Source organism: Cygnus olor, chromosome 1 (genome assembly GCF_009769625.2).
Source record: "Cygnus olor isolate bCygOlo1 chromosome 1, bCygOlo1.pri.v2, whole genome shotgun sequence".
Taxonomy (NCBI): domain Eukaryota; kingdom Metazoa; phylum Chordata; class Aves; order Anseriformes; family Anatidae; genus Cygnus; species Cygnus olor.
Window position 1 is genome coordinate 89,512,472 of NC_049169.1, and position 142,913 is coordinate 89,655,384.

At 41.4% G+C, this 142,913-nt stretch overlaps 6 protein-coding genes, 1 long non-coding RNA gene and 1 other non-coding gene across 23 annotated transcripts; 2 read left to right on the forward strand and 6 right to left on the reverse strand.

Annotated features, from left to right (window-relative positions):
• Nucleotides 1-1,802: 1,802 nt before the first annotated feature.
• On the reverse strand, nucleotides 1,803-8,433 carry C1H3orf38 (chromosome 1 C3orf38 homolog). The gene is made up of 3 exons (XM_040568353.1): nucleotides 8,193-8,433; nucleotides 6,322-6,542; nucleotides 1,803-3,336 (listed from the first exon to the last, which is right to left on the reverse strand). The coding sequence occupies exons 1-3, from the start codon at nucleotides 8,323-8,325 to the stop codon at nucleotides 2,761-2,763; spliced, it is 930 nt and encodes a 309-aa protein (XP_040424287.1). The 5' UTR covers nucleotides 8,326-8,433; the 3' UTR covers nucleotides 1,803-2,760.
• Nucleotides 8,434-11,174: 2,741 nt separating this feature from the next.
• ZNF654 (zinc finger protein 654) lies at nucleotides 11,175-46,517 on the reverse strand. Of its 2 annotated transcripts, XM_040568368.1 has the most exons (9): nucleotides 46,339-46,517; nucleotides 34,922-35,067; nucleotides 30,292-30,373; nucleotides 28,093-28,228; nucleotides 23,802-24,004; nucleotides 22,909-23,048; nucleotides 18,314-18,455; nucleotides 14,498-16,796; nucleotides 11,175-14,058 (listed from the first exon to the last, which is right to left on the reverse strand). In XM_040568368.1, exons 1-9 carry the CDS (start codon nucleotides 46,456-46,458, stop codon nucleotides 14,051-14,053), a joined length of 3,276 nt encoding a protein of 1,091 aa, XP_040424302.1. In that variant the 5' UTR covers nucleotides 46,459-46,517; the 3' UTR covers nucleotides 11,175-14,050. The 2 variants fall into 2 exon arrangements, with proteins under 2 accessions (XP_040424302.1, XP_040424313.1); XM_040568379.1 differs by lacking the exons at nucleotides 30,292-30,373; nucleotides 46,339-46,517 and having other exon boundaries at nucleotides 34,922-35,036.
• A 155-nt stretch (nucleotides 46,518-46,672) lies between these two features.
• On the forward strand, nucleotides 46,673-50,282 carry CGGBP1 (CGG triplet repeat binding protein 1). Of its 3 annotated transcripts, XM_040568380.1 has the most exons (3): nucleotides 46,673-46,797; nucleotides 46,986-47,142; nucleotides 49,084-50,282. In XM_040568380.1, exon 3 carries the CDS (start codon nucleotides 49,114-49,116, stop codon nucleotides 49,615-49,617), a length of 504 nt encoding a protein of 167 aa, XP_040424314.1. In that variant the 5' UTR covers nucleotides 46,673-46,797; nucleotides 46,986-47,142; nucleotides 49,084-49,113; the 3' UTR covers nucleotides 49,618-50,282. The 3 variants fall into 3 exon arrangements, with proteins under 3 accessions (XP_040424314.1, XP_040424331.1, XP_040424322.1); XM_040568397.1 differs by lacking the exon at nucleotides 46,986-47,142 and having other exon boundaries at nucleotides 46,682-46,797; XM_040568388.1 differs by lacking the exon at nucleotides 46,673-46,797 and having other exon boundaries at nucleotides 46,950-47,142.
• Nucleotides 50,283-59,131: 8,849 nt separating this feature from the next.
• On the forward strand, nucleotides 59,132-59,238 carry LOC121064222. Its single transcript, XR_005816422.1, has one exon. It is a non-coding gene; the product is annotated as a U6 spliceosomal RNA (small nuclear RNA).
• A 7,122-nt stretch (nucleotides 59,239-66,360) lies between these two features.
• LOC121075363 lies at nucleotides 66,361-98,948 on the reverse strand. Of its 9 annotated transcripts, XR_005822928.1 has the most exons (6): nucleotides 92,463-92,547; nucleotides 92,271-92,363; nucleotides 91,641-91,705; nucleotides 82,935-83,020; nucleotides 78,517-78,770; nucleotides 66,361-78,380 (listed from the first exon to the last, which is right to left on the reverse strand). It is a non-coding gene; the product is annotated as an uncharacterized LOC121075363 (long non-coding RNA). The 9 variants fall into 9 exon arrangements; XR_005822934.1 differs by lacking the exons at nucleotides 91,641-91,705; nucleotides 92,271-92,363; nucleotides 92,463-92,547 and adding exons at nucleotides 94,923-94,985; nucleotides 95,809-98,166; XR_005822937.1 differs by lacking the exon at nucleotides 91,641-91,705 and having other exon boundaries at nucleotides 78,517-78,689.
• Nucleotides 98,949-99,278: 330 nt separating this feature from the next.
• LOC121075330 (OX-2 membrane glycoprotein-like) lies at nucleotides 99,279-116,441 on the reverse strand. Of its 2 annotated transcripts, none has more exons than XM_040568451.1 (6): nucleotides 116,212-116,441; nucleotides 114,263-114,344; nucleotides 113,177-113,503; nucleotides 112,257-112,523; nucleotides 110,256-110,372; nucleotides 99,279-101,737 (listed from the first exon to the last, which is right to left on the reverse strand). In XM_040568451.1, exons 2-6 carry the CDS (start codon nucleotides 114,333-114,335, stop codon nucleotides 101,730-101,732), a joined length of 792 nt encoding a protein of 263 aa, XP_040424385.1. In that variant the 5' UTR covers nucleotides 114,336-114,344; nucleotides 116,212-116,441; the 3' UTR covers nucleotides 99,279-101,729. The 2 variants fall into 2 exon arrangements, with proteins under 2 accessions (XP_040424385.1, XP_040424395.1); XM_040568461.1 differs by lacking the exon at nucleotides 116,212-116,441 and adding an exon at nucleotides 115,816-116,072.
• A 6,661-nt stretch (nucleotides 116,442-123,102) lies between these two features.
• LOC121072557 (CD226 antigen-like) lies at nucleotides 123,103-126,769 on the reverse strand. Its single transcript, XM_040562274.1, has 6 exons — nucleotides 126,693-126,769; nucleotides 126,218-126,573; nucleotides 125,658-125,933; nucleotides 124,821-124,920; nucleotides 124,487-124,607; nucleotides 123,103-123,915 (listed from the first exon to the last, which is right to left on the reverse strand). Exons 1-6 carry the CDS (start codon nucleotides 126,767-126,769, stop codon nucleotides 123,619-123,621), a joined length of 1,227 nt encoding a protein of 408 aa, XP_040418208.1. The 3' UTR covers nucleotides 123,103-123,618.
• A 5,559-nt stretch (nucleotides 126,770-132,328) lies between these two features.
• LOC121075310 (OX-2 membrane glycoprotein-like) lies at nucleotides 132,329-142,679 on the reverse strand. Of its 4 annotated transcripts, XM_040568439.1 has the most exons (7): nucleotides 142,379-142,679; nucleotides 141,681-141,718; nucleotides 139,717-140,635; nucleotides 138,401-138,736; nucleotides 133,602-133,913; nucleotides 133,109-133,254; nucleotides 132,329-132,492 (listed from the first exon to the last, which is right to left on the reverse strand). In XM_040568439.1, the coding sequence occupies exons 3-7, from the start codon at nucleotides 139,808-139,810 to the stop codon at nucleotides 132,433-132,435; spliced, it is 948 nt and encodes a 315-aa protein (XP_040424373.1). In that variant the 5' UTR covers nucleotides 139,811-140,635; nucleotides 141,681-141,718; nucleotides 142,379-142,679; the 3' UTR covers nucleotides 132,329-132,432. The 4 variants fall into 4 exon arrangements, with proteins under 4 accessions (XP_040424373.1, XP_040424359.1, XP_040424351.1 ...); XM_040568425.1 differs by having other exon boundaries at nucleotides 132,329-133,254; nucleotides 139,717-139,864; XM_040568417.1 differs by having other exon boundaries at nucleotides 132,329-133,254.
• Between the last annotated feature and the right edge of the window lie 234 nt (nucleotides 142,680-142,913).

The following is a 142,913-nucleotide window of genomic DNA, read 5'->3' on the forward strand; positions in this document are numbered from 1 at the left end:
GCTGTAAAAGTTACTTCATCACTGAACAACAGCATCTGGAGCACATGACAAAATCACCTAGATAAATATTTCAAGTAAAGGTTTTCAGCTGTACTCCATTTACACAAGTCCTTATTCCTTAAAGTTCAGGTTAAAGTAAAAGTAGCTGCTCGAATTTACCTGCAGTTAGTGGTTTTCTACGCTTAAAAAGAATTCTGAACTCTCACTAAGGACACGAATGTAAATAATAATCAGAACAGAAAAGTACCTGTGACATCCTGCTGTGCAGCAACACAACCGTGACCTGACAACTCTCCCGGGGCATGAAACAAGCATGCTTCTACGCACACGAAACCTGAAGGAGCAAATGCAGCATCACCTCTCCGTCTGCCCTACGACCTGAGGTGGTGAGGCTGTAAAGAGCAGACACTGATCTGGTCTAAGCGATCTAAGGCAGCAACCTGGGATAACCGCTGCTATCTACATGTTATTTATGCGGGTTCTTACCAGCCTGATCAACACCAGAAGAGCAGCAACAGCACTACTAGGTCTCACCAGTGAATTACACAGCACCTACTCCACCTCCGCAACAGAACAGGTATTTACAGACAGTGGTCACAAGGCTGTGACAGTACAACCCAAAACTTTTTGCATCCCTTGGGTAGGAGAACTGAAAGAGTAAGAAAAAGTTCATTAGCAACAAGCTTTAGTAAAAAGCTGACTGAGCACAATTCTCTGCACATTCATTACTTCAAAGTAACCGAGAATGAACATTTTGAATGTAAGAATCAACTAAAGCTGGTGTTTAATCACTTGTTTAATTCCAGAGAAGTTCAGGGTGGCACCACGAAATGAAATTCTCATCCGTGTTCCTTGTGCTGGCACTAGCACCCATGTGGCCAGCCTTGTTACGGAGCTGATCAGCCAGAAGAGTTTCCAAGGTTGTTAGTTTCCCCCGGGATCAGTCCCCACTCCCTCTCGTTCAGAGTTAGCACTGTCATTAATGCTGATACAAGGATGCAAGGACATCTGAACAGAGGAAGGGGACAGCCCACACCAACTTGCAGGAATAACACTACACCCTTAGTCGTGTTCAAATATAACACCCTGGCTAAAGTAGTAGTTACAGTGCCAGTTACAAATGGCACTTCTGCAAAAGGCAAAACATGTTGTTGAATCACAGATCTGCATGCTGAATGTTGAAGAAGTGCCCGGTTAGGCCCTTTGGCAGGCTTCTGTCCTCGTCTTAAAAGGAATGCAGTTCTCAACACACGAGGCCACTGCTTCTTCCAATATTTTAAATGTAGGTTGATGTTTATTTATTATTAACTAGTAGCTGACGAAGTCATACCTCAACTGTCTATTGAGAAAGCACATTCCAACACACAGTATTTGAACTTTTGCTTAGAAATCATTGTAGTTTTTTTGATTTTTTTTTTGTTTGTTTGTTTGCTAAAGAGAACTTTAGAATCAGACTGTTTGTAAAACAGTTTGGGGTACTTCCTGGTATATCATGTACCTGAACTTTCTTGTTTCCCTCCTCATCCACACAGAATTTTACCATTTGTCTTGATGTGTTTGTCAGAAAAACAAAAGAACTCTTCCCATGTTACAGGGAACGTTTCCCTTTTCACTACTTGTACTGGTGAAGCTACAAAATTAAAACAAAATTCCCAAGCAATCCAAGCAAAATGTTAGAGAAGGATTTTTTATCTGGTTTCACCATTAATAACTTATAACAATAATAATAATAATAAAAAAAAAGAACTGTAAAAAGTAGTCAAGTTCTACAATGCTAATTATTAATGCTAGGAAGTGGTATTTGGATTATTTATTTATTTATATCACCTCTTGTTGTAAATTCCCACCGTTAACAAATTGACTTCTAGTCAAGGTAATAAAGTATCCAGGAGTATACAAAGCTCCTATTTTGAGAAAATATACAAAAATCACAATTATTATATTAATCTCTGTTGTATGTATATACAAAATAATTATCACAGCATTTGGTTCAGACAGTGTTGTTGTAAGTCACGGAATCAACTATTTGATCCAAGAGAGTCAGTGCTAGAAATGGAATACTGGAAAACCATCTCAAAGCTGGAATTGTGAAGTAAGAGAAAGGAAAGCTTTTAACCTAAACAGAACAGAATTAAACAATGCTAACTTCCCTGCATCGTCCCATTAAATTACTACTACTGGTTAGTGAAGAAACCACGTTCAGAACATAAAAGGCAGCAATGTCCAGTCACAGTATTTTGTGTGTCCCCTCCAAAAACTCCCAAAAGAGCAGACGGTTTTCTCGGGACTTTCAGAAGACATTAGACTTTTTAGACGTTCACCAGGCCCAATTTCAAAAAGCCAGAAGCAATGACTTTCCGTTACAACTCAGGAGTTTAAACTGGTTTCCTGAGGAGAAGCAACCTACAACTTGTGAGCTCCAGGTCATCCAGTTCATTATACACCGCAGCCTGCCCATATTCAAATGTAACCCATGTTCTGTAAGCAAGAATAACCAAAGTAATTTCATTCCTAACTTTAGTGAGTAGTAACCTAAAGTAATCTCAAGTAATATTTTGAAAAGTTTGTTGGCTGTTACAAAGGTGCCTGAAAGCATCACCCGTATAAATACTTCAGACTCTTCATCTGTGTTTGTCATCAGGCAAATCTGACTCAAGAAAGAGACAACATCGCATGGCTGCAATCATTTCAATATTCAACCACGCACAAGTGCTGTAGGCTTCCCCCCACCCCCCAGTCCCTCATTTGTGGAAGAACTGCTCAGAATTTATGAGGTTCAAACACAGCCAGTTCTTTCCCATCATACAGCTCCTGCAGTTGGTTTGACTCGTATTTTATGGAGGGTTTTTCAATTTGCACTCCAGGCTCCAGAGCATTCTGTCCAACGATTTTAAGGCTCACAATTTTTATTTTCCAGGTATTCCCCCTGATCGGACAGCTAATGAGTCCAAAAATTTGTTCAAAGATGCCCAAACAAACGTTGCCTCTATGTACCGTGCCAGCCACTGCTACCAGTACTAACCCATGCCGAGACATGACACATTTCAGTCCATCAGCATTCAAATTGGGGTTGAACAGAAGATATTCTTCTTTAACCAACGAGAGCAGACGAAGGCTCACCATTTCTGCACCAACATATTCTTCCATGTTTTTTTCTAACGTGTTGTAACAGAACTTCAGTTTGGCATCCTCCCAGAAATGCTGTGGTCCCCATTTTTCTTCAGATTTAACTCCCAAAGGATGTTGAGAATTCAGGAGTTCAAAGAACCATTGGCAGAATTCTTCTCCTAGATAGTGAACATCATCTTGAGGTGACTTGGATCTCTTTTCATGACTCTGCAATCAAGAAGATTTTTTTCTTAGAACTATTTAGCCTTAACATGTGAGTTCATCAGTTAGAACAGCCTAGAATTCATTTAAATTCTTCTTTTAAACATTCTATGTCTCCTTCAAACGTTCTGAGATGGGAAGGAAGAAAAACAATGCAGTAAAATCTCATTGTATTTTTAAGATGATAATTATCTAACAACTAGAGAATCAGAGTAGGTTCTTTGAAATACAGTTAGAACAGTCCTTCAGTTTTGTCTTGGTCTGCAATTTATAATCTAAGAGGGAAATCCTGGTTCTCCCCCTTTGGCAGGGGAAGTATTTTTAAACAATTTCTGTGAGATCAGAATTCTCACACTGAGAGAAAATTTTTCTGTGTAAAAAGTACACTGGCCTTCACATTTTCAAAAGAAGTTACAGAAAAAGAAGGATACAGAGCCGTACTTAAAAGTTAATCTCATATTAAAGGATAGCAATTCAATATAAAGTGCCTACAAATTAGCAAATATACTTTTTTTTCCCCTCTTTCATCTTGCCTTCAGTCTCTTCTTTTTTCCTATCTTTTAAGCTTGCAAATTGTGGCGTTCTCTGCACCTTCATACAGCCGGTAAGAACAAAAAGTACTTACAGGGAAATCACCTTTTGAATCAGCCACCTAACACCTGAAACTGACGGAATACATCTGATTCATGGGGTATTTTAGCCATGACAGCACAACACGCTAACAAAACATGCAACCAATCCAAGCAGAACTGAAATTCAAAGGATTAATGCATTCCAGAACTTTCTCACCAGATCATGTGCCTGAATTCAGCATTTACTGTGTGGCAGTAAAACTGCCGAAATCATCCAAAAGATGATGTTTGTAGCCTTCAGCCTATTTCTAATACAGAAAGGCCGGAGTTCAACTAAGAGTGATGGGTGTAAACTTTTGAAGCCAAATGCACAGCAAGTAGCACAAACAAGTATCAGTCAGGTACCAACGATCATGTTACTAAATCCATACAAAAGAGGGTGGCAAATCAGTCCAAGAGTTATATCAATAAATATGCACTGCATCATGTATTTTTTAATCACTAAAAATCATTTTTTAATCATTAAAAAAGTCTACTCCTTGCAGTCCTTCTTGTTATGTCTACATCCCCATGTAGAGGAACAGCAAAAATTAGGCATAAACTGTCAGGAAACTAATCGCTTTGCAATTAAATATTTACGAAAGGTTTTTAAGTCGGTTATAAAAACACATTTGGTTTAGAAGACACTTCTTTCCAAAGGAAGTGTCACTGTAACAAAGGCACGAATCAGGTGCTCAAGTGTTGGTCTATTTAATTTCTACACGTATGTAGTTCACTTATCCTCTGGTTTTTGTTTGTTTGTTTACAACTGGAATCATTTTTTACTCAAGAAAAATCACTCAAACTTTCCAATGGAGGTCATGTGTCTCTACAACTGGAAGGTGAAAAGGTTTTTGAACAAAAACTAAACGTACAGTTGTTTTGATCAAAACCTACTCCTAGAATTAAGTATGAAAAGTTGGGAGGCTTCTATACGGAAATTCTGTAGTTGTTAAAAAGCAAACTTTAATTAATTCCTAATTCTGTTATGTAGGTTGCTGCTACCTGTGTCTTCAAAATAGTGAGGGTCACAAGAATTAAGAGAAAACAAAGTAAGACGTATATGATAAGTAAAACAGCTGAATTTAAACAGTTTAAATTAAATTAAATTTAATACATTAAATAAACAACAAATTTAATAAATTAAATTTAATTTAATAAATTAAAATGAATTAAAAACAGCTGTCTTTAAGTACTTTGGAGAATTTAATTTGCTTACCTTCAATCGCAAAACTTCACCATTGGTGAGTAATTAGAAAGTGTTCTTGCAAGAGCATTTTTTTTCCAAACATGCACACAAATTATTGTTTTAAAAGCAATTCTCAGCTAAAACATAATTTAAATCAGTTAATCCCTCAGAGAGAAAGAGCTGCATTAAATTATCAGCAGCTACAGAGCTCCAGCAGTCCAGCTGGTGGGGCTGTTGCCCATTATGTCTCTGGCATACAATAGCTGAAAGAGGAAGGCTATTTAGAACTTCGTGGTAAAGATCCAGGAATAATAAAACGCTCAAAGCTCATTACACCACAGCGATTTTGCTGCATGTCATTATTTTGAGCTTCAAAATAACCTGTAATAGCCAAAACATACTTAGTTTCACAACATTAAGTGTTACTAAGATCAAGTAAAAAATGACATAGAGCTGGCACTGCTACAGACTTTACATTTCAACGACATGAAAATCCTCAAAAATTTATTCTGCACCCGATTAACTGCAAGACATAAGGAGCAGAGCTTACAGACAGAGCTATTTTGACTGCACTGTCTACAGAAATGGACCAAGGGCCCTTCCAAAGAAAGGGGTTTTCTCTCTGTTCCCTCCCTCCCCCACGGCATTTTAGACCCCGCTGCCAGATCTTTCACCCAGCGATCTACTCCTGATAGTGTCTCTGCTCCACACCGGGATGCGCCCCGCTGGTGGTACTGCCAATACCTGGTGTGGCTGGGCGAAGACTGAAAATCCCAGGCCCATCATAAAATTTCTGAGCACATCCATCACATTGAAAACTGACAAGGGACTATGCAGGACTTCCCTACCATTTACATTGTTTTCAGTTGTTCTCAAATCCACAGAATTATCTGTCAATACACCCCAATCCAGTACAATTTACAAATTAAAAGTGTGAAGACTTCACATAGAGTTCAAATGCATTAATATGCTTTGCAAGACAGAGCAGAAGACTATGCTCTGCAAGCGACGCACTTGCCCAGACACCTATAAATGGTGTAATTAAACAAAAATAAAAAACAGGAAAAGAGATTCGGTATCTTTTTAAACACATGAAAAGCCTCCTTCTGGACATAGATCACAACATTTATGCTAGTTATCCTGCGAAAGCCAAGCTAAGCATCCACGGGTCTTTCAGAAAGTAGCACTCACCTCTGCGTGTGTTTTTCTCTCCCCTGACTCCAAGTCATTCGACAGGAGCTTCCCGTCCCAGTACTGCTTTACATAAGCAATGAGTTGATGTTTCTCAGAGGAAGGAGGCACTGCGATTCCTTGTACTGCCAAATATTTAAAAATTGTTTCTCGATAGACTTTTCTTCGTTTCAGAAGTTCTTCTACGTTTTGGCTGTAAACCAAAATGGCACTAATGGCTTCTGCAAGTGAAGAAAAGGAAGTTAACAGTTACTTCTCTCACCAACAAACTGCAAACCTCCGCTATTTCTTATGCTCCTGACCAGCACCTCCTAACAAAACACAACCCTAAGTGAAATGCAAATGGTTACACATAGATTTGTAAACTGAAATCTGAAATAACTAGATGTAAGTCACATTAGACACAGTATAGACCTGAAGCCTTCCAAACATGTTTAAGAACCAGTGGTGTTTTTACGGAAGAGCTAGCTACCTTATAATCCCTATTACCAGAATCAAGGACTGTTTGGAACCATGTATTATATGAGTTTGATGAAAAGGATGCACCTTTTTCTTCCAAATGAAATTATGAATATTCTTCAAGTAGGTTGAGATTTTCAAGCTCTTTAGAAACTCCAAGTGCCTCTAGAAGTATAAGGATTCTTGTACACAATGCATTTCACTCATAATTCCAGAGACACAACTAGCCTTCACTTCAAAATAAGTTGATTTGACTGTAACATGAAACTATTTAGGGTTTCCAGCTGCCATACAGTACCTTCACTAGCAGAAGCTAAGTTTAATTTCTTTCTCCATTTGAAGAGCTCTGGAATATTTTTTAATAAGCCATCTACCTGTCTTCTTGAAGGCAAGATTACACAGAGGAAGAAGAACCAGACAAATCTGTTATTGTTCTTCTGAGTATGGAATTTGAATCTTAGTTTCTGCATCAAATGGGTAGTTTATGTGATCTGGCCAGAAAACATTGCTATTTTGAAGAATGTGCCAGTATTCAGATGTTTTCCGGGAACAGAAAATTAAAAGAAATGCGGAGAGGTAACCTCTGATTTCTCACATGCCGAACAACAATTCTAGCACAAGAAGCGCACAGTTTTTTAGACAATGCATAATTGTTTGTGAGAAGGAGGTTCCCTCTGCGCTCCTGAAGGATGATGGAAATGGAATCAAATCTGTTCTACCTCTGTACTAATCACATTTGTAATCCCAGGTTCATAAGAAACGTCACACTTAATAACACAACGATGGTGCACTGAAATGTAACTTTCAGAAATGTCCAGCTGTGAGATTCCGTAGCAAAATTAGGAAGACAAGCTGACATTCAGTTTTAAGGTAGTTGTGGCAGCCAGTTCTCACCTAAACTGAGGTGAGACAATTAACATCACATATATTAAAACTGCATAAATGTGAAAAGGCTACGAGCTGAAATTATTTTGTCTTTTATTTTACCCTATAACCACTACAAAAGTAGATAAAACGTGAGGAAAAAAACTACGGGCATATGAACTTTTGAAGAAACACATTTGGCAAATCTTACTGGTTTGAGTTATACCGCAAAAGAAACGCATTCAAGGTTTTTGGATGAGCATGTTACAGGGCACCGCACTGAGCAGCCTTCAAGTAACGCACATACAGATTTCAGTTTCAAGAATTAGATCTGACCATCAGGCTCCGAGGCGCAAACAGAGCACGGCCGCAGCCAGCCCCGGCGCTGCCCCCGCGGACCTCCTCCCACCGGAGGAGAAACCAGGCAGGGCCAGGCCCGAAGCGGCCGGCCGGAGGGCCGCAACCCGCCGGCGCCCAGCTCCCCCCCCACACACCCCCACCCCACACACCCCCACACCGCCGCCGGCCCGGGCAGGGGCTGCGGGCACCTTGACGGTTCTCCGGGTGGACCAGGCGGTTGGTGATGGTGTCCGTCAGCGCCAACAGCTCCTCGGTGCCGAGCAGCTCGAGCAGCTGGCGGCACCCGGCCTGCTCCCGCTCGCTCAGCCCCGCCGAGGCCATGGCCAGGCCCTGCCCGGCCCGGCCCCCACCAGGCCCAGCCGCCGCCACCGCCCCGGCTCGGGCCCTTAGCGACGGCGGGCCCTAGCGACCGCCGCTTCCGGTACGGCGCCCCACGCCGTCCCCCAGCGCCGCCCCGGCAGTTGGCCCCCCCCAGGCGCCGGGTGGAAACAAGGGCTGGCACTTGAGTTCCCCCGGCAGCAGCGTGAGCCTTCCGCTGAGGAAGGAGCTGAGCCGATTAACTTACTCCTGCCCGAAATATTAGCGCGCCAAAGGAATTAAAACAAAATCCATTAACACTGACAGCTTGTACACTACCACACGCGGCAATGAATTTCCCAAGTACCTTATACATACATGGTATATACGTTCCCATTTTGGTAAACATTTCATCTGCAATGTGCACGTGCCATAGTACTGCAGATTTGAGAACCCTCGCCCTTATGCCAAACTTTGCATTTTTTTTTTTTTTTTGGCAAGGACCTTGTCAAGATTAGACAACATAGAAAATTAAAGCAAGTTTGCAGTCAAGGTTACACAGAAGTCACCGTTTTGCAGAGGACAGTCAACCTGAGATCAAAACCCACGAAGAATTTACAGGACAGTGAATAATAAACAAGCCAGCATTTCCAGAGGACAGTTCTGAACTTTTCTGAAGCGGAAGAAAAAGCGATTAGGCTGCCTATATCTCTGGACTACAGCATTCAATGGAAGAGACAACACAGCAACAGAAAGGCACGCATCGCACCAGAAGTTACCAACCCCATTAGCAGCAGCGTTACCAGAAGCAAACAAGCTCATGAACAGCAGCAGCTGAGGCTCAACTCTGTATATTCACACCAAGCAGCCCTCTCGAGAGGCATTTGGTGCATGTAGCACGGAGCCACTGAAGGATTTTAACCGTTTTATGCTGGAGGAAAACAGACAACTCAAAGCAGAGATATCTTTGCACTGGCACAATAGCTGAGGGGTTAACCCCTTCAGCATTCTGAGGCCACTGTCCACCAAAGGATGATGTTGTCCCCTTGACACTACAATAAAATGAACACTGGTCCACAGATTTCTTCAAACACCACATACAGATTTCTTTTGCAAGCTTTAATATATTCCTTCCGAGCTTTACTACTTCCATCTGTCGTGCCAACCTTACACTATTCTCTACATGGACATTAACGCACGCTAAGTGGGTGAGCCCCCTCCCACCAGGTCAGAAACTTCAAAAACCAGTCCTCCTTCCCAGAGATCCTAAGCCAATTACTCAACAAGCTCCCATTTGCCCATGCATTCTGATTGATTCCCTGCCAGGGTGCATCAGGCAGACAATACATGATACCCGTAAATTACTTATATGCGATAGTTAATTCCTGTTCCCCATGTATTTAGTCGACTAAATAAACAAACCTTTTTGAAGGTGATCAGGCCCAGTCAAACCCAAGAAGTGGGTTGCCTAGTGTCTAATATGGTTCAACCACTGATTGAAGCTTTTTCTGCAGTAGCATGCCGTTCAGACTGATGACCAGAAACAGCTAATCCTCTCCCTCTCACACAGACATGCTTCTCTCTTCAGCAATTAGCGGTTTTAAAGAACTTGTAATACTGTGACTTCTTGAAGACTTATTTAAATAAATAGTGACTTAGAGATCCCCATCTTCCCAGAACCAGTAGTCTGTTTTAATTTCCTTGGTCATCTTTGATATTCTTGAATAGACCTAGTCTATTAAAATCTGAATACCTGCACACCTGGAACATCAAGAGCTGGCAGCTTCAAACAGGTGATAAGCAATTACACACACATTACACAATAACTTAAAAAAATTGCAGCAGTATTTTCAGTGATTCCCCAAAGGACAAGATCAATTTCTATCAACAACAAAGACAATGTTTTATTGAACAAACCTATGTACAGTACAAAAAAGTTTTTAAAATGAAACACTACTGTTGATTTATTGCAGTTTGATGGCTCAGTTTTAATTTGTACTCTTATATAAAATGCAAAGTAAAATAATTTAACATTCAACAAGGAAGCACAAATTTCCTTTCTTGCTGAACCTGTAACAGCTTTTACAAATTAACAGAGTCCCAAAATGCATATGCTGCATTTAATCAGAAAGGTGTTATACAGTACCAAATAAATTAAGAAAATAGTAACACTACCACCCTCTTTGAGTCTTTTGTCCATACCACTGGTGTTAAACAACAAAAGAAATGAGTACAGCTGAACCTCCAATGTGATATTAAAAATCACAAAGTTTAATGTTATAAATTATCCAAACTATACAATTTATATAGTTTCAATGAATATGGCTAAATAACCAAAGTACCAGTGACCTTTCCCACACAGATATGACCACTTTCAATTTTTATTTTTTCCATGAAAGGTGTCTACCAAGCAGCAACTCCTTGAAAATTGGAACTGGCATGATCTCTGCAGTGAACTGTAATCAGGTTAGAATAGACGATCTTAAAAGGAAAGTTTAAATCTTTAAATCCGAGTTAAAGTCACCTGAAGGAACATTATTAAAATATAATTATCAGCAATGAAATGCACAAACTTTGATCCAGCAAAGCTCCCATGTTCATATGTAACTTCAGGTGACTTTAAGAAATTTGCATGCTTACATTACACATGTACTTCAGTGTTTATTGAATCAAAGTGATATATCCTGATGAATTATTTCCCATTATATCACAATGCTTAATGGCTGGGACAAAACCTTTCAATCCTGGACTTGGAACCTTTTTTCAGCCCTAAAAGTTGCAGGCTTAGTAATAGGATACTCAACATCCTAAGGAATCCTAAAAAAGCATGTAGAATTATCCCACACACATTTAAAGTATCTTTCTGCTCCTAATTAAAGTTGCTTTATACTGCACCTATCTGAGAATACCAACAGGTATTCGAGAACAGTTTAAAGAAAATACAGTGTCTTTTGAAGTAAAATCATTACTGAAAACAAAACTGTTACAACCCCCTTGCTACTTCAAGTCAATTTAAAGTACTTTTGACAGGTGTTAGGTGACCTAATATTCACCTACATTAGAACTCAGTCTTCCAGATCTCTCAAGTGTGTATTCAGAACACGTGGTATAAACAAATGGTGGTGTCCAAGAAAAGCATTTTTGAACAAAAATGAGTTTAATACAGGTACAAAAAAATTATGGTCACAGTTTATGCACATACATAGATGCATTTATCTACACACTTTAAACCAAAAGAAAAAAACACAAGTCTTAATCATGTTTTTAAAGCATCTTCAAATACATGGAGCTCCAGGAAAAGGTAAAAAGCACCAAAGATTAAAGGTACACTTAAAAGACTTTACACAAACATTTGTCATATCTTACTCAATGATTTCTCGGATTTTTAAAGCCATAATACTTTATAATTGTCTTTTTTTTTTTTTCCAAATATACCTAAGCAAATTTAACTGATTAGCAATGTTAAACAAAGAAAGGGGGAACCCAGGAACATTCGAGATGGTAATTGGGTCCTTAAAAACTACGTGGTAATTTGAAGCAAGAAAAACATCAAAAGTGCATTTGGCTGAGACGGTCCCCCTTATGTTGAAAAATTTTTAATGTATTTATATATGTAAATATTTATATATAGCGTGTATGCAATATATATGAATGATGCATTTAAATCACTTCTGCAACAGCAAAAAAAATTCTTTGGTGCCTCAAATGTCATAAAGATCTCTCAAAGTGGGCCAGCCATTGGTATTAATGTAATGTACACATACCTGTGATCATAATTTTATAACCTTTTATGTTAATCCAACTCAAAATTAAGGCAAAAAATTTCTAGAATTTAGAAAAAGCATGATTTTGAATTTGCATTTTTACCTCAGGAGAGGAAAAGGAAGCAGAATTAATGCAAATATCTGTAATTTCACAGAGAATTATTAGCAGAGGCATTACTGAACTATTAAGTTCCAGAACTATTTAACAGCCTATTTTACAATGAAACCCTTAGGTTTACAAGTGTGAGCCATTGCTACAATGAACAGATCTTCTATTTATGCCTTGATTTTTTACTTTTTTATTTTGAATTTTTGTGTATCTGTTGATTTAAGCAAGTTGATCATCCTACTACGCCATCCATACATTGAGATGAACTAGTCAGTAAGCAAACCAGCTGAGCAGGAACAATTGGTCTTCGCTGTCCTACATTTCTGTGATGACTCCATCCATATACACCATTTTTCATCATTACTTTGTGGCTACAATCACATGAAAATTTTCACCTAATGACACAAAACAGGATCTCAAACTTTTTATGGTGGCAAGGCAGAATAAGATAGTTATTAGAGGATAAATTAGCACAGTAATTAAACAGGGTGCATGTTTGCCACAACTCTGTTTGGGGCATGAAAAATCAAGAACTACAACAGCATCTTTTTGGTTTCCAAATATCCTGTCTTTCAATGATGATGTATAGAAGAGAAAGACTCAAATTTCTTATCTTCACAACATCCTTCCGATTATTTTTATGAACAGTCAGTTGCTGGATAAAGTGCTTAACATTGAAGTAAGTCCTTCACTAACTTCTGGGAAAGTTATCTTTTCAAGAGATGCTGCTAGATAGGGTTGTACTATGTCTTAAGGCTGAGTTGATACGTTTTCTCCCTCCCTTGAGACAGTAAATAATTTGTTACAGTACTGAGCTGTGACCAGTCACCACTACGTAATACCACGTGTGGAAACAGGCTGTTCCAGATCTTTTCTAACTTGACATGCATGCTCTGGTTTGTCTGTCTTCATTATTTCCCCTTTATTATAAAAGAAGCCTTCTGAAGTTCTTTTCAATCATACCAACAGCTGAAAGGACCTCTGTATTTGTATAAAATCAGTTTAACTCTGCCCTGTAGTGCATGTCTACCCCCTGCACATTCTGCATTGATTTTTCAGTCTGCTTCTGGTAATATCCACACAACTTTTGCATGTACTGCTTGTATTAGTCTTCCTGCACCTAAAACAGATGTTTTACGGGACATTCAACGTGTACTGTAACCATAGCCCTGAAAAGGGCTTCTCTTGCATGCATCTGATTTCCACTGTGCAGAACTTACTTAATATCACATCAATGCACTTTTTCTTTGCATGCTCTGCACTTCAAGATTTTTTTTGTTATTTATTGTTGTCAGTTTTGATATGAGAGCTTTCCATCCATCTTAGATTTCTTTCTACATTTTTCCTCTGAAAAAACACTGTTTGGTTCCTGTACACATTTATCTGTTTCATCATGAAGTGACACCTTCTTGAAAGACTCCTTCCAAGCTGTGTGGATGGACAGCCTTTAATCATACATTTTTTTATTTTTTAACTACAGCAGCTTGAAGAACCAGCTGTTTTTATTTCCATAAGGCAATTACTACCTCTGTTTTCTCTGCCTGCTCAGCTGTATGCATTGTTTTCTTTATACCTTTGTGCTAGAAAGACTGTGCCACGAAGCTCCAATTATGCATTTGAAATGGATGTGGCTTTTTGGATAACTGGTACTTTGGGGATTTGTAGCAACCTTTCTGGACTCAAAAACTGCAGAGCTCCTATTATTCCTCTGTGAGTTCTGTCTAGAAAATGTGCTTTGTCTTTATCAAGGTCACGTTTTTCTTTAGTAATTTGAGACTGCTTTATGATTTAAGGCCAACTGGGAAACAAACTGCTGCTTCTTCATGTAGTGTTCTGACACCACTCCTTGTTTGATACATTTTCCCACAATGTTGAATCAGGCACCTGTGAAATAAAATGCATAGGTTAGTCTTCATTTTGCTCCCAATGTAAATCATTCTTCCTTTTGGAACATTGCTCACATGTTCCAACGTGTAGTTTCTAACACACAAAGACAGACAGGCTGAAATACTCTTCTCTGTTTTATAAGAATTCTTTCCCTTAGAGCTGCCCACCAATTTTCATCACCTCTTGCTTATTCTAAACAGCATGTCTAATTTGAACTTCCAAGTTAGTGCAATATTGTGTTCCAATGTTTAGGTCCCTATTGATTTCAGTGACCTTCCCCTCTTTAAATTCTAGCATACTGCAATTGCTCAGAAGTTGTGTGTGTCCTATCTGGCCTACCAGTTTGCCTGTTTTCAAGGACCACTATCTGGTCAGTATTTGCCTCCAAACAAACCAACCAACCCACCCACCCACCCAGAAGGACTATAAGACTTACTTTCATCATCTGAATCGAATCCAAAGAGCGTCTGACACTTCTTTTGTGCAAGGTGAGCCTCAAGTGCTTCTGAATTACAGTAGATGGTCAAGCAGTTGCCACATCTAAATCTTTCTGTTGATTTGCTACAAAATTTGTCTTGTTCAGAGTGAGCATCTACTTTATCAGTCAACATTTTTCTACGTTTTGGCATGCTAATGTATCGTTCATCAAGGTAACTTGGAGGCAAGGGTCTAACATATGGTTTTGTTAAGATGACACCATATGAAGTATTCTCTGTCTGATTTGGTTTAGAAGGTAACTGTGAGGCAGCAGCATTATTCTGTGGTATATCGTGACAGTTCTGTAAAACAGGTAACACCGACCCATTCTCTGTCCTTGTTTCATCTGCCACTCTGTCCAAAGGTGTTTCTGATGACTTTGATGATGTCTGATCCGGGTCGCTGTGCCCATTGACTAGTTGGTCACTGACAGCATTACAGTTCTCAGGATTTGGCTGTAACACAGGTGTCTTTTGGTCTATCAGAACTGTAGCATTCCCCTCAGATGAACTTTCATTTCCGTTCTGGATTACATTGTTTGCTTTTTTCTCTACACTTTGAATGTATGTCTTTGGTTCTGTAGAATCCTTCCTTGCCTTCCAAGTTGGAATTGGTAAATCTACGGTTTCTTTTTCATTAATGGACTCGTCATCATCTTGGTAACTACAAAGTTCTGAAGGGTCATCTGAAGAATCTTTTTCACTTGCGTCTTCTGAGCATTCTGGAGTTTTATTTAAATAATGTTGAGCCTCATGTTCATACAGCAAAGGGAGCTCCTCAAATAGCTCACAGCACTCTGCAAAATTACACTGAGCTTTAAAAACATTATGACTTTTTGTATGCTCTGCAAGCTCAGTTGACAGCTTAAATCTCTGATTACAATTAAAGTGTAAACAAAAGTAAACATTTGGATACACGTGTCTCTTCAGGTGGTCTATAAAATGTTGGGAATCAGCAAATTTTCTCTGACAGAACCGACATTTTCCTTTATTCCATTTCATTATGTGTTGCTGCACCTTCAAATCAGTTGGATGAGCTTTTCTTGCGTGTTTATTGAGGAATCTTATCTTTTTAAACACTCTAGCACAACCATTAGCAGGGCACTTAAAGCTTCCTTCTTGATCCATAGCATCAATGTCTTTTTGAGAACAAAAAGCTCCATTCACTTTATGTAGAATAGGTGACTCTTTACTGGAGCTCTCATCATCTTCAGGCAAACTTTCTGTACTTAAAGCATCAGGAATATTATTAAAACAGCTGTCGCAACTACTGTTTTCGGTAACATCATCCTGGTCACTTAGATGGTTTTCTACTGCATCAAATACCTGTTCAATGTTCTCCTCTTCTGCAACTGCACTTGGAGCTATTGCAATCTCTGGTTCCTCTTCTTTAGAAACACCAGAATTCCCATTTTCAAGAGAGAGAGAAACATCAGAACATTCTAGTTCATTTAAAACAGGGGCCTGCTGATCAGCCTCAAGAACTGCAGCAAGATGTTGCCTTTCTATCTTTCTGACATGATTCTTTAAGTGCTTCAGCATGAGCCCCTTTTGCCTGAACTTTCTGGTGCAAAGTACACAGGAAAAACTGCCCTTTTTTTGGTGAGCTTGTGCATGTCTCACAATGTGATCACCAAGGAATTCCTTGTTGCATATCACACAGCGGTGGCTTGGTAAAGTATTATCCAACATTTTAGATGCCTCTGGAGCTTCATGGTTCTTTTTGGCATTACCTTTGGACTGGGCTTCAGACAGGTCTTCAGAGTCAAGCTCCCCCTTGCTTACATCTGCTGGACAGACATGCTCCTCACTCAGAGCCTTGTACTCTGTTAGCTTCTCTACATTTGCAGTAGAGTTTTCCAGTGTACTTTCACTTAAGCCAACAAAGGCTTTATCCCCCAGTAATGCTAAACAATTCTGCTTGATCATCAAGAAATTCCAAAACTCAGGATCAAAAAACAGACCTTTTTTCAAAATTGGAAGCAATTCAAAACGCACACGGTTTTGAACAGAACTAGTGCATTCATTGTATTCTTCATCCGCACATTTATATAAATGTTCAACAGTGTAGTAAGATTCCAAGGTGCGTTCAAGAAAAAAGATTGAAAGCGCACAGATTCTGAGGATCTCCAAGTCATTTGGCAGAAAGTGAGCAATTGCTTTGTAAATAAGACTTTTCATACTGGGATCTTCACGGAGGTCCAACTGCAGGGCACATCCACATATCTCAACGCATATCTGAAGACCATCCTCACCGACCTGCAGAAAGGAAATTACAGTATACAGTACTGTATAAAGTTATTTTACTTATGGGATTATAGAAATCTACAGCTTGAAAGTCAAAAAAAAATCTGAAGGTAGGAGGGGAGGCTGACAAAGTAGTATAAAGAGTGCCCAAACATCAATATCCCATGTATTTGTATTTGTCTACTTGCAAAATACTTAGGAGTTCAGAAAGCATGCTACTTGTAAACATTATTTGAAGTCATGTGCATTTTAAAACAATGCTTAAACAATGAATGACAGTATCTTCTTATCTGCACATTAACTAGGCTGTTTCACACTACAATTCTACAGTTACTCTCCATTTTGTACCTGCTTTAATTTAACTTGCATTGGAGAAAAATACAAGCTGTAAAATATTGCCCTTGATTTTCAACAATGACCACCAAGAAAACCATAACAACCCATGGCCAAGCATTCTAACAAGCCTGACTTTTCAGAATCAACGAGCTATATTTCCCTTTCCACACTTAAGGTTGGGGGCCTCTCTTGAACTTACATTTGGGAGGGATGTTCAGAAACACGCTGCCCAGCATATGGCAGATTAAAGAAAGAAAAGTTTCAGGGAAGTGTATGAATAATTAGAATCTACCTACATTTAAATGTGTGTTATAGTGGGTTATTAAATAGAATTCTATCACTGAGATGCAAATACAAATGAGATGCAACTCTTCCTAAAGCTACTACATCAAGTTATTCACGTTACCAAGAGCATTTTAGAATATATACTGAGATTAAAACCTTGAACAACAGAACCTTGAACTGCAAAACAGCACCCTTAACGAAATAATCTCTAATTTGTTTACCCAAATATTTAGGGTGCAGAATATGGAGAAGCTCTGTTCAACCAGGCCAATGATAAAAAACAACATTTGCTTGCAATCAGCTAGCACTCCTGAATGCAAAGGATCACATTTTACATTTTCTGCAGTTGCTCATGAAGTAAGACTAACACATTACATTGAAATATAGCACATTGGTCTGAAGCAAAATTATGTCGCCTTAGACTAGCTCTTCCTTCATGTTACGTTAAGCACTTTTTCACATCTGGTTAGAACTGGTGGAAAGATTCAGAACTTAAAAAGAGTGAGAGGCAGACAGAAAATATGGGTATTAAAAAATTCCTAGTTCTGTAAGGAGTCTGGCTTAAAACAAACTGACGAGAAATCTTTCGCATTTACTCATTTCTTAGCAGTTTCCCCACTTGTTTCCCTGTAGGATGACATTGCTCAAATTTTCTGCAGATAGAAGGAAAAATTTACTCAACAGATTTCAGTCAAAAAAGTCTCAAAAATGCACTACAGATCAAGGACAACCATAATATCAACACACATTCTAGAACCTGACAAAGCTTTTAATTTTATGTCCTTCTCTGCCCCCTCTTTACTTTCTACAAGAAGCGGCCATTACACAACAAAACCATCATTTCTCTACATTTTTATTAGTAACAAAAAGATTGAAGGGAAGGGGTAAAAAAAACAAACAAAACTTACTTCATCCTTAATGACTTTCATGAAAGGAAAAATTACTCTGACATTTGTAGCAATTCTTAAAAGCTGGTAGCACTGGTCAACAAATACTTGTTTTGAGGGGTTAGATTTAAGCTGTAGTTTACTCCAAATGAAGATCAGGTCCCTATAAGTACAGAACAAAATATTTTGATTAAGTTGAGTTTCAAACAACTCTATCACTAAGCACATTGTACTACAAAGAGCCATGAGGTGCATATTCTGCAACTAAACTCATATTTTAGGGCTTAAAACCAATCTAATTAACAAAACAACTGTACACAATGTGCACAATGGAAAATGCAACTTAATCACTTTGTTAAAGCATTCAGGGTATCTTCTATCACTGAGCCAATTAAATATGCAACAAAATATTAATGTATTCAGTTTAGTATCAGAGAACCACATAATAAAATCAGATGCTACACCATGCAGCTCTTTACACCACCGGCAGTAAACGTCAGGCTGAAAAGCAAGCTCTGGACACACTCCAAATCTGTTTTAGCATTAAGTTACTTTTACTCTAAGAATGAGGAATCCTTCTGGAAAAGACGTACTAGATGTGGAAAATAGGAGTGTTGTAAAAGTCTAGTCTCCAGTATGGTCCACTGACAAGAAGTATTGTTCTCCAGTTATACATACTACAACACAATTTTAATTTTTGACTGCTGTCATCATCGAATTTTCTAGCCAACGGCAGTTATATGAAAGTAACAGGCTCTACTGCTATTCATACATCTGTATCACTCAAGCAACATTTCTAACTGACAAGGAAATGTAAGAATAGATTGCCAGACTCCTGCAGCTTATACACAGGCAGTGCGTTTAGTCTATAAAATATTGCTGATTGAGATCTACAGCCTGTAAAAAGTTCTATGCTCTTAAATTCAGAGACTTCTACAGTCAAACAGGTCTAACCTTTAGTTATTTGCCACCACATCAAAGATTTTACACAGGAATCAATGAGGTTAAGACCAGGCAAAAATCCCATTATAACATCACAATGGAAAACGGAGACCAACTAACTTTCATCTTCTGAAGGAAGACACTTGTTTCCCTTCCACCAGCCTCCTCCTTCAGGAAAAGCAAACAGTTACTGACAATACATTTGGCTGATACTCAGGAGTCCCTAGTCTGTGCCAGATATAAATCTTACACACTTTTTGAAATTAAGCTTGTCCTAGTGTGGTCAATGCCTGCATGAAGAGAAGTGACAGAACTGACTATGACAGAACACCAACTTCACTTTTAAATTTAGGACACCTTCATGTTCTGCTTGACATTTTAAATGCTAATTGAGCCAGACATGAAATCTCGATTGTTTTCTTTCATTCACATCCCCAAAAAACTGAATTTGAAAGAAAGATCAAGCTTAAACAGGGTTAACACTGTAAAACAAATTCTACCCACAAAATTAGTCCTATAGGCTTGCTAAGGATACAAACTGTTTACCTCTGCCTTTACCAGGCTGGTAATCTATCTTCTTGAAGTCTCTTTGCAAACTTTCCAGAGAAGTTTTAAAAAAGTTGGAGTCTTTGTGGACCAAACCATTCATAAAAATTCAGTAAAAGTCACAACTTAAAGTACAAAAAGAAAGAAAAGATCACTTCTGCTAAGGATGCTGTTTAGTAATGCAACTTAAACTCACTGCTTACTAACATTAAACTGAATACCAGATGCTGCTCATCTTTCCTCTGCTTTGTCTCATACCATTTTAGACAAGCCATCTCAACACTAATCCCAGGGAAAACTCAAAATTACTTTTATGATAGATTAGTGGTTTAAGTGGCATGCAATTTGCTCATAGAAGTGTGAGGGCTGGCACAAGAAAAGAGATGAAAAAGGAATGGAGCAAACTGAAAGAAGGAGCAGCTCCACAGGTGAAGAGCAAGCCATTACATCAGTTTAATCACCATTCAACTAAACTAGACACTGATGTGAAATATTTTAGGTCTATTCCTCCACATAGACACGAAACCTTCTTCTCAGGCACATTTCTGACTTTAATAATTATTATGAATTGTTAGGTAAAGCATTCCTAAACTGCTGATTGGACTCTATGACCACACTACAGACAATATTTGAGATAGACTCAGTTTGATAGTTACTTCCTTGAGCACTGATTACATACTTTACCAAAACGTACATGCTGAACACTGTTACCCAAATCACTAAAACTACCTAAAGGCCAAAGACTGACTGAATGTGTGCAAAGGAATTCCTTGACTTACTGAACAGAAATCACTTGAAAACAGCCAAAACATCATCTAAAGACTGCCTGGCAGAAAAGGCAAGCCATTCTGCTATGACTGTTCCATCAAAATTCTGTCTTCCTGGGGAGAGATCACTTTTTGGTACTAGAAAGTCTTCGATCACATAATTATGGACTTATTTCTGACCAGTAACCTTGTACACAAATATTTCTAACAAGACCAAGTACAACTTTTTTTTTTGTAAGCAGTTTATCTATCAGCAGGCTTTCAACTCAGAAAAGTAATTCAGATCATCTGAATCTAGAAAACTGTAGAGTTTTGTGACAGATCTGCTTAAAGTCCATCTTCCTCTGAAATCATATGAGAGCTAATGGTTTTGGCTCTAAGATGTAATTCATACAGGCTGCTTCACACGAAGCAATAACAAATACCTGCTATTTACAGCTTTCTAATCTACTTTGGTTATCTTATCTTTGCTAGTAGTGGCTGCTGCTGGAACTGTAAGGTCTTCAGTTCCAAACAAGGCAACATGACTTATACTGTGCTGAGGACATAATCTGCTCTGGGGAAAACACGTTGTAGATTAACTTAACTTGACTCCTACTTATTCCAAAACTTGAACAGTGGTACACTCATACTTAATTCCTCCACAAGCTTTGTCCTGGCTTACATTACCTATTAAACATGATCCATATTTCTCTTGTAGAGTATATAATCAGTATGGCTCAACATCTATAAAAAACCCAAGTGCTATTCTAGCTACATAGACATAACTGCTCTAAACTCTTTAAAAGATCAACAAGTTTTATATTCTGAAGATTAAAATACTAAAAGATATTAAAATTCTTTTCTTGATAAACAGATACCAAACAGTACTTTAGTCTCTTCTGGTTAGGCATTTCACTGTTGATGCCTGCTTTACCAGAACATAAGGGCAGACATCTTGTTTCAAAATGGCTGATGCAAAACTTGAAAATCAACTGGGCATGAATAAGGTTAACATGTATCTTATTACAACAGAAGATGAAAAGCAAGTCTAATACCAATATTTACAGTGCATTTCTTAAAAGACTGAACCCCTGAGACTGAAAGCACTAACCGTGTAACTAACAGGTTACATTCACAAATTTCCTAACAAGCAAGAACTCGGGAGATGCAGCATTTGGGAAGGAATCAGCAAAATTGGATTACATTCTAACATTTGTCAGTGGACTCAGAAAAGCTATGTACCTGTTTTGGTTGAACTTTGTCTGTCTCATGGGGATAGTAATGGCCACTTTTTTTTTTTTTTGAACAATTCAATGAAAAATGCCACGGAATAACTAGGTTTTGCAAATAAATCATGTTATAATTTTATGTCATAATGAGATTTCCAAAGGTTGATTCAATGCAATCAACTACTTGTCCAATAGTTAACGTAAAAGTTTTATTAATGAAATAACATTTGTTTCAGCATGTCTGATCTTAATTACTTTCTCTAGAAAAAGACGTCTCACTTCAGCTTCCTTAAATCTGTAAACAGTGAAATAATTTTATAGATTCTAGACTCCATGTTAAAACTAGCTATACAAATCAATAATTTGATCTCAGTTGATTGAAAAACTTCAGATCTTTGCTAAGCCTTTCTGCTTCAACTACATAATCAGACAAATTAATCATACTTTAATCAAGATATGCAGACATTAATTCAGGTAAAGAAATTATATAGGCTAAATGTAAGCATTACCTTCCTCAGACACTTTTCAGTTCTGGCAATGAAGAAATTTGTTTTGACACATCTTCAGAAAATGCTTATTAGCCACAAAAGCGTCCAACTATCAAGCTGATTCAGTGTATACAAAGACACTGTTAAACCTTTTCATTCTTAATCCTTTCCTAGAAGACTCTGAATTACTTCATAAACAGAGTCACAATATAAAAGTTTGCATAATTCATAGCATACTTTCAGATATATATATTCTTTTTAGACACATTTGTGACAAAATACAGTTTGGTTATTATAAGTAGCGTGATCTAATTAGCTGGACAAGGAAATATCTGCATTGCAGGAGTCTACACACTGCATACGGTTACACTTTGCTAATAATAAATGCCGTATTTATAGGTATTTATTCACAGCCTAGTGTATCTAAAGGCTCACTCTTCTGTTACTTTGAAGCAGTTAACTAGGGTTAGGCACTAGGTAGAACACCACTGTATAGGACTGTGTGAAAAGGCAACAGGCAAAACAGATGTACTAGGAACGTTTAAAAGTCATGTATTATCTGTTTTTTAAACTTAAACTACATCTCAAAGTCAGATGAATTTCATTTTGGCATTAAGCATTTATTATCTGCTAAGCTGCTTCACCAGAAATAAAGTATTTACCATATACAATACATGTCCCCATTTTGGAGCTGTGGGACTAGGAACGATTCACATAGTTGTAAGGCTAAGGTAGTCTTCCCTTCTTTTTCAGTGTTGCAGATGATCTCAATTCCACTCTTGCAATCAGTCCTCAACAAGTGCTATACAATTAAAATAAAATCAATTTAGATAAATTTGCTAATACAAAATAAAAAATCTATCAGACCTCACTATATTAAAGAAGTCACTGCAAACTTCAGGAACTGCTATTATTTCTTTGGAACAGCTTTTGTGTAGGTCTGCAAATAGAGACTTTGGAAAGATTTAGAGCTCTTTTAGATTCTTAGAATAATGACAGTCAGAATAATTGTCTGAGTAATTAAGACTACACAAAAGCCTTTTTTTGAATAACAATAGTTCATTCTTAAAACAAAGTTAAGAAAAGTATTTTTTTTCCAGCAAGTGCTATCAGTGGTAAAAGTAGGACCACATTTAGACAGAGGGTGTCATTTTACATACTGGGGCAACATTAAAGGAACTTTAAAACTGACAAAACTATCATTTATAAAACACTGGACCAACATTAAGGAGGCTCAAGTGGTTTTGATACAATAATAGTCAACTGTGAAATAACAGTCAGTAAACTGAAGTTAGAAAATTTTAATGACTTAAATTACTTTGAGAATATATCTGTAAGTAAACTTGACCAAAAAAATTGCATTTAGGTCAACAAGATTTGTAGGCACTTACATTTATCTTTTCAGAGCCTAGGCCCGCACTAAATTAAGCAATACCAATGTAGTTGCCTGATTTTATGACATTTGCTTCTACAAAAACAGAGTTCCATATGCTCCTCTCAACAATTTGTACACAACAAGTACCACTTCATTAAAAAAAATGTATACTGACAATACCTCCTGGAATAGCTGATCTTCTAATGGTGACATATAAAGACAGGTGAAAAGAGCTTGATGGAAATACAGATCTTTACTGATATCTGGATGATTTATGCAAGATTTGATAAGAGCCATTGCCTCAGGGATGCGTTCACAGGCAATAAGGTATCTGGCACGTAGTTCAAAGAACAGTGGATTTTCAGAGCTTAAATATTTGTTAACTGTACAGAAAAGAAAGATTTAAAGGCAATTAGAATATTAAGTCCAAACACCAAATATACTTAAATTTAATGTTGTTTTTAACAGTGCTATGTCAACAAATAATATAAAGAAAAGACTCTGCTAAAGAAGCTATCAAATAATATATAAGTAAATGCCATCATCAAGAATCTGTCCTTTTACTCGGAAACAGAAATCATTTTTCTTATAACAGTAGTCTATGTCAGTATTTTGTTTCTATTTGTTGATCAACACAAGGTGCTGCAAAGGATTAGTGAAAATACATACAATTCAGAAGCAAATATGAACATTTTCAAGAAAGAAAATTCCTTCCTTTCTAAGCACTGAAATCTAGATGATTGTCTGAACTACAGGATCTACATCACTTCCAATACTATAACTATAAATATTTAAATCAACTCAGGATATTCTTACGCATTAAAATGGAAGAGCTTGGAGTAGGGAAAAAGTTATCTGCAATTCACAAGCTGTTGTTTTAAATATCTTTGAACAGTTCTGTTTTTGCTTGGAGAAGTGAAATATATACACTGTTCCTTCCTCTAAAAATAACGCTGGGTGTTTCCCCCCCCCCCCAAATGCCTAGATACCCTTAAGTATTAGTCTAGCTTGCTGGAAGTTGATTTTTTCCTATCTAGAACTTAAGTATTTCAATGAAATAATTTCAACTGAAAGAAACACTCAATACTACACATTTAAGCAATTTAAAAATAATGAAATGTCATCTTTTAGATCTCTATTTTAAAAGACTATACAGATTCTATCATCTCTTAGCATTAAAAGTTGAAGTGTCACTCGAGTCCACAAAATTCTATAATGCTGCTTTTATTTTGAGAATTGTTTACATCTTTTCAAGTAAATGCACTTTGAGGTCTTAATATTGCATTAACGTTTATGTAATATCTTGGACACTATGGCCTGATCTGCCTCTTGTATTCTCCACAACTCCCGTAAGATAGAGAAATATTCCAAAAAGACAATTTTAGTGCATAGCTTGCAGTACTACAAAGTGTTCCATATTTAAAAAAAAAATAAAAGACCACCGATTTAAAGTCAATGAAGGCTAGAAGCAAGCAGAGGGAGTTTATATCTTAGAAGGAACCTGTGCAAGGAAAGTTACAAGCAACTTAAACTGACACTTGGAAGGATTAAAAAAAATCAAAGCATTACTGAAAACCACAACCTGAACAGCCAAGAGAAAGTGTTTTCCTGAAATCAAACATTACTTGTGTAACAAGCTTTCACTTAAACTTTTTTTTAAGTTCCTCTGTTTGAAAGACATTCTTTATGTTCAGAAACAGCATTTCTCTGCCATCTGTATTTTATGAAAGCAAATGATAATACATGCAAGTGAACATTTCAGGTGTATTACTGAAAGTGATACAAGGTTTTAGATCAGCTTCATTAGTAGATTTATCATAAGCTCTACCTTAACAGATGATGATATTCCCACTACCCATTAGCACTTTGGGGTACAAACATTATAAAGGTGAAGACAGAAAAGACCGTGTCTAACAATGGTCACTGAACTGCAGTAAACAGTGATCATACAGAATAATCCTTAAGGCTAATTAAAGGCCTCTCCTTAAGTTTGAGTTAACATACTTCAGGTAATAAATCCCATCATCAGCTCCATAAGCAACCAGTACACAAGAGATTATTGAACAGTCTATCAAAAATCTCAGGCCAGAAACAGTTACCTGTTATTCTCTTCTAATTTTAAGAAAATGCTGTACGCGTAACAACTGGCTATAGCATTCTCTTCCCTCCAACAAGGAAAGATTGCAGTCCACAATACTGCTTGTTGTACATTCCCACTTGGTGCTGTAAATTCTTAGCTCAGTATGCCCCTGTTTTTAAACAGGCTGTGAGTTCCAGCTAAACAACTTGCAGGGCTCTGCTCCCTCCCTGTCATGGAATGCCCTCTTTTTCCAAGAAGGCATTTACAAGGCTTCTAAGTCTCCAAAGCAGAAGACAACCACTAACTATAGTAGCATTTACACAAGTCTGCAATATATTAAAAACAGCTTGGGGAAAACAACGTCTATTCTTGTCCAGGCAGAATGTGCAGTACTTTGCTTTGAAGAGAGAGATGCCAACCATCAGCTTCAAAAATAATTAACTGCTTACAACCGAACGTTCCTCTGTCTACAATACTCTTTTAGACATTCACATTAGGCTGTCCTACTCTTCATCACCTATTTATTGCATCTATGCTGCAAAAAATTCCAACCCATATCAAACCCTGCTATTTTTCTGTAAAACCCCAGACTACCTTCCTTTCCAGCCATCTCAATATACACTGCAACATCCCAAAGTACACTGCAATTCAAGTAAGGACAGGCACAGCAAGGTTTGTCTTGGCCTAACCTTCTGTGTAACTGATGAATCCAGGACAAGATTATGTAGTTCACACAGTATGTATTTATTCATCCGTCCGACTTCCATGAGTAATGGTTGATGATTCAGCAATAATAAGCAGTTTTCCCTCATTTAAAAGAGTGATCCCTGAGGGAACTCTATGGCCCAATTTCAAAATATACACCAAATACTGCCAGCTTATAAAGCAGCGCAGAATGTTTGCTTTAAGATTTCATAAGAATCAGATTTTAGATGAAGTGAAACAAAAAACAAAACACTTCCAAAAGGTGTTATCTAAAATACAATGTTTGTGATCGCAGATGAGATGTGTGGAGAGGGGTTAATCAGCAGATACAAAGAGGAAGAAAACCTAGGCAGAGGGGAAGGAGATGTAGCCTTCCATGAAAGAAAACAAAGTGATCAGCTAATGACAATAGGCAGTCTCATCATTCTCTGCCAGGTAAAACTAAGGAAGAATTCTTGAACTGTTACTCATCATAATCAAATGGCTTCATGCTGATCAAGGAAATCAATAAGAAAAAAGGATTAACTAAATCTTTGCTGGAGAGATAGAGATGGAACAAAACATTTCAAATTCCTACTGAGTCATACATGCCTTCATTCTTTCCTGAAATGTTCTATTATACATATTAATCTTTTTAGATTAAAACTTTTTCTTCCATTTGACACCTAGCTTCAGATGATAACCACCAAAACTCCTAGTTAGTCATGTGATGCAGAATAAAACAAGGATATTGTTTGTTTTCATTTTGTTTCTGTATATATATGTCCAGAAGTTTATCAGATATGTAATAAAAATCAAAGGTGAACTGTAAGTCAACTGCTTACTTCACAAGAGAGACAAGCAACAATCAAAGACTGCCCACTGAATCAGATTAATTTGCTACCAAACCACTTTCTTTGGTTCATCCTCTTCCTCCTCTGTTTATAACAACGTGTTCATTCCAGAAAGTAATGAATTTGAATCATTTACTGCGCCATAACTAGAGAAGAACTAGGTTTTTTTATCACTATCAAATGGAAACAATTTTCAAGAGGTTTTTTCAAGAGGTCATTAACATTGCTAGCAAATACAGAAGAGGCTAGTAAAGACTTCACCGTAGATTGGATATATGCCATTTTTACCCTTACAAACATTCATTAACTGCCAGGTTACATTTGTCTACACGCATGGTTTGAAAAAAATAATCTTTCTTTAAAACCCAACTATTATATATACTACCATAAACACAAAGCAGCTACCAGATGTAATCACAGGCTTAATTCTAAACAGAGCCAAGAAAAGCCCCAATCCCAAGTACATAAACTTAAAAGAAAAAAAATAAATTAGTCATAGCACCATGAGAAAAAACTACATATCAGGACCTCTCCGATCATGATACTTCAGTAGCCTAACCAAAGTCAACTTTCTCTATATGCTCTTCCTGGGTTAGAACACCTGGATGTTGTAAACACATTTTTAAGTGACTCCTCAGTAGCTTCTTGTATCTGAGTAACTTGATCCCTGTACTATAAAAGTAGACTAAAGCTATTAGCACAGAGATCTAGTTTTCTTTCAAGAGGGACTGACACTTTACTTCAAAACAATTGTGTGCAAAACCAGCTGACAACACTTGATCCTAATATCAAAAAAGCTTAACAGCACATTTTCCAGCACTCTAAAAAAACAATTACAAGGTAATTTAAGTACCTAAGTCCTGTGATACAGGCTTTGCTTTAAGAATTGCTTGTAATACTGGATCCTCCCATGGTCCACCATCTCGAATGATTCGAGTCACTAGTTCCAGGTTCATATTTCTGTATCTATTTAGAAGGTTCTGACATTCCTACAAGAAAAAAGAAAACACAGTTAGAAAGATGAAAATAAGTGTTGTCTAAAAATATATTCAGACCACCCAAGAAGATATTAAACTAGCAAACCCATTCACATTCAAGTATTTCCTCAGTCAACAATTGAGCCTACAAAGTCTTGACCGGGCCTAGATAAAGTCCTAAAGCATCAACTCATATTCTGTAACACAGAACTGTGGAAGCCAGAATATTTTCTACTGGCACTCAGCAAATCTTCCATTAGCATAACAATGCAAATTGCTTTCATTGGATTATGAGATATTATCGGCATAACTCTGTGGGAAAAGTCTTCACCTGATGCTAGTCTGCACAGATTCAGACATGTTGACACTGGAATTGTGGTGCAGTGATGAAGTCTAAACTCTTCCAAGCTTAAGGGAAAAATTGAACTAAACCATGTGAATCACTAGCCCTCAAGCAACCATTTTAATCCAAATTTCTATCTAACAGAAATCACAGTTGCCCACAACAATATGTAGTGTTTTAGCCACCCAGGATTTTCATATATGCCAAGTTCCATACCTCCCTTCCCCCATTTTTACTTGCTGGTAAAAGTATCAACATAAGAATTCTACTGTTGATTAACAGTCACAAGAAAAAAGTATCTAATTTTGAAATGGAACTAAAATGATATCTTAGCTTTCTTGTGGTATGTTTATAAAGTGAGCTGAGATGACTAACAATGCAATTGAAAAATAGCTTCTATGCATATACAATTAACTTCTTCACATATGTTCTTTTTCTGTAAATTCTTTTGTTTTCAATTCCTCAATGTTTTCTTTCATATTCAAATGAATATGTTCAATGGTAGAGATCAGTTAAATAAACGAAACAATGGTCTTCACTACCAGTTTGATTATACAACAGATTCAGACGTTCTTTATCAAGAAAATTATGTAAAGATGCATTTTAATACATTCATCGTTTAAAAGTCAAAGCACTTGGGAATTGTAATACAAAAGCACACAGAATAAATTACTATGCATCACATTTGGTAAAATTATTTCTTGTTCATAGACTACTTTTGAAAAGCACTTACCCAAGGACTACCGAAACACCCCATTACTCTTCTGCAAGAGACCATACTCATTCATGGGGCTGCTAAGCCACTCCTTGACCCTATTCTTCCACTAATTCTCAGTAAGAATATAATTGCTGCTGTTTAAATAATTAAGGTAAGCAGTGCTGACTTTGCAGCAGTGATAACAGAAAGGTGTCAATGTAAAAATCACAGGAGGATAGCTATTCCTCAAACTGCAGTTTCATGATCAGTCTTAACAGCAGAACCAGCCCTGTTTTTCACCCTGTTTCCACATCAAGTTTATTCTCTCGTGGTTGGCACAAGTGCTTTCTTTCACATGCACTGAACTCAACTCTCAAAACTGGCCCAGGTCCAAAAAAACAGACAACAACAAAAAAACACCATGAAAACCCAACCCTTATCTGGTGAAAAAGAGGGCTACATGTTAAATCTGGGAACATTTCTCTTACATGGTAGTATACAGACATACCAAAAATTGTCCCAGCCTAGCCAAGAGCAAAATAGTTTTAAACAATGCCAGTTCATGCTGACCTGAAGAGTTCAATGAAATATAGCTCCAATTTCCAATTTACTGTTTAAAACCACAGAGGTAAAACTTGACCTTTCATGTCATGAGGTGGTAAAAAAAAAAAACACCACACTGGATGGAGGATGACATTAAGCTCTAATTAGGCACAAACAAGCAAAGCTTCTCTTCTATATAGGAAAAGCGTAGATTATGTCTTGACTCAAAAAATGGTTTTAAAAAGAAAACAATTTATGTTTTACCTAGTCCAGAAAAATTCCAATAGAAATACTGATGATAAATATAAGAATAATTGGCTTTCCCGTAAAAATATCCTTTTTATTAATTTGTTGGTATAAATGCAAGTAAAGCAACTCATCTCTTATTATAATGGCATATTTCCTCCAGGTTATATATCCACAAAAAAAACTTGTCTTCACATGTACTAAAATAGCATTATCAAAGGTTTGTATGAAAGTAGGCAACACTACCTGGATTGAACCTAAAATATCTTTCAAAGGATCTTCATAGAACTCATCCTTTCCAAAGAACAGCAGCAATTCAAAAAAACTCCTAAAAAACAGAAGTAGTGACAAGTCAACCAAACTAAAAATGTCCATTCAAGAAATGAAACTACTGTTAAGTCTACTGCTTTCCATAGCGCTAAAACAAAATAGCATTTTCATAAGTTTTGGGTCCTTGCCAGCACTGAACAATCAATGTAAAAGTTTTGGCTAATACCTAGACACTCCAAACACTATTCAGTTCTAAATTTTAACATTGGTCTTATAGTCTGTGCTGGACTTTTCCAGTTAGACTTCCCCCACTCCCCGAAACACATTTTCCACCAATCATCAGGTCACAAATAACTTATCTATACAAACAACTTATCTATAGATGTTAACATATGGTATCTAACAAGTCCAAATTAGCAATCAAACAGAATACTTAAGAATAAGTTAAAATTCCCATGGCTACACTGTTTCCGTAAGTTCAGGTCATCTAGACTTACATACAGTATCTGCCTGTTCTTCTCTCTCAAGGACTGTAACATCCTCCATACTGCTGTTCCTCACTCACCATTAAAAAAAAATGATCATCCACCAAAACATTTGTCAGATATGCAGCAATTTTGAGGAAGAGGATAGCTATACAATTACTGAAGAGTGCACACACTATATAAGGCATACTGACTTTATGTAAGTGCAGATTCCCAGCAATTCATATTTTCAAGTATGATGAGCATCTTGTACTAACACATTTTATTCCATTTCAACCTGCCTTATTGTAACACCCACTGAAATCTCTCTAAAGAGATGCAGGTTTAAAGGTGCTATTAATTTCATATTTCCAAACAACAGCCTTTAAAGATTTCCAGAAGTAGCTTTTGTGCAAATGTGTAAACGGAACTACATTCACCTCCTGCTTGGCATTCAAATGAGTTGATTAAAAACTTTGATTTTACCACAAACAAAGTTTTAGGCAAAACAGATCCCAGTGCAGTAATGCAAATTGACAAGTATTACCACAAAAGAGGTGGCATATAAAGGAGAAGGCAGGACTGACCCTTGCAAAAGCAGACTAGATTCCAACTGTCTCAACAGTGGCCTCCATGTTTTCCATTGTATTAAAATAATGTTCTAGCTTTTTTTTCTTCATTTATTTTTTCATTGCAGTGACTGAGAAAAACAATCCCCTGATAGCAGAATCAGAGAGATTGATAAAAATTAACCTTCCAGAGCTCAGGACAATTTTAAGTTTTCACTTACAGAAGCATACTTCTAGATATTACTTGCAATTCAGTCAATGGCTAGGCAGTTGCATCTTACGAATCAGCAGACAGCTCCAGCACATCTCCTACTGCTCTGCCTTAAGATTCTGAGAAATATTATTTCTATTAGGAAAAGTAACTATCAAGTATTGCATTAACATAACCTGCAACTGCTGGCTGCAGAAGTCACGAACAGGAGGCAGTCGGTATCTGAGTGACTCTGACAGGTTAAGATGAAAATTCAAAGTTGAATGGAAACAGTGTGAAAAGCAAAACTGTGTACATCTAGCGTGTTTTAAAGAACAGAACAGCAAAGGCTTTTGGTCTCATAACATAAGAACACACGGATCATTTTCTTTAGGAAAAAAGAAGGTAGAAGACAAAAACTGAGTGAAGTTCCAGCACTCTTCCACTTACTGTTCTTTGACTCAAGATCTTACTGACAGCAATTTCTTTCCTGGCCACCATATTTAGTCTTTTGTTGCAACATCTCTTAAAACAAAAGGCAGGTTTTCACGAACTGCTGAACAAGGTACTATTTTGCATAACATTTAAATTCGTTGTAATTATCCCCAAATTTCAAGTCACTCTCTTATCCTCATTACATTTGAGATTAACAGCTGAAGTATCCCTACAAAACAAAGTCTTTCATTTTCAATAAAGCAGATATAGAAGAATTTAAAGAGCAGTTTTAAAACATTTCCCCTCTTATTTTCAGAAATAATGCCAATTAAAAAACCTTAATATTCACATAAGCAGAATTTTCTAAAATGTTCTTTAAAAGTCCAAAAATTTCAAAAGTTTACTATGGGAATAGTTATGGAAATAATGCAAGAGAATCACAAAACTAGGTTTTCTTTAGATTATGCTGCAGTAAGATTTCTCTTAGATAATTCCTAGCTAGAAAATTTAAGATACACATTCATCAAACTCAATGACAGGATATTTCTACAGATTAGATCTTCAAGTCTCAGCTGAAATACATACTAAAAAAAATCAGTACCCAAATAAGTACTTTGTCCAGAAACACATTATCTCATCTTCATGTCAATAAAAAAAATGCAGCCTATTGACTCTCAGTAAAGGTCATGCTTCAGTCATGTCATGATCTGGAAAGCAGCCACACTGGAACTTCATAATTGGCTAAGACAAAAGTGTTTATAGCAATTTATATAAGCATCAGTTTTCATTTGTTTTGACTGACTTAAAGACAGTAAGATCCTGACCAAAAAAATGGAAACTAACAGTGATCAAGCATAAACTGCAGTTTTCTTCTGCATCAACACCCTTGCTTCACAATCTTTCGAGACTAATAAACGAAGCTATTGAAACATTTGTATTTCCTAGTCACCAGTGTACATTCCGTTAAAATCACTATAGCCAATTCCAGCTTGGCCTTGCTATCTTAAAACAGTCTGCAATATTGCACACCTACATTTATATCCATTTGTCCACAATAATGGTGCTTCTGACTCTCCCTGACATCACTTCTTCAATATTACCGGCATTAGAAGATTGTCTAAGAACACTGACAGCATTAATAGAGAACTCTATTAATGTAATACAGATGCTGCCTCATTTGTGATGATGAGCATGGCTAGTACATATAGGAAATGCAACAGTCACTGCTGTAAATAAATACTTTATCATCTAGTTACCCAGGAAGTCTTACTCAAGTGTGACAACATGGGCAGATTTTTGTTCTATAAGAACTAGGACTTAATACACATCAAGTTTTCGAAAGAGATTTGAGCAAGGTTTCCTAGGTAACTTGGACTGTTAAATCCTAGAATGCCTCTATGACATTGCCAATCAAGCAGATTCAGAAGAAAAAAAAACAAACTCATTATTCAGTAATTCTAGAACAGGAAGAAACGTCAGCAAGTAAACTCAGCTTCAAAAACCAAGACAGACAAGGGCATTAGGAAGTCAGCAATCAGTTCAGTTCTAGATTAGCAGGAATGGTGACCATCCTAAATACAGAAAACACCTGAATTTGTAATTCCCACTCCACGTCCGCACTACTCTGATAACTGGAAGTGTTTACAGGTGTGGTTTGACCTTCATGAAATGAGTTTTTCTAAAAACTAGAAAAAAAGAGAGGTCACCATCTTTTGATTCATTTGCTAGTTGTTGGCAGATGATACCTAAGCATTCCAGTTTAAAAATCATTATCTTCTGATTCCATAAATAGTCTCATGTCAAATAGCATCCCCCCCCCCATAGGTCTCACTGGTGAAGTTTCACCAACATTTAAAGATAGCAGATATTTGGACAAGTATACCCAATAAAACTTTAATTTGTATATAATTATTACTAATAGCTCTAGAAGAATATAAAGAGTTCCTCCAGACAAAGTAAAGGCTGAGAACATTCACCTCCGAAGACTTGATGAAGCATGATGAGAAGTTTCCAAATAAATTCTGAACTGAGACACTAGGCTGTATCTGAAATCAGTACTCAACAAGAAAGCTGGACAGATAAATCTGCTTTACTCAAACTGAACTAGCAATAAAACTAAGCTTTTGAGTTTTTATCTCCACCTGTTGATGAGAAAATCAAGTACATTGTGTCTTGGATAGCTAACTCAAAGATTTTGTTTGTCTTCTTCTGTTGAACACTAAAGTTTTTGAAATATTAAAATTAGGTTCTAACAGCAGAAAAAAATGGACTTTTGCTATGTATTGATCATCACCCTGACACTTTCAGCCTTCACGTGGGAAAACCACCACAAGAAAACCAAGATTATAATAAGATACACTCTGCAGTTCTCTGTCAAACTGAATATACAGTTAACTGACCAAAAGTCATAACAAGTCATTTCCATATGCATTTTCATGACTTGAACGTAAAAAAAATCCATTTTAAAATTGATTAATTTCTTAACCAATATAAGAAATTTGTTTATCTCAACAAACACTTAGCTAGTTACATCATTAGAGTAGAACAATAAATACTTTCAGTAACACATTTACAATTATGTGCTGCCAAAGGTCGGTCTTCAAATACTCCAAAAAGTATTTTTCCCATGAAAGCCATCTGTAAGGTGATCACTTGACTTATTTCTTCAGATAATTTGTTTCGTCGGAAAACCCTTATGACACAATACTGGAATATGCAGCTTGAATACTTAATGACATAAAATGACTTACCTGAATTATAGTTTTCACATCCACAGTTAGCTGTTCTTTTCTTACCATGTGTGACTTTGTTCCACACAGCTAAGTAACCTGGCAAAACCACTCCTAAAAGCTCTGAGGACCTCTGAAAACCTATCACTATTATAGAAGTACAACACTGACATTCTACATTTTACTGGAAATAGTAATAAAAAAGTAAGATGTACTTACAAAGCTAGGCTACTCAATACATATTGTACGTGCTCACATTCAGCTGGAAATGATACACAGGCAGACGTGAAACAACAGAGAGCCGTTTGAAGCACCTGAAGCTGAGGCAAAGGAACCTGCCATCTTCCAGCATAGTCTTCAACAACCTAATGACAAAAGCATTGAAACCTGTATTACAAACCGAAAACATCCTCCTTAGTTAGAAAAAAAATAGTTAATATTGTACCTGCTTCGTTTCCCCTCCTTCCTCAGAAGTAGGGTTTAATCACCCAAAAAAAATTTCATTCCACAAAAACAGAATACCGACCATTTTCTGTGCCAGATTTTAAAAAATAGAAACTTTATGACTTACATTATAAAAGATGTACCACAAAGAATCTTCAACTGAGTCTTTTCAGAGGGTAAGTCCAGGAAATAGTTCATACTAATATAATATCACAGTAGTTATTATATTCTGCATTTAAACTTAAGTTTTTATTTTGCAACAGAATACCAATTAGAGTCTCTGTAACAATACTCAGACAGCCTTTTCTAAACAAATTTTCAGGGAGGAAGATGACTAGCCTGCACTCTTCTAGCCTTCATGTCAGCAGAAGAGGGTACAAACAGTCACTCCTTCCTATTTGAAAAAATAACTAAGTTTAGCCTTTTTTTTTTAATGTGCATGAAAGAACTTAAAGCAAATTGTGCCCTGATCTACAGTTATGGAACTGTACCACTATTTATAAAGCAACATGAAGGTGAAAAATAGGTGTTTTAATGGAGACATTGATTAAATCCTTGCCTGGTCATCTAGTCGATCTTACTTGTATTATTAAGTGCAGGAATACCCATGTTTCTGGCACTGCCTGTGCCCACACAGAGGCTCACTAAGCCAGCGCCATTCGGTATCACCACACTGAATTCCTCTGAGAGGCCCAGTCCACTCAGAACGCTCCACACGTAGACAGCACTGAGTTGAGCTCAGCACTAAAACACCCATGGGTAAAAGCACCCACCAACTCTGTAGCAGACTGGTCATTACACTGCTGTCCAACAGCAATAAGGAGGCCAAGGGCTTTGGGTCTTGTCCACTCTTTTAATCAACAGCCAAGACGCAGGTCATAGGCAGCACTCAGCAGAGACTGAAAGACAAGTTTCCTCCATGCTCTGGCACATTGCCTTTCTCACTGCACTACTGCTTAGGCCTCCTTTGCTCATTTATCGTTCTCTCATTTTTCCTCCATCGCAATGGCACAGCTTCAGTAGAAGCAGAAGAGAGAAGCCTAGCTGGGCACTAGGGCTTGGGGCACTCTGCTCCTTCTGAGGAAACTTCACTGAGATCTCCTACACCCTTAGGAAGTGAGAAGCTGAAGGAACACAATGCCATCAGTCACGTTATGAAGGAAGAGCTAAAGCACACACAAGGAACCAGTGAGTGACACAAGGAATAAATTGAAACAAAAATCAGATATATTTTCCTTCAGGATTTCTTTTTGACTTTAAGTCTGTGAATCCCTCTCAGATTTGTCCTGTTGCCCATCAGCTAAATTAAGGATTTAAAAGTCAAGTTGAACAGCCGACATTTTTAGCTCCAAAGCTAAAAAGCTAAAAACTTTAGCTAAGTTTGGTTAGGGCTCTGCAACACGAACAGGCCAGTGTCCCATTTCTGACAGGTTGGTTAGAGTTGCTCTAAAGGAAAGCAGCTATTTGTGATGGGACCAGTAATCTTTTATCCTCACAAAAAACAGCCAAGGCTGATTTTTGTTTTGCAAACGTATTCTGTCTTTCTGCCAAATTTATTTCGATAATTCCTGTTTGAAAATCAGTTAGTTTAATGCAGCAAGTATCTAGGTCAATTGGAAGAGAATTAGTAGACTCATTAATAAATCCTCTTCCTCTTGCAAGGAAGAACAAGCACTTAATAAAATTACACTGACACCATCTATTGTGAGCTCTCCGAAATATTTCTAACAAGGTGCCTTGCACAGGGAAATACAAAAGTCTTAGGAAAAACAAAGCAGCAGAAAACACCTTTTGGTGAGTTTAGCCTCTAAGTGGTCTAACAACAAGGTAGAGAAAGTTTCGGTTCCCACCGTGGTATTCTACAACACTTCGGCTTGACAGCCACAGTACTGATATGTTCGGACATAATTTCAACCAGTGAGACAACAAACATTTTCTTATGATACTAATTTTTTCTTGGTAGCATAAGGTGCTAACTGTAAATAACTGTAGAAAGGATTTATGACAGCAAGTGATGAAATTCAACACAGACAAGCATGCAACGATACTTGGGGGAAAAAAACAGCCAAAACATTTAATATGATGGCCTTCAAATTAGCAGTTACCACCCTGATGCAAGACTGTTATTATACTAGATGTTTTCATGAAAACATCACCTCATTGTGCATCACAGTGCTCAAGAATGCAAACTAAATACGATGAGAGTAGTTAAGGCAGCAAATCAGAGCGCTACCTACTCAAAACCACAGCACATCCCCACATGTTTCAAGTCACATGCTGTTCTGGTATCTACCCATTCAGATTTCAAAAGGCAACACAGTAGGACTAGAACAGCTTTGAAGGAAGGCAACAAATGCTATGTAGCAAAATAAATTTCACATAAGGATCAAGTTGGTAAACAGGAACAAAAGGAATTACAGGAAATAGTTTTTCACGCTGAAATCAAGCTATGGATCTCTTCACTGAAGGGATACTGCGGATGAAAGACCGCATGAGCTGAAAAAGATATCCTCTGAAAGGTACTAACTACATAAATAGAAGGTTCTATCTAATGCTTATGAAAGTATATAGAGAGATGAAAGTTACTGTATTTGCTCATTTCATTCCTTAATTAGGCACATATGAACTTCTGGTAAGATTCTGGTACTGATGTCAGGGTTATTGCTTCTGCAAATAATCAGAGCTCAGAATGAATGCAACGAAAAGTCATGGTGAGAACAAAGTTGGACACGGCAGTCTCCAACAGGCATAGTCCTACCTTACAAAAGCCTGTGCAGTCCTACTAGTTGCTTTTGCTGCACCAACAAACTCACCTGATCCCAAAGCAAGCTAGTTCAGGGGCTAGCTTGCCAGCGAACAGCCTGTTCTCCCCAAAGCCATCAGTCATTGTCTGCATTGGCTTTGTTAACTGGCTCACCACCCTACCATGAAGTACCACAGGTAGCATAGAGAAGAACTTGGCCAACAGCAACACTGCACTGGAGTAGGCAATTAGCCTGCAATTCAAATATATCCACAGAAATTCACAGAAACCCCCTCCCAGACTCACTTGAAACTGGTGAGGAGTAACATAGACCTGTTGGAATGGGCCCAGAGGATGGCCACAAGGATGCTCAGAGTGCTGGAGCACCTCTCCTAAGGGACAGGATGAGGGAGTTGGGGTTATTCAGCCTGGAGAAGAGAACGCTCCGGGGGAGACATTACAGTGGCCTTCCAGTACCTAAGGGGGGCTACAGGAAGGCTGGGAAAGGACTCTTTGTCAGGGTGTGTAGGGACAGGACAAGGAGGAATGGCCTTATACTGAAAGAGGGTAGGTTCAGATTAGATACTAGGAAGAAATTCTTTGCTATGAGGGTGGTGAGGCACTGGCACAGGCTGCCCAGAGAAGCCGTGGATGCTTCACTCCCTGGAAGTGTTCAAGGCCAGGCTGGATGGGGCTTCGGGCAACCTGGTCTGGTGGGAGGTGTCCCTGCCCAATGGGAGGGGGGTGGAACTGGATAGGTTTTAAGGTTCCTTCCAACCCAAACCATTCTGTGGTTCTATGAATATGAATGGTGTACTTATTTTCAGAGTATGGATACCTGAAAACATGCAATCTGTCAGTCCCAGGAAAAAAAATATATACTTTTACATATATAAAATTAGTCAAATTCTCAGACTTGCATCTATCATCAATAAAACAGTGAAAAAAGCGCTAAACTATGTGTGAAATAAATCCTAAGCCACCCTGCACACACATTCTATTTGTAAAGGGAAAAAATAAATGTTTGTTTAGCAATTCTACGCATACGTCAATGTCTGCTTTTAAGCACCCTCATGCAATAGCTTTTTCTTTAACAGGAACACCTTTTTTTGGTGCCGTCCTTTGAAATAAGTCAAGGTTTACAACAAACAACCAGGAAAATCCCCCAAATCAAAACAAAATCCCTAACTTTACCACTTCTGATATTCTTAAAGGAAAACAAAACTCTAAGGGACATGCATATGGTCACCCTTATCTTGTGAAGTTGTATCATTAACACCTCAGAAAAATCCAATAATTACGCTGTTTGAATGCTAAATGCTTAAATATTTAAAGTTTATGCTCATGAGCACATTTTTAACAAGAAAAATAATTTTGATTTAATGAAGTCAGCCAAACAAGAAGCACATAATATTGCCAGAAGAGTGACATGTTCTTTGTCTGATATACAGTGCAGAAAGACAGAAGAAGGTGGTTGGTTTGTTTTTTTTATGAATTTCTGCAACAATTCCCTTCCTGAACCCTGTTTGGGTGCAATTTTTTTATACACTTAAAGACTCTCCATGCATCATTCTCCATTTCCTCCATGATTCTGCTCCCTAACCCTGTCTTGACCTTTCAAATTACCACCACCCATGAAACTCTCTCATTCAGTGCAGATACAGACAGATCACTGGAAGGGAGACTGAAGCACCCTTCTGCCCACACCCCGTTTCCCCACTCAACTCTACCTTTTTTCTGTGCCAATAGTTGAATGCATTAAAGAAGAGGAAGTACTCTAACTCAGAAGAAAATCCACGATTCCAATGCGTATTCTTGAGCAGAAAACCAAGATGGGGCTTATCAGTCTCCTATTAGGAGTCTCTAAGTGCACAGGTAAAGCAACTAAACCCCATAATAATGATGCAGCAATGAAAGATCTGAACCAACGCAAAAACTAATTTTCCCTGGGATATATATATATGCAAAGTGACTAAATGCGTAGCGACTGGAATACACTCCAAACACGTGAAGAAATTAAAACATTACAAATAACTGTGTTATTTGCAAATCTGTAAGACACGTGAAGCAAAGGGTTTTTGCAACTCTAGGCCTGAGGTTGCCACAGCTTTTCTTGTCCCTCTCCGCAACAACAAAAAGAAATGGTAAAGTTTTGTCATGACTAGAATTTGAAATGAAGTTACTTGTTTTTTTCTTTCCTGTGAGATTTAACAGTAAAGGATGTCACCATGGGATTAAAGCCACAACAGCTCTGTGAGTACTGCTGTTTACAGTTATCAAGAAAGCTAATTGGCACAGAAAACAAAGTAACAAATATGGTGCTTGGTACAGAATAAGATAAAACCAACCAAAAAGGATTTAAAGTATCAAGAATAAAGAAAAAAAAGCTTGTTTAAATATGACTTTCCTGAAAATTAAAAATCATCATTAAAAGCAACAGCTAATGCTGGCTGACTACCCCAGAAGTACCAGAGCAGCTCAAATGCAAAAGTTCAGTTCTAGAAGAGTACAAGTAAACCATAAGGAATGCCAAATGTATTCTACCTGGAGTATTCTGCCTGGAATCATCAGAAAAAAAATAATCAAACCTTTTTTTTACTTTTTTTAATCTTATTGAGTCAACGGCCAAAATTTTGTTACATTTTGACATACAGTCGAGCTAACTGTATCCTTACAGAAAGGGATTTAATTGGCCAAATAACAGTAGGAAAGATCTTAAAACTTTCAGGCTCTATAAAACATTATTTAATCAAACACATCACAAGAAACCATCTGAAATCACTAACTAAAAAATGGACGTAAGCAATGGCTTTACTGCAATTCACGTGTGAATATTACATAAGGAATAACCAAACATAATCACGCTTCTGGCAAAAGAAAAAACATCACCCAGCAATGGTATGACACATTCTATAAGGCATGTTTCTGCCAAGGCTCTACCCTCAAAGCTAAACGCTTCCCCCCACCCGCAGCCGCTGAAAGCTCATGGATTTGGCTCAGCTTGCTTTAAGTATGAACGCTACTTAAGGCAGTGTTCTATATATCCATTACATTTAGTTAACCAAAGAGCAAGCTTCCATCCATATTTACAATCTGTCATTTGCACGGCAGTGAAATTATATGTTAACCCTAGAAAAGTAGATTTGGCTCCTTGTAGCATAGAGTTAATGTATAAGATTTCAATATAAATATTGGTGTAATATTTCTCCTCACCTTTCAATTAGTCCCCCCTAGAGCGAAAATCAACCAATTTGTGGAATTGTTTTGATTACATACATAGACAGTTGACATGTGAACTGACTTATCAACACACAAGTTCAGATCACAAGTGATATTAGTAAGACACAACTTAGGTGAGTTTCAAGTTAAAAAAAAACAAGTATTTATTCTCCTCATCTGAACAATTGCCATCTAAACAGGCCTTTTCTAATTTCTGTGCTACCTTTTGTTACTTCTATGCTGCTTAATTAAAATAAATCTGCCTTTTATTCCCTGAAGAAGCCTGAGTAAGAAACAATCTGTAATCTGCCAGACTATGCTACAGAAGCATCATTCAACAGATATGCTTCTTTTTAGATGTACAAACCTGCAACTCCTACATTACAAGAATCTTTACACATTTTTCCACACAAAACTGGACAGCTTATTTTTCCTACAAAAGCTAAACTTTGAGAGAAGGTATTATAAACTGGAAAAGAAGCAGTACAAAGAAGCTGCTGACTGAGTCATAAAAAGTTCCGGAGAACTGGAGGAGAAAAACATTACCATGATCCTGAGAAGTATACAAACACAAAGGAATGAAAACAAGATAATGCTAAAATCCCAGAAACCTATCCTTTTTCTAAAAGCTGAGAGAAGGGGTTAATATTTACAGCATGGGAGGTGATTTCTCAAGATAAAGCAGACACAGAGGTTGAGGAGACCATGAAGAGGGAATCAGTATGTGAGTAAGACTTCATAATGTTAAAGGTAAGGCCACAGCACTAAGGACTGCCTCCTTCAGTGCACAAATAAATCCATCTGCAAATAAAGAGGCTGCAAATCAACTGCTCCTCTTCCCGAATTCTCCCTAAAAGTTGACTGAAAACAACCAGGTATGCTACACGTGGCTTATCAGGTTTCTCATCAAGTGAGAAAGGAAACGGTGCCACCACCAATACCATTCTTTGCAGACATGTCATCATTAACAGAACTGAAGCTTACATCCGGCATTAAGCTCAGGAGTAAATGGTGCTTACCACTTGTAATTTGTAAGGATTTCTTTTTAAACCTGCATCTCAAGCAGCACAATACTAAGCTGCTACCTGGTAGCAAATTGAACACACTCGGTTTTTTCCCCAGCCAAAAGGAGAAAGACAGTAAAAAAAAAACACACAAACATTCAAATCAGTATGGTATTCTTGGATGCTTTTTTAATTTAGTTATTACAGACTGTATGGTTTGCTCTTTAATTTAATTAGCAATATCACACATTATGAAAACTAAAAATGTCTGTCAAATAAGACAAATGTGACTTGGAACAGCGCTCTCAAAACTTGACCCACTAACTATAAAGTTTTTTATTCAAAAAGCTACAGAAAAAAACTAGAACACCACACCTCATTGCATGAGAAAGCAATTGGCTCAATTTATACCTTTTCAAAGAGAAAAAAGCTTAAAAGAAATTGAAGAGATCACTTGTCATTACTAGCACTCAGCTCAGCAAGACTTCTGTAACTAAACTGTAAAGCAGCATATGGATATCAAATGTATCCCAATAGCCAATAGTCCAAAATTAATGATAGAGAAGTTTGGCAAAACCTAAAGCCTTTTCTGTATAAAATATAAGAGCAGCTTAGCAACTACTGTCTTGAAGATCAAAGTAAGAATCAAGTGCAAATACTATCAAACCTAAGCACATGGCAACAAGTATGAAAGTGTATTAATCCCAGAGTTGGAAGTACATTCAAATGTGTGTGTTTCTATGTTTGTCCACACAACATAATGCAGACACTGAAACAGACAGACAGTGGTATAGATACAGATGGTGGTTAAGCCATATACCACTGATTTCATTTTTTGTATGTGTACTGTAATAAATCCAGTAACCACCATCTTCTCCACTGCATTAAGTTTTACTTCGTTTCTGAACTTACAAACCCAAGAATTGCTTTTCTAGCAGTGACTCAAGATACCACCAATTCATGTAAGCAAACCAGGCAACCTTTATTTCAGGAGGTCAGCTCGTACTGGAAGGCAGTAAACTGATGCCCCAGTGAAAGAAGATCAAGTAGCATTTAGCCCTCACAGCATTACTTTACACCAGAATCACCTTGTGTTTGTTTGAGTCAGTACTGAACAACATGAAAACAACACCTGGTAGAGTTATGCAGCCATGTGGACAACTACAGAAATGCTGGGTGTAAATTGTAATATTTTGATAGTACTTGATGTTATGAGAAAAGTCTCTGCAGAGAATAAGCGATTCCAAGTTAGTTGATAAAGCTACAGCCACCTCAAGTGCAACAAAGCAAGCTACGTTCACTTTCCATCTGGCTGTTAAGGTTTGTTCTCAAATCATATTCATCCTTCTAACTATAGAAGCACTCCCTCCACGCTCACAGCAAAAGCAACTGCCTACACCACTTTATCTGCCCCTCTTTGTTTCTTCTCCCTCACATGGGAAGCTCCCAAGGGCTCCGGTCACAGAGGCAGGGAAGGAGTCCCTGATAAATCTGAACAGAATTACAAATTCTGCATGTGACAGAACTAGTTGAGCTCAGGAAAATCTTGCAAATGTTTAGACTACGGGGTTTCTCCTAGGTACCACCTTTCAAATTTCTACTAGTCACAGACGCCTCGTTCTTTTGCTTGCCAAAGCTGGGAACACTAGACTTGTTTTTCCCCAACACTGTTTCAATACACAGCGAACTTTATAAACACGAAGAAATGCCCAATCAGCAATTTTAGAAGGAAACACAGATGCATCAACTGGCCACTTATCTTCCAATTGTCTCTGTTCATTACCAGCCAGAGGAATCTTGATTTTGTCTTCCCCATGTTATCAACCTCAAGTAACCTAAGAAAACATTTTGCTCCATTTGCCTTGGAAGGGTCAGGGCGTAATGGCACTGTGCAGCCGTGCCTACCTACAACACCGAAACGGATCCCAGAAAGCAGAAACGGCTTTAGCGTCGCCACATTCTGAGTTGGTTCTTGTATCGCTGAATTGTGATGAGGCGCACATCTATGCAAATGCTCTGATAATCCAGGGTCACCTTTGGTAACTGTTACTTCATCAACTGTCTGAAAGCGAAGTTCAGATGCAACACTCCAGGCCTCCAGAGCACCCAGCTGGCTGTTTACAGATTTTTCTCACCTTTTTAACAGACTTCTGGAACAAAAGATGTGCACATTAACGCTTATCAGGGTCTAGGTCAATCTCTTACTCTAAGATCAGTCAAAAGGTCTTTGCTTCCACCTTCGTTAAAAGACTCTACGGGCTGAAAAGGCTTTACGCCTTGCTTTGCTTTTGCTGCAGCTCTGGGAAGCATGGATGCGTGCACATTTAAGACAGCAATGTAACTACAGGCAATGTAACTATATAACTACTGGCTGCAAACATGGACAAAGCAAACTATAGAGGCTAAGAGAAAAAACTGCACTAAGAGACATACCTGGAAGAAAAGAAAGCTACACCTAATCAAATAACATGATTTAAATGAGAAATCCTCCTTTATAAGAAATGTTACAAGAAAAAGGTGACCTAAACTTGACATACATTTACAATACTTTCTGAAGAAGTAAACACAAACACATTCCATCGCTTCCTGAATACACCAAGAGCCTACGAGCCCTCTGTACGTCCACATATGGAGAGACACAAATATCCATCCCACTGCCAACCTGAGGGTAAACGAGCTCACATAGAGCACTTGCAACTTCACTGGGTATAAAACCACAAAAGATTACATGCAGATACTAGCTTTTTATGCTAGCACACTACACCACTTGAGACCCTGCATTTACATAGTTAAATCAGTAGAGGAATCCATTATTACAAAACGTGCTTAAACAAAACATGGAAGACCGTATTTTGAGTGAGCACATTACTGCTGATCACCAGGCCAAATTCCAAGAAGAAAAGACCCTGGAGACAAAGCGTTAGTATATTATCTCACTTTCAACAGGATTATTTCAAATACACATTGTTTAAAATAAATTTAAAAGAAAAGAAACGGAGCCCTTTATAAACTGTCAACATTGGCTGCCCACGCGAAGAGTTCATAAACTAGAAGCAAAACAAAGTAGGGGAGAGGGCCTGGCACTCTTGCTATACAAAAGAAACTGCAAGACAGTCAAGGTCAAGTGACAGATACTCTACCATCAGTAACTGTGATACAACCATTTCATAGGGAAATTAATCCCCTGGTCTTGTCCTCTTCCCCACTAATTCCTACCTTTGTCTAGGAAATGGGATTGGCATTAGCATATGAAACTATTACCCTGCCTCCACTTCCTCGTCAGAATGAGTTCAACATGCAGCAAGCGCAGCTAGAAAAATTTAAGATAAAACTTGTAATCTTGACAGAAGCCTGTGTATCCTTCAACCTGCCAACTCAATGAAATACAATTGTCCCTTCTTACAGAACCACAGTGTGATTCTGTGATTTACCCCATACTTCCAAAAACATTCGCTTCTCTTTTTACTGGCCTCATGGGTCTTGAGATGGATACGCTAAGTTCATACAGAATAGATATACACGCTGATGAACAGAAAATAATAAGAGCACTGAGATAAAACCAAAAAGCAACCTGGAGACTTACTGAGCGGTACGCTGAGACAGTTTCAGACAAAAACTGCAATAATTAATGTGTCAATTAACTGTTCCACTAAGGGGTAAGAACAGAAAATAATAACCGAGAAACCCCTTTATTGAAACGGAAGAAAACAGGCGCAGCGGTAAATGCCCAAGGAGTTGACGAAACGAAGCGCTTCCATCCAACATCGCCCAGGCCGTGCTTTGGAGAAGGGCAAGCACGGCGGCTGGGACAGACCGGGTGCCACCCCCGTCGCAGCCAGCACCTGCCGGCGACAACAACGAGGAGCGGCAACCTGTTGGCGCTCCGCACGGGGCGGCCGGGTGCGAGGACACGCTGCGTGCCGGGGGAGAGGGGGGGAGGAAGCACCCCGGGTACCGAGCCCTCGCTACCGGGAGCGGCCCCGAGGCCCTCCCCCACGTGTCCCACCGGCCGGGGCGGACCCGGGCACGGCGCCCCCCCCCCACCCCCTGCCTTCCCCCACCCCGCAGACCCCTCCCCGCCCTCCCCTCCCCCGCGGCCCAGCACCGAGCTCCCCCCATCCCTCCCCCCCACCCCCCGGAGCTGCCCTTCCCCTCCCCACAGCCCGGGGCCGGGCCGGGCCGGCTCCCCCCACCCCGGGAGCCCCCAGGCGAGCGCTGCCGCCCACCTGACAGAAGCGGCGGCAGTAGGCCTGGCTGCCCAGCGGCGGCGGCGGGCCCGGCGGCGCCAGGGCCTCCAGCTCCTCGCTGAGGCGCTCCGCCTCCTGGTCGCTCTCGTCTTCCGCCATGCTGCCCCCGCCGCCCTGCGCGTACCCAGCGGCCCCCTCCCTGCCCCGCCGGAAGGGCCGCCCCCCGCCGCGCTCTCACGTCCGGCCGCGCCCGCCCGCCTCCCTCCCCCTGCCCCGCCTCCCTCCCCTCTCAGTCTATTGGATCGGCGAGCCGCCCGTCTCCCCGCCGCCCCGCCGCAGCGAGCCAATTGGCGTCAGCCTCCCTCCTCGCCCCGCCCTCCCCGGCGGCGGTTGCTAGGCGGGTTGCTAGGGCCCGCCTACCGCGGCCGCCAGCCTGGGTAGGGCCGGCTGCCTGCGCGGCGGCGGGCAGGCCGCGGCGGTAACGGCCGCTAACGGCGGGTAACGGCGGGTAACGGACGGGCCGGGGAGAGGGGGGGGGCGCAGGAAATGGCGGACGGGGGGCGGGCGGGGAGGTCTCCCCTCAGGGGTAAGGGGGAGGCCGGGGCCGGGCGAGGTGCGGAAAGGAGGCGCTGGGTGTGTATTTATGGTGTGTATATATATATATATGTGCGTGTGTGTGTGTATAGGCGCGGCGACAAGGAGGCGCCCCCCGTCCCCCCGCGGGCTGCCCGGGGTGCAGCGGAGCAGCCGGCGCCGTTTGACAGCCCGCAGCCGCGGCCCGCCCTCCGCCTCCGCACCTGGAGCGCTCCCGTCAGCACATCGCCGCATGCTGCCGTCGCCAGCGTGAGTGGTTTAAGGGGAACCGGGGTCCTCGGCTTCCTGCGGGGCTCCTGCTGCTGCTGAGAGCCTCGGCTCGGTTGAAAGTGTACCAGAGGATACGTGGGGCGGCCGCCTTGGCGCCCTGTCTGCATGCACACCTTCCCCCAGTCGTAGTTCAGGCACTAAACAATCTACGCCAAACCTTCAGACTGGGAAAATCATCCCCTTTTTCACCATTTGCACAGTTCACAGAACTGCTGCTCGTAATTTTGATGTAGCGTAACTGCAGACGCCTAGTTTCATAGATCATTTGTTCAGACATGTCAAACTCCTGAGTGGCAACTTTATTTTGGGGTAAGACGTGTTGAAGCATTGATTTCAGGAAACTAGGTTGCCTATGAAAGTTGTGTGGATAGATCCAAAAAAATGAAAAACGTTATCGTAATCTGTCACATTCATTGTGCAGTATCATTCAAGGCTGATGGTTCTGGCAAGTAGCAAATTACTTCAAAAAAAATAAGAAAATATCTAGTAGCAAGATCTTTGCCTTCCATTTTCAAAAGGTTGTCATCTCTTAGTGGAGTGATATGTGTTCTTGTTGTCTTGAAGACTGTATTCTCTGTTTGTTTACCCTTTTCCCAGAGCAAGTCAATGGCCTTCTGGACAGCAAAAACTATTCAGTCCTTACAGTTGGACAAGCTCAACTTTTAGTCAGCAAATTCGGTCTTTTAAAGGCGGATTTTTAAAATGTTGCAACAGCAACCTGTGTGTAACAAAGTAAATGCAGAGAACAGTACATCTAGAGGTATTCAGATGCTCATTCCTTCTTGTAATGGACACAGGTAATGCTAAATTCCTTGAAGTCATTCATACCCATAAATAAATGTTGGGCATCCTGTTATGTTTCCTCAAAATATTTGCCATTGAATTTTTAAGAAACTTTTTTTAATTGAAAGTGGGTAGTTAATTTAGTCAATACTATTTTGTTTAAAAAAAAATAAAAAATCAAACCTGAACTTTGAAAAAGACTTAAATTATCCAGGATGAGATTTATATCAGCTCCTACATTTTCCAACAACAAAGAAAAGAAATAGGTCCTGGTTCATTTTAGTATATTAGGCTAGATTATTGCTTGCTTTGATAATAACATAATTTAGAGTGATGTTCAAAACAGTCCAGCTGTCTTGTCTATGTATCAGTTACCTTTCTTAGAGAAGGTGTCTTTTTTGGAAAAAAAATGTTTTGCTTTGGAATTGAAACGTGCATATACAAGTTTCTCTTCACAGCAGACTGCTTTTGTTGCAGTTTCTTTGCAATCTCTAGTTGCAATGACAAGAAGATTCGCTTTTGACTCTAAGTCAAGCCTCTAAGTTAGAGGCCTCTAAGTTAGTCTTTGACTCTAAGTTAGGGTTTGAGGCAGGGGCAAAATTGAAGGGTACTCCCAAATGACTGCCGTCAAAGCTTAGGTGTTTTTACTGGTCTTTGTAAGGGACGGGGTGGACTTCTTGCCTGATACTTGGACGCCTGAGTTTTTGCTAACAGATGTAATACAGATTTTCAGGAAGTCAGTGGAAAACTAGTGACTCAGCATAACTAGTAAACTGTTAAATGTGTTTAAATATTAAGAAAGCACCCTTTCTCTCAAAAAATAAAGGATAAAAACCACCTTGATGAAAAAACAAATTTGTATGTCTTTCAGTGATGAACAAATGAAGTTTAAGGACTCCATTGAGCTCTGTAGCTGCAGAAACTAAAAAATATTTTACACCGACCTATGACAAACTTCCCTCTCCAAAGTTATTTGAAGATGTAGAACTGTTCAATGATAGTTTCACAAATGTCTTACATGTAATTGGCTTTTAGATAGCAATGAGCACTATGCTGGATATTGACTAGACTGTACTTAGTACTATTTGATTGAAATCACCAGCATGCTTTAACAGAGTTTTATTTTATTTTTTTCAGCTTTTTGGGTAGAGCTTACTGAAGGCAGCAATGGAACGATTCGGAGTGAAGTCCGCTCCGTCACGTAACCGCTCGAAGACTGCTCTGTATGTAACTCCTCAGGATCGTGTAACTGAGTTTGGCAGCGAGCTTCATGAGGATGGAGGAAAACTCTTCTGTACTTCCTGCAACGTGGTTCTGAATCACGTTCGCAAGTCTGCAATCAACGACCACCTCAAGTCAAAAACGCACACAAAGCGGAAGGCGGAGTTTGAAGAACAGAACGTCAGGAAGAAGCAAAGGACTCTGACGGCCTCCCTTCAGTGCAACAGTACTGCCCAAACAGAGAAAACCAGCGTCATTCAGGACTTTGTGAAAATGTGCCTGGAAGCGAATATTCCGCTCGAGAAGGCCGATCATCCTTCTGTGCGAGCCTTCCTGTCTCGCTACGTCAAGAATGGTAGTTCGATACCTAAGTCAGACCAGCTAAGGAAAGCGTACCTGCCTGACGGGTATGACAATGAGAACCAACTCATCAACACCGAAGATCGTTGAGAAGACTGTTTTCATCATCGTTGTGAAGTTTTACATATTGATGGTGTGGTTTATTTTTATATTCATGCATATATACAGTGTTACATATTGGTTTTACAAGATATTTTGTATTATTGTAGAAATGACAATCTATTTGTGAACTTAGCAGTATGCCGCAGACTGTTGCTAACCCTGCAGTAGGCTTCAGAACTACGCTGACGTAGAACTCGTGTTGAATGTAGGGAAGGTGCCTGGCATACATCCTGTCTACGTTCAGTCCAGCTGTAACCGACGCTGAGAAAAAGGCACTTGGATGGAGGACCTCACTTACCTAAACCGTGCATCTTAGCACGCAAGAAAGAGGACGCAGTAGCAATTGTTAATCATGTCAGTGGATTGCTTTGTCCAGTATCCTGTCTGTGAGTGACCAAGAAGTGCTGCACATTTGAAATGCAAGAAGCTATAAGAATGGTTAGTTAAAATATAACTGATCTGTTGGGGGAGGATTATTGTAAATTCCTAGTCAAGTTGGCTTATACTCTAAAGCAGGAAATGTTTTTCTTCTATAATATTCTTACTCTGTTTGATGGAACTGCCGATGCGTTCGTTATCTAGCTTATATAGCCGTTCTCGTGTACTGACCTTTGAACTCCACTATTCTCATAAAGCCAGGAGTTTTGAAGGTTTACCATGCCTGCTCTTTTAAATCAGTGTTTCCTTTTCTCCGTTCAACATGTTCCCTTCGGTTCCAGTGCCAATCTTTGAAAGTTGAATGGACAAACCAGTAACCGAGAGTGGTTTACAGCGCAGCTGCTGTCAAATGAATCTTACACTGGACCAAGATCTTAGCAGAGGAGAAAAATGCCTTTTTCTTACCAGCAGGACAGAAGATGCCGAACCTAAATTGGGGGTGGGAAAGGCACTAAATAGCGGAGTTGAGTGAGCTTTATAAGGCGCACAGGAGAATAGGCTCCTCCAGCTCTCCCTGAAGGTACTCTACTTCTCTGGCCTTGACCTCAGTCCAAGGAGGTAAAAATTATTAAAATAGTTTTCAGAATAGTTACCACAAAGGAAGGCTATCCAATAGCTGGACGAGCAAATAGGAACGCATATATACTTTGAAGCTATACTGGAATTGTACACCCAGGCTATATTTCTTACACTGTGCCAAGATCACAGCTATTGAACTGGCAAAAAGTAAAATTGTAAAGTGAAGAATTTCAATAATATTCTCTCCCAAATCTAGTAAGCTATTACTAAGCTATTCCAAATGGTTATGCCAAGTAGTCCACTCCACATAAGTACTCTATGAAGTTTTTGAATGGAAGGGGGGAGCATTGCGCAAAGTGCTGGATTATGACCAACTTCTGCCTGTCCTAGATTTTCTTTAAACGCTCTGGATTCAGGGAGGTGCCAAGCATCTTCTAAGTAGCATAGAAATCCTCCACTCAGTCGGTATAGCGGTGTAAGCATGCTTTTAACTCCCTCAAGCGGAGCCAGTAGTTCTGGTCAGCTTCCTTTCCCCAGTAGAGTTTCACAGCATCTGTTTCTCGTTATTTCTTTTATTCAGGATATTTACAGCAATACTAAGTATTTGCTAAAAGAGACAAAATAACCTGTGCATTGTGTTTCCTTGGCTGTTTCTAGAGCGGAGTCTCCTCTGCTGGATTAAAAGAGACTTATAATACTTAGTAACAGCTGGGTTTTAGGCAATTAGCTCCTGAAGAAATGCAGATGGTGTTACATATAACCAGGTCTCCTGCTTTGTGAAGAGTTTGAACAAATGGACAAAAGTAAAAAGCAGAAGGCTGCCTATCCACGTGTACCACCACACAGGTACTCAGTACACCGCTGCACCTTTGGTCCCTGTTGAAGGTAGTGGGACTTGATACGGTTACAGCAATCCTGTCAATGATATTGGTTGCTGGTTTAGAACTTCAGGCAAATAACAGTAGTGATTTTTTTTTTTCTAATCCTAGGTATTAAAATATGCCTTCCCAAATATCATTTGCTATTGCACAAGCTAGAGTTTTGCTTAAGATCATGAACTGCCTTGGACTAGAACTGTTTTATAAATTTTCTTAAGCCAAGTGAAAGGTACACTGCCAATAGCCTTTTCTGTCCTGACAATAATTTAAAGCATTCTTTTACAGCTGCTGTCTCATTACAGTGAAACGATATCCTTGCTTTAATCTTTTTTTCACCTTATGAATGCTATCTTAGAATTGAAGCAAACAAGAAACAAAGAAGTATAGAGAAAACAGGCTTCCACTAAACAAAAGCGTTGAGAGAAGAACGGCATGATTAAAAGATACAGATTTGAGCTAGTTAGCTCAGTCTTTGCTAACATGGGACTTCCCAGGCTACACCCCATAACCATTTCGGGCAGAATTGAATGTATGTTTTTCCTTGGACCTGCAAACTGACAGATATTTTGAAAAACCTAATGATAACATTACCTATACTCCTCCCATGACATTAAAAATAAATAAATAAATTGAAAATAAAAGGTAGTGGTATCGACAGCTTTTGATAAAAAAAATAAAATCGGTCATCCTCAATAAAGCAAAGCTATATTTCACCACCTAGTTTATGAAAAGCTTACTCCCAACTTACAAAGTAGTCTGTAAATTTAGGTTCTGTATACAGAATACAATTCTGTAAGTATTTTGAGAAATTATTTAGTTTCAATGTATTTTTAATGCAGAATTACTGCAGAGAGTATGAGCCTGGTGAGGAACCTTATCAGTGTAGCCATAGGCTACCAACTTATAACAGCTTGGAAGTAAATCATCGGAATTTTGAATGGAACTGAATGAATTGCAATGCACAGCAGTTTGTAGGACAGAGATGTCTTACTAGTGGAATGTTTATGTTAAATAAATTAAAAAAAATAATAATTTTGAAGCTTCATGAAAATCAAGATACCAAATTATATGCAACATATATTTATAATGAGGTAAAACAATGAAAAATAAAGTACTTCCAGGTAAGCTAGAAAGAATAGTGAGTGAGTTTATATTCATGGCCATAGCCCAAATCATGAACAAGACAGTTAGTTGTTTTCTTTTAAAGTAAAAATGGTTCCACTCAGTCTTGGAACTTGAGCCCTGCAAATAGTCAAGTTCATACCATAATTTTGCTGTTGTGGCTGTGGTTGGATAAAGCATAACCTTGACTTAATTAGTATTGATCTTAGGGAAGATTTACAGCCAAGGTTTTCTGGTATGTCTAAAACTAAGTAATAAGAAATTCCTACCACAGAGGCTGTGGTTACGTTGTTTAACAGTCTCTATGGGGTTTGCTTTTTTCTGCAAGAACATTGTGTTATTTTTCCATCTATTTCCTATAAAGAATACTGTCAGAAGTAAAGGGAGGATGTTAGCAGCTTCTACTTTTTGTCATATGTACATTTGAAAAGGACAGGCTATAAGGGATACTTGTTTTTTCAGGTGGTTTTATTAATATATTTGAAACTAAGTGTAATTTAAAAAACAACAACAACAAAGAAAACCTACTCTGACCATGTACTTACATTAGTTTAGCCAACTCACAGCTAAAATGACTCTGAAGTGCTTTTCTCAGAACAATACTTTCAAAGAGTAAAATACTAGACAAAAGGAACATTCTCTGTTTTGTGACTACTTATGTGTATGCACCATGTTAGTTTCAGCTTGCATGTTCTTGAAAAAAACGTGAGTTCTAGTATTTTTAAACATTTTGAAGCCTGTAATTTGGCAGGTCCTTATAGGAGGTAACATAAGGTGACATTGGACATAATGAAAGGGAAAGCTGTTTTTCAATTGAGAGAGAAACTTGGTTCTACAAAGTATGGGATATTCTCATGATAGAAGGACTATTTTTAGTCAGAGCCCCTTTTAACAATTCTGTTGAACTGAACAGTGAAATGCTCTCTGCTAGGTTTTGCAGCGTGATGAGCTGGTTTTCAGGAGAAAAAAAAAAAAAAGCTGGAAGTTTGGCAAGGATTAACTCTATTTATATTTGCATATAAAGAGAGGCAAGACTCACTGTTATTGTGTTTGCATTGTACTCACTGCTAATTTTTTGTGTAATTTGAGTGCTTCTTGTCTTTGTACAATTTTAAGGTTGTGTCTAACTTTCAAAATAAATTTTTTTTAACAAAGCTTCTCATTGTAATAATGCTATTAGAGTTTAGTCTCTTCTGGGCTAGTGAAGACGCTGTATTTTTGCTTTGATGTTAAGGATGTTTTGCTTCTGGTAAGTGGCCGCAGAACTGGTTTTATTGAAACAAGTGATGAACCTATGGTCAGGTACTAGAGTGGGGCTGAAACTATCTGGGTTCAGTTTCCTGCAGTGCCACCAGGCTTCCTGTTAGAGCAGAAAGACCAGAGAAAGTGATTTAAGTTTTTATATTAAAATACTATTGGAAGAGAAATACTTTACTTTGTAAAGTTTTCATTTGGTAATGGAAAAATGGTCCTTTTTTAAAAAATAAAGGAATTCCTTTTTCATAGAATTTATGCATGATCTCTTATTTCAACAAGAAAGCAGATAAAGAAATCGTGGCAGTTCAAATACAACAGTAATGCAAGGCAGCGGAAATGGTTGGTGACATTGCAAAGGAAAGATGCGCCCATGCCGTTGTTTTAGCTTAAAGTAGTATTGCTCTATTTTGATGCAGGTTGACTGTTGATGCATCTATACTATCACACTGAAGTATATTCAGCCCTGAAACATACAGAATCCCTGTTGCCAGTCATGTATGTGACTTTTCCTTGTGACAGAAATTCCCTAATCACGCCTCCGGTTGCAAGTGAATGCTGAGTGAAATAATTGCTATGCATTTTGAAATTACAGTAAGTGATCTGTAGGTATAGGATGCTGTAGCTGCCTAATGCTTCAGATCTTTTCAGGAAGGGCTTCTGCAACATGGAACAATCAGGTCCTTCCAAACTACCCACAAAAAGGTCAGCATTTGATCTCTGACTCCCTTACAGACTTAAAAAAGAGCAAAAACTTAAGCCTGTCAAAATAATCAAGTGTGGGGTTTGATTATTTTCAAGGTCCTTTTCCTGAATTCTTGATTGGCTTGACATCTCGTGATAGATCAGTGAGAAACTTCTGCAGCCCCTTGATTCATGAGTTTATTAATCATTAATTTCCTATTCTCAGTCATGTTCAGGTGTCAGCCGTTTTCAATCAGGTTGCTTTTTGTTGCCCTTATACCAAATGGAAAAGCACAAGAGAAGTAAACATACCCTTTTGTAAAGTTTTCTTGCATGGGTAATTCCTCTTTGAAAGAAGGTTACGTATAGTTGCTGAATCAATGCATCGGTAAGAAAGCGTGTGGAAGCTGCTGCAGAATCAGGTGAGGTATGCGTTTAAAGTTTGCTAACTCAGCCTTGCTAAATTCTTACAATGACAATTTACTTTCCTAAGTGAATCACATGGTTTAATCCATATCCAAGGTGCAGTAGGGCTACGTATACAGTAACTGCTTTCAGGCCACATTTATACTGTTAATTAGGTTTGGCATTTGTCATTTATGTAGGCTGGACAGCAGAGACTGGAGGATAGACAGTCTGTGGAAGTTCTGCTTAAGTCGGTAAGGACTTCTTTCTGCCTATCCTGCAACTTCTGTCTACAAGGGGTTTGGAATTTATGGGTCCTCCAGTGGTAAGGACACTACTTTTGTATTCAAAAGCAGATGGTAGCACATCTCACAAGCACGAGGTACAGACTCTGAGATGGGATAGAGAGCTGCTGCAATTGTCACTCAGGCTTGTCAGAGGGCAGCCTCAAGAACAATCCTAAGTGTTATAGATCAAGTACAAAATAGAACTGTATTAAGTACAAAATAGAAAATTAAGTATAAAATAAAAATTATTAAAAAATCCTGAATATCCATTTCAGTCTCATCTATTTTTGAGATGAGCTTTTGAGTCTCCCAACTACATGCTCACTTTCAGTTTCAGAAAACAGAAAAGAAAAAAAAAAAAGATTTAGTCTTGCAAAAGAACATCCATCTTGTTTGAAGTTCTCAGCTAGAGCTGGAGGAGGCTGTAAGGAAGATTACTGGTTTCAGTTGGTCTATAAAGCCTGTCATCAGCTGAGCCAAACAACCCAAGCAATTTAAATTCCTAATTTAGATGTATATCAGTACTTGCTCTATGTGTCTTCTCCAGCTCAGCAGCGCACAGGTAGGGACAGGATGTAAGACCAAAGGACTACTTAAGTGCAGTGAGGCGACCAGTACTCTTCTATTATCATGTGCTCCATGCATTAAATAGGAGCACACATTCATTAGGAAGTTCCTACCATCACTCAGTGGATATTTTCTCTATCTGATCTTTCCCTTCCATAAGAACCACTATGTTCCCGAGGAAAATAAGGATTTATTTTTATTTTTTTTCAGTTAACCAATGAAGTATCTTATAGCAATGCAGGGGAGAGTGTCATTCAGCATTTCTGTTCGAAGCTGGAGAAAAAAATAATCGGGACCTTTGGAGGCTGTTACGGTTTCTTTATATATTGGTTTGCCTCAATGTTTTTTAATCTGTCCTTCAGCGTACAAAATAGCTCCCATATTCAGTATTAGATTTCACTACAGTAAATGAGACTGCCTTACTTTAATTCTTTCATAATTAGCCTTAAATTGCTTCCTCTCTCCCCTTATTTCTGAAACCTGTCATTACCATAAAATGCATCCAATAGCTGGAATACCCATGCTTGCCCTTACTGAGGTGTTTTACATACGACAAAACCTTGAGCATCTTCTTAACCTTCACTTTTTTGAACGAAGAGCTGACACCCCTTGCCAAGAGCCTTCAGGCCCTTGCTCAGCCTGCACTTTAGAACCTGACCCAAGATTTGTGTCAATTTTTAGTAGCAAAAAAATGAGGCAGAATCTCAAAAACAACACCAACCAAAAGTTGTTTTTGTTTTGTGACAAAGTGCCAATTTGTCAAAACCTAGCTCACCTGCTTAAACTGAAATTGCTCAGGAAGAGAAGGGAGATGCAGAAAACCTTGTTGTGATAAAGGGAGAAGCTTGTAAAGAAAAGAAGTAACCGATCCCTCATTCAGCAGTGAGTTACACTAATACGAGATAGGAACAGGCTGCAGGGACACATATTGCAAGCTGCATGATCATTAGCAACAAACAAGTAGCTGGATGGAAAAAGTTTGCTGAGAGACTAAATTATTTCGTTTCTTGAAGATACTAAATCTTCTTCATATAGTGTTATGAAGGTAATTTTCAGCAGGCTTACTGGAGGCCACTATCTAAATGCCATGTGTGTGATCAGAGGCCAATGCCTAACTACCTGGAAAAAGGGAGAATAGAAACCCAAAATACAAACTGTCTTGTCAGAAGGAAAACTGAGGTGGAACAGAAGGAGCATTACATATTACACAGATGTTTTCCCCCCAGTTATGTACAGGAAAGAGGAAACAGACATGACCAAGTGGACTGAATCAGGTGAAGAAAGCTTCTATTAACAGCAATCCTCCAATTTTTAAGACTGTCCAAACTTTACTTTGTGTTCTTGGAACCCCTTCTGACAATAGTGTCCAGCACGCACATAACTGTGCTAATAGTTGCATTTGTATTGCACTGAATTATCTTCCTTCCTGAAAGACACGGTGTCTGCTAGGATTCAGCCGAGGTCTGATTTGCATATAGCAAAGAAGTTACTGCACACAGTGGAAGTCAGTGCCATCTAGTGACATCTTTTTCAGCCATCTTCAAACGATCTTGTCTTGAATTAAACGCATAAACTCCTCCCTCTCCCTGTTACACAGTGTCAGATTAGGACTGTCCTTCCCTTCTTTCATGAATAGTTACCTTACATTTTTATATTTTTATGTTTAAGTTATAGTTATTTTATATTTTCTTAGTGAAGTGTTTTATATACAGGAAAATCTCTGAAATGTGTTTAAAGCAGAACTTAGTATTTTAGTGTCTTAAATTCAGGGATTTTTTTTTTTAATTAGGATATAAATTACCATTTAAAGATATATTAAAAATATTAATTCTAACTTACTGCCATAAAAATAAAAAAATAAAATAAAGCTTCCAGGAATGTCTCAAGGAGGTAAGAAAGTCTTAACAAGAAATGTGATAAAAATCAAGTTCTTTGACATCTTTAGGCAGAATCTCAAAAACAACACCAACCAAAAGAAACCCTACTGTTCAACAGAAAGGAAATAAAAAAAAATAATAATGCAACATAAGCAGTGATAATAGAAGTCACATTTGCCAAATTCTTTTCAAGAAAAGGGCTCCAAAAACATAGATGAGTGCCTAAGATATTTACTATTAATAATACGATATGAAGAATTCTCATAAACCACCTACATATGCTACATATGGTACAGGAAACACGTGCTCCTTCCTGCAACTGAGACCATCTTCACCTTTCCTGCAAGATTTGGACACTGCTCTCAGACACATGGTCTGATTTTTGGGTGGTCCTTTGGGGACCCGGGAGCTAGACTCGATCCTTGTGGGTCCCTTCCAACATGGGCTATTCTACGAGAGCACGCATCTTACATTTCTGAACGCTTTGACGTTACCAACAAGGAATTATCCATATAGAAATCTAATCTCAAAACACCCTAGAGAACAGACAAACCTTTGCCTTTTCAAAAAACTTGAGTCAGTAGCAAAAGTCTCAGCCCAAACCAGTTGCTGATCTTCCCTTCACATTACTCTTCCACTTTTTGCAGGAAGTTGAGGAAGCCCCTCAAACCTTTAACAACATAAATAGGGATCAAACCACAAGCACTAGTTATCTAAAGCTAGGATTAAAACTCCAAAAAGTTTACAAGGGTCAAAGAACATTAGAAATGCCCTAGGGCTTTCTAACAAGATAAGGATCTGGACCGCAGTAATGAGTCCCCTTCCCATCCCTCAAGGTCTTTCCCGGTTCTCATCAAAACAGGAGGAACAAACTTGAAATTTAAGCATTATTTGCCTATTTTTGAGTGATTACTTTACCTGCTTGTTTTGCTCCCTGATTAAAACTTCATCTTTCTAACGAGAAAGCAAAGATAAAGTATCAAATACTGATAGGACATTTCTGGCATAAACTTTGCCTAAATCAGCATTAACACAACCAGAAATTACACTGACAGAAGCACATCCCTTAATGACCAATTTTACTGTCTAAGCTGGCTATGGATTCAGCCACTAGATGTCTTCACTATTCAGAACTACAATCTGCGTTACTAGAATTTTGTCTTCGGTGGAATCCTGGTGTGTGGGTGGAGTTACACTCCAGTTTTCTTTCATAAATATTTTTGAGTTACACCAGTTTGCAATATTTGTAAGGCTATTTCCTCACAAACATCAGTATGATTCTCATGAACATCATGGACTGGACCAGGCACTTCTAACTGGGAAATTTTGGAAATTATTCCCTCCAAAATATCACACACATATATATATATTATGTTCTAACAAACATCTATGTTAACGTAGGATTTTATAACTGCAGTATTTTCTTCCCTGGTTTCTATTTGTGGTTTTATTTGCATTACAAGCAGAAGTGGTGCTCACTTCGGCAGCACATATACTAAAACTGGAACGATACAGAGAAGATTAGCATGGCCCCTGCACAAGGATGACACACAAATTCATGAAGCATTCCAATTGCTGTATGTGACATTCCTGTTCAACCTTTGTCTGCTTCTAACTTTATGAAGAACCTCCGCATTAGGTAAAATTTTTGAGAAGTTTCAGATGTTTTATAAATATTTAGAGGGAAAAGTGTCGAATAAAGAGCACACAAAATCCAAACCCCCGTTACTTAGCTTTAACGTCATGAGCATGCTAAAGCTTGGAAATAGTTGACTCAATCTCTCATAGTGCAGGCTATCATAAATTTATACAAATTAAGACCATTCAGACATCTGGTTCTGACATCTAACAGCTCAGCTTCCTAATTTGATAACCTTTTATCAAACTAAGATTGAATTAGGGTAATACACAAAGACTGAACAAGTTTAATATACTATTGTGCATACTCTACCTCTGGTATTCTGCTGCTTGTAAAATCAAAGTCTCAAGTGCAGAACATCTTTTAAAAATAAAAATCACTGGCTCTATTTTTTTCACCCTTCTCTGGCTCTGCATACAGTTTAAGATGCTTTGCCTTGAATTGCAGATCACTTCTGACATGTTGTGAAATGATCAAGCAGTTCACATTTCAGCCACAAAAAAAACTACCGCATAACCCATCAGATTTTTGCATACTATATTGCTTCCCCACCCCTTTCTTCTGCACTGTCTTGACAGAAGAGCTAGAAAAGGGAATCAGCTCAAACCTAACAGGATGCAAGAGGCCATCTGAACTGCATTTTTTAAACCTACAGTAACCTGTCATCTACCATGCCCAGAGAATGAAGTCTCCAGTCACGTTGATAAAAAATATCTTACTCTACATCCTTCTAGTAATGCTGGCTCAAAGCAACTATCAAGTTTACGGTAAGATGAGGTCTTATAATTTAATGTGTTTGTAGTTACTAAACATTGAGGGGAAAAAAAACAGAAACCAAAGCAATGCTTAACGTACCTTGGAGATAACCTCTGTCTAGTTTTATTGCTATGTCTGAGACTCCTAATGTGATTAGAGATGATTATGACAACAATTGAAATATTAGGTACCTGGGTAGACCAGAACTCTTGTACTTGAGGACTGAATGCATCTTGTTTCGTGGCCAGAGGCTCTGCTTGCAAGAGGGGCCACAGCATTCAAGCATTTGCTTGAAATCCAGGATTCCAGGATCCAGCTCCAAATCAGACCCAGTTCATAGTCAAATTGTCCTTACCAGATAAGTAAGCATACCTTTGGTTGTTTAGGTTAACTCAGTCTTAATTTTGATCCCGTTTTCAAATTCAAAACTCCATCATTTTTAAATGGAAAGGTTCTCCTAATTCAGACTGATGTGAGGACTACGCTGTGCCCAGTTTACTCCCAGTTTTATTTTTATTGCAGAGGTTATTTTGGTTCAAGCTCTTCCATGCTATTCTCATAGAGGAGACATAAATATTACTACTGAAAGAAAGGGAGCCATATACATATGATAATAGCTACTGGCATGGACGCACTCAGCTGCTCTTGGTACATTTTGGGTGTATCAAACAATAGAGTTATCAAAATAACATTTGTTATAAGGCACTGCTAAAATTACATAAACGAATTGAACAAGCTATGTGAAGCTTTGTTGACATGCATGACTGACTGTGCAAACCTATAGCATCAAATAGCATTTTTATGAATAAAATACATCATAAATACTTGCAGGAAAGGTTAAATGAGCATCTGGAGCATCTGCCTGGGAAGGGAAACCCAAATATTTGGCATAAAAGACAAACATTACTAGGTCAGTTAGATGCAGCTATTTCTTAAATCAGAGTGTGGTCTGAGCTCAGGGACACTACTGAATTGATTTACAGTTCATTTTCAAGTGACTAAACTAACATCCTTCTGAAGGTGGTGCTTCCAGTGCTTATCATCTCCTTCCTACCTCAGTCGAAGCCTTCTCATCTTGTAAAAGTTAACTGCTGTTTCTATTCACTTCAGTATGCCTGCCTGTGCTATCAGCTCCTCACAGCCACCTCTCGGAATTGTCTAGTTCAGTTTATTAATATAATGGGTGAACTCCCATATTCATCTGCCAGGATCCTAGATACAATTTTTAAAACAGAATACCATTTGTATTATGCTGCTTACTGCATGAATCTTGTTTACGTAGAACCTATTCCACTAGGTTTTACTCTCTGATCTACATCAAAATAATTTGAGGTCCTCTGAGAGCAATATTAATTCCTTCTGCAGTCTTATCTTACTACAAATATCAGAATTGTATTTATAGGAGCATTACAGAGAGAAAAAAAAAGAAAAAAGAAAAAAAAACACTTTGCAAGCCAGTCTCTCTCTCTAAATATATATATATATATATATATATATATATATATATATATATAAATCAGTGTTTTGTATTTACATTTTAGCCACAGGTTTCCAAACTTTTTTTGACTTCTATTGCTTTTAAAAAGTAAACTGAAAGTTAAAGCCAAGTTATTTAAGCTTCTCTTGTTGCAAATCTACCTAAAGTTTCCTGAACCCCTAACAGAAACCAAGTTGACAGTGGCAGATTTCGTATACCAAGTTAATGCCAAGCCTATCTTTGTTATATTACGGAAGGAGAACTAAACAAGTTTTGATAATTTACAAACAGATGGACCTTCCCTTCCTCCCACACCCAGTAATTTTTGTCCGGATAAACACTGCCTCTTTTGAAAGATGACAACATAGGTTGCTCCCACCCAGTTTCACTGAAAGTGGTTGTTGTAGTCTAGACAGCGTATATGAAGTCTACGCAGCATTTTATAATGACAAAAATAAAACCCAGCAAGTCTCCTGTCATCCCAAGAAGCCCCAGCCAATAACTACGTATGTGCACGTGTCCACTAGTGGCAGACAGTTCCACAAACATCACCTTTACCTATTGGCCCTCTGTGCAGGACAGTCTGCACATCCTAACATTCAGCTAAATCAAACATCTCCATCCTCAGGTTTCAGTCGTTAAAATATAACTGCATGTTTTCTGCACTTACACAGCTTTCATCAAGGAATTGTTAAAAAAAAATAAAAAAAATACACGGCTGTATTTTTAAGACACGGGGAAAAATAACTGAAAAGGATCAAAATGCAATTTCTGTTAGCTAAATAACATTCTTATTCATTTAACATATATCACAATTTATTATTTTCTAAAATATTTTTTAAATCATTCTTTGAAAAACTTTCTCTGAAGCTGGGAGAAGTCTGACAAAGACCTATAGCCAGGAGTCACTTTCAAAAGTCTTCTGTAGTGTTTCTCTTCCTAAGTACACCTTTTCTAAATTCAAGGAGGGAGTATATTTTTCTATGATTCCTCCTCACACCCTATTTCCTATTTGGTTAAGTTCTAAAGGAATTTTGCTAAAAGTAATGAAGTTATGAAGATCTTCATATTAAACCTGAAAACCCCTACAAATCAACGTACTTTCTGCTGTAGTTTTTTGCTATAATCTGATCAGAATTAGAATCTTCCCAGAGAGTTGGACCTGAGCTATAACTGTTGCTAGCGCTTCACCATGGTCCTAGATAGACCCAAAAATCAGATTTGAACCTAACTGCAGCCATTTATTTCTCATGAATGATTGACATTGATACTTCAGCCATTATCTGCCTTAGGAAATCATGCATATGACATTTTCTCTCTTCCCTTACTCCTCTTCAAAAAAGCAGAGGAAAACAAAATAAAGATAAGTCCTTTAAAACTAAATGCCTCTGAAATTTCAATTGGAGTTGTTTTAAGTTCTTAGATGACATGGTGTGAATGACACCCTTTAGAATTCAAAGATTAAAAAGCTCAATTTTTAGCTGTATTTTTTTCTCCTAATGGGTTAACTTAGATAAATAGAAAGCTGTCTCCTGTTCTCTTTTCTTAATGGATCATGTCATGACTATGCTCTTCTCTAGAGCATGAGGAAAAAAATAAAAGTGTTTTTAATAATAAAATTAAAGTATAGTCATGAGTATCTCATTATTGTATAAATTACAGAGTACATGCTTTCTCCTGAAACCCTTATCCTAGCAGTGCACTGTACAGAAAATTTTCTTTACCTGTAAAATTAGTCCTAGGTTCAGCAGAGCTTGGCTTGCCACAGCCTATCCAGGAACACGCTCAAGTGACCTAAAATAAAATTTGCTTTTGGTCAATCTGAATCTTACCACGTGCTGTAATTTGAAGGTGATATATAAATCTTTCACATGTTACAGGTTCTTTTATCCTCTTGAAAACTGCCCATTCAAATATTCACCATGAACACCCATATAGATACATATATATATATATATGTAGACACATATATATATATAAAATAAAACACTGCAAACTTCAGGCTTGGTATAAAACCTTGTAGCTAGTTTCAGATCTCTACTTATAAAAGCATTCTATGAAGCATAATTCAATTTATTTTGCAATGTGCTTGAACACGTACAATATAATCAGCAGTTAATGTCTCTAACGTTGACTACTCATAAGCCACAGCAGAACAAAGAAAAATTAAGATAAGGGGAAAAGTATTCCAAGTCATGTTTGTGCTCATTCACTAAGTAAGGTTTATTGAATGTTTTCTTCAAATGACAATCAATAAACAGAACGCAGAAGGTTCTATCTTCTTATCAGGTATTGATTTTTTTTTTAATTTTTTTTTTTGCCTTTTAAGAAATGTACATCTCTTTTTGCCTCAGAGATTACAGTTTATATTGTTATTTAAATCCCAAATCTTCACTGAGACCTAATGCTGCTGAACGTTCCTTCTAGCAATCTGTGAAAGATAATTTAAAATTTGTCTTAAATATTTTATTCTGCACAAAGGTCCAAAATCTTCTGGTTTTACAAGTATTTTTTTCCACCATTTATTATCCACATGAAGTTTTTTTTGCTACATGGGATTTGGCTTGGGAGATGAGAAAGTTTAACAAGAGATTATAGGGCGTGTTCTTTCTGAATTCCCACACTTGGTTGTTAGAGATATTATACTATAAAATATATATATATATATATCTCAATTTTCATATTATTAATCTTCAAAATAATTCTAGCTGACACTTTCCTAAAGCCTGAATAAGTACTTTTTAATTCTTATTCAGTCATCTAGGTTTGTTTCTAGCCCCCCCTCCCAAAAAAAAAGCAAAAAACACCCAAATAATTCAACCATCATTCATTATAAGTCACAGAAACATAAAAAAAAAAAAAAAAAAAAAAAAAACCAATTATAATCATTTTTCATATTCCAGTCACTGTTTTGTAATTGGAAAAAAAGAAAAAAATTACTTGAAGGCAACCTAAAGCCCAATCATTTTACACCTCTAAAAGAAAGGTCTCTTTGTAGGTCCTGAGGATGCTGTACAAATACGCACTGAAAAGCAATCAGTAGCTTGTATAGATCCTGGTTAGCAAGTTCAAAAGGATCATGTTTGACTCACAGGAGAAAAAAAAAAAAAGCAAAACCACCACCAACAAAAAAGTACCACTAAATCAAGTAATCGTGTTTACCTACCATCCATAGGCTGCTTGTATGGGATTCACAATTGATAATTAAAAAATTAAATCAATTTTTAGTAAGTTAAATCTCTTCTCCCAAGTGTACAGCTACACTGAGAAGGGAGTAAAAAAGTACAAACTGGAGGAAATGCAAGACCAAGTAAGACCCTGGAAGAATAGGAGGCTTTATTTACTAGGGTTAATTAACAGAAGGCTGCCAAACTCTTTCACCTGCATCAGCAGATAGAAATGGAGGCTAAAAATCTACAGGTGTGTACTGAGCAATATCATATAACCTTCCATCTGAATGAGCTTCTGCTGGTCCGTGAGATGGGAGGACTCTTGCCTAGAAATCATGGGCAGGCAGCAATACTACTTCACTCAGCAACAAGTACAATAGAAGATCTCCCACATTGTTTTCCCAAAGCTCAGTGACATGGTAACTCAGGTGGCCTTGTGAAGAAAGCAAGAGCATTGGACTCTGATCCACTAGGTGGCAGGAAATTTTGCTCCAGAAACAATTTTAGCAAATGTGGTTATGTTGTAGTTACACTAGCATGGTGAATGATCATGACCAGCTGACGAAGGAACAAAATTGTGGCAAATGTTGGCATAGATATTTGGGAAAAAAAATGAATGCTTTAGAGCAATAGGTAACATTGATAAGACATTTTGCTTTCCAACTATCCACACAACCAATGTTCATCTGAATTCATACGATTAAGTACCCTGCTGCAAGTGAATACCATTGGATACACAGAATTTGCTAAATGCTGACCAAGAGCAGCAAAATGCTGTCCTACAGTTGATGGGTATGAATACATTTCTCCTCAAAACTCGGTTTTATGGAGTGCTCTAACATTTATCTCTGGTATGGAATAGTCTGAGATTTGTAGCAGAAGGGCTCGCAAAGTAGAGGTCATCTAGGTGAAGATGTTTAATCTGGCCATCCTAAGTTCTTAAATATACCACCCAGGTATTCACAAGGATTGCTGTACCACTTGCATAAAAGTCCTGTCTGGCATTGCAGGTGAGACAGTCTGCTTGAGCCTTTTGGCGTCACAGTTAGATGCCAGCTACCTTGGGGCCCAGAGGCTCTGTCCCTTGAAACAGCACTGGCTGCTGACAGACAGATCCTTCCCTTCTCCATGCTGCTCTTTCCTCCCACACACCTTTCTCCTACCTACAAAACTTTTCTTAAAAATCTTTACTGTTTTTTCCACCCCCCTCTACCAACTGGAAGATACAGATACACCTACCATTTCTTGCTCCAGAGTTCCTAGCAACCACTCTCTTCAGTGCACAAGCACTCTGAGGATAGGGAGCTCTTGGGTATCACGTAGTTTTTATTACTTCTACTTATCCAAAGAAATCAAGCACCACCAGAAACATAAATCTTTAATAAAAGGTCCAGACTTTCAATACTAAGACTCAGAGTAAAGGTGACATACCAGAGTTTGAACACTGAGTTTAACAAACCTTTACAAAAGCGAAGAAACAGAGATAGGATATATTTATAAATATAATTATTTTCATTATTTCAATTATGACATATCACTACAAAACAAAAGCCTTTACTTTTGCAAATTATCAAGAATTGTGAAGTAAACAATAATCTGAAATAAATCTAAAAGTAACAGAAAAGGTCTGTGAGACAGATGACAGGAAAACCTTCTCAGTATGTGTTACATATTTTCTCTCCAAACTTCAGTTTCAGACTTCACTGAGATATAGACTGAAATTTATATCAGAGGGAGAAAGTGGATTTTAACAATCTTCCTAAAAATGAAGGAACCAGGTACTCTTGATTTATCTGCTATGAGTGTCCCATACAGAGATAAAATCTGAAAGTGGACAAGAGAAGTCTCACATACTGAGAGAGAAAAGAAACTGATTAGTGTCATGGAGAGTATATAACTCCACCACCACTATGATTTTTCTCACATTTTTCTCCTTTTCTAGGATTTGATGCCAGTGATTGTCCAGTAGAAATTCAAGTTCAAAGAAACTCTGAATACATAGCTAATATTGGTAACTCCTTGATCATATACTGTCCAGTCCGTTACTGCAAGGAAAGGCCCTTCATCCAGTGGTGCAAGATAGAGGCGCATGGATGCGTGCTGCTGGATGACAGCAAAGCAGAATGGAATTCCACTGTGTTTACTCTGAAGTTTTTTGCCATTCACCAGAATGATAGCGGGATGTATCGCTGTCAAGCAGCAATGGGCAACTTTTTAAGCAAGAGCAACGAAATAAAGGTTATTGTTGAAGGTGAGGCCCGTTTGTTACAAAAGAGCCCTTTTAAACAAATGGATACCATGTACAAGAAAGTTCACTCATGCTGCACGATGGCTTTTCCCAACAAGTTTGTCTGATGTCGTAGGAATAGCACAAGATCAGTTGTGCTTCTGCTTACCACATTCTTCATGCTTCTATCCTGCTTCTCGGTACTGGAGAAAGAATAAAATAAAGAAATAAAAGGAGGATCTGGAAGAGAAAAGCAAAGCTGCTGACACCAAATGGCCATTAGTGAACTATTTAATTATTTAAAAATATTAGTTGGAGCAAAGAAAGACTGGTTATATGTTATAAGGACTAGACAGCATACAAATTGTCACGTATTCATAGTTGGCAACGCCACACAACAGCAGAGTACGAAATAATTCAAGCCTCTTGTTCAGAATGATCTTGCAACAGAGAGATAAAGTATAGCCTTGTACCCAAGAAGTTCAAGAGCGGGAAAGATCACAATAGCTTTAAATGCTCTTAAGAATTTAAGGGCAAGCCAGACATTCCTATTAATTTAGGCAGTTGGGATGCCAAGTCTAGATTATGTCGAGCCACATTTGCCCTCCTCAACATTGCTCTGCAGCTAGAAAGTGGTCTGTGTGACCTTAGTGTCCTATTGACCCCAGCTAGCTGAGTTATGAAATTGTTCTGTTGCTAGTTCCTCTCTTGGTAAGTTAATGGACTTTAATACCTTGTTTATTGACAGGAAATGTTGTAGCAAAGGGAGCAACGTCAAAATTTACGGTTGCAGTGTGATAGCAGACACAGTATTTCCTCAACTCACGTGATACAGGTTTTCCTTGGATCTGAGATGAACAGAAGCGATCCCTGAGTAACTGGGATCAAATGGTACATTCACAAATATCATATCATGAATAAGTGGTGTAATCAATCATTTGCAAAATATTTCTTCTCTTGATTTATTTATTTGAATGCCAGAGGTCTGAAATATAGAACCGCTCCATCAGCCGTGGGAGACCAACACTTCATTCCTCCTCTCCCAAAACATTGTGCCCTTTGCTGGATTTTGTTCCCTCTTCCACCACCAAGCTGAAGGAGAGGTTTGTCGAGACCTCAGTGTGTGGTCCAGAGTATACAACTGCAGAGCAAAGTATCAAGTTGCTGTTTCATTTCCCTGTCTTGTTTTTTGCTTTCAGAAAAGTCTGAGAACATTATCACAACTTCATCAGAAAGTAAGTTCTGATTCTTATTTCCTTTTTAAGAGGAGGAAACTAATTTGTGTTGCTATAAATTTCTAAGTAGATTGTTCTACACAGTCAGGACAAATTAAAACTCATTGCTGAAGAGCCATTACTTTCTTCCCACCTCAACAAAATACAGTCTCTCAAGTGTCACAGTTTTCAAGCCCACAACTGTCAAGCAGATAACAGGGACAAAGCCAATCAAATAACCTACTGGTGTGGTAGTCTACACTTCCAACATGCTCTTTAATATCACAGTGACATATGTGGCTTATATTTACAAAGCATTAGGAATCACAGTACACCATCACTTTAACATACCCTTAAGTATGTTTTTTACTCACAGTTGGTTATTGTTCCCAGTACAACTACTGTGAACAGCTCAGCTACTCAAGCCCATATAGGGTTCATCTGCTCGATCTCTTCTGTGATGCTCTTTCTGCATTTCCTGCATCAGAAGACAGCAAACCTCAAAACCGTGCATCAAGAATCCTTCTTATTTGTAAGAAAGTTCAGTAACATAAATTAGGCATATAACTATCGATACCTTTCTCACACCGTTTTCACTCCCACATGTAGGATACAAGGACAGTTCCTACGTTCAAATGCATTTCCCCTGGCAGCACTCTTCTCCCCCTCCTACTCTTTTTTTTTTTTTCTTTCCTGCCATGCTTCAAATGAAATCCAAAATTAAGCTCAAGGGCCCATGACTTAAAAGGTTGTAACTTAGAAGTGTCCTAAACTTAACTTAAAGTTAGACCCTTGAAATGATTTATTTGCTGAATGATGCCATGTGCGTATACTATAACAGCATTCATTTCCAGGCTTGATCATCACATATTTTCACAGCTGATACAAACCTGTCAAAAAGCTTCTTATTTTTGTTCTTGCTGTTGTTTACAGTGCAAAGACTATAGAAAAAGAAGAAGAAAGATCATAATGTTAAAATATATTGGAAGTTTAGAGCAGTGCTTTAATTCTGATCCTTTGTTTCTGCCAGCCGTGTGCTGCGCATCATTCTTCAATGACACTTTCCATGCACTTTTCCTTCCAGTACCTTCATGCTTGGTAATATACGAATGAAGATGGTTTTATTTTGTGAACTGCTTGCTGTACCAAGCTAACAAATGCTTTAATTATATTAAGAAGTCAGTTGCATCAGAAAGAAGTAATGCTAAAAAAAAAAAAGTTAAATATTATTTTATGCTAATACATGTTAATGTAATTTTAGATACCACTAGTATCTCAGAAGAGTCCCAGGAACCTGGAAAAAACAAGATATTGCACATTATTTATTCTTCAGTATCCGTGGGTCTATGTTGTCCATTCATCTTTATATGCATGTTTTCCTGTCTCAGAAGGTACCATGGTGAGGAATTTTACCATATAATCTTTTCCTAGTGTGTATTTTATTACACTCCTTTTCACAGTTTAAAGTTTCATTCAAAGCTCTATTGAAATCCCCTAGTAATTACCCCAGTTAATTTCTGAGATGTCCTTGTCAAGTGCCCCAGTTAGGATACTGAATTTTTTAAACATTAATTTGTCCCAAGTATTGTTCCCTTCCAGAGAGACAGGAATGGAAGTAAAGTAAGAACAAACCAAATACTCAGACTTTATAATAATTGGATTTTTTTCTACTGTTTTTTGATTATCAAGTTAGAAATAAATAGGACTCTTAGCCATATAAATGCAATCAGGTTCTATCCAGTTACTTTTCTACCTTTCTTTCTGAAGTATCAACTTGTTACAGTATTAATCTCTCCGGTTGTACGGAAACTCTTACACAGCTGCCATGCTCTAAATCAAGAGTGGATTTTGGAGTTCCCCATATCTTAATTTAACTGAAGTGATTATTTGCCTATTATAATCCAACAGATTATTTTATTTTATTTTAGGAAAATGAAATTATTTCCTCTTCCAAAAAATTTAGCATGTTTTCTTATAAGGTGGTTTGGGTATTTTTCCATGCCTTTTCACTGAATAGAGAGAAAACTAGCCAGAAGTACACTGGGAATTTCTCTATTCCTCTTCAGAGAAGCTCTGAGGAGCACAGAAATGCATTCTATAAACATATTGTTTTGTGTTGATTTGCTTTTATCAGAACAGCAATTCCTAAATCCAGTTTGGAAATAACTTTTTATTCTTTGAGGTGCACTCAACAAGGGAAGGACTGCTTTACTAGTTAATACTCTCTCCATGAGCAGAAGGGCATCATCTCAATGCTCATTTATTGAAACTTCTTTTTTTCTTTTTTTTTTTTCTTCCTAGCGAAGCAAAAGAGAACTCCATTAACGCCACAGAGACTAGAGAGCCTGGTATGTGTAAATTTTGCCATTTCTGAAGCCTAAAACTGCATAACCATATATTGAGAACAAATCTTCGTGTACTATAAAATGTGGAGTAGGATCAGAGACAGATTTAGTGACCCTCTTGGTGCATGGACAAAATGACTTCCCTGGTGTGAGATATCACCTTGGTTGCGCTGAAGAAAGGAACTAAGAGTCTTAGCCAGAAAAGTACTTTAGCCATCTAAACTCCTATTAAAATGTATTAATTTGTAAGATCATTCCAGTAAGAATTTAGGCACATCTATTGATGTGCCTCTGTTGACCTGGTTTTGACTGTCTGCATAAGACAAATGACACACAGAGTAAGGAAAATGATTGAAAAGACTTTCCTGTGTGGTTAACATGAACTCACTCTTGTAATCAGTTCTAGTGAAATTAAATGGGCAGAAGGCAGAACATGAAAGATGCCACAGGAGCTGATAGCTAGCAGTCACAAGGGAAGTATTGGCAGGAATCAAAGGCCACCAAACAGATTGCAGAGCTCCCAAAGGGAGAGGTGGGAGAAAGAAAATTAAAAGCAGTATATTCTAAGTGGTTAGAAAAATGGATGTCAAAGAGGATTTCTTTAGAGAGAGAGGAATTTATGGAGGAATTTGCAGATTTTTGGAGAAGGAGAAAGATTTATCTGGAGAATAACAAGACAGAGGATAAGAGGCAAGAGATTAGGAAATGGGAGAATGGGTGTAATCGGGATAAGATAGTTTGGGGTTTGGAGGTGAAAGTAAAAAAGATTTAATAGGACTGGAAGGAAAAGCCTGAATGAGTGGCATAGAAGTGCTCTCACAAGGATAAATCAGTTTTTCCTTAAGTTGAAATCATGCAAGGAAAGACATGACTGAATTTGGGAAGGGAAATGGAGAAAGGCTAGAGATAAATGTGTGGTTGCTAACTTATTTCAAAGATCAACAGAAAATCCGATGATCAGATGAGTCCAATGCACCTGAGTTCAAAAGCAGTTTTAAAGGGACACAGCAAAATGAATAAGATCTTATATGCTCCCTATTTAGCAGGAGCACAAGCAACAACCAGATATGCACAGAGCTGTACCCTGTTCTGCTTTTTGCAGGTCAGAAGTCCAGCAGCTGTTCCATCCCACACTGCTGGGACAACTCAAGCTTCAGATGAAAGCTCTTTGCTTTACCACTCCATGGCTAGTCCACAGCAGCTCTTGCATGCCAACACAATTTATGACAACGATGTTCCTCACTGGAATGCTAAGAGGACAGCACCTAATGCACCTAATGATCCTTCCTTCCCAGCTTCACCTGAAAGCCCAGATGTCCTCATATATGCTACACTAAATCATTCTGCTTCTGCAGAAAAATGCCAGAGAAGGGAACTGTCTGTAGAAAATGAATTTACAGAATATGCCTCCATTAATGTAAATAAATAAATATGACAAGGACTTCTCCAGACTACCATTTTGCATGCTGTCTCAGATCTAGCTTCCCTCTGGGATGCTGTTCCTTTATCTCCCAGGAAAACTTCCTTTTTGTTTAGAAGAACCTGTGGATGCTCCCCGCTACATACCGGAATTAAAAATATAGTCCATGTCATGTGAATGAGTGGGTATTTCCACTGTGTATTTGTCTCTTAAAGGGGGGAATAAAAAGAAACAGTCAGCTTTCTCATTCTTCCTTTGTTCAGGACTCTGCTTCTAGCTTGACCTTGATTTGGTTGTGGTTTGAATATAGACAAAGGAGAAGAGAAGGAGAGGTTTTTCCTAGGATATAAACATGTAAAATGAATCCATGAGGATGACAATACTAAGACAGATTAATTCCTCCCAAGTAAACGCTAAGAATGTGTGTGGGACATTTTTTTTTTCTGAGTTTCTAAGATAATCCTTCCAAGGATTCTGTTTTTCATTCCAGTTTGTCTCCTTGAAAAATTCTCTGAACACCATGAATGTCTAATCCTCATATTAACAAAAATCTTGTTAACACTCGTTTGTTTCTCGTGGGGAACAGGAGGAGGAAAAGGTTGTTTTCCTTTTACAAAGAAGTCACACGATGTGTGACAAAATGTCAAAATACAGTGTTCTCTTTTTTGCTATTGGTGCGATGATTGGTTAGTTAAGTTAATGCATATTGCTTTTGTCCATGATGAATAAATAAAATGAAATAAATGACAAGCAGCGACCGACCACAATCAAAATCAAAAACTTTTGTTCACTAGTAGCTGTGTGCAACTGTGTCACACTAAGCTTGCCTCCCAACACTGGCAGAAGAATATCATTATATTTCATGCTCAGGTTCGTGGGAAAGAAGATAAAAAGGATATAAAGACCAAAGCACCATTTGAAGTTTGAGAAGGATGCTCACACCCTTCTTTTGCAGCACTGTGCAGCTAGAGCTTGGATACCACAGATCTGTTCCTGCAAAATAATGCTCTGAAAAATTACCCTTAGCAACGTTTGCACCAAGAGGTTTACAGAAGCAAATGGGCAGTCTTCAAATTGGTTAAAAATTCAGACCGCAGTTGAAAAGGAAGGATATACCAGTCCTCAGGGTGCACATAACACACCAGATGATTTGTGCTCAACTTAGTGGAAGAAAGTCAGGCTCCTCTGTCTTCATATTTTACTTTGGTACAGTTCCAGCTAACACCAAAGCTGTTACCAGATACACATTAACCCTGGTATATGGATAATTTAGATGGTTTATTATGCTTATGGCTCACTTGTACTCCACCCTTTTCCATCTCCTCCAAACCCAATTATGGTATCAGTGTGGAGAAAAATCTATGGATTTCTGCACTGGTAATTAGTTCAGGCCATGAGGTATGTTGACTTATTTTTTTTTAAATATATAATTTATCAATCCAATAAATCACGGATAATCCTCATTTGAAAAAAGAAAAAAAGTGGAAAATTATCTCCTAGAAAAATTAATTTTGCTGTGTTTGTTTTAGTGGGCCAGTTCTTATATGGCTAGAGACTAATTATTTTAAGTGAGAGACTGGGAAACTTGAAGCAGGTTAGGTATAAAATAGACAATTAATTGCATCTATTGCTCAGCTGATAGAGGTAAAAATATTTTTATAGATTTCAGAATACAAAGAAACTGTTTCTCTGAAAGAGCTTCTACCTCAGTGGTGTTAAACTGAAAAACAAGGACAGCCATTCAGTGAAGAGAAAGCCTCAGCAAAAGGCATCAAACTTCTCTAATTTCTTTCTGTGACCTGGACACTGGCCTTGCAGGCAGAAGGGGAAAAGGCCATCCTTCCAGAAACAAGTAAAAGTGAAACCATATGTTTCTCACGGATGTTCTGCAATACAAATACTCTGCCCATACCACAGTACATAGAAGAGTCCAACGTCCCTCTGAGAGGTGAGGGGGTGCTGGGTTACAGGCAGGTTATCTGTGTGACTTCCCAGCCAGCTCTGAGGTGCATTCATCTGGGCACACACAGCTTTCCCTCTGTCACCCCAGCCAGCCAAAAGCATCAGCAGCTCTGCTCAGAGCAGCCCCAGGATGACGCCCTGTTGACCAACAGCTACAATGAGACTGAGCGCATGCATGAGAATTACTGCACAACCCCCAGCTGCAATGCTAATGAGATCTGAATGTGACACATTTTACCCTTAGAGCAAGGCTTGGCTTAAGAAGAGGTCCCCAGAGAACCAGGTTTGATTTGGGAGATGAGATTTTTGTAGATAAACAGGAAGCACCTCACCACCTTACCATCAAACGTGCTAGCATAGAAAAGCAAAGCACAGGAGTCTGTGGTAGGTTCTTTTTTTTAAGCAAATACATCGAGAGTCTGTCTTTTGATGGAGGGAAGCAAGAGGTGCTGACTTAAACCATCTACCATTTAAGGTGCAAATAATTAATTCAGGTCAAATACAGAATCATTCAGTTTTCAGTCTTTTAAACGAAATTTAAAAATTGTTATTTCCACCCACGCAATTAACCTAGCCAGTAGACAGAAGGACTGTGTACCATTTCAGTCAAGAATTTTCATGTTCATCTTAATCACCTAGTGCACGTCTCAGTAACACGATGGTTGCATTTGAGACATTACACCTAGCATCAGTTGTGTTAAGGCTCAGTGGATGGCCTTCGAATTTTCCGGAGTAGCATCCTACTGAAGGGGCAGGACAGCAGTGGAAGTGGTGCAGTCTCACAACTTGTTGCATGTGCTCGGTGTGTGACTGAAAGGAGCCAATACCCATGTTAAATCATCCACATGATCACTATAACCCGTTGAAGAAAGCAAACAGGAATGGGATACATTCTGTGGGGGATGTACAGCACCTGTGCAGCCTCCCTAAGACATAGTCCAAGGGCCTCCAGCCTATACTACATAATTTTCTACTTCTTGACTTCCCTTTTCTATTTTTGCACCAAATACACGGTGCAGGTATAGTCACACAGGAAGCCCAAAGAACACAAAGCTGCGCTGCTCTGTTACACCCACACACAGGCATGGAAGGAAGATAGCGATGTCTGTGGAGCTGAAGGACTGTAAGTGCATGTTACTGCTCTTCATCATGATCCAGTGACCTTTTCCTGCAGGGGAGGAACATGCAGCTGCACTGCCTGGTTACTCCCTCCCGAGCAAGGCCACACAGCACGTAAGTCTCTTACAAGCTTAGATGGAACAAAGGGGTTCTTAGACTGTAAAACACACCAACCCTTCTAGTTTCACTTTCTCCAGTTATTCCCTCAAAGAATCTTGCTTCGAAGAAAAAAAAAAAAAATATATATATATATATATGTATAAAACAGTGTGAGGTTTATTCATTTGCCTACTCTTGGGCTCCAAAGATCTATCAGATGGGACTGCTTCTGGCAAACAACAAGCTTTGCCATACTGCTAGATCAAGCGACAGCTTGCCAAGCCTTGCTTCTCCAATTACCTGTTTTGCAATATTTCTCCCCCACACCTCCACAATATTCTGCCCCCCATTTTGTATAATAAGGTGCACAAGCAGTGAGGAGTGTGCAGAAGGAAGTGCTACAGCTAAAACTACTTGAAAAATGAAGTTTGCATCTCTGTGTAAAAGGCATAATCTTGCATCTGGGATCTTCCCAAAATCCACCTCTACGTTCCCTAGGTCTCCCTGTAAACCATATCTTCAGGGGAAACAGGGCACACAAGCGCAGGGCTGAGTCCTGGCACCAGGCCACACCACCAGGCCGGGTGCACAAGCAGGCTGACGGGAGAGGCAAGCATCCATTTCCACGCCTGGCCTGTTCCCCAGCCTGCTCCCTACAGTGGGTTCCCCATCCTGTGGCCTCCACAGATCTGTTTCCCTACCCTGTTTCAGATCAACAAACACCAGCCCAGGCAAATAGGAACCACAGACAGTGGCCAGGGATGAGAGACAGGAGCAGATCTCAGGGGAAAACAGAGCAGGAAAAGCGTATCTGAAGGGGTGCGCAGAACAGGATCGCTAAGGAGGACCACCAGCACCTAGCGGACAGCAGAGTTTTCTGCAGAGCTTGAGATGTAAGCAACTGCATGTCCCTCAGTACAGGCAAAGATTTGTGGTGAAGAACTCTCATTTTTGAGTGAGTTTTAAGTGGTGACTAGTATTAAAAAAAAAAAAACACAAAACAAAAACAACAAAAAAAACTACACCAGAGGCAGGCCTGCTTACGTGCAGTTCCTGCTCACCTAATGAAAATGAAATGCCTAGGAACCAAGTAAGCCCAGAGGCTGGATGGTTTCCATCCACACAGGCCAGTGGTATGTCATCTGTGTGAATCAACTGCACTCGTACCCTTTCAGTTTCACACAAGTGATCTTACTGTGTCCTTTACACTCCTAACCACTGTAGTTTACTACCTAGCCTGAACACCAGCTTCAAAGTGCTATTCCGCTTTCTCCCTTCCCAATGTACACACACATCTCTAGGGATCCACAAATAGAATACTGCTGCCATAGTTACTGTAACACAGACAAAGAAATGGAAAATCAATATTGGAAACATCATTAAGAGACTGACCTTTTAACTATTATGAATCTTGGCCCTGTGAGACAGAGGACTTCATGTTATAACGAACTTGTATAGTTATACATGTTTTGTGTCATTGATTTTAGTCTGTGTTGAGAGAAGACGCTTGGTCAACTGAAGTTTGGAGTATAGAATATACTTGGCATGAGATGTCAGCCAGCTGAGAACCTGAGAGTAATCATTTTGCATCAACTCAAGAGTAACACTTCGCTGCCTTAAGCTAGAGCTTGGCAGCTAGGTTTTCATGCAAGTGACCTTTATTCACAGGTAAACAAACTCTCTTTTAAGATGAGATTTTCTAGATGAGCTAGTTCATATGCATTATTTACTACATGTCTCTGCGTGCAGTGTTTCTGGGACTCCACTCAACACGAGTGCTGTGCCATTTGCTGCAGCTCAGCCACCACAACCGCTGAGACAAAAACCTTCCCTCTGATAGTGAATCACATGCTCAGCTTTCACTCTGCACCTTTGGAAGGGGGAAGAGTAGTCAGAGGCAGGCACATTCAACAAATACATTACAAAAAGGAACTTTATGATACTGTGGTTTGAAACTGACAGTAACTAACAAATAAACTCTCCCACATATCCCAGCAAGAAATTGCGGTTGAGTGCACTGACACCCAACACTTCCTAAAAATCAAGCTGCCTTGCCTAATAAAGCCCTCTTAAACAGCCATCTATCTATGTCTTTCCATCTGAAATTGTGGCTAATGATATTTTCTGTAGACTACTTACCCCCCCCCCCCCCCCCGCTGGGGCAGTATCAGTAGGAAGACACACCTACTGCGTACATAGCATTTCTACACATAGCCAGATGCACCAACATGTATCTGGTGACTGAGACCTGCAACCGTGACCACATTTCATCAGGTCTCAGCACTGTTCACTTTCTGTTCACAAAGAACCAGATCTCTACCTAACACAAAGGGACTCAGCATGACCAGAATCTATGGAGTTACTTCACCTGGCACTAGATGGTGAGTAGATGTATAAGTTTTACAGACAGCTATTCTTCAAACAGGGCCCAAGATAATTCATAAAGTCACTACTCAGATTTCTGGGTGCAGTCTCAGAGGTTTAATCTATTACGTTTGCTTTTTCTCAAGTAACCTATTCTAAAACAATTTCTACCTTGGTAAGAGAGATGTGTTTGTTGACTTTGTGTGTACTGAGAAATTCACCTACTTTCTACTATTTCTGGATTATGGGAAGGATGGTGAAGCAGAGGTGGCTTCTGCTATTTTTTCCCCTTTTTCAAGCTGTTAATACTCAGAAATATACTACCTAAAGATCATATTAGGGATTTAGCCTCACTTTGCTCACTTTGCTGTATTTTCACAAATTCTGCAGAGAGACCCAGATTTTTTTGGAAATGCCGTCTCATTTAGATTTAATAAAATAAAAAATAAATAACTACTCCCTTTGTCCATGCCCTAGTCATTGACAACTGTGGTTTTCTGGAAGCAGTAACTTCAGTAGACCCCTATTTTCTCAAGAAATTTGCATTTAAAAGCTAACTACAGTGGCAGCCTCTGACACAGTAGGAGAGTAAGAGGCAAAAGCTCACCTTACGTAATTTGTGGTTACAGTATCACTATCAGCTCCCCAGCCGGGGACCTCACAGTTGCACACAGTGGTTGGTTATCTCGCTCAGGGGCTGAAAAACCCAGTGATCTACCGGCTTCTTCTTCTCTGCCTGTCTGGCAACAGACTTTAAGTAGTCTCACATGTAAGCACGCAATGGGAAGCAACATGTGCTTTGATTTTAGACACCTACTTTCCTCGATGAAACAAAGGTTGAGTAGAAACAGCTTTCAGTGCCCACGCAAGGTTCTCATCTTCCAGGGTAGTGTATCTTCTTTCTTGGAGGGGCTTCAGAGCTCTAAGCCTATGAAAGAGAAACAAAAGACAACACAGAGACAAGACAAAACTGTGAAAGTACTCTGGCTGATCTCAAATTAAGGGAGAGGGTGCCAAGAAGCAAACTCAGAATGGAAGTGAACAAAAGCAGAGCAAAAACTCACCCCTGAAATCCTGAGGACATCACATTTCTTTGCAAAAATCTCCCAGTGGTGCAGCGCTTGCTGAAGTGCAGATTTCCACTGAGCTGTACAAGCTGATAAATTCACAGGGAAAGATTTTAACCATTTCAGGTGGCTTCATTTTTTCCTCTTCTGAAGAGTTTTGTAGCATTGGTCTGTTGGCAAGAGGACACCTGGTATCAGAATTAGCACTGCAGCATCTTTCACTAGCAGAGAAGGCCCTGGGAACTTTTTTCCTAGTAAGAAAGAGAAGAAACATAGGTCAACCCTGAAGTAGCCTTTGGAACACATTTCTCAACATGCTGTACAAAAATGCACCCATTTCTTATAAAGGAAATGTGTTAACTGCTTGGAAATCAGACAATTTCTGGCTCAGTTCCAATAATGAAACAGAACTGCCTTCTTGAGAGCCATACGCTCCCATGTTTGGCTCTAACACTAAATATGGTGAGTGTACTCTTGACAAAGCCACGCAGAACTATACTTAAGATCACAGATCTCACTTGGATAGGGCCCTCTGGCCACCCTATGGGTCCAGCCTGCACTTCATCTGGAGTGAACTTTACAAGTACACGCTGGGTGCTTTTCAGCCCTCCGCCTTTCCTGTCTATAAAATTAAAGAAATGACTTTTGCGGAGTAAAAACAAAGAGAAAGATGGCTGGGAAGGACAACATGAGCCGAGACAAGATCACAATACTGAAAGCTGTTGTAAGCCGTTATCTGTGAGAAGAGGCCGACGCCCAGCTCCCCACACCTTCCTTTCAGGTAGTTGCAGAGAGCAATGAGGTCTCCCCTGAGCCTCCTCTTTTCCAGACTAAACAACCCCAGTTCCCTCAGCCGCTCCTCACAGGACTTGTGTGCCAGGCCCTTCACCAGCTTCATAGACCTTCTCTGGAAGGGCCTTGATCTCCAGCGCCTCGATGTTTATTCCAGCGTTTTACAATGACTACAAATAGAAACTTTTCCTATCATTTAGCCTAAATATCCTTCCATGAACCTAGAACCATTACTTTCTATTCTATTTCAAGTGGAAATGGAGAACATTTTCTCCTATCCTCTTTACAGGTGTGCATTTGTATATTTGAAGACATCACACCTCACACTAGACCGAATGACCTCAAATCTTTCAACAGACCCACCAACAGTCTTGCTTTCATTCCCCCTACTCTCTCGAATTGGTTGATATCTTTCTTGAGGCACAATGCCTGAAAAAGCAGTCACTAACTTGTAAGATCCTATTTTTTCTGAATCAGCAACACAGTTCTCAAATTATTCCTTATTTGAGAAAATAATAATAACAACAACAACAACAAAGTTTTGCCCTGTGCTAGATAAAAGATTGTGAATTCATTGATTTGGAAACAGCATTCTTGCTCCAGAAAACAGACGGGTTAGCAAGCTTTGACTGACCATAGCATTATAAAATCAGTTATAAGGTCATAATATTAAGGGAAGTATGGGCTCTTTACACATATAAAAAATAATTTTCAAATTATACACATTGATTTTGGCAGGAGTTGCGACAACCCTGAGCCTTGACATGCCTGCTAATACCTACTGCAGAGACTGGAAAAAGGAGCCAGCACCATACCTTCTTTCTTCCCCTGAAGAGGTGACGTTTTACCTTGAAAATCAGATAAACACATACTGATTAGGCCAAATATTTAACTGAGTTCTTTCAGTGGTGAGTCTGCATGCAAATATAGTAGTGATAGGAAAACGAGTAACAGTTTTAAACTAAAAAAGGGTAGATTTAGATTAGACATTAGGAAGAAATTCTTTACTCCGAGAGTGGTGAGGCACTGGAACAGGTTGTGTAATCCACATCCTCTCCATCTCCCTGGAGGGTGCACTAACCACCTCTGGCTTGAACACCTAGGTGCTGACCTCACTCAGCGGCTGACACCCTGTCCCCAGGAAGGCACCTGATGCCTGGGGCAGCCAGGACGTGCCCTACCACCCAGGGAGCCCCCTGCCCACTGCCCCTGAGGCAGGCAGGGGAAATCACCTGCCTTTCCACACCTCTGCTGCTAGGTATGTAGTGATTTTCCTGGGGTAGAGGGCAGGTGGAAGAGGATATAAATAATAAAGACACATCAATCTCCTGTTTTTACTTTATCTCATTACCACAAAGGGTAAGGTGGAAAGTCCCAGACTTTTAAAGCACACTATTGTCTTTCATTTTCTATATGGATGGAAATTTTGGATGAATGAGTCAAAGCACTCTACTTCCTCTAGGAACTGTTCTTACAGTGCAGTACTAAAAATCCTGATAATCTGGCAAGGCTTGCAGTCTCCCCTGAAGATTGGAGCTGGTCAGGATCGCTTTCTGTATATAAAGTATCTGGTGAGTAGGCAGCACTCAGTGGCATAGTGCCACTGCCTGGGTAAAGTTCACCATCCTAACCTAATAGTTATTTCCAGACAGTTAAGTGAAGGTAAAGACTCACCAAATAAATAAATAAATAAAATTGGAAGCTTAGTTGTTTAGCAAGTGCCAGAGGTGAGATGTTGAAGTGCTTTCCAGTCTAGACGAGGCTGGAATCAGCAAGAAAAACCTGTGCTACCCGGCCATGTTCTGGAAAAGAGAGGTCAGACCCGAGGATGCAGGAGCGTTGTGTCCACTTGGCTAAGAGAGGGCAGAGTGCGTGTCGTGCCTCGCTTGTCTTTCCCCCAGAGCATGCTGCATCCTGCCTCTCTTCTGATCTTTTCAATTTTTTTTTAATGTTAGCTGTTGGGCAGAAGACAAGTTTTGCTAACCACTAGATGGCAGAAAGCAGCAGGGATTGAGCACGGGCACAGCTGTGTCCAGCAGGACCCCCAGCTACCCGAGGCCACTGTGCCCCCGCTGCCAGCCAAAGCTGCACAGCAGTTCTCGTCTGTGCTCCTAAATTCAACAGGTGCTGCGCTACACCCAGCAAACCTCAAGGAGGAAATAATTTTTTTTTTTTTGGGGGGGGGGGGGGGGGACAGAGATATTTTGCGGGTTCTTTGGTTTTGCTCTGTATTCTCACAGTGCTCAAAGATGTGCCACCTATTTTGAGATGGCACTGAAGTGTGGCATGGTGGCTGTGTGCGAGCAGTCTGATCTTTTTAGGGGAGAGCAGGTGCCCTTCTGCGGTTCTTTGGAAGACAGGACAGTGTGCCACCAGACAAAAGTGGCTTTCATTGACTAAGAACAAGACAAAACTTATGTTCCTTAAATTATATCCTCAATTGCTCACTCTTTTGTGCCTCATTCTCCTAAAATGCTATATGTCCAAAGAGAAAATCCCACAAAAATGTTAAAATTTCAGAGTTAGGCACGTTTACTCCACACAATTTTTAATAGTATTTGAATTTTGGCTGAGGAGAACACTAATTTTCTCAACCAAAGAACACCAAGTGCAGTGAGTGATGACAAATCCATTTTACAATATGGATTCACTTTCAAGTCTTTTCTCAAAGTTTATGCTTTTTAAATACCCTGGTGTTAGTGAAAGACCTTGACATCTAAAAATTTATATTGCAAACAGAAAAAGAGCAAGACTCTTCTTATCAATACCCCCACCATCTCCTACCTCTCTTGACCCAGATGAGCCCCCTACAAAGATGAAAGTTGTCCCATCTCTGCCCTGAGCCCTGCCTGCACCTGGCTACATGAAGCCAAGGCAAGGAGTTGCACATCTTTCATTTTGGTGACTCTCTGAATGCCAGAGCTCCCAGTCCCTACCCTGTTAACAGGCTGCCTTAACTGCAGGGCTTGCTTCTACTTGGCTGTCCCAAATTAACTGCTAAAATAATGGACTTTCTGTGGATTTTCTTACAAGAATGTGTCAAGAATACTGACTACACTTCTGTCCAGGGCATTCTCTGCTCCCTTCTAGCTTCATATCTGACAAACACGAGGTTTCAAAACATGTTCATTTTTCTTCCGTTTCTTTTTCCTTAAGCAAGTAACTATCTAAAACAAAATAAAACCTTATCTGCCACACAGGACATAATCAAACAACTCCAAACAGACCTTGTCATCTTCCCACTGGACCCAGACTCTGGTGCGTGATTCATCCCACCTGTTGCAGACACCTGAAGTAAAAAATTGCATCTGTGTTAACTATCAACAGGCCCCCTTAAGACTCATGGAAGGAAAATGAATCATATAACAATTCATGCATGTTACCGTTAGGTGGGCATTGAATCATACCATAAAAAGTCTGATTCACCCCCCAGCTGTGAAGAAAGCCTTCTCACCCACAGTGGGACCCAGCGACTTGGCTATGAGCTTCATCAAGGAGAACACAACCTCCTTCATCCTGCTGTTCTATGCTTATTTTCCATCATCCACAAGCCTCCTTTCCAACTGTAGTGAAGTGCTCCACCTGGATAAACTCAGGCAGGTTTAAAAAGGATATCTGCTCACCTGATCTATATGTTGGGTCTGAGTTCGATGCATTGAGTCTAGATCCAGAACTGAAGATCCTCAATTAACGTTAATTTGTGGACATCCTGTTACAACAATAGATAAAAAACTGAGCAGGAAGCAAAGGTACCATGAGCTGCTGCATAAAGTACTTGTCTCAGCCTGTCAGAAACAAAGGAGTGAAAGAAACCGCTCTATAGCATTGTTCCAAAGAGTTCAGAGGCAGCAGTGAGCGTGACAGACAAGACGAGGAAGGTGCCAATGTGAGAGCTGGAGCACATCCCTTGGTAACATAGAACAGTCACCTTCTTCACCCTGAACATGAATGTGGCAGCAAAGAGAAGTCAAAGATGTGTATGAGACAAAAGCTTCAGTCCAGCCCTTAGGCTTCTGTTTCTCTAATCCTTGTAGCATCTACCTCAAGATCACAGGCTTTTAGGAAAACGGAAAAGTAGGAAGTGTCTGACATAATAGTTTTCATACCAAGTAATAAAGACTACAAAGGTTAGTGAGAGACTGGATCCCAGCTTTCTGTCACACAGAAAAATAGTTTGGTTACACCTGTTCCCCAGGATATTCTGGGATAAACAATTCCTGAGAAAAACTCATAGAAGAAGAACTCATGAAGATGAATAGGAAGGAAGAAAATTAATAATAAAAGAAAATAATATTTTTTTATAGTTTTGTTTTAGCTTAAACACAGAACATTCCAGGGTAGCCAGAGCTAGTGGAGCAGACATACCATATTAGCTGTTACAAACGCAGTTAACCCCTTCCCATCATGGAAAAGGACAATTCCTATATAATATGTGGAGGCACGGAAAATTCCCTGGCATGATTTACTGCTAGAGCAGCTCTATTAAAATCACTGAAAGATAACCATTAAAAACACACAGCAAGTATCAATGTAGAGAGTAAAAGAAAACCATGGACTAAAATCCTGACCTATGACTTCTCCCCATCTTCCTTACCCATAAACAGAGCTCCTGGAAAAGCCATCAGAGCGATGTCCATGAAGTCAGGGGATCAATAGGCCAGTCACTTAACCCTCTTTTACAAATTACAGAAGTGGAGGTGAAAGATGCAAAAAAGGAGGCAAAAAGTAAAAGATTTACTCAAGGTCCACCAAGTAGATCAGCACGAGCACATGTAAGAGGAGCAGAGCCTATGGTTTGTAGTGGGCCCTTGGGATTAGCAGGAGGACTGCAAAGTGAGAGATGCCTCCCTGCAATTACTAGTCTGATCCTGTAAAATGCCTTACCCAAAGGACTGTCCCAGCAAGGCACGCAAAGTACATCTTTCTATAATCAGAAAACTCACTTATTGCATTTAACTATCACTTATCTCCCAAAGAATAGAAAAATAAACATACCCTATGAAAGGGCCCCAGCCAACTGTAATTTGCCCGTATACAAAGGAGTAAGATTACAAATTTAAGCCTGAAAATTTTAATATGATGTCTAAAATTAATCTCCCTAGCGTTCTCATAGTTCTTTTTCTGTAAATAAACATCCTTTAGATAGCTGGCTATTATTCCAGAATGAGAGCTGTATTACCAGTTTATATATCTTTCATTAATAGTTGCACAGGATTAGAGTATCTTTAAATTTCTGATCTTTCTTTCTCTGTTTTGTCATTCTGAAACGCTAGACATACTCTCTAGCAGGTTAGCCTGTAACTTCAATGCAGTTAAACTCTGTTGAAAAATTGTATGTTATGGCAGGCAATGTTTTGACAAAGCTCCTATTCTTGACGTAGGACACAAATTCTTACTGGAAATCCCACCACTACTTGCACACTGCTACTACAACAACACTCCCATTACAGGAACCATTTGATGCCTTAGAGCAAACTGCACATGCAGAGAGGACACCTTAACCCTTTTTCTTTCCTACAGAGCTTCAGCCACTGGTGAGGGCAACCGAGACGTCTGCATTCCTGAAGGAAAATGACAGTGGCCAGTGAGAAAACTTCATTTAGAGGCAAGTTTTGCAATGAGCCATGATAAGCATACTCAGCTCCCATCTACACATACAAGATTAGGACTCCAGAGGCTGAGGCCGGCTGCCCACCAGGCCAAGGCAGCAGGGCTCTGTGTGGCCTCCTCCAGCCAATGTGGCCAACAGTGGGCAGGACTCACAGGAAGACTCAAGACCTCTCATTAGGTTATCTGATCCAGCACACACCTCTGGTGCAACTTTAGATTTCCTCCAGGCTTACTCAGGAGCCACAAAACCTATGGCAACAGCTACAGCTGCCTAAATTAACAACGTAGAGTGGGCAGGGAGTCAGACCCATATCATGAGTCATAGGAGTACTACGCTCTGTAGGTCTTCCAAGACAAACAGATCTGAATAATGAAGTCCTGGTTTTCCTTCTAGGAGTGGTCACTGCGCTGTGGCCCTTCTCAGAGAGGAAAAGTTAGGATAAGGAGAAATAAACATCATTATTTTTTTTTCTGGGACTGTCCAGAACTCGTAAAGGTCTTTGGGATAACAAGCAGACACTATGCAGACGTTCAGGTTCAAAAATAGAGGCTTTAATGTACCTCCTCTCAAAAACAAAATATTTTTCTCTTGTCAGCCCATCTTTGTTTTCCCTAAATTTCCCACAGATGTGTATTTACTCCCATGTGGCTGATAAAGAGCTATATTCAGGGCATCGCGCACACAGAGCAATGCCCTACAATTCTTACAGACGCAATGTGTCACCTCAAAGTAATTGCTTTACTACTTTGAAATGACAGGCTTGGACTCTGTCAACAGCCATAGGCAGAGGAGAGGGGTGCAGAAGGGCAGCTGGCACTGTCACCTGCATGGGACAACTCCTGAGTGCCACCGATATCTCCACGGCTGGGCCACAGCGAGGTGTCACCCTGTGCCTGTGATTGAATACTGGGGCTCGGTCTGATAACAGTCTGACAAAGCCAACCCAGCCTCTCGGGGCGGGGGAAGAGTTTGGAAAACCTCTAGGAGTATAAAAACTGCAGTTTTGTCTAAACAAACACAAAAAGCACCATAGCATTGTCCCAAAGGCTGTGTGCTCTGCAGCAGCCCAGAGGAGAGAGGGTGCTCAGGAGCAGCAGCAGGGGATAGGAAGACACAGGCCTTTGAAGCACTCAAAGCACTGAAGATCACTGAAAATGACATCTCGAACAACCAAAAAGTATGAGTGGTATCTATTTTTGTCACTGAACAAGGGAGAGTCCCATGGGTTAAAATGTAGACTAAGACTGCTCTCTCACACACCCAAGGAGGCCAGAGACGGATGATGTGGTACCGTCTGGTTCTAACATTTCTTAACTTCCATTCACATAATTGCATGACGCTGTTTTTCCTATTATTCATGCTGTTATCTGGCCAGCCTCCTTCTTTTGGGATCTCCTTTCCGCTTTTTAATTTCAAGGGCAAATAGTGCTCTCAATGGCGATCTCTCAGCTCTTTCCTTCCTCCATGCAATTATCTTCAAACCCTCAGTGCGCAGTGGGAATTCGCACACCCTTTTCCTATGCACTGCTCACTGCCCTTCCACCAGGGTGGTCCTTAGTGCCCATTCCTGTTAGTTTCCAAGGAGGTAACCACAGTTCTCTCTAATCTGTTCAGGAGAGACACCGTCTTCACAGGACAAACACCCTCTGTCATGCTGCCCACTGAGAAAAACTTCCCATCAGCACTCTGAGGGCAGCGCACCTTCCCTTCAGCTCCCCAAAATATATTTTCAGTCTCAGTATTTTGTGGTGCCACCAGACAAATTCTGGTCTAAGCAAATCCCAGGAAACTCAACAAATTGCAGCCAAATGCAAATGCAGTTACTCGGTACCCAACACCTGGGTTTGGACTTTTTGAGCACAGCTTTCAGGAAGTCCCCCTTCCATTTAATATGTCAAAGTGAATCAAAACGAACAGTTTTTCCTGGACTAATAATTCATCAAAGAAAAGTTCATAGAGGCTTGCAGGACAGTTCAGAAAATGCTCATGCGTTGGTTTAATTTGGCTTTAATGAAGCTTTTCTATCTCAATGAGGAGAATTGCAGCTCAGTTCTCACACACAGTTGGTCATTGTTACCACGGACATGACCTTTATGGGACAGATTGCCTCTTATCCTGTCAACATGGTGTTCTGTGCAGGGCAGCCCAAGTATGCATTCCCTTCCCAAAAAAAGGCATTCTTTGTGGTCCTTTAAGGAGTTTTAACAGTTTTATCTGAGCATCCCATGAATAGTATTTTAACATCATAACACTTTAACACCAAGTATTTTTGCATAACTAAAAATTGGACTGAAGACATAACCAAGAATTGACACTTATCCTGTTTGAGCTTCCTACATTTGAACTTCAGCCTCTGGATGGAAGACTTTCTACTACAGTGTTTGCTGCAAGTAGATCCAGGATGTTTATTATCTATGTGTTCCTCCAAGGGGTTATAGCAAAAGTCATCCAAAACCATTTATCTCAGACAAATTCAAGAATACAGTCTCATAGGATCAGTTCAGTACCTCTGAAGCCCAACCTAAAACATACTGCACACCTATTCAGCAATACTACAATATAATATCAATCAATGCCTGCCACCCCCTCTTTGTATGAGCTGAACAATAGAACCAGGTAACTGAAGACCACAACATGGAAAATATGTGACTGTTTTATACCAGTAATTACTGTGTGCTTTACAGAGAAAAATTTTAATCTTGCCCCACCTTAAAAAAAAAAAAAAAAAAAAAAAAACACTAAAGCAACAGAAATCTCATTGAAATGAAAGAAAAAAAAATCAGTTTAATACCTTACAACCACAAGCTATACGCAATATGAACCATCAGAAAGGCTAAAGAATGAATCCTCACATCCTCACTGCAGGCCTTTATCCCCTGAACTAAGATGATGCGTGTGATGTTCTCACTTGTACAGGAGCTAGAGATGCCTCTGCAGCTTGGATTACAGAGTAAGACAGCATCTTTCAGCAAGAGAAGAAACAGTCTGTGCTTCTTTCTTTGCGTTGTGGCTGATTAGAAAGGGAATATAGCAAATATGGAGCTAAACTGAGGACCCTGGAACTCTCTTCCCAGGCCAAAGATACTGGGGTTTGCTTTGCCACAGGTAGATCTCCCTCCAACAAATATTCTGCTTTACCTGCTCTCAGGCAGACCCTATGGAGGGTACCAGGTACTCCAAACATGGGCCAGTCCCACTGTTCAGTGGTCTCTACTCCTGGAAGCTGCTGGTTTGCCAGCTCAGTAAAAAGAAGTAAGGCTACTTCTTGTCTAAATAAATATCTGATGACAACGCACAGTAACAGTAAAAGAGCTACCACCTATAGCTACAGGGTTGTACCTGTCTCTAACTTTGGCAAAAGACTAGGATTCATGTATCTGTCATCTCCTTAGGATCTAGTTAAATGCAGGCTCTCTCTGGGGTTTCCTGTAATCCATCCGTTTGACAGACTTTCCTGGAATGTCAGTTTGATAGGCTGTTATTTTTACTGGAGGAGAACTGAATGCCACTGCCCAAATTAGATGCTGAGCTCCTTTGAGAATATGGATGTTGAATAACTTCCTGGACAAAATAATAATAATTATTTAAAAATGTGGTTTGGTTCACAGGAGCATAAAACCCGGGAACTATTTCATCAACTATTGTGAAATAAGGACTTCCTACAGACTGGCAAGGAAGGACTCGAAGCTCACAATGTGACCTTGAAGAAGCCAGTAATAGTGTTTCATTTAAATAGTTAATAACAACACCCCATATTAGTTTTATGTTAACAGTTAATATTATTGTCAATTTTACTATTATTAGCTATTATTTTTACCCCATATTCTATACCAACACGTAAAGAAGAACAGCATGCTTCATTCCATGCTAGCTCTCATCAAAAACATGCCAGGATGGCATCCACTGAGATGGATGACCACCTAGCCTCCTTTGCCAGCAGAAGGTTGCCACCACATACCCAACCCTCCCTTTTTCATCTCTCTCACTCCTCATGAGCCATAATGATGTCAAAAGACTTCTGGAAAGTCTAGTATATCAGCCTGCCTCTGTGCAGGAGCTTTGTGTGAGGACAGGTAAGGGAGTAATGATCATCAGAGCTCCCCAGCAACCCAGGGTGCATTTACAGTGGCAGAAGTTGCAGTGCACGCACTGCATCCCCGCTGCTCCAGGGCTTTGGCATAGCTGCACTTATGCAATCAAAATAAGAACGTCATACTATACTTGATCTCTGAAATCATTTCAGTCTTTCCAATAATCATTTGTTTTTCTATAATTACTTATTTTCCGGAATTAACCTCAGTGAGTACTGGCACAAAATGTTTCCTTATCTTCACAGCCTTTGAGTTACTCTCAGTTCAAAAATAAAATGACAAAACATACATGTATATCAGACACACACAAAAACACTGGAAAAAATAACATGGAAAGTTACAGCTTATCAAATTAATCATAGCTTCTCAGATCTGAAGGTGGAATACTTTAAGATATTGACAGTGGAAAGAATAAATGGTGGCATGTTTTTTTTCTGTCATGGGAGTGAGTCACTCAGATAAAACTCGCCTGTGAATTATCAGGATGTACAGACTGCAGTAGTTTCCTTTATAATTATCTTTTCATCAAGTTTACAGTAGCAGGTTCTAGAAAAATGGGACTCTCAGACTTTTGAGCCTTTTAATTGTAAAACTATTTTTGACCCAATCCCCTGCCCTCCCTCTCCCCTGCCTCCCTCCCAGTCCTCATCTGGGTGAGCTGATAACTTAACAAAATTGATGACGTTTATTGGACTAATCCCACACCCTCACAGCGTTTGTCCACTGACGAAAATAGACAGCGTGAGGCCTTCCTCTGACCCACATCTCTACACCTTTCAAAGCACTTCAAAACATACCTTTCCATTCACAATCACAGCTGTATGAAATCTGCCCATAAAGATCCCTGAGCCTCCCAGCAGTACTGGCAAAATACTGCCAAAATGCATTTCACTGGGAGCCAGAAAGTGCTGGTGTTTCAACTGCACTACGTCTAATCTTTGAGTATGGCAGGGTACAGGGGCGATGGCAAATTCACAGCCAAAAGGGCAAAAAAAATATGAGATGGAAAAGAAAAAGACACACATACAAAATTAAAAAGAATTAGCCTATGGGTAGTGAGAAAAGTTATGACACAAGAAGAGAGGAGGTACAAGATATGCAGGGGAAGACAGTGAAAACCTTTGACAATCTTTGAACCTGCACCATTAAAGTCACCACATATTCCCATCTACACCAACAGCTGTGGCTCTCCTTCCTTTTCTCTCCTAAATTTTTCTTGTGAGCTAAAACTCACAGCTGCACATTTTGTTCCTCCCTGGCAATTTTCAGACACTCAGGCAGTGGAGGTTACAATATTAAAAAAACAATTCAGTGACCAACTTGCCCCCACATATACCACCTCTCACCCTCCCTTCCGCAATGTCCTGCTTGTAGGAATTAAGTGGTAGCCACCAGAACCACTTAGGGAAAACAACGGATGGGAGTCAACCAGACAGTTTAGAAACAGTTTTGGTACAAGAATAAAACAGCTCATCCCTAATCCTTCCTTTCTAAGCCTGGTCATTATATCAACAGCATTGCTCACAGGAGCAAGGCAAGCTGTGGTCCGATTGGTCTCACCTCTTCCTGCTTGGGAAGGAAAAAAGACATGCTGTGAAGAAAGTAATCTGAACTTTCTCAGGATGTGGAGCTAAAAGCTCAAAGGTTGCTGGCAGCTTGCTGTCTGGATATTATGGAACGTAAAGAAAACATGTACTCAAAATTAGGATTCAGTGAGAAGTTTGAATTCCTACTCCCATAGGACAAACCAGATTTTTTTTTCCAGTTAGGGCTGGGAGACATCATTCTTAGTGCTTTTCCTCTTCTGCACTACACTGCTTCAGTCATATATAACACAAGATGAAAAAGAAGAGACAGCTCTCCACACTAATACCTAAAGATTTTTCCCAACCTAAACCCACCAGGTTTACACACCTGGGTCATGCCACCTCCTCTTCCTTTACAGGGAGACTAACAGTACTTTTGGTATTACATCTTTTACATTCAAATCCTCTCCTACCAGGGGAATTAGAGGACTGAGGATTTCCCTAATGGTGGTGGGGAAAAATGAAAATCTCTGGTAATTAGAAAAATCACATGTTCCTCCCAGAAGACAAGGTAGCCTGGACAATCTGGACGTGCTGCACACAGAGACCTGCTGTACAGCACAGCAGTAGTTGCATCCCAGTAGCTGCTTATTGGGGGATCCCTTAATATGGTCCCTTGATAGATAGATGTCTTCCACTAGGTGTAAATATTTGGCTTCTTAGAGGAGAAGTGAAATTTCTCCTGATGTGACTTTTGGTGGTTTGGGTTTTCCATTTTTACAGTTTGAGCAGCCTGTGTCTTTAGAAAGGGGGTGGTTGGTTCAAGTTAGCAGTTGGGAAAGAGGAGAGAAATCTTCTTTTTCTTGAAAGTAACTAAATCTGTTCCAGAAATGAAAGCTCCAGCCTGGAAGCTATTATGTAGAAAGAGTCCCAGCCAAGAGCCTGAGACCTGCTACCCCAGAAGAAAGCACCAAGAGGAACTGAGAGCAGACGAGAAGCAGAAGGACAAACTCTCATGTGCTAGAGGGTACTGTGCCATCTTTGCTGAAATGTAGAAAAACACCAAGTTGTCTGAAATCAATCCTGGAAGCAAGGACCTACCTCCAAGGACTCTGCAAGGTGGCAGCAGATAACTCTGTCCTGTCATGTCAGTTTTCTCTGAAAGTCTATCAACAAAACATCAGCATTAAGTAGCATCATTAAATCATTTAGGTTGGAAAACACCTTCAAGATCACCAAGTCCAACTATCAGCCTGATCTACTGAGTCCCATCACTAAACCATATCCCTTGCCACATCCACACGTCTCTTAAACACCTCCAGGGATGGGGACTCCACTGCTTCCCTGGGCAGCCTGTTCCAGTCCTTCACAAACCCCTCCATGAAGAAATTCCCCCTAATGTCCAATCTAGAGCCACCCCTGGCACAACTTGAGACTGTTTCAGCTCTCCTGCAAATAGGTGAGTTCATACATGCAACAAAATCTGAAGAGGCCCTGTGCCTCCGTGGAGAGAGGCTCTCCTACAGCACCTGGAAGCACAGCAGGCCTCAGACCTGCACTCTCCTCAAATCCCCTCAAATCACACAAAGAAGCAGCCCTGTAGGCTTCTCTTCACAAAGCTAAACTCTTCCCTGTAATCCTCATAAATCCTGTAATCATGCCTGCTACTCCCCGTGGTTTCTCTTTGCCCAGTGCTTTCAGCACCCCAGTCATGCAAGTCAGGCTCAATACCTCTTCTCTGCCTGAGGCGATTGGCTCCACCATTGCCTGTCTCTCAGTGCCTTGAAGAGGTTCTCAGCTCGTCCTTTGAGACCGTACAACTTCCTATAAGCAAAGACAAACTGTGGCAACTCCATTTCCAAATAATTACGGGTCTCGAAATGCCACTGAAAAGAAAGATTCATTAAAAAATCCACCCCCTACCTGAAGTCTCAGCACAGTTTATTTGGTTTGTTGTATGTCCTAATCACTGTCATCATTTACCTCCAGCCAGAGCAGCAAATTAGAACTTGCAGATGGAGAATTTTACATTATTTAGTGTTGTTTGCAAGCTGTCTATTCCTTAACATGAAACATTTTCATAATAATTTATGTAAATAGAATAAAACATTATGGAACACCTACCAAACCTTGAAATACCTCCCACAAAATACTCATTAATATCACTGGAGGCTCCCTCCATCATTTCAGTGGGAAAGGAAAAAAGACGATTGTTTATATTTACACTATTTTTGGAAGCAAACTTTTGGCAGCAAAGATGGCGAAACACTATTTTTTTATGACTTATTATTTATACTACAACAAGATGAATATAAATTCTTTGTTTTGAAAATAAATACTTCAATACATACCACATATGTGCATGCCAGCAGGCCAAAATGATTTGTAACCACCTAAATCATACATCAACTTTAGACAGACAGACTAAGATAGAGCTGTGTTTTGGGACACGGCTGTATCAACAACCCCACTTCTCCTGAAGGCCTGTTCGGGGGCATTTCCTCCGTGGGAAACAACCCCACACTAAATGTTTTCTCAGAAGGGCATAAATTCAGCTAAATTCTAAATATAGTCCAAAACTCTCTCCCAAAGGTTTCACCGGGAATGACTAACAACTGCATATTGGTACCACCAGGAGCACATACGAATAATAACTACATGAAAGCTGTATCTGCCAAAATCCATTCTGTACTGGAGTAGATTTTACATACCATTAAAACAGCCTTACCATACATAATACAAACAAATGAAGCAAGGGCATTAAACTAAGTGTACGTTCACTGTCCCAAGAGTGGTGTAAATCCATTCAGCAGAGGATTTATAGTTTGTTGAATAATTTGTCACAACATCCGCATAATACAAGTTAGGACAATAGCAAATAATTTCATGCTTACTGTTTACCACTTATCTTAAAAAAAAAAAAAAAAAGAGACACAAAAGAAAAAAAAATTTAAAAAAATGGTGCACTTTCTAGGAATATCTCCTTTCTTATACTAAAATACCAAGTTTTCAGCTGATATAGAAAAGACCGAGGAAGAGAGACCTTACAGCAGAAACTTCACTTTTTGAACACAACAGGAAAATATCCCAAGGAGAGTGCTTCCAGGACACCAGAAGTCTGCTCTAATCAGTGAGGTCAGCTGCCTGTGCCATTTGAGATTTCCATGTCTGACCTGCAGTGACCCTGCATTCAGCATGACAATTTTTCTGGATGCTGGGGTGCCCATGTTGCTTTCTATGGTTAGTTGTACCCCTCAACTCTTTACATTGAATAGATTAACATGGAACACTGTATCAGAAGGGAGAAAGAAAATATCTATTTTGGCTAGCCAAGGCACAGTTCCCATTCCTGTGGGAACAGCGGGATTTTTCCATAGATGGGAAGGCTTTCTGCGCAGTGTTGTTTACATGCCAAAAATAAATGCTTAACAATGCTTTTATATCGACTTTTAGGCACCATGCTTAGCAAAGAGTTTTATCTTGCCCAAATTCAACATTAGATTCAAATTTTTTACCCAAATTTGGCCTGCACAGCACTAGCAGAAATGCGTCTGAAAACTCTGAGAGCCTAGACCTCACGTGAAGCAGAACAGCTAGGGCCAGTGGTGCACTCAAGAAAATAAACTCTTCACAGTTCGAAAAATGGTTCATAGTAAACAACACTGGGAGGCTACGGCAAAAAGCTTGCCCTAAGGTTTTCAACAAGGCTGTGCCGAGTAACTCCCAGGGTTTCATAATGCCTTTGCCCCGTGTCTGGTTTGAGGGGACAGGAAGAGAGGAGAGGGGCTGCCCCTCAGCATCCCTCACTCTTGGTAGACCGCCAACCAGCTCCCACAAGCATTCAATGAAATCGGGTCACTACTCCTCCCAGCGCTGGGATTTCTGCCTGTCCAGTGAAAACGCTGTTGTTCAGGAGGAAGCCAGCCCACACAAGAACACTTCCCAGCTTCTCGCGAGCGATTTTCAATTTCTCCTCCTAAAAACTGCTAGGCAGCACAGCTACAACATGGCTGGTCAGCATGGGTAGAATAGCAATTTCTCCCTGCAGGGAAGCAGACAGGAATGGATCTCAGGGCATGGTTATTGGTGTAAGTTGCAACAAGATTTAACCCTGCCAGTGCCTGAATCAGTTTGAAAGGTCAGTTTTGTCAGCCGCAAATTAGGAAAGTGCTTCACCAGGATGGGAGTGATGGGAGAAGGGAGGGAAGGAGAAGCTCACTGTGGAAGAGCTCTGGCCAACAGCATGCATGCCCAATCTGTGATAACATTCCAGCAAATTCAGTCTCAGATCCCAATAAATACTACACAGCTCAGGGAGAAAATATTTCTGAATAGTTCATCTGAAATCCTACCATCACTCCAGATCAAAGATGATGAATTTACCTTCATTTAGCTTTGAATTCAGTTCTGCCAGAAAATGCTTCACGTATCTCTCCTCACACCTCCCTGTACATAGAGAAACAATGGTTCAAGGAAGCATTAGGAACACATGTTCAGGGGCACATCAGAGACTCCAAGATTAATGCTCAAATACTCTTTGGAGAGCAAAGGGGATTTTTCTGTTAAATTTGGAGACTTAAATAAATGTTTACACAGAAAACTTTCAGAAAAGTAAGTTTCCCTTAACACTCACTTCCTTTATTTTAAAGTTTGGTGTGGGAGGAGTCAGGTTTTGCTACCTTAGCCCTGTGCTAAACTGAGTTTGTGTAAATATAAACAGGAATCGCTTTACCTCCTACTTAACTATAGTGAGCTAGAGCCATGGGCAAAGAGCAAGTAGGAGCAATGTTGCTAGGCAAGACTGACGTGTGTTTCCCACTGATATGGAGCAAATCACCACGGGAGAGTGTTGTGCTTGCCTGGAGGCGAAAGGGCAGCATCTGCTGCAGCAGACACACCTGTGCGTTTGCACCCAGAGAAGTCAGTGGGAAAATGGGAAAGCACAGCTGAGCGCATGCAAGCACCTCCTTGACTCCAGGCAGGCAATTTGGAGGCTAAGCAGGACATGTGAGCTCCCTCTGATCTCTCCTAGTACAACCACTCTCACTCACATTCCTTCTGGGATGCTCATGGCTGCCAAGGAAACACATCACATTTCTCTCACCTCCAGGCAATTCCCACGGCTACGCCCTCTGAGATGTCTGAGATATTCTCCATGTATCCATCAAAGCCTTGCACATTTTCCTAGTGCTGCTCTCGGGGTCACAAGTAGTGCTGGCTGGTGGGTCCATCAAGGAAATAAGCCGTACAAAAATGATTTTGTACTTACCTTTCATCTTCTTATCCCAGGTTGTTCTGCCAACAAGGAAGGCAGAACTGTGCCAGTGTCTGCCACCTCTATGTAAACAATCAGCAGAAATCCCCAGCTGCTTAATATAAATCAAGCTTAACACTAGCACAAGAGCAAAGAGTGCATGCTTCCCTTTTTCTCCACTGTGAAACGCAGAGCACGCTGCTCTGTAGGGCCCAGAGTTGCACATTTTCTCTTTCTGTGTGTCCAAAAGCCCAAATTCAGGCAACTAAGGGGGAGAGGATATGTGAATGGGTGACCTAAGTGCTGGACAATGCATACCCAGCGTGCCAAGAAGGATCTGGTCTCTGTGGAGCTCTGGCTGCTGGCTGACAGACGGTCACCTCCATTTTCCCCAGTCTGTGTGACGGCATCCAGGCTGTTTTCCTCTCCTAGGAAGGCTGACTTCTTGTTTGGAAAGAAGGACAAGAATTGGCAGAGTTTTCACCACATGGCTACTGAGACCCCAGGAGAGGGCAACAGCTTCACACAGGACTACTGCAAATAGTCGGCTATCAGAGAGAGAATGGGACGAGTTGAATGGAGAGCACGTCTAGATAAACAGAAGATAGCATTCATTGGGAAAAATCACTTACAAAGAACAAAAGAGAGATGAGTAAGGAACAGATGGGACCAGGACTGGGAGCAAGGAAGCCCGACCAAAGGGAAGCACACAATCAGAAGGAAAGGAAGTGAAATTAGAAACGCTTTAGGAGTGGGTGAAATCAAACAGTAATCCTTCACTCTCTCATGGCGTGTTTAGCTACTGAAATACTACACTAACTACTTTGCTAGCGGTTTGTTAACCTATCACTGCCAGAACAGGCAACCTGTCTGAGAAATGCCTCACCTACCAAGAAGTGACCTGCTTAACACCCCCTTCTAAGTCAGCTGTGGGAAACATCTCACTTCCTTCTTTTGTCAGCCTATGACACTCAGCTATGTTGTTTTCTAGAAATTAGTTACCAAGCTGAAATTAGTAAGGAAATCCAACTCCTTGGTTTCTTTAAGGAAACCCTGATTAGCAAAGCCACAGCTGTAACCCTATTCTTTATTGCCCCATTCTGCCCCTCCAGGGGACCATGTTTCCTCCCACACACAGGGCACGTTACAGGTCTCCAACCGGAGCACTGGGAGCCTGTTGTTCCCCTCTCTTTCCAGCCACCCCTACATTCACATGGCACAAGGAGCCTCATTTGTGGAGAAGATATTGATTGATTATGCACGTGGAAGCTGCAGATTGTCTCTCTTGCTTCAGCACAAGGACCTCAGTGGTTGGGGGGCTAAATGAAAACCTCACCACCTGCTTGTTTTCCTACCGAGGCACAACAGACAGCCTACGGCTCCGTCCAGTCTGATTTTGTGAAGACAAAGTTGCTGGATGTCAGGAGGGACGACCACCACTGAAGCACTAGTGCTGGTGAGCTTCCCAATGTGCTAGAAGACCAGTGAAGTGAGTTTCCTCTGGCACACCAGACAATCTGTGTGCCATTAGCTGGTTGCCTATACAGAAAGGCATTCTGTAGACTGTTGGTTTTCATCTGGATGTCATGAGATTAGGGCCCGGGAAATAGAAATGCCCTATTCAGAATGAAAGACAGCACAAGGTCCCTGAGAGAGGACAGCATGTGACACCCATGCGCAGAAAGTGAATGCTGCTCACTACACATGATCTCAGAAAAACACGTTTAAGTTCTTTCAGCTTAAAAGCTCTTTAAGCCCTTCTGAGTGATAAACATCAACATGCACATTCACGTCCAGTGTCAATTCTGCTGCTAACTTCAGCCCATCTTAAGAAAAAAAATCCAGACAAAAAAAAAAAAAAACAACAAAAACAATACATCCTTGTAGCTTCTATAATTATCCCACACTTCCTTTCCTGACATCGTCTTATGCAGCAGACTAAGAACAGTTTCTGCCCCACTCACAAAGGAAAGGGCATTTTAGTTACCACATGGGATGACAGAACAGGGAAAAAGTTACCTGGAAGCATCCAGAAAGTCTATTTTTCAGACTGGGAAACTGGAGCTATGTTGTGCAGAAGCAAAATTCCTGTATCAGTGAAAGATGACATAAGGATACAGGCAAAAGCCCAAGCATGTATTCACCAGTTCAGAAGCGGCTGGAGCAGCTGGCCTGATGTCAAGCTGAATGGTCAGTGCAGCGAGACGAGGAGAAAACAGCTGAGGCAAGAATGAAAGACATCCTGATATTGCCATAAAAAGTGGTAATTCCATTTTGCAAACTCCATCTCTGCTAGAACTCTAGCCCTGCCTGCTGGGTTTTTGCTCTTTCCCTCATTACAGCCACGCACAGAAATTGTTATCTCTAGCAGAGAACTCACCTTCCTGCCCTGTCTGTCAGCACAATCCAAGACTTAGAATAATGGCATCCTTGAGCATGACAGGGACAAAAGAACACAAAGAGAGGACACAGCTGTAGGAACTAAATTCATTATGACCTCAGAAGAAAAGCAAACATCTTGATAGGTTCTGAGGAGCAGGCAGCCAGACAAAAAAAGCAACTTGTCAAACAACCTTGTTTTTTCCCAAGGAAAGCTGTTACTCTGCATTTGTTAACCTTCTATAAAGTTACAGGTGACCAATCTAGTTTCCCTAAGGTGATTTAACCCTGCTAATGAATGTCAGCCCCCTCCTGAACTCCCCCAGCCCTGGCTTCTTGCTTCCTACCCCACTCTGCTAGCACAACGCACCTCAAGTGGTGGGGCCAAGCAACACCCGGCCAGCTCCGCCAGCAGCTCCCAGGCCATAACGAGCAGCCCTTCTGCTGTTCTGCATGGGAAAAACAGCTCTTCTCCCTGGGAAACACACAGCTTGCCCTGCACTGTGCTCCGGGAAGTGGTGCTGCCAGCTGTCTCCCTTCCCTTTGCTGTCCAGCCTCGGAGAAAGGAGGAGAAACTACCAACTCCCATCTCTCCAGATGAGATATGTCAGCAGTGAGACTTGTACTTCTGGCCAGCCTCTACTAGGAAGTTCTTTAGAACTCATCTGTAGCAAAAGAAAAATCTAAGTGGCAGTTTATGTTATGATCTCAAAATCTCTGGAAATCACCCATTCCACCATCTGGTGGAGCTCAGGCAGACTGTAAGTTGCTGCCTTTCACTGGTATTGCAAGACCCAGGACGTAGTCCCATGACTGAACTCCTTTAGGGAGATGGGAGTGTTGCCACACGCTTTTAACCATAACCAAGTTTCTCACTACATTTTTTTTAAGCTAATGCCACGACAAACAAAAACTGTTGCTTCACAATTCACTCCCAAAAGGTCATATGTCTTTAAGAACACAACAGGCCACCTCTGCCTTTTCCAGAGAAATTATTCACGTACTTAGAGCTCGTGCATGATGCTTCTCTCATTCTACTCTGCTTGATTTACAAAAGCCCACACATGCTGTGAATGCTACTTACAAATAAAAGGAATCATGTGGCCTTACTTTCAAAGTCACTTTATTTGGCTTCTTTTCAGCAAAGGCAAATACACAAAGCAGGACAGTCAATACATAAGTAATGGATACAACTTCACATAAAGAATAAATAAGCAACAAACATGAGACTCCGCTAAAAATATACATTTGATTAACCAAAGAAATTTTCAAATCTGAAGCAAACTGCAGGTGCTGTGGTTAAAAATACTTATGTAAATTCATCTCAAAACTTATTTCACTTGAAAAAAATTAAAAAAAAAAAAACCCTTAAAACTCCCCTGCTTTCTGTACAGAAAAGAAGGAAAGTGCAAATCGAGACTACAAAAAAGCCCAACTTAGAAGGGAGAGTTTCTGGTATCTCAAATCTACAAGCAGAAAAATACAGACCAGTTGGTGTTTGGAGTGGATCTGATATTTTTTTGCTAGGAAAAAAATGAAAAAAATAAATAACACATATTGCACCTGCACAGAAAATATCACCCCTCACGCTCTCAATAATACATGTGGACATGAGCATGCACAAAGTTTTGCCAGACCCTTGAGAGGCAGCCACTCTGGATGGCAGTACTCTGACCAGGCTAGTTCAGAACAAAAATTCTGTTCTGAATGAATTGGCCACAAGTCTCACAGCTGTCAAACCTTCTCTGTTGATTTTTTAAATAGGTGGTTTATACAGTTGGCTAAGACTAGCGCCAGGTGCTTCCAGAGCTTCCTTCCAGTCTCAGCTATTTCACACATCTGGGAGACGACAGAAACCAAAACACCACATGCTTCATGAGACAGAGTACTTCAGGTGCACAAGCAAAGGGTTATCAAACCCAAAAGACTGGCAGTGATCCCAATACATTGGCAAATATTAAGATGGAACAAAGACTGAGCAACACCTTAAACATCAGCATTTGGAGTAGAACAGAACTTACTGGAGGAACCCTGCAGTCCTCCTGGCTGTTAGTAAAATGGGCCACAAAGTTGGCACGCCCAGAGGTAGGCTTGTTTTTAGCAAGGTTCATGCTGTGAAATAGGCACAGGGGTCCAGCGAGGACTCAGGAGGCAGTGGGCATGCTTAGGCATTGGCCTCCTACATGAACTGAAATGCAATGTCCGGGAGCCTGCTCTCACAACCATGTGCTGCAGCAGAGTGAACAGGTGGGACAGGCAACCAGAGAAGTAAGCCTGGAAATGATCATACCAGCAGACATGGGTAGGCATTTAGGGGGAAAAAAAGTCAAAAAAATAAATAATTAAAAAAAGGGAGAGAAGGGTTCCAGTCTTACCTGGGGCAGCTTGTATGAGTAACGCGGAGTCTTTATTCGCTACTAAAAACATGGCGAAGTAGTAAATTCAGCTTCTGTAAAACTTCCCACTGATACCATTAAATCCTCAGTAGTGACGCAAGGTAGTTATCTCAGGGCAAAACATCCCACATGACAAAGTCCAAGTATGGGAAAAATTATTTAGGCCAGCAGAATAATTTGTTTGTGCTTAAATACAACAAGAAAAGATGAAGACGGGGAGACTATTCTAAGCAGTGTATAAGATGACCATGACGACAACGGAGGAGGCTAGTCCATGCAATTTGAAAGCTAAGCAAGGAACAGGCTGGGTTAACAGCACTGTAGCAGAAAGACAGAGAGAGAATGACAGCAAAATAGAAAAGGTAAAGAGTATCTAATATTTCCACTACTGGATTTTGCTTCAGATCACTTATATATTAAATAATATATTAAAAAAAAAATTAACAAATGAAAAACACAGCAAAGAAGTGGGATTTAAAAGAAAAGTCAAATAAAATAAATTACTTAAAACACTTCTTTCTCAACTGTGGTTGCTACTGCTTCTAGTCTGTCACCTGCCATGGACCCTATTGACCTTTTACCAACATTTTTTGGCAGATTTGGTCTCTAGAGACAACTCAGAAATACAGTTGTTGCACACTCACTGAGGAAAGGGAGTTGCATCAGCTGGATAAGAACGAAGAAAAGGTGATATCAGGAAGGAGATGAATGAGGAGTTGCACCAAGTGAAACTGCAGACAGCAATTAGCAAAAATACCCCCCACCCCACCCCCATCTCTCTACTGAGATCAATTAAGTACTGGAAGAGGATCCCCAGAGAGCTCACAGAGCCTCCATCCCTGGACATCTTCAAACTTCCATGGGAAGAAGGCAAATACATTTGGAGACTGGAGGTACCAAGATTGGTACAAGCATAGCAGATGTTGCCTGGCTGCAGAAGGTGGACTACGCGTTCCCTCTAGTCCTGCTTCTTGTGATTAACGGAGAGCAAGCATTGTGCTAGTCTTTCAGTGATGAACATGCCATCTAGACAGTGCAGTGCTCTGGTCCTGATGCATTTTCCTTCTATCACTGCTACTTTCTAGCCATGGAAGTCACTGCTTTTAATATTGACTTCAGGCTGCCAGGCCACAATGATCAGGTAAGATGAATGGAAATCCTCTAGTATCCTAGAAAACAAAGGAAAAAAGATGAATTGTGGCCATCGTGTTGCTGCCCCAGGTCTTGCTGAGCAGTGTGGCTGCTGATGGAGCACACTCTGGGGGAAAAGGCAGGGAGGAACAGTCACAGAACTGCCATAGGACCTTCGTGAGTTACCTATCTTCTTAAAACATCATGAAAAAGGCTTCAATCTCTGCTCCCCCTCGCTTCTTCTGTTTTCTACAGGTGATACTTTACCTCAAAGAGGAGGGTCACATGCCTAACACACACAGGGTTGTTACATCAAGCAATCCATGACCAGCTTTCTTAAGGAAGAAATTCTTCACTCAGAGGGTGGTGAGGCCCTGACACAGACTGCCCAGAGAAGTTGTAGATGCCCCCTCCATGTGGATGCTGGTGCGACCCCAGGTGCAGCCAGAGCCATCACTGGCACGGCTCCTTGCCAGCTTGCCCTGCACTAACAGCATCTGTGCCCCTGTCCTCCCAAGCATGCCCCAGATGGGTGCTCTCAGGCACCTTAGGCCCCCTCCTTATTTTGTTATGCTCCAGGGAGGAATACTCTAAAAATTCACAACCAGCTTCACCTGGGGAACAGTCAGTGACCCCACCTCAGCAGCAGCTGCCAAGAGACTTTACTGGCACAGAGTGAAGCTCAGCAGTGGAAAAGGGGTTTATAGACCAGTCTAGATTATTTACATTACACAAGGTATCAACGTGCAGTTCCATTTAAGTTAATGACTGATGGAGGAAAACATGCAGTTACTATAGTCCAGCGATGACAGGAATCTTTTCTTTTTTAAAAAAGTAATGAAAAAGAGAGGAGTAGAAAACACAATGCCAGTGGGAAATGTGCATCAAAGCCTGGTGATTTTGATCACCAAAGTTTTAAAATCAGTCACAGAACCATAGAACAATTTGGGTCAAGAGGGACCTTAAGGATCATCTCAAAATCATCAGCCTAGCTTAGAGTACTCTATTATTCTTATTCTGAAGCAGAATAAACAGGCTTCAGAACAAGTATTCCTTGACATTCAGCTGCTTGCATCATCTGGAAATTTAACAACATACCTTGAAACTAAGAGGACAACCATCATGTCCCTTTTTGAATGGACAAAATTGGCAGCTGAGTGCAAAGCCTTATTGCATGTTTAAACAGAAGAACAAAAATAAGAAGGTATTTCCAAACAAGTCATGGGGAATACGGAATGAAAAATTTCCAGGATTAGTGTTAATCTATTCGCATATAATAGGAATAATTTACTGAAGATAAGAAAAAAGAAAAAAAAAGCAAAACGTCCTCCATTTCCTACAAATAAAATGCCAAAGAAATAGGCAAAGTTATTAACACTGTTCTTTGTTTTCATTAAACCTTGACTACCGACACCCATGGTATTCAAATGGTATTTCAAATTTTGCAAACTGTTGGTCTGAAGACAAGATTATGTGAATTTTAAACAAACTACATGTCTACTTAACCACAGAATTTTAATTATGGCAAATACACAATGCAAATTTCAGAATATTGCAGTGTGATTGGGAACATATCAAACCCTAGCTTTGTTTATAAACGGTGAAAAGCAAGCTAACTTTCCTAGTTTTGGTAATACACAAATAGGGATGTTTGTTGAATATATAGTTTGGTATTTCAGAATTTAATGGTGATGTTTGAGATCCAATTTATAATGCTATTTTGTGTGTCTTTGAAAAAAATCCTTCTTGCATAGCATGACCAGAAATTAGGAGACAACTATTAAATATATGCAATATGACAAATGCTTGGAAAAAAATCACAATGGAAGAGACTTCCAAAATTACTTAGTGTATCTTGTACTGGATTTATGTCTGCCCTACCCACCATTTGCACTCATTTCAGTGACAAGTAATTTATCCAGAAGGGGTCCATATACAGGACAGCATAGCAACCTGCTTAAAATTTGACAGCTAACAAGTTTAGTGCAAGTATGAAAAATAAAACCCCTGGCATCCTTGCTCTTTGTGTAGGAGAGTAAGAAAAGCTTCCATCTCCTGGTCTAAAGAACACTGTCTACAGCTAAGGTATTTTTTTTTAAAGGAAAAACATTTCATAACTGAGCAGATAAATAATACCTACCAAGGAATGAACGAGAAATAGAAGCAGCCAGACAACTTCATATACACCATAGGAATGCAATTTATCATCCTTTTCAGCTACTGGTCTTTTTTCTGCTTATATACAAAGTTCAAATTAAAGAGGGCAGACTGGGAAAGTATTTTATTTAGTGCAGAAATAAAAGCCACTATGATGCAAACTGTGTTAGTCACACATAGTAAAGGCCTCCCTGTCTGCTGACGAAGGGCTTTGTTTTTAGCAGCACATACTTAAGCTGCTAAACAGAACAACACCTGAGATGTTTCCTATGCCAGCACCTTCATCTTGTCGGTGGTGAGCAGGATTAGTTTCATCCTTCTGGCCAAAAAAATCCACACTGCGGCGCAAACACCCCTAAAGAGGCAGGGCCACCTCGCATGGCGGTGCAGGACCTCAAACCCAAAGTGCTGCCAGGAGGGTTATTGGCAGCACCTCCGAGCAAAGCAATGCAACCCCAGCTGCTCACGCAGGAGCCACGGAAGGCCCAGCTGGCACATCTGCACCTGCATCAGGGGCTGCTCTGCCCGTCATGCCAATGCTTCGCAAGGGTGTTTGCACCTTCCTGACACAGAGAGCTACCCCTGTGCCGGCCCCAGCCAGCGCTGTCTTCTCCCTGCCGGTTTATCTCCAAAACGGAAAGCAGGGTGGTGAGTGTGCCTCTCCAGCAAAGGGGACACGCCGTGGGAAACGGTGATGGGGAAGCGCACAGAGCACAAGCTCTGCCCACCCTTAGCCACGGAAACAGGTAATATTAATACATGGAAAGCTCTCAAAGGGTGCCCATACCCTACTCTGCGTGTGATGCAGACTGGAAGGTACTGCTGCCAGGCATGGCTTTGTAAACAGAGCAAATTTAAGCGACTTACTAAGGAACAGAAGTTGTCTGCAAGCAGAAGCAGTCTGCAAGCGTGTCATGAAACCCAGAAAGTATCTTTTGCTTCCCTTGTGTTGTGAAATATTTGTGTCTGTGGTATGCCAGATGGGCAGTCAAACCCTGATGGCATCAAAATTACCCCACTGCTAAAGTGCTCGTATGGGTCCTTCTTGTTTTTCTCTTTACACTGTTTAGGTCTTCTGGGCTACAATATTTTTTTTTTTGGGGGGGAGGGGGAGAGGGGAGGAGTTGTTTGTTTGTTTTAGTGTTAAGTAGGGTAAAGGAATGAGGTTATTGTAAGCAAAACAACTTTCAATTACACCATGGCATGTTTTTGCTATTTTGGGTGATTTCAAAATAGGACAACTAGAATCTCTCGCTCACAATAAAGCCACATTGCAGAGGGAACCAAGGCGGTTCTAGGAGGAGCCTCCCCCACAGGAACACTGTGCCTGCCAGAGACCCATTCCCCTGGGGAGCAGCACGATGTGCCCCGCTGGCTCTGGACACAGGAGGCCTCTGAAAGGCTGACATTTAGCTGTCACTTCAGGAAATCTATTTTGAAAAGTCTCATAATACCGACCCATTACGGTGTTGTTCTCAACTATTCTCCTACTATTAAGAAAAACAGATCCTGCTGTGTGTCAAAGCACGCCCACTGAAGAAACAAGCACTTATACAGACCAAATAAGAACTTTTGTAATTTATAAGTCAAAACTGATAAACACAGCCTTCCTCAAAATGAATAACCACTGGAAGATCCTCCCAAAATAGTCCTTACCTTCACTGTAAACAAGAACAAGGCAATGGAAAGCTTGTTCAGGTGTTTGTTCCTGTAAAGTTTCCTGACTAACTGGAATCTACCACACGTGACTTCCATATTTTCTAGCCTTTCAGGACATCTTGGGTCCCCAAAATTTAATTTTTTATTTCCTATATATTCCAGCCGATCAGCAAAAGTGTTATCTGCAGCTTAACAGAGCTGGATCTGTATTATTTGCAGCAACTTCGGGAATTCAAAAAAATAATAATCAAGGAGCCTTAAATTCCTATTCAGAGTAGTAAGTGATGTCTAGCTGGTAATGCAGAGATTTTTATTGTTTTATAGCACTCTTGTAACATTCCAGGTATACCGAGGTTCAGCATCTCTTCAAAGCTCATTGTCTGTATTCTGACAAGCATTTTGAAACAAGGATTTTAATGCTTATTAAAATAAGTAATTTCATGGAAAATTTCCACATGAAGGAAATCTTGAATGTTTCAATTTCCAAACTGGACAAACACATTGCCATGTTGGAGTTTTCTAGAGAACAGATTTTTTGATCAGTCTTTTCTCCTCTGACTCCTCAAGATTTCGTATTCCAGATTCACCTAATCTGATCATCCTCCTTAGGTCACATCATACCTATTCAATAACAAGCTCCAAGAAATTGTCATGGGAATCATAGGATCATTTAGGTTGGAAAAGACCTCTAAGATCATCAAGTCCAACCATTTTTTTGTCATGTTATTGTAACTTTGAAATACAAATATACTATTTGACAATTTCTAAAGCTTTGCACATAGCAAAACATGCATAAGCCACCCAAGGTAGATCATTTTTTTTCTTACTTGGATACCAATGGTAAAAATATATATATATATATATATCCGTTTGTGAAATAGACTTTCCTTCCAGAAAACCACAAGCCTCCAGAGAACACTTTGCATGGAATTTAATCCTGCTGTAGGCTGCTAGCTCCTGAGAGCTTACTGTAAAGATCTTCAAATGGCCAGACTGAAACATGAGCATCTTTCAGGTCTTAAAAAAATGAGCGGATGCTGAGGAAAGCATATAGGTTGAGACATGTATGTGGTAGGTGAGCCACAGGAATCTGTCGAGACTAAGAGCCTTTATTTTGCTTTGGTACAAGCAGCTGGCTTGTTAACTGGACTGCTTGAGGTTGGCATGCTCTACAATGAAGCACTATTAGCTGAAGCAGTTAGGAAAAGGTGCAACTTTTTACCAGAAAGTATCACCGACAAACTCCTAGCATGGGTGAGGTTACATCTGCAGAAAGGTGACTCACCGCAGCCTGCTCATCGCTCTTAATCAAGTGACAACACGGCCAGGTTTGCCTCTGTGCTTGGCAGAGGGTGAAGATGCAAGCTTTCCAATGATTTTGCATCCCCTCTTGCTCCCAAATAAATGACTTTTTGCCAAACTTGAAAGGCTTTATGAAGAGTTGTGAAGGCTTCACTTGGGTTGTTTTTGCAGAGAACCAAAACACGTATGTGCTCTGTAACTGGTACTTATGGCAAATGCCCAAGGGAAGGAACATCAGCTTTGAGCCTCAGCTCTTCATCCTATTCTCAAGTGTCTGCCACAGGGAGAAGGGAGAAAACAAAAACGAAAGCAAAGCAGAAAACAACAACCCTATTCTCAGCAGAAAAAGAGGAGAAAATTTGACAGAGAAGGCTCCCCAGCCATACAGATAAAAAAAACAGTATTTTAATCAAAAAAAAAAGGCATCTTGACAAAACCGGAAAGGCTTTGCTTTCTGTCTAGTGCAGAATCAAAAGAACTATTGAAACCCCCAGGCAATAACCTCAGACAGACATTGGCATCCTCCAGTCAGTGCTATCAGCTCTCCGCTAGGTTGTTTTTAAAAGTGTGTGCAGAAGTACGTGTATGTAGGCACTGCTTCTTGTTTTAAAAGAATCTGAGCACAGCAGAGGGTAAAACCTTTCTGCAAGATGTTACTCTCTTTTGGGGGAATCTTTACACTTTAAAGAACATAACAGATTTCACGGATGATCAGGGAAAAAAACAAGTCACTGCAAAAACAGACTAGGATCAAAAGTTTACTGTTGATAGGGGAGTTAAGGATATGGAAGGGACTTCCTCATTACTGTGTGGCAGCTGGGAGTGGTAACACCCTAAATACAGTGTAGTACGTTAAAAGAACAGACACCCAAAGACTACCAAGGTTACTGTAGAAGTCACATCCCAGCACTACCAGAACCCACGGTAAATGGGAAGGAACACTAACAAATGAAGTTCCTAAAATCTTGCTGTTGTTCATAAACACCAGTACAACAAACTTACATCCATTGCTAAGTTCTGTTCACCTAATTTTCCCCCTCTGCCCCAGGTATTAACAATCTCATTAATGACGACTTGTTGGCTATAGGGGCTGTAGGCTGAGAGAATCCACTTTTCTAATGGCTCAGAGCTTGGAGCCAGCAGTTAAGGAAGGAGGTTTCATTTTACACATACTATGCTTTTCTATGCCTTATGCTTTACTTACAAGGGGTGGAAGGGGTTCTGTTCAAAGTTTCCAAAATAACGTGTAGGCTTAGTTGTTGCACATCACAACTGGTGTCTCTACAGCCAGAGGTTTTGTCCTGCACAAGCGGGGATGTGGTGCAAGGATGCATGAAGTGGCATGAGGGTTCAAAGTCTGACAGACAGTGGATGGTGCAGAGGACAGGAAACCTGCCATGAAGCTAGCCATCCTGACTGCTGGGATGGTCTCGCGACATGTCATCACTGGAAACATACGCAGGCACTGCCTGGAGAACTGTTAATAGCCAAGGACCAAAACCATGCCAGGAGGAATATTAACACCCTCAGCCTGGTCTGAACACAAACGACCTGTCTAGCCTAGCCATGTTTCACTGACAGACCTTGCTCCTCCTTGGGCCACCAGTGCGGCCACACAACCTGAGCGTGCTTCTCCTCATCTGGCGTGCAACAAAGGGGATAACATATTCTGCAAGGCAGCACCCGCACTGCATAGCGGTCTCCGTGTCTGGTCACTCTCTGATCCACTCCAGAGGGTGATCATGGACCTCTGCTAGGCCACCCCTGCCTCAGGGTCTCTCCTGCTTTGTATAAGCTCAGTGGTGTTTGGAAGGGGGTTTCCTAAGAACAGAACCAAAATACAGAACCAACTCCTTGTCCTTTAACTTCCAGTTTGGTCTGAAAATTCAAAAGGAATTTCCTCTTCTAAATGCTTTATAGGACTGATGCAGAGCTCAAACACATTCTGCTATTAAGTAGTAATATTTGGTTATATTTGGGGTCTAAAAAGCATTCATTTCTCCTTCTTCTCAATGAAGAGTTTTGTGTCCCTGGCAGCAGCAGCTGTACTGGGTTACCCCGTCTTAACAGTAAGTGCCATAGGTCTAGACACGTCTGATGTTCTGGAAATACCTCTTTAAATTAACACATCATCATGAAGTGTCTGAAGATTCAGAAATGAACTGAGTCAATGTGGCCTGGCTTCTGAGAGTGTTTCTAAACACATTGATAGAATTTAAAGCCAGGCACATCGTTCTTATCCTGTCATGCAAAAATGAAATTAGCAATGACCATCAAATCTCAAGATTTCTGAAACTTAAGCCTTCTCCTCCTCTCTATTACTTTTCCCATTCCGTTCTGTTCATAGCAGCGAAGACTAGAGAGCTGAGCTGGGCCCCTCACTACAAGAAGGACATGGAGGTGCTCAAGAATGTCCAGAGAAGGGTGACAAGGCTGGTGAGGGGTCTGGAGAACAAGTCTTACGAGGAGCGGCTGAGGGAGCTGGGATTGTTCAGCCTGGAGAAGAGGAGGCTCAGGGGAGACCTTATCGCTCTCTATAGGTACCTTAAAGGAGGCTGTAGAGAGGTGGGAGTTGGTCTATTCTCCCATGTGCCTGGTGACAGGACGAGGGGGAATGGGCTAAAGTTGCGCCAGGGGAGGTTTAGGTTGGATATTAGGAAAAACTCCTTTACCGAAAGGGTTGTTAGGCATTGGAATGGGCTGCCCAGGGAAGTGGTTGAGTCACCATCCCTGGAGGTCTTTAAAAGACGTTTAGATGTAGTCCTTAGTGATATGGTTTAGTGGAGGACTTGTTAGTGTTAGGTCAGAGGTTGGACTAGGTGATCTTGGAGGTCTCTTCCAACCTAGACGATTCTGTGATTCTGTGACTATCGGGTCACCACACATACAAGGACATTGCACTGACTGCAGTTCCTCCTTCATTCAGCATTAGGAACCAGGTTCACATGACAAGCTTGAGCTAACTTCTCTATCACATCACACTGTGTCTTAAACTGCGTAAGCATGCTGTGACCAGAAGAAAGCCCTTCCTCGAATTTTCTCACCAATATACCAGTTCTCATACGAAAAACTCTACGAGCAGACCTACACTTAATTCTTTGTTGTCCTTCCATGAAAATAAGGAAGACCACCAAATTACTTACTTCTGCTGAGACTTCCACAAGACAGCAAAACAAGGTAGTGTATCCTGCTCTGCTTGTATCTTGCTCTCCTGACTTGTAGTCTTGCATTGTCCTTTAGCAGTAGCAGTGGGAAAACAGCTCTTGAAATTGCGTGCAACTGAGGCAACCTCTAATAACCATGAACACATTATGAATTTTGCAATATGACAGTCCACACACCTTAATGATATCTCAGCAGTCTCAATCTTCTCTGCTGACAACAAGACCTTATTATGGTTCTATGGCTCAAAACATTGGTTTCCACACCACGACTCACCGCCATAGGTCCTCTTGCATATCTTCTTCCTCCACCTCAGAGTGATCAGAATCAGGACCAAGATGACAAGTAAAATACCCAGAGCAATCATCAGACCCAGGAATGAGAATCCCTCTTCTATGAAGAACAAAAAAAAAAAAAAAGCAAAGATAAATTTATCTATGAAAAATAGCAAAGAGAGCCAAGAGAAGTATCTGTTTAATGATAACTGTTCCTAATCAAGAGTTTGTGAAAGTTATTGCTAAGCTACATAAAAGCAGCAATTGCTTAGGACAGAGTGTATGTATCTTCAAAGACAAACATACTTGCCCACTGCTTTCCAGAAAATGCTTTGTAAAGAAAAGATGTTCGTCCCCAGCACATAAAATTGTCATTCCCACCCTTATACAATAATTGTGATACATACACAAGCAGAATTTTATGCGCCCTAACACTTTCTGAAGAGCTTTTTGTTTACCCTGAATCTGCGTTTTAGTTTGTAAAATAAAAGCTATTCCTATTATTGTTACGCACATAAAACTGTTGCAAAGACTAAATGAACTTTCAGAAAAGAAGATAGCGTGTTTTGATTCGTGCAAGTAGCTATAAACAACATTTGAGTGTAAATGTCCTTCTCTAGTTGGGCATTAGCCGCTTGATATAACTGCCATTAATCAAAATAATAACATGAACGCTCAGTTCAATGCTCACTGATATTAGTGAGAAAGCTTACCGAACGGAAATTTAATCGAATCAAGCCAAAGCTATTATGTCTTTTAACACAGCTAGGTTGAACTAGAAATGCAATTAATTTGAATTTCTCCTTCTCTAAAATATAAAAAGATTGCTAAAAGAACAAGCTATTCCTGGACTCTTCATTCTCCTAGTAAAGAATAACAGGAATCTCAATTTCCTGCTTTTAGAGATACACACTTACCTTTTTAAAAGGCCAAAACAAAACAATATTGCATTTGAGACAGGATGGAAAGATTTATTACGATTCTGCAATTAGCGTCTCTCAGAAGTAAGGACTAATTTACTGTTGAAGTTCGAGAGAGATTTTAAAAGTCAGATTTTATTCTTTTTCATATAACAATAATTTCTCAAGCACATAATATGGGAAATAACCCTTAAACCCAATCTGCTTTTCTTGTTTTCCTGATTTCTGAAGTAGCAAAGTGATCTTCCTTTTAAGGTTCTGGATTTGGGTAAGTGGATTTTAAACCACCTATGCCAACACTCCTGTGTGAACTGAGGTTGGTACTTCAGTTTTTCATGTTTCTATTTCTCATCCATAGGACTGGGGCCAAAAGCTTTCCAGCAGAAGAGAACATTGGAATAAGAAATAAAGTAGCGCTACCAGATATTCAGAAGTTAAATACCTGTATTTAAGATTTCCCCATAACACCAATTTAAGTATCTTCAGCTGATCACCTTCCTATCTGCCCTAAAATACCGTTCCTCCCCTACCATTAGTGCAATACACATGTCTCTTGGCTAAAATGTCAGAGAAACTAAAGCATATTGCACAGGTTAACTGAATACAATACCAAAGCATGAAATAAGTTTATCTGAAACATCTGCTTAACTGTTGTTAATAGAGAGCTTGTTATTAATTTCAGAACTTCCACTTCAGTAATTATTAAGCCACCCACAGCATTTTTACTTCATAAAAAGTACCTGATACATACATCTATACCTATCTAGATATTTTTGGACTGTCAAAGAAACCAGGAAGGCTTGCCCAAAAAGTGACATTCAGCTTGCTACAGAGTGCATGATGCCTGTACCTCCCTGGCTGACTAGTGTTTTTTGGTGTTTTTTTTTTTTTTTTCCCCTGTTGGAAGCGACAGTATATCCTCATCTCAAAGGCAACAAATGCAGAGTAGGGTTTCTTTCCTCCTTACTTGGCACACACACATTTCACTCCCTCTCTTTCCCAGCAGATTCCTATCCAAACATGCTATTGTAAAACACAGAGGCCAAGGGAATGCTACCAAGGACTTGATATCATTCACCTACCGTTTTTGATTTTTACGGGCAATTCCATTTCTTCATTCTTGTTGCTTACTCTGCAGGTCAAGTCCTGCTTACTGATGCTCTGAGAGTCAGAGATCTCCAGTTTACTGGTGATGGACACTACCCCGTTGGTGTGCCTGACCCTCTCCTGTGTAGGGGTGTAATTGAACAGGTTGTTCCAGCTGATGGTGGGCTCTGGGAGGCCAACAGCATTACAGATGGCTATCAAATGACCTTCGGAAATGTTATAGTGGACAGATGCACTGAGACCTTCCAAGACACAAAAGAGACAATCCATCACCACAAAGAGCATTGGTCAGAAGCAGTAACGGCAGGTTAAACATTATCAGTCAGAGAGAAGCTCACTGGATTCTCACACAGACCCATGGCACAGGAATGCAGAGAAACCTCATTGGGCCAAGTCCTCCCTGAGATTTAATGTTCCTTCCCTTATACTGAAGTGATATAACCCAAAGGTTTCCCTTTATCCAAAATCCCAGGTTTTACAGTGGTTTGCTAAATTAAAACCATTATTTTGTTCATTCTTTTCTCCTATCTGCTAATCCCTGGTCAATGCTAGGGATCAGCAGGGCAGCTCACAGTGCTGGGGTTGTACCTGGCACCAAAGGGAAACTGCAGTAGGCAACATTGGCCCCCACATGTTCCAGCTGGGACTTGGCTTCCAGTTTGGCTTACAAAGATCTCACTCCTTGCTTTTTAGCTGCTACTAACAAACATGGATATCCCAGAGCCAAAGGCACCACAACAGGCTTGAATATGACCCCAGAAAGTCTTGCTCACTGCAATAAACCTCTATTTCTACACCATGTCCTACTGAGGGTTGCTCCTACCACTGCAGTTTGAGTACACTTGAGGAAACCCCTCCCTTTCCACTAGAGACATATCCCTGCAGAGAACCTCACCAAAGACACTCAGACAGGTCCGTCCCGACAAGGAGCCACGAGGGAAGACGTTGAAGAGGCACGTGTAACACCCTGTATCATCCAGTCTCGCAGCCCAGAAAGTGATGCTTGTGTCATTGAGTACCAGACTTGTGAAATTCATCCGGTCTTGGTAGGGCTCATGGATCTTTAATCCTTTCAGGGTGCTGTACGTAGCTATATTATTGTGTGTTTTTTCAGAGTCCTTCTGCCAGGTCACTTGCAGAACATCCTCGGGCTCTGTCAGGGTACAACTGAGAGTCGCAATGTCGCCCTCATTCACCTTCATGTGTTCAGTCTGAGTAATCACTGCAGCAACATGAAACAGTTAGCAAAATAGGCAAATATCACGCTTATTCAGAAGCCTGACACTATTCTGAGCCCTGGCATACCCACAGACTTAACAATTCAACCAACTAAGCACTATTTCTATGTTCTTCCCCCACCAAGGATTCTCCTGAATCCTCCTAGAAATCAATGACGTTATACTGATTCATATTGGCTGAGAATCTGGCTTCTTCTAAACTATTTACAAGAAAAAGACATCCTATTTCTGTACCCAGCCCTGCAGACTTCCACCTCAGTTTTATTATATCAGCCCATGGTTTACCATTCTCAGCAGAGATGTGGACAATTTTGCTTCCTAAAACTAGAGGAAGATTGAACACAGGGGAAGTGCATGCAAATCCATTCTTAGAGTACTGAAGGGCAAAATAGGCTAAAGAAAATGTCTGGACTTTATAGCTTCAGAGTTTGTGGTGCATTTGAGAGGGATGGAGAGAAAAAGAGAGATTTGTTCCAGAGAAGATGATGCAGGAAGTTGTGAACTCCAGCAAACACAAGTGTCCAGTCATAGATACGGGATGTTGCATGTCCTTCCCATCTCCAAATGCTGCTCCAGGAGATCTGGTGTCACATCTGCCAGCCCCAGCTATCTAATGTATGTCAAATGGCACCAGCAATCTGGATTTTACCTATTTTTGCCCCTTAGTCTGATTGGTGAAGGCTTGGGAATCAGAAATCAGCTCACCAGCCATTTCTAAACAGATTTAAGGAAATTGAACTTACCATTTGCCTTTCCCAGCACAACACAAAATAAACTCAAAAACAGGGCTTGGAAAGTCATTTTGGAAGGGAGCATCTGCTTCACCTGAAGAAAGATCAGAAGAGATGCATGGTTTATTAACAGATCATCTTCTGGTTATATCATGACTCCAAGATGTGAACGCTAATGATTGCTTTGTCATTTAAGTAAAACAAACTTATCTGGGTAGATGACAAGTACTATAATTAGACAATAGAGATACAGCTGAGGTCAAGGTGTGAACGTTGCATGATGGAAGCTAGAAAGGCATTAACTTTCTGGATTGTTCTTCAAACATTTACGTACAGAATTGCAAACTGCAGTTTATTCTTTCATAGAGCTCATGAATATGGGTTTGCTGAATGGATGGACTGGTGCACATGAAACAAAGGGTTATTACATTCTTTGTTAGACATGCTTTTGAAAGCCTGGCGCTTTCAGCTCAGACATGAGCAGATATGAGCTTTTACTCAATTGCACTGTGATAACAGAAAGATCTACACAAACACTAGTGGAAGAAGGTGAACAGAAAAAAAGAGCCAGCATCAGCCTTCAGACATTCCTGGCAATGATTTTCCTCCACATTCGCACACACAGCCTGCATTGCGTGTCCAGTGGCTTCCACCAGGAGCGTAACATTGGTGTACAGCACAGCTCACGAGATTGAGGGATAAATTGAAAACATCTCGACACAAAACAGCATGAATTGGGGAACCTTTGGGGCACATGGCACCTGCTACATACAAACATTTCCAGGGAGGCAAAGGCGGCAAAACTGAGATTGCATTGCTGCTTTCAACTTACTTCATCACTTAATATTACCACAATGCCACCAAATTGTTGACCTGCCTGGAATTGTACCTGCTGTCATATTTAAGTGGAAACATTATTTTGCCAAATAATAATAATAACAATATTTGTAACACATATCATGTACACCTTCTTGTCTATGACTATAAACTAGCTGATGCTTTCTGGGAGTGTCTTCTACCAAGAACACAAGCAGACCCCTACTTCTGTAAGAATTTCACAGCATGGAAAAAGCCAGAAAACGGAAACTGTAAAGCATTTTCTATGTTATCATCTGCCTTAAAAAAAAAAAAAAAAAAAAGGATAGCTAATGAATAAATAAGTAAATGAAGAGAGAAAATTCTGTTTAAAAAACAACTTCCCAATAAACTCACACATACAACACGTACACACTCTGCCACTAGCCTGCCTTTACATTTCAGGCTCGCTGTGCTAAAACAACTCCCGGGACAACTCCACAGATGCCACGTGTGAATACAGAACAAAATCTTGTGTGTAAAATCAAGACCTCAGCAACAAGCTTAATGCATCAGCAATAAGCTCAATGAATAACAAATTGATCAAGTAATAAAGCACAGGCAGTTGAGCATGGCTCTGCCATGTCCAGACAGCATTCCTAAAAACACACAAAAATCAGGAGCAAGCACAGCAAGCCAGAGGGAAGTTTGACGTTACAAAAGTGCATATAGACCACAGAAAGAAGCGCCACGCATGCTGGAAAGCACACCTTTCATAGCAATTACGGCTCGTTGCTTTTATTTCCCATGGTAAGACCATAACCTGGTAGGACAGTAACACACCATTGCTCCCATCCTGCGTAGCTACAAGATCTCCTTTCCACGAGCAAACAGCGGGTCGTGGAGCTACTCTGGTCACCCAAAAAAAGTCCTGTGGGATCCCAGGCCCACCCTAGTCTCCTGGTGGGAAGGGTGTAAGACGATAGGGCAGCCCTTTGCCACATACCGCTCTCCACCACCGCACCCCAGAGGTCTCCCGAGCCCCAGCGTCGCGCTGTCCCCTCGCCCTCCTGCCTCCAGCCTCGGCGGAGGCTGAGCCCCCAGCCCTCAGCCAGCAGGACCCGGCCAGGACCCGACCCCCCCAAACGAAAGCCCCAGGTACTCACGCTCCGCGCCCTCGGGCGCCGACAGTGTCCGCGACACTGGCAGAGCCCCGCTGCAGAACGGGGCGGAGCAGGGCGGGGCGGCCCCCACCCCAAAAGTCCCGTAAAGGGGGCGGGCAGCGCCCTCCGGACCCCCCGGACCCCCCGGGGGCTCGCCCCCTGCTTCCCCCTCCTCTAGGGCCGCTGCTGGCTGCGACGGGAGCAAGCTGGACGAGCAGCAGAACAGCGCCGAACAACGAGCATTAGGTAATAACATCCGTTAACATTAATAAAATTATTTATTAATTTAATATTTATTGTTATTATGTTTGCATTAAAGACTTTCATTTTGCAACAAAATGCTAAAAGTAGAATCCAACAGCAGGGGCACACGGATCAATAATAATTTATAAGAATGGCCAAGAGCAGTGACACTCTCCATCCAGACATTAGGAAATAAGCATTAAAAAAATAAATAAAAAAAAAAAAGTGAAAAAAATCTTATGGAAAAGTCATTTTATGATATAAAATCTCTAGGCAAGTCGATTTTATACCCAGGATCTTCTACAGCATCTTCCACTGCCAATGCTGCTGACACCAGAGCTCTGTCCCAGGCTTGACAGAAACAGCCCACTTGTCAATAACTACAAACGACATTCTTTATCACCTTTACAGGACAGCCAGCCTGTGTCTGCTGTTTGCTGTTTCTTGCTGCTTTCACACCTACTCTCACACTTGTGTTCACAGGTCATTCATACCAGTTTCAATACTTCTGTTACGTAGATAGAATGCTCCCTGTTTAAAACATCATGGCTCATGGGGAAAAACACCGAACTTGACACAGTTTCCACACACACCCACACACACCCGCCCCCCCCCCCCCCCAAATATCTTGACAGAGATGCCCATGTAGTGGTCAAGAGCCCACATAAAATGGAAACCACTTCTTTAAGACAGATATGTGTGGTCAGGCAGTGGCTCTTCCAGCTGGATACAACCGTTCTTGGAGACAACAGTTCCACCACCATGCTTGATCTAGAGGAGCCCTTCCTCTGACAACTAACAAACCGAAGCCCAAACTCTGCCACTGCCTTTTTTGAATATTTTCTTCCATCTCCTAAGACCAATGAGTAGGTCTTGAGTTCCTCAGATTTCCCTCCACCAGTCTTCCCTTTTTTGATTTGGGTGGAGAATGGGAGCCCTCCAAAGCAGGTCTGGTCTCCAGCAGCTATTCTACTGTCCTACTGCTTGTTGCTTGAGACTGATGTACCTATACTCCTCAGACATTTTTTTTCTTTTTATGAGAGGAAAAAAAAAATCTCCTGTACGTACCTGCCTTCATAAATGTTGAGGGGATTTCTGAGGGAACTTCAGAGACCTGCAGACTATACAGCTTAAAATAAGTTTATCCAGAAGTGCTCTGTGCCATCAAAGCAACAAAAGCAGGGAAGTCCCAGGGACGTCTTCCTGCACTTAGTTCTTGATAATAAAGGGGACATTCAAGGGACTTGAATGATTTATTTATTTATTTTATTAGCTTACCCAGTAACCCATGTCTTCTGAGGTGGAAAGGTTCTATATTTATCTAAATTTTCCCATTCAATAGGCTTCCCCTCAATAGGCTGGGGGAACTGAGAGAAGAAAGAAGAAAATGATGAAAGGGTCTTCTTTGGAAAAGAGGGAGGAAGCCAGAGCTGAGCAAAGAGAGGATAGTTCTGAAGCAATAAGTGAAGACTGGAGGTAACCTCAGGACACAGGCAAACAGAAAGTACTCCAGGCAGACCAGCAATTTCAGAAAACAAAAACTTTTTATATTCGTTATAGAAGAAAAAGGCACAAAAGTTCCTTTCAGCCCCATTCTCCACCCTCATTTCAATTGCTTCTTTTAGCAAGCTCCTAGTTCAGCTCAGCAATTTCTGCCCAGTTCCACAGAGTTCTTTGTACATGACCTGCCCTCGAGCTGGTGGTGGCTGGGCTGACACTGACTCTCTGGTATGACAAAGCCTTTGAAGTCAGCGAGAACAAAAGTGAGTAGAAAGCTCTTGTCCTACGTTCTGGAGAGTCCTTTGTGCCCCTCCTTTTATTTTTTTCACCTGCAATGCTACGTGTGTGCTAGTGAAAAAGGAAATCTGAAACCCCTTCTGCCACAAATGAGTTCTATTCTTTAGTCTTCCCTTTGCCTTCTGGGCAGACGCTCTCCGCTGTGGATGCATTTCATGGTTCTTCTTGTGATTTCTGGACTAATGATCTCTTCTAAGCAGAACCATTTGAGCCAGTAACCAGTGAAACTTATACAGGCTGGAAGAAACGGATGGCGTACAGCTGATGCGCATTGTTGGTATTTAACAAGAGGAGAAAATAGCGAGTTAGAGTAAGACTAGAGGCAGTGCCAAAGACGTCAGTAATGACAAGAGCACTAAATTTTGCAGGACATATCAGCTGCTGGGGAACTGCATCAAGACCGTGAGACCCTGCTGACTGAATGCCCCTCTTGGTCTGCTCACATCAATTAATATAAGCTCCTTCATCATCAGATCCAAATAACACTATTAAAAGTCACAAATGCTGAGACACTTACGCATGGAGGTCCTGCCTGGTTTGAAGCACCTGCTGCCTACCATTATGTCCCCAATTGCCACATCTCCCACAAGACCCTCTCTGTTCTCCAGCAACAGATCTAGGAGGGCACCTTTCCTAGGTGGCTCCCTTAGCACCTGCACCAAGAAGTTATTATTGAGGTGCTTTAGGAACCTCATGGACCTGCTTGTGTCGGCCGTATGGTAATCCCAGCTGATGTCTAGCAAATTGAAGTCCCCCATAAGGACAAGGGCAGTTGATCTCGAGGTATTTCTTAGTTCCTCAAAGAAAAAGTGTGTCATTGGTGTCATCATCCTGGCCAGGTGGTCTGTAATAGACTCCCATGACAACATCCCCTTTATTTGTTTGTCCCTTAATCCTTACTCAGAGGCTCTCAACTTTGCCATCACCAACTGCAAGCTCCACACAGTCCAGCCCCTCCTTTATGCACAGCGCCACCCCACCACCTCACCTGCCCTGCCTGTCCCTCCTGAGGAGCCTGTAACCATCTATTGTGACACACCAGTAACAGGACTCATCCCACCAAGTTTAGCTCATGCCAATGATGTCATAGCTGTGGGACTGGGCCAAGACTTCTAGCTCATCCGTTTTATTCCTCATACTGCGTGCGCTTGTGTAGAAGCGCTTCAAATGCACCTCATTGTATGCAGCACCTTGTGGAGCAGACTGAAGGATCTCACTAGCACACAGTCCCTCTGATTCTAGCATGCCATCCCCTAGCTTATCACTGGCAGGCCTGGTTTTATCCCCTTCCTCCTTCGACTCTAGTTTAAAGCCCTATCTATCAGCCCTACTAACTCATGGGCAAAAATCCTTTTCCCCCTCTGAGAGAGGTGCGTCCCATCTGGTGCCAGCAGGCCTGATGTCGCGTAGACCTTCCCGTGATCAAGAAACCCAAAGTTCTGCTGGTGGCACCAGTCTCGAAGCCACGTATTGATGAGCCGAGTCTGCCTGTCAACATTGATCCCTCCTATCAGAAGGACAGAGGCAAACACAACCTGTGCCCCTGATCCTTTAACCAGTCACCCCAAAGCCCTAAAGTCCCTTTTGATTGCTCTCAGACTTCTCCTTGCTACTTTGTCATTACCAGCCTGAAAAAAACAGTAGTGGGTAGTAGTCAGAGGCTATACTAGGAGAGTGACTTTCCTGGCAATGTCTCTTACCCAAGTCGAAGGGAGGCAGCAGACTTCCCTGTGGGTTGGGTCCAGACAGCATATCTGGCCCTCTGTCTCTTTCAGAAGGGAGTCTCCCATGACAATAATCCTTCTTTCTTTCTTGGTAGAAGATGTAGTGATGTGGGGGGTAAGTTGCCTTGCCTTAGACCCCCTTCCAGCCAGGATGGGCTTTCGTCTACATCGTTGTTCTGACTGTCACGTTCTAGAGCCTCATACCTGTTATATAAGGGTAGATGGGAAGGTGAGGTGGGCAGGGAGAGGGCTCACCTACCACCCCGAGCAGAAACCTGTTTCCATTCCCCCCTTGGCCTAGGTCCCCTCCTACTGCCTGGTGTGATGGAGGAACCTTTGTCTTTTGTGCAGTGGCTGTCGGATGGGATAGGGGAACCTTTGTTTTTTGGGTGGTGGCTGGCTCGTGAGTCTGTCTCAGGACGGGCAGAGTATGCTTCCACCAGTCAATTTCCCTCTCTGACTCCCCGATGCTCCTCAGCCTACTCACCTCCTCCCGAAGCTCCGCCACCAGGCTGAGCACAACCTGTGCACACCTCCCACAGGCATACCTGCCGCTGCTGCTGTCGGATACCGACAGGAGACTCGGGCACACCCTGCAGCCCAAGGCCTGGACAGCCGCATGTTTCCCTGAGACCTCTGTCTGGGTAGACACATCACTAGCTGTGGCTGGAGAGGCCGCAAGAGATGCAGAGGCTGTGGCTTTCTGCTGGGTGGATACAATGGTGGGCTCTTCACAAGCAGGTTACAAGCACCGTTGGGAAAGACCACTGGAAAGGAACAGTGAGGTGCCCTCCCTGCTTGCCCTGACTGACACACCGTGCCCTGTTTGCCCCTCCGGGTCGCTCACGCTTCTTAGGGGAGGACAAGTGACTTCTTAAAATTTTTAAAGAGGATTTAATGTCAGAGTACTCTCCTTCAGGAAAAGCCAAGCTGAAGCCTCCCATTGTAACCTATGTGCATGTGGCACAACAGATTCCAAGGCAAGCTGAAGCAGCACGTGTCTTTTACCACACAGGGAATTTTCTGCCCTTTAAACACCGAGCTACACTTGGCTAAAACGTCACTCAAGATTCTGCTAAAGCTCCCCTGACCAAGAAGGCTGCAGAAAATCCAGCTCCCTCATAAGACAGTCGATGCCTGACAACCTCTTGGCAGAATTTGGCAGAGGGATTTTGGCACCCTAGATGCCTTTACAGTTCCTACCAAAATGCCTGCTGTTACCACTTCTGCTTGTGGTTCCATGCTTGCCCTAGCTAACATTCTTTTAGCCATCTGTCCTGGTTTCAGTTAGGACAGAGTTAATTTTCCTCCTAGTAGCTGGCAGGGTGCTATGTTTTGGATTAGAAATGAGAAGAGCGCTGATAACATGCTGATGTTTTAATTGTTGTAGAGCAGTGCTTACACCAAGCCAAGGACTTTTCAGCCTCTCTCTGTCCTGCTAGCGAGCAGGCTAGGGATGCAGCAGGAGCTGGGAGGGGACAGACCCGGGACAGCTGACCCAAACTGGCCAAAGGGGTATTCCATACCATCTGACGTCATGCTGAACAATATATAGGGGTGGCTAGCCGGGGTGGAGGGGGGGGCCGGCTGCTCGGGGATAGGCTGGGCATCGGTCAACGGGTGGTGAGCAATTGCATTGTGCATCACTTATTTCGTACACATTATTACTATTAATACTATTATTATTATTATTATTATTGTTATTCTTTTCCCTGTCTTAATAAACTGTCTTTATCTCAACTCACAGACTTCACTTTCCCGTTTCTCTCCCCCATCCCGGAGAGGGAAGGGGGAGGGTGAGCGAACGGCTGTGTGGTGTTTGGCTGCCAGCCGGGCTAAACCACAACACCATCACAGCCCAACCTGATGGTGGTGGGAACATTTCCCCATTCCTTCCCTGGGTAAACACTCGTCTTGCCTGGTCCTTTGCAAGATCTCCAGGAGCACAAGGCAGGACTGAAAACAAGTTCCCGCTCTGTCGCCTTCCATACCTCGCCTTCCAGTGACCACGGTCAGAGTGTCCTCTGCAGGACAATCCACGTAAAGCCATTTTGTGGTGCGATTCCTGCATCTCTTTGGAAACAGTGGCTGCACTTGCTTAATAGCACACTTCCTTAATATCTGCGATTTTGATGGATAACAAGAAGGCTATTTGACATTCCAAACATAAAAGAAAATCAGCACTCGCAAGTTACTGTTTGAATGGCAAAGCCACAGGAGGCCTTTTCACGTCCCTTCCAGGTCTCTCCCACTAGAGGGTACTCTGTCATTACAGAAGAACCCGCTCTGCTTTGAGGCTGTACAAGCTGTTGGAAGAGTCTTTGCAAATCCATGGGGGAGTCGCTTGTAACACCCCGCATGACGATACAGAGAGCTATGGGGGAAGCTTTCCTGTTCGAGTCCTTAACCACACTACTTTTTCCCAAATACCTACTATCTTGGTATGCTCCCACAGGTCTTGCTGTACCCGCAGCACAGATCCTCCTGCCTGATCACTCGTGGAACAGCAGAGGCGAAGATGCAGCAACGTGTTGCTCAGGATGGTAACTTCACAGGCTTCCACACCCGTACCTTCTATACCCGTAACTTCTCCTTTCACTTAAAAAGTGAGAACAAAGCAAAGAGTTCAGATACAGAGAAAAAAAAAAAAACAGTGTCAGGAGGGGCATCACAGGGTAGCTCAGACTGGAGGGGACCCGAGAGGTCACCTCCTGCAAGACCCTGCACAAAACAGAGCCAGGTAGATCAGCCTGCTCCAGGCCTTGTCTGGGTGAGTTTGGGCTGTCTCCAGGGGTGGGGCCTCCTGGGCACCCACTCCAGCATCTGTCCTTCTGCTTGGTAAGGAAAAAGACATTTATTATACCGAGCTGGAACTTCTTGTACCTGCTGCTTCCAGCCTGCCACCAAGCACTTCTGAGAGGAGGTCAGTGCCATCTTCTCCACAGCCCCTGGGTTCAGCCAGCACACCCCTGGCTTGCAGACCATGCCTCTACTCACCAGCTCTTCCAGCTCCATGCTTGCTGGCACTCACCTACTTGTACACCTGTACTCGCTCCAGGTGCTTCACCATGGACACACGGGTGCTGACCCTGCTCCCTGCTGGTGGCTGGTGTTGCCACTCTTGCATCTCTCCAGTCGCTGGCACCATGGTCCCAGCCTAGCTGCTGGCACCAGACTCCCATGCACACAAGCACACCAAATAACGAGCTCCTTACCCAGGACAAGAACTAGAAAAGCATTTAATAAGAAAACAGGACAGACAGTGCTGATCAGGCACAGAACGTGGCCAGACAAGTGTCCTGATCAGCTGCCTGTTTACACATTTTACTTCCATTTTCCCATGCTTTTTCCTCCACAAATCCCCCAATCCCTCCCTTTCCGACCCTCAGTTCCTCCCACCTAAATATCCCATATACAACCTGTACAGACCCGAAATGCTTTTCCCCTGCACCCCATTGCATGTCCCATACCCCTGCAAGGCAGTGACCCCTCGGTCCCAAAGGTGCTCCAGTGGTGGCTCATCTTGATGATTTTCACGCCTGGACTCTGGGGCTGAGGGTCCCCTGGGGGACAGACCTGGGAGGGCCCATGCAGATTGTCCTTTCCCCTGCATCCTCAGCTTGGGTTCCACACCTGCTCGTAGGCCTCATTGCTCCTCTGGGCTTGTGGAGACAGGGCTTTGGTGGGCTGGTGGCTGTCCGGTGTTGGGCTGGGGAGCAGCGGTGTCAGGGCCTGATTCAGGCTCCCCACATGCCTTTGCCTCTCTGTGCTCCACCATGGGCATGCAGCCCAACTCCTTATCGCACACCTCAGCAAGTTCCCTCTGAAGCACGTCTGGGCTCTCTGCTTCCTCTGGAAATGAGAGGCTGTACCTCGGGGTCTCTTCCAAGTTTCTCTTTTTATGTGGTAGCCTTTTGCGAAGCCAAGATCCTGGTGTCTCTTCCTGTAAAACAGCCACCACATGGTTGTGGTAACCATGGCCATGATCTAGCAGACCAGAAAACAGGAGGGCTCCTGTTCACAGTACAGGACTAGCAAGAGCTTGGACGGAGGACACCTGTAGGAGGTCAAAGGAGAGTGACTGGTGGGGGTGACTAGCAGCCATGGTAAGCTGCTGGTTTGTGTCTGTGTATGCCACGAGCCCTCCAGCACACCTTCATGCCTGTGCAACCAGCAGGGCAGGACAAACATTTCTGGGAAAAAGTCTATGTGAGGCTGTCAGCTACAGAGCCCAAACTCTGGAGTGCTGTGTCACCTTTCTCCAGAAGGGACATCCCACCCACCCACCCTCCCTCCTGGGCATTTCCAGTACTTCTCTTCTGCCTTTCCACGTAACTGTAGCTTAACTTTCCTCCTTCAAGCTCCAGGCATTCCCCAGCATTGCTAGGGCTTAACTGGAGGCACATGTGCTGTCACCTACCCAGTGCAAGTGTTTTGGCACATTCCTGGTAAGCATTGTCCGAGATTTCAGGAGGATTTGAGGGATTACTGGAAGTCTTGGGCTTTGGCATTACCTCATTTTGGTAAGCAGTGCGCTGGTCCTTTGGTGTGCACAGTTTTGCGGCTTGCTCACTTACATCCTGCTCTAAACCTTTCTCCCTTGCAGGTGTGCTGGGTGCTCTGGGTCTCCGCAGACTGGAAAAACAAACAAACAACATTAACTCATCATATAATGCTCAGAAACCTCCTAGTATTTAGAGTGAATCTTGCTATTTTAAAACTAGTGCTACTGTCTTGATATGTTTCCATAGCAGGCATATGAAAACACCAACAGGAAACAGAAAGGCAAATTGCAATGTGAACACAGGCAAGCCATGTCATTTACAAGAAAGCAAAAATCACTCTTACTTTTTCCTCTTTCTGTAGATTAGCCTGATGATGAAAAATATCAATACTGTGGAGATCACACCTATGAAGGTCACCACAATGGCTATGCTTTTCCGTTTACCTACAAAGAGAGACAGAGCATGGAAGGGTATCAATATATTCCTCAGGTCCTCTTCCAGAGGTTGGGACTGAACTGAAACATTAACCGTTTTATTTTTAAATAAATACCAGAAATATCTCATTTCCCTGGTAGCAGGGGAACCAAGCCCCAGCATTCCTACTCCTGACTTGTTTGTGTTTCTGCTTCCGTGCAAAGAAGTCTTATCATGAGGGAAGTCTCTCACCTTTCCTGAGAGATGTAAGACCTTTTATCTAAGAGATTGCTCCCCAACATTCGACAGCCAGAGGCCAGCTCTGCTAGTACTCTCCAGCTATGGATGCTGCTGCAGAGCATCAGCTCTGAATTGGTGTTTACGTACAAATAGAAATATTCAGAGATATATGTATATACATGCAGCATACCTACATAAACATTATGTATATACACATGTACACACACACACCACACAGCCACTTAAGTATTGTAGGAAGAAGTCTTCTGGATGTTTTCAAATCAAGAAATCTTCATCCCACATAAGTCTGCACTCCCAGGAAAGATCTCTACTGAGACCTACTTAAGACAAGCTGCACTCCCACAATTGCACATACCAATGACTGTCTGGATGCCAGCCAGACAATTTGCAATTGCACAGACCACGATTGTGCTTTCTTTGCCATGAGGCTGGCTACTGATACTGCTTTCCAAAGTACCCCCTACTACAAGCTGCACTTCTCCATGCAAACACAGACTACTTTTACCTCTTTTTCCTGGAAATGTCTTCACTTTCCTTCCCTGTGGGTGGTCAAGGAGGCAAGACAAATTGTGGAGGTGGCTAGCAGAGAAAGTGCATCTGTTTGCCACTGTTACTGTTCCATTTGGATTTTGGATGTAGTGTATCTTGGGGGGTTCATACAGGTCTTCATCTATCAGCCAGGTGATATTGGGAGCAGGCTTTCCTGTTGCTGAGCAGACTGCAGTGAGAAGATCCTTGGTGGCCAGGTGGGACTCAAATTCCACTGTTAGCTCAGAAATTGCTGAGAGCAAAGAGAGGAGATACTTACTACACTCCGTGGTGAGTTAGTGGTCAAAGCTGTATAGGTCAGCTCTCTGACCTTGGGTTCTCATCCAAATGCATCCCTTGACTTATTTACCTTCACTACCTCTAAGGAAAGGCATGGTGATTCTGGAGAATATCCACTGAGCAGATGCTGCTGCATGGAAAGTCTCCATATGATGGAAGGGATAACACTTCACCTGCCTCCTGACTCCATCAGACCTGTGCTGCAGGCCTGAAAGTGAAAATAATTGGAAAACTTACTCTGAATGTTGAGGCATATATCTTTACTGTAAGAGCCATCAGGGAATGCATTGAAGATGCATCTGTAGCAGGACTCATCCTCAAAAGTGAGATTTTGGATTGTGATGGCTGAGGCTTTCAGGGCTGCTCTAGTGAAACGCGCCTTCTTCTGAAATGACCCTATCAGCCGCAGCCCATAGGTTTTACTGTAGGTGGCTATGTTCTGGAAGGTAGACCCGTTTCTCTTCTGCCAGGTGACTTGCAAGACATCCAGGGAGAGCGAGAAGTTGCAATAGATGTTAGCCTCTCCACCAAGGGCTGCTGCAATAAAGCTTTCAGACTTCACTGCTTCCTTCACACCTAGGAACAAAGCAGACCTCAAGATCAGAGGAAGAGAGGAAAAAAACAATTCACTTGGGAAAACCCGTAGTCCCCTGAAGTCCCCATCCAGTCACAGCCTTCCCATCTCACAGAGCACTGGAACAGGAAACTACACCATGAATCCACGGGGGATGTTTGGCTAGCCGTGGACTCCCTGATTTTGCATGTGGCCGTCACTTCGTTAGCCTGCATGATGCATTTCCCAGACACAAGGCAGTGCTGCGGTGTGGAGAAAGGAGGCAAAGGATCATACTGATGGTGCGATACACCAGGGAAGGACTGCAGCATGGGTCCTGCCATGCATTTGGATTTCCCCATTCATGCAGAGGCAAGGTGTCTTAGCACAGCAAATCAAGACGTGGGTCATTTGCCTGCTCCCCACACGTGGCCCTGGAAATGCAGTGCTACCACGCTCACTGAGGTTGGGAGCTGGGACAGGGGCAGAGGGGCTCTCCAGCAGTCCCATGGGTGCCTTTCTGCCCCACTGATGGGCTAAGTGCCTCCTCCGTTAGCCACCTGCCTGCCCACACCCCACCTCTGCAAAAATGATCCCTCTTTGACCTGGATAGCACTGGGCTGTCCTGTAAAGTCCCAGTAAAATGGCTCCTGCTCTGGCGAGCATCCCCCTGCCCCTCACACTGGCTTCTACGGAGACATGGGGGGCAGCCCAGGGCTCTCCACCACCAGAAGATATGCCTCTACAACAGAAGAGTTGTTCTGCCTGTCCCAACAGAAACATGAGAGACACAGAGACACGATGGGAAATGCAAGCCTCCTCCTGCTAAGGAGCTCAGCCTAAACAGCCTCTGAGCCTCTCCGTGTGCCCAGAGAGGCTGGTCAAGCTCCAGAAAACCTCCATGGGGAAAGAGCATTCCTACTCACCACTGGCAGCCTCCTCCAGCCAGCAGCCCCTGCAGAGCAGCAGCAGGCAGATCCCAGCCCAGTAGACCCAGGGCAAAAGCATGGTGGGGCTGCGCGTGGGCCGAAAATTCGCCACTTCTCCCACCTCCGTCAGCAAGAGGCTGGCACACACACAGGGGAAAGTGGAAGATTTCGCGCTTTTTTTCAAAGCTCTGCTGGGGGAACCAATCCACAAACACTTCAGCAAACATCTTCCGTCATTTCCTCCTGCTGTTGCTGGTCAATCATTAATGTCTGTGAGCAATGTTCACAACGCCTTGGCATCGTGACACAGCTGCCCAGCTTCGTTCCCCAGACTGCAAGGGTTATCAGGCTTGGAAATAATCAACACCCCCTAAAAAAAAAAAAGAGAGCAGTCTTCCTCAAAGACCCATTAGAGCCACCCTGGTGAGCTCAGTTATGGGTGCCACCATAGGACTTGCAGTTTGCCAGGTGTAACTGCAAGCTGTTCCCAATACATGCAGGTGGCTGATGGCCAGCGGGAAGAGTAGCTCTGGGTGCCAGTCCCAGGCAAACCAGGGCACATCACCCTGCTCCCCCTCACCCAGTGCCAGGGACTCACCAGCAAGCACAAGAGATGCTCCTCCACTGAGAGGAGCATGGAGACACCCACAGGCCCCATTGCTTCACTCCAGCCTGCAACAAGCCAAGACCACAAGCTGGATCATGAAAGGAGTCTGCAGAGGGCAGGTATGTCTGAAGGCTCCCCTCCCTAAGCGTGTCTGTATCTAAAGCAGCTCCAGAAACCAAAGGCCAGCAGTGTGATAGGGATCCTGCACTGAGGGGTCTGGTGCCCAGGGGTTACACTGCGAAACCACACAGCACAGTTCTTACCTATGTGGTAATCCAGTGGTGAGATTAAGTACCGTGTGATGTTTCTGGTTGTATCTACAGAAGGAAAACCTCTGCACTCTACACAACTCTTCTGGGGGGTTTCTGTGTAAAAAGGAGAAGGCTATCTCACAAGAAAGGATGTTTATATTTTGTACAGGTCTTAGACTGAGGTTTCCCTCAAGCTTTACAGAAATTTCAGGTGTTTCCTCCCTCAAAGCTGAGCAGATTACAACAGCATCTGTCTGCAAACAGCTTGGACAAGAGTTCAGTGCTTCTTTCACACACAGCTTTATATAAGCAAAGAAGAAAGCTGTGAAGACATCAGAAAGCATTTTGTATGGCTTCCAAAGTATGCGTGATTTCTGGTATACTAAGAGTGGAAACAAAAATATGCCAGACTTATCTGTCTGGTTTGATAGTCTCATTATGAAAGAGAAAACGTACTCAGTTACTGCAACTCTCTAATTTCAGCTAACTTGCAATGGTCAGTGCCGAAAACTGAGCAAAAAACAATAGGCTATATTTTCTCCCAAGTATGAGTTCATCACAAAACTGACTGATGTGGCATTTAGTAGATGAATCATTCCTCAGCACCATGCAATAGAGAAATGATGAATGATGCTTTCAATCTTCTATTGCCATAACAAAGTTCGTTTTCACAGCATGGATTTAGTCCCGTGCATCTGCCAGTAGTGGTTTTTGAAAAAAGTATATTCTTCCGATTTCAGCTGTGTCTTGCCAAATGTCTAAGGGCAGCACTTCAGCGACAGGAAGCCACATCCTCAGCCAGAGCTGCTGGGGCAAATCCTTCACATGTTACTGCTCTGGTGAACCAGGAACCTGGCACCCAGAGAGAGAGAAGTAACAGTACGGGGAGTCCCTGAAGCAGCCTGGCATGCCAAAACACGAGTCTAGACATGTTGCACAGCCTTAGAATAATGCTTCAATGTATTCTGATATGAATAAATTCAAAAAACACTGTCTGGCCTCTGATTCATTTACCGTATCTAAATATAAACAAATATTATACTATGGAGATATGCAGAGTGGAATATTCCATGCTCTTTCTCCTAATGCTTTGCACTATGTGGTCCATTTGCCTTGATTTAGAGCTTTTTAAAATGAAAGATGATACAATTCAAGAAAGTTGTCTCCTGCGTTCACCCTTAACGCAGGGGCAGGGCTGTTTCCTCCCACAGCTCTTGCTCCTATTGCTCTAGACAGGTGTAAGAAAATCCCGAAAACAAAAGAGAACCCTGACTGAATTTAAAAGGACACTTTCTCAATATCCTATAACCAGACGGCTACTGACAAGATCAAAGGATCAAAGCCAAGAGGTGCAGACTACATGAAGCCTCCTCCTCAGGAGACGTGGCCTCAGCCACCTCGCTGCAAAGGTGCCAGCACACACCATGAACAGCCTTGAGCATATCCCTGGCCAGAGGTCTGGCCACATACAAGATCATCAACCTCTTGTCAGGGCTCTTGTAGCTACTGCTCAACTTTTAAACTATTTTTCTTTTTTCTTTTTTTTTTTTTTGCATTCCAATGAACTGCCACCACTATGCCACAGAGTTTTCCTTTTCCTCAGTTAGACCTGACTTAGATTTTCCAGGTGAATAAAGACAACCCATCACGCACCTCCTGGAAAATCAAAGTCCTGGAGAAAAAAGTCAACCCCATTCCCATGGCTTGATAAAGCAAGCAAGAAAAAGAAAACAAACAAACAAAAAACACTTAGCAGGGGGAGAAATGCAAGACAAAGTGCAACAGGGAGCACCCACTTCAGGCTCAGTTACCAGCCTACACTGCCAGCAAAACTCCCTGTTAGAGTTGTCCTTAGCTTTCTTTCCCCACTCAGTCATTTCCTCTGTACCCAGGCTTCACACAAGGCTGCTGGGAGCCTTGGGTTGTAGCACATCGCCTCCATTGCCTACTATCACCTAGGCTTTTGGTGGGTTTTTTTTTGGTGATGGCAACACTAACTCAGAACATTCCCGCAGTGTAAACTTTGAAGATACGCTCCTCTTCCACTTACTTACAAAGTTAACCTGCTTCACACCACTTGCATTGACAGAAGGAAAATACAGACGTCCATTGTGCTTTGAGTTCTTTTTTGTTGTTTTGTTTTTCCAGACCTATTCAAAACTGGCAACATTTTATAACCTTTGATACAATTTGTTAAATACTAAACATATGAATAAGCCCATGTGAAATATAATCCTTAAAGAGTTACTGTCAAACTGTTCACAGAGATAAGCTGACAGACAAGCACAAGATAATAATAAAGAAACCTCAGAACAACAGTTAGGTTGTTATTCACCCACAGTAAAAACTTCTGATCCCCTTGGTCACATGCTTGTTTGTTCTTTGAAACGTGGTCTGTACCTGTTTTGTACTCTTCTCCCCCAGCTAACAGACCTTTGCTATGTGAAGCCAAACAACAACAGTAGCATGTAGCATTTTATGGCACTGTATTTCACTGGCTGGTTTTGTGCATTATGAAGACAAATGCACATATCAGTTTTACATGTTCTGCTTTTGGATGTCATTTGCTGTTCTCATACTATACTGAGAAAGACAAATAGATCAATAATATGCTCCTTACTGTACAACATTTTGCTTGTATGCTGCCACATCCCGCCTTTCATTTGCTCTCTAGTTCTGTTTTGCTGGTAAGCAGAAACCTATAAAAGCCTTTCACAATTCAACCTTCAACTAAACAGTAAAAGGAGTTACAAAAACACACATAAGTAGGTATTTTATTGACTCCAAACCCAGCTTCCACTCCAGATGAACAACTTGTAAAAAAATAAAAACACATCATCTCTACAATCTTCCTATGCTTAATAAGGGTTTCTTGCCAGCTTTGTGCCTTTTTATCTCCCCTCTGAAAATCCTTTTCATTCCCATGTCAAGTCTATTGCAGAAACACTCATTTATCTTTAAAAAACAACAACAACAACAACAACAAAAAGCATTAATCTAAACATTAGAAGCAAACATTTTTAAAAACTCTCCAAAAACAAACAAAACCTCAAACCAAAAAAACCTGAAGAGCAAGTGTGAACCCCATTGAGTAAAGTCTGATGTACCACTGCCTGGATCAGTGGTCACTTTGCTTGCATTCCATGGGGCACAAAATACCCCTGGGGAAGGTCTGCCTCCCTCCATGGCCCTTTCCCATGCAGGCAAAGAGGAAACCTAAATTGCAGTTCTGGGGAAATCTGGGGAAAAAAAAAAAAAAAAAAGAAAAAAAAAAGAGGTTTCTTCCTTTGACAATAAAGGAGAAAAATTCCCCAATTGTGAGGGCTTCTGGGCTGCAGCAGTTCCCCTTTCCCCGCACTCACCAGACCAGCTATTACTAAGCATTATGAGGTTTAAAAAGCTTTTTTTCTATGACAAGAATTGGGTTTATTCATTCTCAGCTCACCCACTCTTTCATTTCAGATAACTCGGCTTGTTGGCCACGGGGAGGAGAGAGGAAGGAAGGGAAGACATGAAGCCCTTTGCTTTTACATCCCTTTCTAGGAAAGGCTGGTGGAGGTGAGAGCTGGCAATTTCCTGGTGCCTGATGGCTCAGAACTTACAGCCCCTGGCACTAGGGTTACAAATTTGGACCGGCTGCAGATGTGCTCTCCTGAGCCCTTTGGGAGAAGGTTCAGATCCCAAAAAATCACAACAGCAGCAGCCTTGCCCCACGTGCCTGCTGCCTCCCTCCACCCACAGGCAGCATCCCCCAAGTCAGTGGCCCCACAAAACACCACGCCGCCTTAGGCAGCCCCCACCCAGCTTTGAACCTCTGGTATTAACGTATGAGAAAGGAGTAAACGCAGCATAGAAAATGCAAACCACAAGGTTTCACTATGCAGTTCCACATAGCCAAGAGTCTTAGCTTCTCAAATAAATATTTCACAGCTTTCTTTTCTAAAAAACGGAATATGGTTGTATAACAAAATAAATAAATATATATTATAAAAAGTCTTTTTTTTTTTCCTGTATTTCCTTGGTTGTGATCTCACAGCAGGTTAACTCGACAGTCCAAGGTGTCCATGTGTCGGGTGTGCAGGATCTCAGCTGTTGGGCGGCGCGGTGGCACCCTACTTGCCAACAAGCACGGACTGTCCACATGCCTTGTCCTTGACACATACAGGAAGGACCTAGCAGAAGAGATTTTTTTATCTTACTTTTTGAAAAATATATGGATGTCTTAAGTTCAGGGGAGCAGATTTGATCTGCCTGCATCAGCAAATGGGGTTTTGCACCTGTCGGTGCTAGAGCATGGTAGCTTAAGTTTTGCTTCTCACAACCCCCTCAGCAGAGCTTGGATTTAGGGATAGCACGTGTGGAAGAAATGCACTGTAGTTCTTGCCACTGCCTTTTTTCTTTTTTTTTCTTCTCTCCCCAAAACACGCATTAAAAGCAAGGGTGCACACCTCATATGCATCCTGCAAGGAGGCTGAGATGCCTTCAGCATAAAACAGGACTGGGACTTGGTCAAGCTGCAGCATCCCGCTGGGTTCACTCCTGCCTTGAACTTGCATCCTTCACAGCACCCCACAGGCTCATGTGTGGCCGTGTTTCCCATCCTGAGCACCACACGGTGGCACGCTCTTCCTCAAGAGCCCCTGTTCTGTTCAAGACGCTTCCTTGAAGGCATGGCTTAGCCATGCCATACATAAGAGATGGGTTGTTTTAAGAGATGCAGAAGAGTGGTGTAAGGGTATGGTTGCCATCTGAACTTTGCTGTTCCTTGGCAAGGGAACAAAGACCTACCCAGCCAGGCCGGGCCAGGTTTCTCTCTGGGTCACGTAGGTGCCTCAGGCAGCAGCGAAGGAAGCAGGCGAGGAGAAGGAGGGAAATCAGAGGGACCATCACTCCCACAACGGTGGCCACAGACAGTGCCATGGCACTGTCCTGACCTGTGGAGAAAGCAGCGGATGCTCAGGCATGCTTGTCCATGAAGAAAACCAAACCAAACCAACCCATTTTGGACATCCCTTAGCTGATCCCCATGCTCAGAAGCAACTAATGAGGCACCATGAGCACATGCAAGGACACATACAAGCAGTACCACCTGTGTTTGGCACACAACACAGCACCCCTAATGGGCACCAAGTGCTGCATCATCTGCCTGTCCCCCCCCATCCCAGCTGCTCTTCAGGGGCCTTCCCCACCTGCACCCCAGCCCTCGGAGGAGCTTCTGATCTACCCCAGGAGATGTTTCCGTATTTCCTGCTCCAGAGCAGGAGCAGGGCTGTGTACTGACCCTGTGCCAGGCTGTCCATGGGCAGGGCCAGGGTCACGTTCAGAGATGGGTGCTGGATCACGCAGGCGATGGGGTACTCCTGGAGGATTTTGGAGAGGGTGTGGGTGAAGTTGCTGATGACAGTGACGGTCTGGTTGCCGAGCCTGACATGGTATTCCCTTGGTTTCTGCAGCAGGATGCTGGGAAGGCTCCAGGAGATTTTTGGAGCTGGCTTCCCTGTTGCTGAGCAGCTCATCCCCACCACTTTCTCGGAATCTTCAGATATGTCTGGACTGGGTATAAACTTGGCTTCCACTTTGGGATCTGAGATGGCTGTAAAACACAAAGCAGCAAAATCTGTTAATTTCTGCTTACATTTAAGCCAAGAGCACTTGTATTTACTGTTATTTTAGAATCACTGAAAATCCTGAGCTGCAAAGAACCCACAATGATCACCGAGCCCAACTCCTGGCTCCACACACACCACCCAAAAATCAGACCCTATGTCTGAGAGCGTTGTCTTGGAGGGCAACCTTGATACTTGACCTTTCGTCCCACTCACCAAAGCCCTGACAGAGACAAATGAACATGACAGTGATCAGAAAACAATCCTGAAAATGAAGAACTTGGCAAAAACAGAGGGCTAGAGGGTAGAACCATACAAGTTTCAAATCCCCTATTAAGAGCAGCACAGCAGCATCCCAGCCAAGGAACAGTGATGAAAACAACAGGTAGTGAAACCACACATCCTCCTCTCTTTGAAAGGTTTGAACAGCTTCAGTGAGTCAAGGTGCTTGCTCCTATCCCTTGAACTCATCTGTAAGATTAGATTTACTGCTCTTTAAGATGTGCAGGCTTGAGCACCAAAGGACTAAATGCATCTTCTAATGTAAGACAGTAACAGTGAATTTGTGTCTGGTGACACCGCAGGATTTCAGCTGTGGAGGTTTTATACATCTTTTCTTCCATCTGGGTTGTCATGGTATCCCTCAAAACTTTTGTTAAAGATAACTTTTCCAAGCTCCTTGTCACCTAGAAGATGTGCAGATGCTGTCATATTTAGTCAGCAGATGGGATGTACCATGGGCAACATTCATACCTACTTACTTGCTTGAAGCCAGCTTTTGGTTTCATATTTGTGTGAACTGTTTTTGCAGGGAATAAAGAAGGGGGAAGAGCATAGACAGCTGTCTTCAGCCTGGGTAGAATGCCAGGGAAGTTCTGAACACCTGAGGACACATCTGTCCCCAGATCAGGGCAATCTGTTCCCAAGAAAGCAGAAAGAAATGCAGGGAGGCTGAGCTCTTCCACCGTGGAAAGTAGTGAAAACAAGGTGTTTAGTGTTGGAGTGAAATCTTTGGGAGTCTGACAGTACAAACTCCTTAGTAGGCAACAGGACAATGGAAAAGGTGCCCAAACCTTACTTTTTTTTTTACTTTCTTTTTTTTGAAATATCAAAGTAAAATTTATGTGTTGAACTTTAAGCAAAATCAACTGTTTATTCCTTAGCCATAAAGTCGCAGAATAACTGAGGTTGGAAAGGACATCTGGAGGCCACCTAGTCCAAGCTCCTGCTCAAAGCCAGTCTAGTTAGCTCAGGCTGCTCACACCAAGACTCATAAAGGCACATAACTCCATTTGGGAGTGCTGTCTCCCAAGTACAAGGGTTCCAGGTGGCAGTTCACCAGCCTGCCCTCTACTTCAGTGCACAAGCTGATGGCATAGAGGTCCAAATCATATTCTACTTCTGCCTGCCTGTTTCTGATAACACTACTTTTTAAAATCATTTAAGTGCAGTGGTATCTTTAGTTTCATTCAAGTTTGAGTTAATATGGATGCCCTGTGATTTAACAATTGTCTATTAGTATATTTAGTAGTACCATATGCATATATTATTTACATAGCAAAAATAACAAGTCAGCAAAATATTTATGCTGAAATTGACTTTTGTCACAACACTAGAAAACATATCACTATTATTCAGCAATTCTGACTTCAAACAAAAGATTATGTTTACTCTTACAATGAAAAATGTTTTTTGTTTTTTTTCCCCCCATTTGAGCACTAAATGAAGGTTTGCATATGAATGAGATCAAATGATCCTGTTAAAGGGGGAGAAGGCACATGGTAGCTGCATAATGGCACCCGTAGTCCCCTGGTAAAATCTCATATGCACCTCATGAGGCTGTCTGGATCGTCCAAGTCATAACTGCCAGCAAGACATTTTATACCATTGGCTTTGCCTTTTTTTCTTTTTTTTTTTTGTGGCTATGCCTCATTATTTACTATGTCTGTGACTGCTTAGAGTAATGAGGTGGATATTTTTTTTTATTTTTTTTTTTTTGTATCACCCACATACAGAAACTCAAACCCTACTGAACTGTTGAAACCCCACTTGCAGTGCTCTGAGAGAAACAAGCATAGCATTTTAGGGGGATTTCAGCTGGAACTTCTCAAAATCTCCTGTGTTTGAAACGACACAAATAGTCACAAACAGTTTATGTTTTGATTAATAAATGATCTCTGAACTTCTTCTTTCACTCACGGGATCCATAAAAATAACATATCCACCCACAGAGTTAACTTTAAATATTAGGTTGCGACATCCAAAAGCAGTAAAGGAAAATTGTCACAGATATTTCCCTTGAGAGGGTTTTACTGGGGCACGGGTGTTAAAAATAAGGGAAAGCAGACTGGCACCATTGCTGCCATCTGGCAACATTAAATCTTAACTGAGTCCACAAGATTAAGGTGAACCTTGGCTTATAAAGGCACACAGAGAGGGTGAGAAAAATTACTCAGCATCATATCTTGGCAGGCACACATGTATCCCAAATCCATTCTTCTCACTAGGCAGTCCTCTGCCTTTCCCATGTTGGACCCTAGGGAATGTTTATTATGTGGGAAAATCTCACACGGTTGCTCTTCCCCTTATGGTGTCTGTAACAGATGCACAATCAAAACCTATAATGACCTGCTTTTGCAGTAAAGTCCTGCTATGCTGTTTGTTAGTGCGTGCACACTGTTGAGGTTTGATGAACATGCTTAAATTAACTTCTGCTTTTCTCTTTCAACAAAATATTTGTTTCCAGTGAAAAACTACCCACAGGACACGTTGTGTTCAGGTACAACATGATGGACATTTTTAGGAATTAGAGTATGCCTCGTGAGTACATTAAGACTTTATGGGTGCTCATCAGCAACTCTGGGCCTCAGCTTCCCTGTCTAAGAAACGGCAATGGCACCCCTCCACTGTGCTGGAGCCCTCCAGGTGGATGGGGCTATCTACTGGCAGGCAGAAGGTGTCTGACCCAGCCAGCCTTGCCCAGCCTCAAGTGACACATCACCTCTCTCCATACCTGGTAACTAGTCCCTTTCTGGGTTTAGATCCTTTATGGCAACAAAGATCAGCAAAGTGTTTCTAATGCAAAACACGGAGGGAAGAGAAGCCAGCAGTTCGAAAGAAACCCACCAAGCACACTTGAAAATACTCTGTGCCAAAATGGCTTTTGGTACGGGATAGAAAACTGCTGCTGGTTCTTCACCTTGCCACTTTCAGCCAGGCAGGTCTGGGATTCCTGCTGCCTGTACCTGTGTTGCTTTTCCCAGCACCGTTTCTGGTTCTGACTGTGGTTTCACTTCCCTGCGCTACACCACGCGGGTCCTGGAAGAACCCTCTGGTGAAGGCTGTTGTAATCAGGCAATAACCAGCCTGTAAACTCCCTGGCCATCCCCGCTGGATGGCAGACGCACACCAGTGGCTCATCTGTGGCTGACGGCATTGTCAGCTGGCTTGCTCACCTTGCCCAGCATCCCTGCGCCCCAGCACATCCCTGCGCCCCAACACATCCCTGCCAGCTTCACCCTCCCAGCCTGCGTGCTCAGGGAAGTTAATCCCCTTGCTATCAGCTGGGGAACAGGGGAATATACCTGCAGCTTTTAAACAGCATGGTCTAAATTAGCTTTAATGAGAGCTTTTGCTTACATACTCAGAGCTCTGTGAAGGGGTGAATCATAGCCACAGGGCTGGTGATTTGGGGAAAATTTCCCACGCTTGGATCAAAAACAGAGAAGATAAACCAAAGCCAATCTAACCCCGTGTTTAGATTCACATGGTAAACAGAAAGGGATTTCTCTGCTAGTCACTTGTGTATTTTCCTGTAATGCCTAACTCAGCATTTACTGTCCAAATGACTCACGGTCGGGCGACTGCACCTTCCCCCTCATATCTGAAACATCGAGAGGATTTCTCCCACTAATTTCTCCTTTCCGCTCTAGGATCTTTCCCAGGAGAGAGGAAAAAGGACTTCTACGTCAGGCCTGGTTTTCCCCCGTTTCCTCCTCTCTTTCCCCTTTTGCTTAAGTCATTATTCCCCTATAAGCCAGGGTCGCCTTTTTTCCCAGGACTCCCGGCATGAGATTTAACTCTCTGCTTGAAGCAAGCTGATGCCGATTTGCACAAGAAACAGAAGGGGAAGAGCCCCCGAGCAGCCCTGACAGAGCAGTGGGGCCAGGGGCTGGTGGTCACCTGGAGCTGGTGGCTGTGGTGGCACTGGCACTGAGCCCGGGGAACTCTGAGGAAGCTGTAGGGCATACACCAGCTGCTTTGTTGGCTTAAAGGGGAAGAAAATAGAAGAAGCGTTCGATGGCATCTTCCCATCAGAAGTAAAACCATCAAGGGATGCAGAGCCAGGGAGGAAACCAAGCCACCTTTCCCTCATAGTTTTAGCAACCAACAGTGACCAGGGAAGGCTTTTCCCTGGGGGGAACAGCCTGGTCCTCAAAGAGACAACAGCCCACCCGCGATTATGGTGCCTTACCGTAAACCTTGAGGCACGTCCTGCCTGTGATGGCCCCCGAGGGAAAGGTGTTGAAGATGCACTTGTAGCACCCTTCATCTTGCAGGGTGACCTTGTGAAGGGAGATGGCCGAAGTCCGCAGCCCGCTGTCTGCGAAGCTCACGTGGCTGTCATAGTCCTTTGCTATCTTTTGGCCATTGATGGTACTGTAAGTTGCTATGTTGCCTTCGTCCCCATCCATCTCCTTCTGCCAGGTCACTTGTATCACATCCTCGTTTGTGGCCAGCTGGCACGAGAAAGTAACGTTCCCGCCTGCCTGGACTGACTGCACCTTCATGTGCGTCACCTGCACGGAGCCTGGGGAGAAGCAGAACTGCGCTCAGCACCTCTCACCACCCCAGCAGGTGCCCCGTGCCCCAGCCCTCACCCCGCTGCCAAGAGAAAGCCAGGAACACGATTCAGAGTTGCCCTGGGAGTCTGGCTGGAGGTGACACCTTCACACCACCTCCTATAGCCTGTGGTTAGAGATCTCCAGGGAGAAGGAAAAACTAATCACACTCCTCTTCCAGTTCACCGACACAGGTGGGAAAACTATTAAGGGACCGGCAAGTGAAGCGGGTGCTCCCAGGTTTGATAGCTCAACCCCACAGTGCTCTGGCTCTTAAGATAATAGCTTTTAGAGTTTACCTGGATACATCCATGTGTGCTGCATGTGAAGGGAGATAGCAGCAGGGACAGTTACAGCACTGAAAACATATCATTCAGTTCATGAGAAAGCAAATTATTGTTTTTAAAGAGAAGTGAGGTTGTCTGCAGTGCCCAGAGGTGCACTTGTCCACCCAGGGCATGTCTAAACTGCCTGGCATGGCTTGCCCAGGCAGAGCTGTGCAGGACACCCAGAAGCCAGCCAGGCATTTTGCTATTCAGACCTCAGGAGCACCACAGGCAGAATTCAAGCTATTGCCATGGAAGCTATTTTGGAACAAACTCAGGCTTTTCTACATGATTATTAATTATGAAAACAAATGTAACATGCTCACGCTTCCAGTGGTCTGAACCTAGAAGCACCCTGCCCAACATTACAAATAACTCCATCATAGCTACAGAAAATCAGTGCCATGCTCTGGCACAAATCTCAGCCAAATCGGGAGATGAAATCCAATTTCAGTCCTGTGAGTCACGACGGTTTACGATGTGGAGAATGTAAATATAGCCACACATTTGTCTGCAGCTTACAAATTCACCAACATTAAATTAAGGAGCAGATGCTTTGTCCCCTGAGGTATGCCAACCCATCACAGCGCTGAAGGAGAAGGAAATAGAGACCAGGAGATTACCTGAGGCAAGGCTCCAGAGGCTGCAGAGAAGCAGGCAGATGGCCATCGTTTCAACTGCGTGTCCCCGAGACCAGCGAGCGACCAACTGATCCATCACGATGCAGCTTCCTCTTTTTTATATGCCTCACACTTGCTATACGGACATTCCCTATATGCACATACGGTAAGAGGTGCCTCATAAACTCCTGCCTCACGTGCACCCAGCTGAACAACAAAAATTTGGGGGGACAAAATGACAAGTGTCAGAAGCTGAACATTTCCCAATTGCGCCGCTGGGTGGGTGGGCTTTACAAGGCTGGGTTTTTCTGAAGCACTTTTCTTGTGAGGTGTTTGCAGTAAAACATCTGAAAGAAAAGCGCCTGGGTGAGGGCTGGGTGGTGCCAGGGCTGAGTGCAGGGCAGGAGGGTCGGGGCTGCAGGTGCTGCTGAGGGCCAGGAGATGCCGCTGCCACCAGCTCAGGGCCTCTGCCAGGCAGGGAGCACAGAGGCAACCGGGCCCAGATCCCCTGAGTCACCGTGTTTGTGCCTTTTTTTGCTTCATCATCTCTGCCTCTGCATTTCTCTTTTTCTGCCAGCTGCCGAAACCAACACAAATCTCGGTCCCTGGGTTGCTCACATACCCTTCAGTGGGGCAAGCAGCCAGCGGGACCTCATTTGCTAATCAAACTTTTACTGGCACGCTGAGCCTCCTGTTTCTGTTTTCTAGCTGGGTGGCTTGTGTTTTTGTAAATGATGATGACACCGAACAACTGAGAGTGCATTAAAAGTGTTTTCATTTATTTGAATCGCTGCATGGGCTAGCCTTGGATCGTGTAAGTGCTTGGGGGAAGCCAATGGGCTCAAGCCGTAACGTGACAAAAAATCATCAGGCATGCTCACACACAGTTCCTACTATCAGCTTTCAAGTGGTAATTAATTACCTGGAAAATAAATAAATAGAGAAACACGCCAAAAGCAAGGATGTAAAATCTACACAAAATACTTCCAGTGAGCTTTTCCAGACCATTTTGCAGCTATTATACAACCAAGAGCTCTACCAGGTAAGGCAGAGGAGAAAACTGCCAGCCTTGAAATGGAGACCTCAGATTCACAAGCAAACATTTAACTTCTGGTCCCTACCCTCAGAACTGAAAAGCTCTGAGGATCTGCTGGAACTATGTCCAAAGCCTCCTGTCAGGGCAAGAGTGATCTGAGCAGTGCAGTGAAGATCCCCTCCAGCCTTTGGTGGCACACTCAAGTTAGCTCTATTACGATTTTGAAACAAAGCGTGGACAGAACTTCCAGAAGCCTGCAGATACTTCTGGTGCCTTCCCAGCTGAAGCTCACCACTTAGCGATCACAAAAGGAACTGCACTTTGCATAAAAGAAATACGAGCCCAGTTTACACATCTTTCTATTCATAGGAATAGAACCTGCCTCACAACTTTAAACACACGGCAACAGGAACGTCAGGTCCCGCTCATTAACCTCACCACCGATATCAGTTTATATTTTTAAGTGCACTTATTCAGACATTTCCCAAATTTAGCTGTTTGCCAGTAAAATCCCATGCTCTCCTGCTTCAGCTGCACAGCAGCTTCATTTCTCAGAACAGCACCCAATGCCTGGGCTTAAAGTGTTCTCCAAAATGCAGTGAGAATTTGGAAATGATCAGGCAGAAGATGGTTCTGCAATCATGTCTTGAAAAACACTGATTCATGTTCTTCCCTTCCTTCCTGCTGCACTGGGATGGTTTCTCTAGTTCCAAGTAAATGAAAAAAGGGTATACAGGAATTAATTGCAGTCACTAAGTGACAGCATTTCCACACATCCCCAGTGACTAATGGCATTGATAAATCACAAGTCTGAACTTCTGGAAAACGCTGCTGACCAGAGCCACTCACACATAATTGTAGATTCAGCTCTCACAGCCAGACCAAAACATGGATGTTTTAGTTATAAACCAGGAAAAAACAGGTCACCTACCTTGTCAGCAGGTTCAGTGCCACTTCTCAAGATGCTGCCTGTAAATGGAGCAAAATAGAGGGAGATAGCTTCACCCAACACTGAATTTTAGTGATTTTGGAGGTCAGTACACCACAGGTAGCACAACTGTATGAGCAGCAGCACCTGCTGCTACTAATGGGAAACAGCTTGCCAAAGGCAATCGAATGTGCCTGGTGCTTCTTACCACCACCATAAGTAATGCAGATGTGAGACAGTGTGTGGGACCGTGCAGCACAGAAACACCAGAGAGGGGCTGCTAAGCTGAGACCTGACCCGTGGCAGAGCATACCTCTCTGCAAAACGGCACGTTACCAGAGGACAGCACACATGAAAATGTCTCGTTAACCACCCACCACTATGTACCTCCGTGCTTTGGGCAGCATTGCTGCAGACACCTGATGCCTTTTTAGAGATACTTTTTTTTTCTTTTTTTTTTTTTTTTTTTTGGGGGGGAGGGGCAGTCAAGTGTTGTGAATTATAAGATTACTGAACCATCAGCCCTCCAAACTCTATTTTTGGTTCTGTAATTTTTCTTCTCCTTATAGCTCTTTAAAAAAAAAAAAAAAAAAAAAAGAGAGAGAGAGAGAGAGGAGAAGAAGAAAAAAAGCTAGCTTACATTGGAAAAATCTAGCAGCAAATATTATGGTTTTCGGGGGTCCGAAGGGCTTGTTTTTTACCTTTTGTTTCATTGTGACTTTTCTCAGTGGCCAGTCACTCTGATTTCTTCTTGAGAGCACTCCACATCCCCACATTGCTGTTTCAGTCCAGGGATCCTAGAGGGAGTCCACGCTGCAGCCCGTCAGCCTCCTCGTGGGGGCCACCAGCAGCAGCATGCTCTAGCTCGCCTTGGCTTCTCAGGAAACCACGTCAATCATTCATCCTCCCCTTCTCCTTTCCCCACCTCCACGCGTCAAGTGGTTGTCTGCGGTGGAGGCTTTTTTTTGTTTTGTTTTGTGTTTTTTTTTTGGTGTACAGTATCTGGGTGGGAGAGATAAGGAGCCTGTACAGCCATTGAGCCTCCTTTGGTAACATATCCAGTACAGAAAATTCAGACAGCAGGGAAACCACACCAAAAGCTGGTTACCAAGGGTGCAGAGATCCAGTGGGAGGATGGGAAACTGCCAGCCAAAAACAAGGTAGGTTCAATGCCATTTTGTGTTTAATTGCTAAAGAATAGGGCTAAGAGAGCGATTTCAAAATGGGAGAAAGTAG

Coding starts and splice junctions, on each gene's coding strand:
- LOC121075310 (XM_040568425.1), bottom strand. CDS start 139,810: ATGGATCAGTTGGTCGCTCGCTGGTCTCGGGGACACGCAGTTGAAACG. Junction 133,914..138,400: donor GACGTGCCTCAAGGTTTACG/GTAAGGCACCAT, acceptor TGTGTTTTACAG/CCATCTCAGATCCCAAAGTG. Junction 133,255..133,601: donor CATGGACAGCCTGGCACAGG/GTCAGTACACAG, acceptor CTTTCTCCACAG/GTCAGGACAGTGCCATGGCA.
- LOC121072557 (XM_040562274.1), bottom strand. CDS start 126,769: ATGCAGGCTAACGAAGTGACGGCCACATGCAAAATCAGGGAGTCCACG. Junction 124,921..125,657: donor GACATTTCCAGGAAAAAGAG/GTAAAAGTAGTC, acceptor CTCTCTTTGTAG/GTAAACGGAAAAGCATAGCC. Junction 123,916..124,486: donor GCACTGCTTACCAAAATGAG/GTAATGCCAAAG, acceptor GCTGTTTTACAG/GAAGAGACACCAGGATCTTG.
- LOC121075330 (XM_040568451.1), bottom strand. CDS start 114,335: ATGCTCCCTTCCAAAATGACTTTCCAAGCCCTGTTTTTGAGTTTATTT. Junction 113,504..114,262: donor TGTGCTGGGAAAGGCAAATG/GTAAGTTCAATT, acceptor ATGTTGCTGCAG/TGATTACTCAGACTGAACAC. Junction 110,373..112,256: donor GCCCGTAAAAATCAAAAACG/GTAGGTGAATGA, acceptor TGTTCTTCATAG/AAGAGGGATTCTCATTCCTG.
- CGGBP1 (XM_040568380.1), top strand. CDS start 49,114: ATGGAACGATTCGGAGTGAAGTCCGCTCCGTCACGTAACCGCTCGAAG.
- C1H3orf38 (XM_040568353.1), bottom strand. CDS start 8,325: ATGGCCTCGGCGGGGCTGAGCGAGCGGGAGCAGGCCGGGTGCCGCCAG. Junction 6,543..8,192: donor CCACCCGGAGAACCGTCAAG/GTGCCCGCAGCC, acceptor CTTCACTTGCAG/AAGCCATTAGTGCCATTTTG. Junction 3,337..6,321: donor AGAGAAAAACACACGCAGAG/GTGAGTGCTACT, acceptor TCTTGATTGCAG/AGTCATGAAAAGAGATCCAA.
- ZNF654 (XM_040568368.1), bottom strand. CDS start 46,458: ATGGCGGAAGACGAGAGCGACCAGGAGGCGGAGCGCCTCAGCGAGGAG. Junction 30,374..34,921: donor GTATTGAGTAGCCTAGCTTT/GTAAGTACATCT, acceptor TCTGTTTTTTAG/GAGTTTTTTTGAATTGCTGC. Junction 28,229..30,291: donor ATATTTTAGGTTCAATCCAG/GTAGTGTTGCCT, acceptor TTTTTCTTGTAG/GAATGTCAGAACCTTCTAAA.